This window comes from Arachis stenosperma, chromosome 6 (genome assembly GCF_014773155.1).
Source record: "Arachis stenosperma cultivar V10309 chromosome 6, arast.V10309.gnm1.PFL2, whole genome shotgun sequence".
Taxonomy (NCBI): Eukaryota; Viridiplantae; Streptophyta; class Magnoliopsida; order Fabales; family Fabaceae; genus Arachis; species Arachis stenosperma.
In genome coordinates, this window is record NC_080382.1 from 115,408,951 (window position 1) to 115,553,129 (window position 144,179).

Consider the following 144,179-nt stretch of genomic DNA (forward strand, 5'->3'; position numbering starts at 1 on the left):
TTATGCACATCAATCAGCTTCGAGTTTTATAAACTTATCTTCTAATTCTCGGCGCCGCCTTATCTCCCGATGTAGAACCTCTTCTTTTCCGCGTTGATGTTGGGCTTCTTTCTCAAGTTGCTTTAATCGATCTTGAAGTGCTTTTATCACCCCCAGATTTGATGAATTTTTGTCGCCATTGGATTCCGGAGTATCTTTAAGTATAGTATCTATGTTCTTGTGCGGCGTTCTATCTTCCAAACCTGAGTCGTGGTTGTTGTCATGGTTGTCCGCCATGGTGTTGGGATGACTTCCAGGTTCTCCGGCAACGGCGCCAATGTTCCGAGGGTTACCTGAAACTGTAGGTCGATCTCGGTCGAGATCTTTTGTATTGGTCGGAGCCGACGTGTCCGGCGGGTGTATTGCGGCCGGAGCTGGTGTGTCCGATTTGTGGAACTGAAAGTGCTGCTGATCCTTTGTCCCCGGAGGGTGGGGGGTACCTACAAGGGACTCCGATGCTTAAGTTAGCAAGGGTATTAAGCAGGTATTGAGTAGGATCAGAATGTGTGTTATACCTGGGTGCTCCAGTGTATTTATAATAGTGTAGAGTGACCCTTTTTAGATAAGATAAGTTAGTTATCTTATCTTATCTTATCTTCTAGGTGAGGTCAACTTATCTTTCATGGGAACCGCCCTTCCCTCGATAGGCTTGGGCTGCCTTAGGATTTGGGGCGTGTTCCTCTATTTGGGCCCTTTGTTTGGGCTTTCTCGTGACTTGGCCGAGCTCTTTTGAGAAGAGGTCGGATAGTCCTGACCTGAAGAGGTCGGTCGCTTTGTCTGTAGAACATCTCGGGTCGGACACCTCGACCCAGGATATGAACAGTATCTGTAGGCAGTATTTCTGTCTTGAGGTAACTGACTATGGGAGCCATCCATCCTTGATCCTGCCCTGTTATGGCTAGGACCTTTTCTTCTTCCGAGATTGACGGGCTCTGCAGCATTTCCTGGATGACGCTTCTATTGTTGCCTCCTGGTTTGGTGCTGCTAGTTTTGAGAGTGCATCAGCTGGAGCATTATATTCCCGGGGTATATGGTGGACCTCATATTCCCCGAGTTGTCCGAGTTGTTCCTTAGTTTTGTCCAAGTACTTTTTTATAGTAGCTCATTGGCTTGGTAGCTCCCCGTTATTTGTGAGGTGATTACCTATGAGTCGCTGAAGATGACAAGCTTTTGAGCCCCTACCTCCTTAGCCAGCTTTAAACCAGCTAGTAGTACCTCATATTCGGCTTAGTTGTTCTAAGCAAGAAACCCGAATTTGAGAGAAAGTTCAATTTGGGTTCAATGATTGCTTTCTATTATCACACCTGCTCCACTCCCAGCTTTATTTGATGAGCCATCTACATAGAGATTCCAATTTGTAGGGATTTTTGGGGTGTCGGTGTATTCCGTAATGAAGTCGGCTAGATAATGTGATTTAATAGTCGTCCGTGCTTCATACTGAAGGTCGAATTCAGACAACTTGACTGCCCACTGTAGAATTCTTTCTGCCAAATCTGTTTTTTGTAGAACACCTTTTATGGGCTGGTTGGTCCGAACTATAATGGTATGAGCTTGGAAGTATGGACGGAGTCTTCGTGACGTTAATATGAGAGCGTATGCACATTTTTCTATTTTTTGGTAGTTTAGCTCAAACCCTTGTAGTGCTTTGCTAATGAAGTATATGGGTTTTTGTCCACTTTCGTCCTCTTTGAATAGTGTTGAGGCTACTGCCTGACTTCCTATTGCAAGGTATAAAATGAGCGGTTCTCCTTTCTGTGGTCGGGTAAGAACGGGTGGTTGCCCCAGGAATCTTTTGAAATCTTGGAAAGCTTACTCGCACTCTGGTGTCTATTCGAACTTCTTCCCTTTCCTTAGTGTGGTGTAGAAGGGGAGAGATCTTATGGCTGCTCTGGCTAGAAATCTGGATAAGGCGGCCAGTCGCCCGTTGAGCTGTTGGACTTCTTTGACACAAGTCGGACTTTTCATGTCGAGTATGGCCCGGCACTTGTCCGGGTTTGCTTCTATTCCTCTTTGTGTGAGCATAAAACCCAAGAATTTGCCGGCTTCTATTGAAAATGTGCATTTTGCAGGGTTAAGTCGCATGCCATGCTTTCTCATGGTGTTGAACACTTGGGTGAGATCAGACAGTAGTGATTCCTCGCTTTGTGTTTTTACTAGCATGTCGTCTATGTATACCTCCATTAGTTTTCTGATGTACTCTACGAAGACTTTGTTCATTAACCTTTGGTAGGTAGCTCCTACATTTTTTAGTCCAAAGGGCATGACAATGTAGTAGTAATTTGCCTTTGGAGTTAAGAATGAGGTTTTTTCTTGATCAGGTGGATACATTGGGATTTGATTATATCCTGAATAGGCGTCCATAAATGATAGGTACTTGTATCCGGAGGAGGCATCCACCATAGAGTCGATACTTGGGAGTGGATAGGGATCTTTTGGGCAAGCTTTGTTGAGGTCGATGTAATCAGTGTACATCCGCCACTTCCCATTTGATTTTTTCACCAAGACGACGTTGGCTAGCCATAATGGGTATTTGACTTCTCTTATGAATCTTGCCTCCAGTAGGGCTTATACTTGTTCTTCGACGGCTTGGGATCTTTCTGGTCCGAGCTTTCTACGTCTCTGCTGTACTAGCCGAGACCCTGGATATATTGCCAGTTTGTGGCACATTAACTTGGGGTCTATGCCCGGCTCGTCCGCAACTTTCCATACGAAGAGGTCGACATTATCTTTTAGGAACTGTATAAGAGATTTCTTTATGTCTCTTTTAAGGGTTGTACCAATATTGGTTATTTTGTCTGGGACATCTTCGATATGGACTTTTTCTATCTCACCTTCTGGTTGTGGACGGAATTCTTCCCGACCTCGATCTCCTCCGAGTTTGATGGTATGGACTTCTTCTCCTTTGCCTATGAGGTTCAGACTTTCATTGTAACAGCGGCGGGCCGTCTTCTGGTCTCCTTTTACCGTAGCGATTCCTTCTGTAGTTGGAAACTTCATGCATAGATGTGGAGTCGAGACTACTGCTCTGAGCTGATTTAGTATTGTCCGACCTATTAAGGCATTGTAGGCTGAGCTTACGTCGACCACGATGTAGTCTATGTTGAGGGTCCTTGACCGGTTCCCTTTTCCAAAGGTTGTATGTAGCGAGATGTATCCAAGTGGTTGGATTGGTGTGTCTCCTAGTCCAAATAAGCTGTTCGGATATGCTCTGAGCTATTTTTCTTCTAGGTCGAGCTTGTCGAAGGCTGTTTTGAACAAGATGTCAGCCGAGCTTCCTTGGTCCACCAGTGTTCGATGTAGGTTAGCGTTGGCCAATACGATAGTAATGACCATGGGATCGTCATGTCTCGAGATGACGCCAGTTGCGTCCTCTTTAGTAAAGGTGATAGTAGGGAGGTCAGGTGCCTCTCCTCCTCCCTCGACATGGTATACCTCTTTGAGGTGTCTTTTGCGAGACGATTTGGAGATTCCTCCTCCCGCAAATCCTCCATGTATCATGTGAACATGTCTCTTTGGGGTATGAGGTAGTTGTTCTGTTCGTCCGACCTCTTCGTCTCTTCTTCTTTTTCTGGGCTCATCTGTCTTACTGGCTAGGTACCGATCTAGTCTCCCTTCTCTTACCAATTTCTCTAGGACATTCTTCAGGTTGAAGCACTCGTTGGTGGGATGTCCATAGATTCGATGGTATTCGCAATATTCCGTTCGATTTCCTCCTCCCTTTTTGCTTTTAAGTGGACAGGGTGGTGGAATTTTCTCCGTGTGGCATACTTCTCTGTAAACTTCCATAAGAGACACCCGGAGAGGGGTGTAATTATGGTATTTCTTAATCTTTTTATCTTGGGAGGAGTTGAAGAATCCAGATTTTGGGGTTTCTCCTAGGCGAGAGTTTTCCTCCATGTTGATGTATTTTTCTGCTCGTTCTTGTACTTTATTCAGAGATGTGGGATGTTTCTTTGATATGGATTGACTAAAAGGTCCATCTCGAAGGTCATTGATGAGACCCATAATGGCTGCTTCGGTTGGCAAACTCTGAATGTCCAGACATGCTTTATTGAATCTTTCCATATAGCTACAAAGACTTTCCTGATCTCCTTGCTTGATTCCTAGTAGGCTTGGGACGTGTTTAATTTTGTCCTTCTGGATGGAGAATCTGGCTAAAAACTTTTTGGCTAAGTTGTCAAAGCATGAGATGGCCTTGGGGGCAGATTATCAAACCACTTCATTGCTACTTTTGTTAAGGTGGTCGGGAAAGCTTTGCACCGAGTTGTGTCTGAGGCATCGGTGAGATACATTCTGCTTCGCAAGTTGCTGAGATAATGACTAGAATCTGTTGTGCCATCATATAAAGTCATATCGGGAGGTTTAAAATTTTTTGGGATTTTGACCTTCATGATCTCTTTGGTGAATGGGTCTTGGTCCTTCCGGGAACTATCCTCATGACTGGATCGAGTAATTTTAGTTTTGAGATCAGCTTCGAGCTTATGGAGCTTGTCTTCTAATTCGCGGCGTCGCCTTACTTCCCTTCGTAGGTCTTTCTCGGCTTCCCGCTGGTATTCGACCTCTTTTTCGAGTTGTTTTAGAAGATCCTGAAGTGCTTCCATGGGTCCCATGTTTAGGGAGTCCTTGTCTTTGTTAGGTTGAGAAGTATCGTCTAGTGTAACCTCCACGTTCTTATGTGGTGTTCTGTTCTCCACATCAGAGTTGTGGTCATTGTCCAGGTTGTCTGCCATGATGGTGGGATGACTTTCAGGTTCCCTGGCAACGACGCCAATGTTCCGAGGGTTACCTAAAACTGTAGGTTAATCTCGGATGAAATCTGCTGTTGTGGTCAAAGATGCTGTGTCTGACCTGTTCAGAGCTGGTGGCCGGAGCTGAGGTGTCCGACTTGTTGGACTTGGCGGAGCTGCTGATCCTTCGTCACCGAAGGGTGGTGGTACCTGCAAGAGAATCCGATGCTTAAGTTAGCAAGAGTATTAAGCAGGTTTTTAATAGAATTATAGTATGAGTTATACCTGGGTGCTCCAGTGTATTTATAATAGTGTGGAGTGATCTTCTCTTGAGATAAGATAGTTATCTTATCTTATCTTTGAGTGAAGTCATCTTATCTTCAAGGGAACCGTCCTTATCTTTCTAGGCTTGGGCTGCTGATAAACCACTATTTTATGGTTCATCTTGTGCTTAATTGAGTGGATTTTATCAACTCTTTACTTACTTATTCATACAATTCGCATGTTTTACATTTTCCTTCCCGCTTTTGTGCTATGATTGAAAACATGCTTCTTTGATCCTATATTTGCTTATTATTAATCCTCTCTTATTACCATTAGATGCCTTGATATGTGTGTTAAGTGTTTTTAGATATTATAGGGCAGGAATGGCTTGGACGATGGAAAGGAAGCATGCAAAAGTGGAAGGAATACAAGAAGTTGGAGAAACTGCTAAGCTGTCCAGCCTGACCTCTTCGCACTCAAACGGCTATAACTTTAGCTACAAAGGTCCAAATGATGCGGTTCCAGTTGCGTTGGAAAGCTAACGTCCGGGGCTTTGATTTGATATATAATTTGCCATTGCTGCCCTGACGCCAAGCGACGCGAACACATGAGTCACGCGGACGCGTGACCTGGCAGGAACGCAACCCGCGCGGCCGCATGAGCCATGCGGCCGCGTCACTTTTCCGCGACCTGTACGGACCAGAAAGCGCTGGAAGTGCCTTCTGGGCTGTTTCTGACCTAGTTTTCGGCCCAGAGAATACAGATTAGAGGCTATAAAGTGGGGGAATGCATCCATTCATGAGGATGCTATTCATAATTCACTTTTTACAATTTTAGATGTAGTTTTTAGAGAGAGAGGTTCTCTCCTCTCTCTTAGGATTAGGATTTAGGACTTCTCTTAGTTTTAGGAGTGACTCTCAATCCCAAGTTCTTTATTTTTATTTATTTTTCAATGTTCCATGTTTAGATTGATTTTCTTGATTAATGTTATTTGAGATATTTCAGATTGATGACTGCTGTCTTTTATTTATATAAATAATTTGGATTTTCCTGTTGCCCAATTGGCTTATGAATGTCTTCCATGTTAAATTTTACTGCTTTGAATGAATTGAAGGTATTCCAGATATTTATGATTTTAATTTAGCTTTTTACATTCTTGGCTGGGGTTGATTAATTGGTGACCCTAAGGTTATCAGCTCCATTGTTGATTGAAAATTGGATTTCTTCATTTCATTAATTCATATTCCAATAACTCTAGCCTTTTTCAAGGAAAGACTAGGACTTGAGGATTCGAATTAATTCATCCACTTAACTTACCTTCATAGTTAGAGGTTAACAAAGTGGGAGAAAAATCCAATTCTCGTCATAATTGATAAAGATAACTAGGATAGGACTTCCAGTTCTTATACCTTGCCAAGAGATTTTATTAGTGTCATTTATTTATTTTACTTGTCATTCATCATAATTGTTCCTCATTCTTAAAACCCCCAATTTACAAACTCATAGCCAATAATAAGAACATACCTCCCTGCAATTCCTTGAGAAGACGACCCGAGGTTTAAATACTCGGTTATCAATTTTAAAGGGGTTTGTTACTTGTGACAACCAAAACGTTTGTACAAAGGGATTTCTGTTGGTTTAGAATCTATATCTACAACGCGACTGTTTTTATGAAATTCTTTACTAGCAAAAATCCCAACGTCAGCTGCCTTTAGATTTGGGTCGTGTTCCTCTGTTTGGGCTTTCTTGGGCCTCTATAGCAATTTCGGCCAATCTCTTTGAGAAGAGGTCAGATATTCCTGACCTGAAGAGGTCGGTCGTCCCGTCACCAAGCAGCCCGGGTCGAACAGCTCGACCCAGGGTATGAACAGGAGAAGAGAGTGACGATCATACGACAGATAGTTAATCTGGGGAGTGATTGGGGTTGAAGGGTTGAGGGTTGCAATATAGAGCATTGTTGTTTCAGTGGTGGTTCTTAGTGGTTAGCCTTGGCTGGTTTTATGAAAATTGATCTAGATGACATCGTTTGGTTTGTGTTTAGCCTCAGGAGGTTACGACGGAGTATAGGGAGCGGGCGCTAGTGAGACAGTGGTTGCGCGACGAAGGCAGAAGTTTGTGGCAGAGTTCAGGACAGTGGCTTACGAACGATGGCTGCACAATGGAGGGCAAGGAAGTTTGTACTAATCGGTGTCGACTCTAGCATCAACCCTTTAAGAATCCTTCCAACGGTACGTGTAATGAATTGTGAACCGACAGCGTAACGGTTGTGATCCTCGCAACTCTTCTCCACCATCCTGTAACCTTCTCTGGAAAATGCATTGAAGAACTTCTCAAAGATGAATGGGAGGCCGGTCCATTCGTCAGATGTGGACTCAGGTTGGAACATCAGATGAGTGCAGAGGACGTCGAAATCGTAGGGAAGGAGCTCAAGAAGGAGCTTCTTGGGGAATTCTTTGATGAAGAGGACGTCAACAAAGAGAATGTTATGCTAGAGGCACTGGAGAGGGAGCGTGAGGAGCACGCACTCCGTTGAGATTATGGAGCAGCACAGGAGTATTACTTTGGGATGCTCCTCCCATAGGTCATCGTGATTTTTGAAGAACAATACGCCAAGCTTTCTGACTGCGTTGGAGTGGTCAGAGTGGGAATAGGTAAGGACAGTGTGCCCCTGGCGGACTAATGTGGTGGCAAGGAACTGGCCCATGTTGCCAAAACCAACAATTGCGATATTGAGGCGTTGAGAGATAGTAAACTCCTTGGCGAGGCTTGACTCGTAGTCAAAGAGCTGAGCGACATAGATGGCGCACACGTGGAGGTGTCTGTAGGTAGAGGAAGAGCAACATGGATTCGATTTGGATGGTAGTGACAATGTGGATAGGAGGAGAGAGTGACCATTTACAACGGATAATATAATATGGGAAGTGATTGGATGGGGTTGAGGGGTTGAGGGTTGCAATGCAGAGCATGGTTGTTTTGGCAGCGGTTCTGAGTGGTTAGCCATGGATGGTTTTTTGAAAATTAATCTAGACGACATCGTTTGGTTTGTGTTTGGGCTCGAGAGGTTGCGATGGAGTTCAAGGAGCTAGCGTCGGCGAGGAAGTGGCTGCGCGACAGAGGTAAGAGGTTGCAACGGAGTTCAGGACAGTGGCTTCGATGTTCAAATGGTGGCTGCGCGATAGAGGACAAGGAAGTTCATACTAATCAGCGTCGACTCCGGCATCAATCCTTCAAGAATCCTTCCAACAATATGAGTAATTAACTCCGAAACGGCGGCATAACCATCTTGATCCTTGCAACTCATCTTTACCATCCTAAAACCTTGTTTGGAAAACGCGTTGAGGAACTTCTCACAGCAAGAAACACGGTGCCCTCGTCGAGGATACGAACTTTCTTGAAGACGAAGGGGAGGCTGGTCCATTCGTCAAGTGCAGAGTCGGGTCTAAACATCGGCGAGAGTAGAGGACGCCGAAATCGGAGGGGAGGAGCTTCTTGGAGAATTCTTTGACGAAAAGGATGTCAAAAAAGAGAGTGTTACGCTTGAGGCGCTGGTGAGGGAGCGTGAGGAGCACGCGCTTCGTTGAGATTATGAAGGAGCAAAGGAGGATCACTTCGGGGTTTTGGAAGAATAATATGCCAAGATTTTTTGCTGTGGCGGAGTGGTCGGAGCAGGAGTGGGTGAGGACGGTGCGGCCCTAGCAGACTAATGTGGTGGCAAAGAACTGGCTGAAGTGAGAATATGGATAGGAGGAGAGAGTGACGGTTGAGGATACGGCAAACAGGGTAATCTGGAGAGTGATTGAATGAGGTTGAAGAGTTAAGGGTTGCAATGGAGAGCATAGTTGTTTCGGCGTCAGTTCTACAGTCATGGCCAGATTTCAAAAATTTGATCTGGATGACGTCGTTTGGTTTGTGCTAAGGCTCAGGAGGTTGCGACGGAGTTCAGAGAGCTGGCACTGGCATGACAATGGCTGCGCAACGAGACAAGAGGTTGCGACGGAGTTCATGACAGTGGCATCAAAGTTCAAACGATGGCTGTGCGATGCAGGGCAAGGAAGTTCGTATTAATCGGCGTCGACTCCGGCATCAACCCTTCAAGAATCCTTCCACCAATATGCGTAATGAACTGCAAACCAACAGCGTAATGGTCGCGATCCTCGTAACTCATCTCCACCATCTTGTAACCTTCTCTTGCAAATGCATTGAGGAACTTCTCACAAGGAGAAACTCGGTGCTCCTCATCGATGATACGAACTTTCTTGAAGACGAATGGGAGGCTGGTCCATCCTTCAAATGCAAACTGAGGTCCAAATATCGGGTGAACGCAAAGGATGTCAAAATCGGAGGGGAGGAGCTCAAGGAGGATCTATTCATCAGATTTCTCTGGCAACATAGACCTCTTTGGCAAAGCAAGGACCTGTTCTTCATTTTCAGATGCAATCGGCTAAAAGGCTGCTTCTTCATTGATTCAAAAGCCAAATTGAATCTTTCTAGTTGCTCCCTGGCATTTAAATTATACAAGAATAAGATCAGAGTGAGATCATTTATGGATGTTGCTTACAAAGATTATCTGCGTTGCTGAAACATGAAACCCCCAACTCTCGAGCCACATCAGAGTAGTCTGATCTAGAATATGCCAAAACCTCATGACCTTGACTAACTATAGTTTTCACAAGGAACTGACCAAAGTTTCCAAAACCAACGATTGCAATCTTGAGCTTTGTGTTCTCATCAGACGAGCTAAATTGTTTGAAGCGAAACTACTTAGCAGAGCAACATCATTGGATCTGCATTATTAGCATCATTACTCATTAATCATTATTACGTATTAACCCTTTTCCCATCACAAGAACATCTTTCAAATTCAAAATAATTAAGTTGCATGCTCTCAATCTCAACAAACACAAACACTCTCTAAAACATCAATCACAAATATTCACACAATGTAGCAAAAATCCCAGAGATTTTTTTCAAGTTCCAAATATCAAATACCTGGAATGTAGCAATGTAGATCCATTACGAGCTCACCGGAGCAGTGCATGGTTGTTACTTCCATCCAGCTGATGCAACCTTTCACCATTCTCCATCATCTGATTCCTGACCTCATGATGAAACTAATAATAGTAAAGTAATTCCAAATATCGCACCTAAATACATGATCATTCTGCTCTACTGTTATCGACGCAGCAAGCTAGACATGGAATGAAAACTAAGAAATATAAGGGAGTTACAATATATTGAGAATTACAACATTTTTCTTTTAATTTCAATGGGACAGAGCAGCCAAACTCTGAGATTATTGAATCTGAAATTTTAGAATTAACTGATTTATTTAAACTTACTATTAGAATAATTAGGGCCTGCAATGCCTACCAATGGGATGGAAATCTTTGGCAATAATTCATTTGGTGTCTATAGTTTTTGAAATAGGTGATGACGTATCACTGTCTTTAGATTTTTCTGGAAACATAGACCTCTCTGGCAAAGTAAAGATCTGTTCTTCATTTTCAAATAGCTACTTTCGATAGATACTATACAATCAACGAAAAGTTACTTCTAAATTATTCAAAAGCCAAATCGAATCTTTCTAGTTATTCCTTAGCATTTAAATTATACAAGAATAAACCATAGTACAGATCAAAACTATCCCTCACGGTATTTTTCACCAAACTCAACAAAGTTTCATAACCCTTTGTGTTGATTGGTGTTGTCTCTAATCTCGATTTTTCTACAAATCTTCCTATTTGTGTGTAACAAACTGGGATTCAGCTGATGCCAATCATATTCAACACAAGACATTTCAACGATCGGGCATCCTTCACTAGCAAAAATGTCGAGAAACCAATAATATCGCAATATTCTTGATTCTTCGTTCCCAATTCTAACTTTGTCATAAACAAGAGGAAGCTTTTTCTAGCCATTCTTTCCACTCTCCGACCTAAACATGGGATGTGTGTAGAGAACAAAAAATTAGGATGCAAGTGTTGAAGGAAGATGTTTCTAGGAATCTCTTTGACGGATAGTACATCAACAAACAATGTACTTCTCTTCAACCTTTGGAAAGGTAATGATTTAAGAACATTAACCGTCGATAGAAAGGAAGTGCAGAGTAAAATCACTTCTAGATGCTGCTCACAAAAATCATCTGCGTCGCTGAAATACGAAACCCCCACCTCCTAAGCCACATCAAAGTAGTTTGATTTAGAATACGCCAAAAACCTTATGACCTTGACTAACTATAGTTTTTGCAAGGAACTGACCAAAGTTTTCAAAACCAACGATTGCAATCTTAAGTTTTGTGTTCTCCTCAGACGGGTTAGAATTGTTTAAAGCGAAACTACTTAGCAGAGTGGTGGACGAAATTGTGATTCCTTCTTTTCTAATTCGAAACAATCCCCGGTAATGGCTCCAAAAACTTGGTGCACAAAACCATGGGGTAAAATCATGTACACAAAAACTATTGTGTCTCTTGTTCATTCACAATCCCGTTCAACTAACCAGCAAGTGTACTGGGTCGTCCAAGTAATACCTTACGTGAGTAAGGGTCGAATCCACAGAGATTGTTGGTATGAAGCAAGCTATGGTCACTTTGTAAATCTCAGTTAGGCACATTAACTAATTTAAGAGATTATTGGATTAAATTTGATTAATAAAAATAAACAGAAAATAAAAGGGATAGAAATACTTATGTAAATCAAGAGTGGGAATTTCAGATAAGCGTATGGAGATGCTGTGTTCCTCTTTGAAACTCTGCTTCACTATTCTCTCTTCCAATCCTTCTTACTCCTTTCCATGGCAAGCTTTGTGTAGGGCATCACCGTTGTCAGTGGCTACATCCCATCCTCGCAGTGAAAGCTAATGCTCACGCACTCTGTCACAGTACGACCAATCACCGGTCGGTTCCCTCCCCTACTGGAATAGAATCCCTCTTTTGCGTCTGTCACTAACGCCCAGCAGGTTACAGGTTTGAAGCTCGTCACAGTCATTCAATCCTAGAATCCTACTCGGAATACCATAGACAAGGTTTAGACTTTCCGGATCCTCATGAATGCCGCCATCTATCTAACTTATACCACGAAGATTCTGTTGGGAAATCTAAGAGATACACATTCAAGCTCTGTTGCATGTAGAACGGAAGTGGTTGTCAATCACGCGCGTTCATGAGTGAGAATGATGATGAGGGTTATCCAACTCATCACATTCATCATGTTCTTGGGTACGAATGAATATCTTGGAATAAGAATAAATGAAGTTTATAAGATTATAAATAGTAATTGCATTGAAACTTGAGGTACAGCAGAGCTCCACACCCTTAATCTATGGTGTGTAGAAACTCCACTGTTGAAAATACATAAGTGAAAGGTTCAGGCATGGCCGAGAGGCCAGCCCCCAAAACGTGATCACTAGATCAAAATACAATCCAGGATCCAGGATGATAATATGATAGTTAAATGTTCTATTTATAATAAACTAGCTCCTAGGGTTTACATGAGTAAGTAATTGATGCATAAATCCACTTCCGGGGCCCACTTGGTGTATGTTTGGGCTGAGCTTGATCAATCCACGAGCTGAGGCTTCTCTTGGAGTTGAATTTCGAGTTATGATGTGTTTTGGGCGTTCAACTCCGGATCATGACGTTTTTCTGGCGTTTAACTCCAGACAGCAGCATGTACTTGGCGTTCAACGCCAAGTTACGTCGTCAATTTCCGAATAAAGTATGGACTATTATATATTGCTGGAAAGCCCTGGATGTCTACTTTCCAACGCCGTTGAGAGCGTGCCATTTGGAGTTCTGTAGCTCCAGAAAATCCATTTCGAGTGCAGGGAGGTCAGATTCCAACAGCATCAGCAGTCCTTTTGTCAGCCTTTTTCAGAGTTTTGCTCAAGTCCCTCAATTTCAGCCAGAATTTACCTGAAATCACAGAAAAACACACAAACTCATAGTAAAGTCCAGAAATGTGAATTTAACATAAAAACTAATGAAAACATCCCTAAAAGTAGCTTTGAACTTACTAAAAACTACCTAAAAACAATGCCAAAAAGCGTATAAATTATCCGCTCATCACAACACCAAACTTAAATTGTTGCTTGTCCCCAAGCAACTGAAAATCAAATAGGATAAAAAGAAGAGAATATACTATAAATTCCAAAATATCAATGAATATTAATTATAATTAGATGAGCGGGACTTGTAGCTTTTTGCTTCTGAACAGTTTTGGCATCTCACTTTTTCCTTTGAAGTTCAGAATGATTGGCTTCTCTAGGAACTTAGAATTTCGGATAGTGTTATTGACTTTCTTAGTTAAGCATGTTGATTCTTGAACACAGCTACTTATGAGTCTTGGCTGTGACCCTAAGCACTTTGTTTTCCAGTATTACCACCGGATACATAAATGCCACAGACACATAACTAGGTGAACCTTTTCAGATTGTGACTTAGCTTTGCTAAAGTCCCCAGTTAGTGGTGTCCAGAGCTCTTAAGCACACTCTTTTGCTTTGAATCACAACTTTAACCACTCAGTCTCAAGCTTTTCACTTGGACCTTCATGACACAAGCACATGGTTAGGGACAGCTTGATTTAGCCGCTTAGGCCTGGATTTTATTTCCTTGGGCCCTCCTATCCATTGATGCTCAAAGCCTTGGATCCTTTTTACCCTTGCCTTTTGGTTTTAAGGGCTCGTGGCTTTTTCTATTGCTCCTTCTTTTTTTTTTCGCTAATTTTTTTTTTTCACAAGCTTTCTTTTTCACTGCTTTTTCTTGCTTCAAGAATCAATTTCATGATTTTTCAGATCATCAATAACATTTCTCTTTGTTCATCATTCTTTCAAGAGCCAACAATTTTAACACTCATAAACAACAAGATCAAAAGACATATGCACTGTTCAAGCATTCATTCAGAAAACAAAAAGTATTGTCACCACATCAATATAATTAAACTAAATTCAAGAGCTATTTTCGAAATTTATGTACTTCTTGTTCTTTTGAATTAAAACATTTTTTTTTTAAGAGAGGTGAAGGATTAATGGATTTTATTCATAGCTTTAAGACATAGTTGCTACCTACTAATGATCATGTAATAGATAAACATATAAAAAAACGAAAAATAGAGAAAAAAAAAATTTTTAGAACAAGGAATGAGTCCACCTGAATGAGGGTGGCGCCTTCTTGAAGGTCCAATGGTGCTCTTTGAGCTCCTCTATGTCTCTTCCTTGCTTCTGTTGAATGACTCCTAGTAATTTTGGTGTTTTTAACATTATTTGCTCCCAATAGTTGTGTGGAGGATAATTCATCCCCTGAGGTATCTCAGGGATCTCTTGATTTGCAGCCACATGTTCTACCCAACTGAGCTATTCCAGTTTACATGAGTCTTTCCTTTTTCTCTTTTTTTTTTTTTTTTGCAAGCCTTTTTCCTTGTTCCTGCTCATATAGGGAAGAAGAGAAGAAAACAAGAAAAGAAGAGGAATCCTCTATGTCACAGTAAAGAGGTTCCTTATTGTTAGTAGAAGAAGAAAGGGGATAAGGAAAGGAGAATGGTTCGGATTTTTAGATGAAGAGAAGTGAAGAGAAGTGTTAGTAAATAATTAATTAAATAAAATAAGAAAAGAGAAGGAGAATTTTCGAAAATAATTTTGAAAAAGGGGTTAGTAATTTTCGAAAATTAAAACTAAAATTTGAAACAATTAATTAATTAAAAAGAATTTTTGAAAAAGAGGGAGGTATTTTCGAAAATTAGAGAGGGAAAAGTAGTTAGGTGGTTTTGAAAAAGATAAGAAACAAACAAAAATTAATTAGTTAGTTGAAAAAGATATTAAAATCAAATTTGAAAAGATAAGAGGATAAGAAGTTAGAAAAGATATTTTAAAATCAAATTTTTGAAAAAGATAAAATTTTGAAAAATATATGATATAAAAGATATGATTTAAAAAGATATGGTTTTGAAAAGATAAGATTGAAATTAGTTTTGAAAAAGATTTGAATTTTAAAATCACAATTAATGACTTGACTCACAAGAAATCACAAGATATGATTCTAGAACTTAAAATTTGAATCTTTCTTAACAAGAAAGTAACAAACTTGAAATTTTTGAATCAAAACATTAATTTTTGATGCAATTTTCGAAAATATGATGTAAAGATAAGAAAAAGATTTTGAAAATATTTTGAAAAAGATTTTTGAAATTTTCGAAAATGATGAAAAAATGGAAAAGATATGATTTTTGAAAAAGATTTTAAAAAGATAAGATTTAAAAAGATAAGATATTTTTTTGATTTTTGAAATATTTATTTATTTTTTTTTTTATGAGAGAGAAAAACACTAAAAATACTCAATGCATGAAAATTTTGGATCAAAACACATGATGCATGCAAGAACACTATGAATGTCAAGATGAACACCAAGAACACTTTGAAGATCATGATGAACATCAAGAACATATTTTTGAAAAATTTTCAAGAAAAGAAAACATGCAAGACACCAAACTTAGAAATTTTTCATGTTTAGACTCTATGAATGCAAGAATGCATATGAAAAACAACATACAATCACAAAACAAGAAAATATGAAGATCAAACAAGAAAGTTCATCAAGAACAACTTGAAGATCATGATGAATGCTATGAATGCATGAATTTTTCGAAAATTTTATGCAAGAAAAAGATGAACATGCAATTGACACCAAACTTATGACTTGACAAAAGACTCAAACAAGAAACACAAAATATTTTTGATTTTTATGATTTTCTAATTTTTTTTGTATTTTATTTGATTTTTTTCGAAAAACATATAAGAAAAAGAAAATAAGAAATTCAAAATTTTTAATATGAATCCCAGGAATCATGCAATGTTAGTTTAAAGCTCCGGTCCAGGAATTAGACATGGCTTAATAGCCAGCCAAGCTTTCAATGAAAGCTCCAGTCCAAAACACTAGACATGGCCAATGGCCAGCCAAGCCTTAAGTGACAAATCAAGCATACAGCAGTTGATATTTCATCCAACTCTATATACTTATTATTGGAAGCCTCAGTCCAAAAGAATTTAGACATGGCTTTACAGCCAGCCAGGCTTCAACATGCTTCATGAAACTCTAGAATGCATATTAAAAAATTTTTTGAATAATTTTTGAAAATAGGGAGAAGATTTTGAAAAGATTTTCGAAATTTTTTTTTTTTTAATAAAATAAAAATTACCTAATCTGAGCAACAAGATGAACCGTCAGTTGTCCATACTCGAACAATCCCCGGCAACGGCGCCAAAAACTTGGTGTTGTTGCCGGGTTTAAAAACTTGGCACCATTGTGGGTTGGAAACAATTGTTTGAATTGTTATTCGAAATTAATTGTTCCCCGGCAACGGCGCCAAAAACTTGGTGGACGAAATTGTGATCACTGTTCTTTTCCAACTCGAAACAATCCCCGGTAATGGCTCCAAAAACTTGGTGCACAATATCATGGGTTAAAATCAACTTCACAGTCTGTTTCACAACTCCGTTCAACTAACCAGCAAGTGTACTGGGTCGTCCAAGTAATACCTTACGTGAGTAAGGGTCGAATCCACAGAGATTGTTGGTATGAAGCAAGCTATGGTCACTTTGTAAATCTCAGTTAGGCACATTAACTAATTTAAGAGATTATTGGATTAAATTTGATTAATAAAAATAAACAGAAAATAAAAGGGATAGAAATACTTATGTAAATCAAGAGTGGGAATTTCAGATAAGCGTATGGAGATGCTGTGTTCCTCTTTGAAACTCTGCTTCACTATTCTCTCTTCCAATCCTTCTTACTCCTTTCCATGGCAAGCTTTGTGTAGGGCATCACCGTTGTCAGTGGCTACATCCCATCCTCGCAGTGAAAGCTAATGCTCACGCACTCTGTCACAGTACGGCCAATCACCGGTCGGTTCCCTCCCCTACTGGAATAGAATCCCTCTTTTGCGTCTGTCACTAACGCCCAGCAGGTTACAGGTTTGAAGCTCGTCACAGTCATTCAATCCTAGAATCCTACTCGGAATACCATAGACAAGGTTTAGACTTTCCGGATCCTCATGAATGCCGCCATCTATCTAACTTATACCACGAAGATTCTGTTGGGGAATCTAAGAGATACACATTCAAGCTCTGTTGCATGTAGAACGGAAGTGGTTGTCAATCACGCGCGTTCATGAGTGAGAATGATGATGAGGGTTATCCAACTCATCACATTCATCATGTTCTTGGGTACGAATGAATATCTTGGAATAAGAATAAATGAAGTTTATAAGATTATAAATAGTAATTGCATTGAAACTTGAGGTACAGCAGAGCTCCACACCCTTAATCTATGGTGTGTAGAAACTCCACTGTTGAAAATACATAAGTGAAAGGTTCAGGCATGGCCGAGAGGCCAGCCCCCAAAACGTGATCACTAGATCAAAATACAATCCAGGATCCAGGATGATAATATGATAGTTAAATGTTCTATTTATAATAAACTAGCTCCTAGGGTTTACATGAGTAAGTAATTGATGCATAAATCCACTTCCGGGGCCCACTTGGTGTATGTTTGGGCTGAGCTTGATCAATCCACGAGCTGAGGCTTCTCTTGGAGTTGAATTTCGAGTTATGATGTGTTTTGGGCGTTCAACTCCGGATCATGACGTTTTTCTGGCGTTTAACTCCAGACAGCAGTATGTACTTGGCGTTCAACGCCAAGTTACGTCGTCAATTTCCGAATAAAGTATGGACTATTATATATTGCTGGAAAGCCCTGGATGTCTACTTTCCAACGCCGTTGAGAGCGCGCCATTTGGAGTTCTGTAGCTCCAGAAAATCTATTTCGAGTGCAGGGAGGTCAGATTCCAACAGCATCAGCAGTCCTTTTGTCAGCCTTTTTCAGAGTTTTGCTCAAGTCCCTCAATTTCAGCCAGAATTTACCTGAAATCACAGAAAAATACACAAACTCATAGTAAAGTCCAGAAATGTGAATTTAACATAAAAACTAATGAAAACATCCCTAAAAGTAGCTTTGAACTTACTAAAAACTACCTAAAAACAATGCCAAAAAGCGTATAAATTATCCGCTCATCACAGAGCAACATCATTAGATCTGCATTATTAGTATGGTTAGTCATTAATAATTATTATGTATTAACCCTTTTCCCATCACAAGAACATCTTTTGAATTCAAAATGATTAAGTTGCTTGCTCTCAATCTCAACAAACACGAACACTCTCTAAAACATCAATTACAAATATTCACACAATGTAGCAAAAACTCCTGAGATTTTTCAAGTTCCAAATATCAAATACCTGGAATGCAGCCATGCATATCCATTATGAGCTCGCCGAAGCAGTGCATGGCTGTTATTTCCAACCAGCTGATGCAACCTTTCACCGTTCTCCATCAACTAATTCCTGACCACATGATGCAACTGCGAATGGAGAGTGTAACACCCTCACTATCAGAATGTCACGCTTCTAGCTGTGCCATTCTGAAAGCAAGAAGCATTACGACGACTTCATATATCTAATAATAAAATAGGTGCCTTTTGACTCAAAACTGTATCTTTGTTTTCTTTGAAAAAAATCGAAAAAAATACTTTATCTTGTAAGAGGGATAGAAGTTATACGTTTTGAATTGAAGTGTTTGAATGTATTGTGTTATCAAATGTATAGGGAATCAGCCTCTTTATAGAGGAATTACAGAAATAGAAATAACTAGAAAATAGGAAAGAAGGAAAAAATACTAGCCTAAAATAAAGGAAAGATTTCTAATCATAAAATCCCTAAAATTAAGCTAAACCTAAAAAGGAAAAGATTTATAATTAATTCTATTTACATAAAAGATTCAAGAAAGGAATTAGGAATCTGATTTTGATTTGATCTAGTCAACACTCCCCCTCAAGCTGGCTTGAAGATATCATTCATTGACAGCTTGCTTATTATGCTATCAAAAGTCTTCTTGGGTAATCCTTTAGTTAGAACATCTGCTAATTGTTCCGTAGTTGGAACATAGGAGATGCAAATCTGTCCTCTCTCAATCTTTTCCCTGATAAAATGCTTGTCAACTTCAACATGTTTAGTTCTATCATGCAACACTGGATTATGAGAAATGGAAATTGCAGATTTGTTGTCACAATACAACCTCATTGGTAGAGAAATAGAAACTTTTAGTTCTTGTAGGATTTTCTCTACCCATAGTGCTTCACATATTCCATGAGCCACTGCTCTAAACTCAGCTTCTGCACTACTTCGTGCCACAACACTCTGTTTTTTACTCCTCCAACTAACCAGGTTTCCGCCAACAAAAGTACAATACCCAGATGTTGACCTTCTATCCATGACATTCCCAACCCAATCTGCATCTGTATAAGCTTCTACTTGAAGATGTCCATGCTTTTTATAGAGTAACCCTTTCCCAGGCGACCCTTTCAAGTACCTTAGGATTCTAAAGACAGCATCCATGTGTTCTTGACCAGGTGAATGCATAAACTGGCTTACCATGCTCACAGCAAAAGCTATATCCGGGCGTGTATGGGATAAATAGATTAGCCTCCCTACCAACCGCTGATATCTCCCTTTGTCCATTACATTTTCTGGTTCAGCTGGCTTCAATTTTAAGTTGGGCTCTATGGGTGTTTCAGCAGCTTTACAACCAAGTAATCCTGTCTCTTTTAAAAGATCTAGGATGTACTTTCGTTGGTTCATAAAAATGCCTTCCTTAGACCTTGCAAATTCAATTCCAAGGAAGTATTTTAATGAGCCAAGTTCTTTGATTTCAAATGCTTTGGTAAGCTTCTCCTTCAAGTCTTTTAGCTCCCAAAAATCATCACCTGTCAGAATAATGTCATCCACATATACAATTAAGATGGCAATTTTATTAGCTGCTGAATGCTTATAGAAAAGTGTATGGTCAGCTTGGCTTTGAGTATAACCAAGTCCCTTCACCACCATTCCAAGTCGTTCAAACCAAGCTCATGGGGATTGTTTCAATCTATAGAGAGATTTCTTTAGTTTGCACACTTTGTTCCTCCCTAGTTCAGCTTCAAATCCAGGTGGAAGTTTCATGAACACCTCTTCCTCTAGTTCTCCATTCAGGAAAGCATTCTTTATATCCAATTGATGTAAAGGCCAATTGTAATTCGCAGCAAGAGATAAGAGAATCTGCACAGAACTGAGTTTGGCAACTAGAGCAAAAGTCTCTCGATATCTACTCCATAGGTTTGTGTATATCCCCTAGCTACTAACCTAGCCTTATACCTCTTTATGCTTCCATCAGCATTGCACTTGATGGTAAAAACCCACCTGCAGCCAACCAATTTTGTATTCTGTGGCAGATCTACAATCTCCCAAGTTTCATTTTTCTTGAGTGCATGCCACTCTTCCATCACTGCTAATTTCCAGTTGGGATCATCTAGTGCTTCCTCTATATTTCTAGGCTCAAACAGATTTGTAATTTTAGAAGTAAAAGTTCGATGTTTTTGAGAGAGATTTTGGTAAGAGACATAATTGGAAATAGGATGGTTGGTGCTGTTTTTGAGTACTTTTTTGGTGTAGGTTCTGGTTTCTTTCCTAAGGGCTATTGGCAAATTATTATTAGAAGTGACAATTTCAGATTTACCTGGAAGTTCCTGAAGTACTACAGTTGGGCCATCTTCCGGGTTTTCAGATTGGGTTGGTACAGAGATGATGGGCTGTTCTCTAGTCTTCTTGGGATATTTCCGAACATAACACCGAAGCTCCTTTTCTTGTGGTATTTCTTTTCCTGTTTGGATTTTAACTAATTCTGGCAAAATTTCAGAATTGGTTTTCACATCTTGTTTTGCAATTGTTTCAGAATTTACTTGATTAGTGGAAGTTGTATCCTCAATATGTAAGATAGGAGTGGGTAAAGGTTCATGCAAAAAATTTTCTTCCCTTAGACTCTCCCCCTGAAGAGAATTCTTTTGAAAAAAGGTTTCATGTTCCAAAAAAGTAACATCCATACTTACATGAAATTTCTTGGTGTGTGGATTGAAACATTTATAACCCTTTTGACTTGGGGAATAGCCAATAAAAATGCATTTTTCTGCCCTTGGATCAAGTTTACTTCGATATGAAGGTGTATGTAAAAACACAGTGCAACCAAATACTTTTAAAGGTAAGTCAAAATGCAACCTACATGCTGGAAAATTCTTTTTAAAAGTATCCAATGGTGTGGAGTAATTTAACACACGTGTGGGCATTCGATTTATGAGATAAACTGCTGTTAGAACAGCATCTCCCCATAAATACTTTGGAACATTACCCTCAAACATAATGGCACGTGCTACTTCAAGAAGGTGTTTATTCTTCCTTTCAGCAATGCCATTTTGTTGGGGTGTATTGGGGCATGTAGATTGATGTTGAATACCTTTCTTTTGAAGAAATTCACCAAGATTTTTATTAAAGTATTCAGTGCCATTATCACTTCTTAATATTGAAATTTTTGTGTCAAATTGTGTTTATACCATTGTTGAAAAATACTGAAAAATTTTAGAAACCTCAGATTTTTCATGCATGAGATAGATCCAACATAGTCGTGTGTGGTCATCGATAAAAGTTACAAACCATTTTTTTCCAAATTGAGTTGTTATTTTTGATGGACCCCATACATCACTATGAATCAAGTGGAAAGGTTTAGATGCATGATAAGGTTGAGAGTAATAAGGAGTTCTATGGCTTTTTGAACGAATACAACTTTCACATTTAAGTAAGGAAGAATCAATATTTTTAAACAAACTTGGAAATAAATGTTTGAGATATAGAAAACTAGGGTGTCCTAGTCTATTGTGCCAGAGAATTATTTGGTCCTTTATAGGCATAGAACTTATACCACTAAATCCTTGAGCTATTTTATCCTCTGAAATATCCTCAAAGTGATAAAGCCCATCCATCATCTTAGCACTGCCAATCATCTTCCCCGAAGTCCGGTCCTGAAAAATACCATGAGTGTCAAAGAATGTCACAGTACAATTGGAATCCTTGCAGATCTTACTAATAGAGAGAAGATTACAAGAAAACTTTGGTACATGTAGGACATTTCTTAGGTCAATGTTTTTGGACAGTTTAATTGTAACTTTTCCAGCAATAGATGAAAAACTACCATCAGCAACTCTAATTTTTTCATTTTCAAAGCAAGGAGAATAAGTTTTAAATAAAGGGGAGAGGCTGGTCATATGGTCAGATGCACCTGAATCGACAATCCATGGTGCATTCAAGTTTGAGGTGCAGTTAAGGGACATAGGAATACTAAAATTACCTGTTTGAGCCAAAGAACCACTAGAAGTACTAGACACAGAAATGGAATTTAACAGCCTTATGAGCTGCTCAACCTGTTCCTTACTCAATGATAATTTTTCAGCCTCATGAGCAGTTGGGGTAGAGTGTATTTTGGGACCAGGTTTGCTGCCTTTAAGATGTGCTGGTTTTCCATGAATCTTTCAGCAGGTTTCTCGGGTGTGACGAGGTTTATTGCAGTGGTCACACCAAAGATTGGAGGGGTGCTTCTGATTTGATGAACTTTTAAGTGCAGCAGGTGCCACTAAAAGTGCATTAGACTCCAAAGAGGTCTGTTCAGTCTTGCATTTTCCCATCATCACAGCTCTATGAGTTTCCTCTCTTCTAACTTCAGCAAATACTTCTCCAATTGAGGGTAGGATTGCTCTTTCAATAATTTTACCACGAACTTCATCTAGCTCCACGTTGAGGCCAGCAAGAAACTGGAATATCCTCCCTTCTTCCACTGTTTGTTGGTGGTGTTTGGCATCAGCGGCTGAATTCCACTTGTAGTTATTGAAGTGGTCAAGATCCTGCCACACCCGCTTCAATGTGTGGAAATATTTGGTGACATTGTCACTCCCTTGTTGAATTTCTCTAGCTTTTAGAGTAAGTTCATAAATCTGGGATTTATTCCCAAGATCAGAGTACATCTCCTTGACACTATCCCACAATTCGTTGGCTGTGGTATAGTACATGTAGTTACTACTGATATCCTCCTCCATTGAGTTCACCAGCCATGTCATCACCATGGAATTTTCGGTATCCCACACATGATATTGTGGGTCAGTGATGTTAGGCTGGCTTCGCTCACCAGTGAGATATCCAATCTTCCCTCTTCCACGGATATACATCTGAACTGATTGAGACCACCTAAGGTAATTTGACCCATTGAGTCGAAATGTGGTGATCTGAACTGAATGGGAGTCACCACTAACTAGTACCCGTTGCTCAAATTTTAAATCTGATGGAGTAGGAGTGGTGTTCTCCTTTTGTTTAGGATTAATGACTGAGGAACTGTCAGCCATAGCTATAAATCAGAGGCAAAGTGTAGAGATCCTGCTCTGATACCAAATTGAAGTGTTTGAATGTATTGTGTTATCAAATGTACAGGGAATCAGCCTCTTTATAGAGGAATTACAGAAATAGAAATAACTAGAAAATAGAAAAGAAGGGAAAAATACTAGCCTAAAATAAAGGAAAGATTTCTAATCATAAAATCCCTAAAATTAAGCTAAACCTAAAAAGGAAAAGATTTATAATTAATTCTATTTACATAAAAGATTCAAGAAAGGAATTAGGAATCTGATTTTGATTTGATCTAGTCAACATTTTGTATGTATATTATTCTTATAAGCTATTTATGTAGAAAGTTTTGTATTTATGCATATGCTTGTTTGCTTTTAAGATAAAGTTTTTTTTTCCAGTTTTTCTCTAAAGAAAACAGCATATGATTTCGAGTCAAAAGCTCCTATTTTATTATTAGATATATGAATTCGTCGTAATGCTTCTTGCTATCAGAGTGACGCAGGCGAAAGTGTGATATTCTGATAGTGAAAATGTTATAGAGAGCATGATTATTTTGGCGACAATTCTGAGTAGTTAGTGGTGGCTTCAGAGAAACAGTGAAGAGGACTCTGAATTCGTGGCAGTCACAACTCACAAGTACAATATACGATGGGACTATTTGTAAGATGATTTTTCTATCTTTTTTCGTTATCTTTAGAGTTTAATTTGGATGTAAGGACATTTTACATAATAGTTAACAAATATATTTAATTTGTTAGATGATTATATATCTTAAATTTTATATTTTAAATCATTTATGTATTAATATAAAAAATAATTATTTTATTATTTTATTATTTAATTAAATATATGTATAAAATTATTTTATATCAATAATGTCTAAAAATCAATTTTTTAAAAAATTAGGTAAATTAATTTTTTTATAATTACTTTACAATATAATAAATGATAGAATAATATTAATTAATCTCAATTTCTGTTTTAACTTTGTTCACCTAATTTACAATAGTATATATTTGAATGAGTTTTTATATATTTTTAATGGATTTAACTAATTTGTATCCTAAGAATAAGTGTTAAAATTGTAAATTAAATTTTTATTAAAATATATAAAATTTTAAAATTTTCAATGTATTTTTTTTGTATTCATTAAAGCAATATTTAAAATTTTTTATTAATAATAGTCTTATTATATAATTTTAATGCACATATTAGCTAAACTTATTTTAAAATTTTCCATGTTCGTTATCTTTAAATTTAATGACTTTATAAATCAAACACCAATCTAAATGTGCAATAATTGTTTCCTTAATAAGTTTATCTTATTAATTGTTTATGGGTTTAATTAACATAATATACGATAAAATTACTAATTAAAAAGTCTTTATAAAATAGATGCACAAATTTTAAACTTTTAATACATTTATTATATCTTTATTAAAGTAAAATATTTAAAAAAAATTATTACTAGTAATTTTAACTTATATCCAAATACGTGTTAATTAAATCCTTTGTTTATTACCAAAAAGGTGTTTATGCTGCCATTAACTTTAATCTATCTTTTTTTACGTTAAAAATCATATATAGCAATTTAATATACGTTTAATGTTTAATTAGTAATTCCTTCTTGAACATTCTTTATGTATAATTCTTATTAATTAAATAAATTTTAATTATACATATTTTAATGTTTAACATTAATGAATAATAATACATGAAAATTATGTTTGATTTGCTTGTGTTGAACATTGTTCTTATGAAATTATTGTAGAATTGGTCTTAATTTTTTTAAAATTTAGCGGTCAGGGATATGAAAAAGTAATAAGAAAGGTCTTAAGCTTTTTATCATCCTGGCGCCGAACTATTTTTTCGCAGGACCTCTCCTACAGTATTGTCACCGCAGTAGAGTTTAACCATATTTGATACAAATCCAAAATTTCTGAGACAAAATTGAAATAAAATAAAATTTACAGATATTTTTAAAATTTTTGTCAAACTTTAACAACAAAAAATATACTTTATCATAAATTTAATATTAATTTTTTATTTTTTTATTAAATAATTTTTATATATATAAATTAATTTATTTTAATTTTTCATGGATATAAATTTAGTTGTATATAATTTCAGATCTTTTGTCGCCTAAATTTTTTTACTATATGTCCAAAAGAAGTCCAAATTATTAAAGACTAAAATTCCTTACCAATACCTACTTATATATTTTCTGAAATTGACATTTTTTTTTGGATTTATTCTGACTTAACGGACTATTTATATTAACCAAGTGATGTACTATTGGGATTGATGTTTATTTTTCACTTATAATCGAATTTTTTTTGCCGCTTTCTTTTTTAAAATGTTAAATTTTAAAATTATAATACTTTAATTTTGGTTTGTAAATTATATCTTATGACATAAATATTATAATGATGATATTAAAGAAGTTAGTGTAAAAATTGTGAGAAATGTATTAACACAGAAACTTTTAAACCGGTTGCGTGACATCCTTGAGCTTCCTTCTCATCGTTTCCACTCAATGACAGCTTTTTTATATTTCCACCGTATGAATAAGTTATAGTATATCTTAGTGACTATATTGAACGAAACAACAAAGTTCCACTTCCGTACCGAAGAATACTAGAACCGCTTCCTATTTTATAATATAGTGAATTATACGCCATGTGAATTGTTGATCTATCCTATACTATAATAATTAACAATTAAGTATCACTGCAAATGAACAATGCAAAATCCGGATACCTATCGTTAACTAAGCTGAAATATCAATTTAATATTAAGTAGTACATTGTTTATTTTACTACTTTATCGTTGTGAAATAATTTCCCTTGCTGGTTAGGTGAAATTCGATTAAACAAATTCTTATAGATCATATAATTCTTTGTCGAGAAAAAAAATGGATTAATAATTTTCTTTTCTTTTTTGTAAATTGTTCGTTTGTGGTCAATGTAAGTCCAAAGTAGTACACCTAGTTGGCTTTTTTTTTTGTTGGTCTTGTGCATTACACTCCACTCACACACACTACTATTACTAACATGAGTTCTATATTCTTCATTGAGGATTCGAATTCGGATGAAGCTCCCAACGAGGCAGGTGATGCTGCCATAGATCCAAGGCCTCGGCTGCACACCTAGTTGGCTTAAGTTTTGGTGCCTGCAGAAGGTTTTAAATATTTGATAAAGATGCATAAGACCCACAATATTAATTTTTGGTCAAGAAGGCCCACAATTTTAATGTTTAATCCCATTTAAATTTGGGCCTGTATTCGTTCTCCCAAGTCCCTAACATTATACATGCTGAAATGGTTCCAACTTAAGTGCACACCGTTAACCAAAAAAGAAAAAAAGTGCGGGTTCTTTGATGATAAGGCTTGTGGGTCTGTTCTACTTGGTGGTGAGTTTGTTGAGCTTCACTGGAGTGAATGCTATGCATGGAAGGGAAAGTAGTGGACATGAAGCAGTGAAAGGAATGATACATGGGAAATCTCACATTGGAAGGATTGATGATGATTTTGTCTGTGCAACTCTTGATTGGTGGCGTCCTCAGAAATGTGACTATGGAACATTTAGCTGAGGTCATGCTTTTCTTCTCAACCTGGTATTCTTTCTTTGCTTCTGCAGATCAATATGCTTCGGATATTGCTGCTTTAAGAAACATAATCATGATGTATATAGAGGGATTAGGCATAAGCCACTGGTCATTGCTCCAGGTAGCTTCTATAAACAAATTGGTTCCAGGAATTTGTAAACAAATCTGGTAAACCTGTTGATGTGGTATCTCATCACACATATATAACCTCGGACCAGGTATCATCCACCAAATAGGAATACTAATGTTATAATATTTGACCAATGTTTATGAATTTTGGTTATAACAAAAGCTACTACTTTATCTTACATTCAGGAGTTGATGAGCACCTAATTGAAAAAATTCTTGAACCATCATATCTTGACGAGTGGCTAGCACATTCAGTGGCCTCAAAAACATACTTCAAAAATCAGCAACCAGAGCAAAAGCATGGGTTGGTGAGGCAGGAGAGGCTTACAACAGTCGCCACCATCTTGTGTCTGATGCATTTGTCTACAGCTTCTGGTTAGTTCAACTAACTCACCTTGATTTTTTTTCATTATTTTTGTTTTTATTTATTTATTTTTTTGTCATTGGAGATTCTACAAGCATTTGCTCTAATGTTAATACATCATAACACAGGTATTTGGATCAGCTTGGAATGTCGGCTGTTTATGACACCAGAACATACTGCAGACAGAGTTTGGTTGGAGGAAACTATGGTTTACTAAACACTACTACTTTTGTGTCAAATCCAGATTATTATAGATACCAAATATTAAATTTCATAGTTGAAGGAGGACCAGCATATTATTGTGGACTATTTTCATTTTAGCTTTCAAGTGTCATTCTCTTCAGAAAAATATTGTGTGCTAATTATACAACCTTGCACATACCTTTCTACCATTGGTTGAGGGTGTAGACTTATCATATGCAGATCACACATTCTATCCAATGGTGAAAAGATGCATTGTTTAGATATATAAAATAAAAATGAGTACAAATATTTGCAATGTTTGTGTTAGAAACTCAATGTGAAATCCAACTGTGACAAAAATAATGAGTCTTAAAATCACCATTTTTAATTTTACTCTTATTGAATCAATTACACTAATGCTTGCTACTTTGGCATATATGTAATGAGGGAGCATACACTTACCACATTCCCAACCAGCAATGCTGTAATTCTTTCTTACAATGTAACGGATAAAAGATTCGGCATTGAAGAAGTTCCATGGTCCAACTGCAGAACCAGATTGTATGGTTCTTCCAACAAGAGCATTCAATCCAAAGATAACCTTAGCCCTTAGCCCTGAAATATACCTATCATTAATGTTAAACTTGTTACTAACGAGATGATTCAAAATCTATGAATAATTGGATATTATTAAGTTTTAAATTTTTTTAAAAGATAATTAATAGAACTATAATAAAATCTTATATAATTCAACCAAATATATCAAATCACACATTATTCAAACACAAATTTAACATAATAACATACACATAAAATTTCCAACATATAAATTAAAATAAAATGAATTAGAGTTACTTACAAAACTTATATACATAAAGACATTTAAGTAAATTATTTTTTGTGGAGATTTCACAGGTCCCGTGGGGCGGGTACCTCAATCCCCTCCCCCGTCTCCATTTATTCATGGAGGTGGGTCTCCATCCCTATAGAAATTTTGCATGTCCCCGTTAACCTCCTCGTCGTAGGTAATCCGAGCGGTATCCATGGGCGCGGATTTTTTTGCCATCCCTCAGCATTGTCCATGATCACACTTCACAGCAGTTTTCATGATCATTTCCTGCTTTCACGTTATACCTAGTGAATATTTGCATTTTAAGTCACTCAATTCCTACAAATATCCCACTTTTATCTAAAGTATCTATATTTTTCATTTCAATGAATATCTCACTTCAGATTCAGAAGGGGAGCTTTAGAACAACAATTGAGTTGTCTCCGTGTGAACCCAAGATCACGGGTTAAAGCTGTGAAAACAGCCACTGATTTAATTATTAGGTTAGGCTGCGTACATCATATCCTTTGGATGCAACTCTTTCCCGAACCCTGCGCTAACACAGGATGCTTATCCACTGGACTGCGCTTTATCTCACTGAAGATTCAGAACACTTAAATCTACATTTATCGGCAATAACTGCATTGGCACCTAAATACATGATCATCCAGCTCCACTATTATCGATGCAGCAAGCTAGACATGGAATGAAAACTAAGAAATATAGAGGAGTTAAAATATATTGAGAATTACAACATTTTTCTTTTATTTTCAATGGGACAGAACAGCCAAACTCCAAGAATTATTGAATGTGAAATTTTAGAATTAACAAATTTATTTGAACCTACTATTAGAATAATTGGGGCCTGAAATGCTTACAAATGAGATGGAAATCTTTGGCATAAATTCATTTGGTATCTACAGTTTTTGAAAGAGGTGATGATGCATCACTGTCTTCAGATTTTTGTGGCAGCGTAGACCTCTCTGGCAAAGCAAGGATCTGTTCTTCATTTTCAAATAGATGCTTTCGGTAGATACTATGCAATCGTCCGAAAAGTTGCTTCTTCAATGATTCAAAAGCCAAATCGAATCTTTCTAGTTGCTCCATGGCATTTAAATTATACAAGAATAAACCATAGTACAGATCAAAACTATCCTCCACGGTATTTTCCACCAAACTCAACAAAGTTTCATAACCCTTTGTGTTTATTGGTGTTGTCTCTAACCCCAGTTTTTCTAAAAATCTTCCTGTTGTGTGTGTAACAAACTGGGATCCAGCTGCATACCAATCGTGTTCAGCACAAGACATTTCAACCATCCGGCATCCTTCACTAGCAAAAATGTCAAGAAACTGACAACATCGCAATATTCTTGATTCTTCGTTCCCAATTCTAACTTTGTCATAAACAAGAGGAAGGTTTTTCCAGCCATTCTTTCCACTCTCCGGCCCAAACATGGGATGTGTGCAGAGAACATCAAAATCAGGAGGCAAGTGTTGAAGGAAAAGGTTTCTAGGGAACTCTTTGACGGATAGTACATCAACAAACAATGTACTTCTCTTCAACCTTTGGAAAGGTAATGATTTAAGAACTTTAACCGTCGAAAGGATGGAAGTGCAGAGTAAAATCACTTCTGGATGCTGCTCACAAAGATCATCTGCGTTGCTGAAATATGAAACCCCCAACTCCCGAGCCACATCAGAATAGTCTGTTCTAGAATACGCCAAAACCTGATGACCTTGACTAACTATAGTTTTTGCAAGAAACTGACCAAAGTTTCCAAAACCAACGATTGCAATCTTGAGCTTTGTGTTCTCATCAGACGGGCTAGAATTGTTTGAAATGGAACTACTTAGCAGAGTAACATCGTTGGATCTGCATTATTAGCATCATTACTCATTAATCATTATTATGTATTAACCATTTTCCCATCACAAGAACATCTTCCAAATTCAAAATGATTAAGTTGCTTGCTCTCAATCTCAACACGAACACTCTAAAACATCAATCACAAACCATTTTCCCATCACAAGAACATCTTCCAAATTCAAAATGATTAAGTTGCTTGCTCTCAATCTCAACACGAACACTCTAAAACATCAATCACAAATATTCACACAATATAGCGAAAATTCCTAAGATTTTTCAAGTTCCAAATATCAATTACCTGGAATGCAGCAATGCAGATCCATTACGAGCTCGCCGGATCAGTGCATGGCTGTTACTTCCATCCAGCTGCTGCAACCTTTCACCGTCCTCCATCAACTGATTCCTGACCACGTGATGCAACCGCGCAATGAGCTGCTTCCTGAGATCCTCAAACGCCAAATCAAGCTTCTCCAGCATCTCCAAAGAATTCTTATTAAACATGAACAAACCATAATACAAATCAAAGCTATCCCCAGCAGTGTTCTCCACCAACCCCAACAAACTCTCGTACCCTTTCGTATTAATCGGCGTCGACTCCAACATCAACCCTTCAAGAATCCTTCCAACGGTATGAGTAATGAACTGCGAACCAGCAGCATAACGATCATGATCCTCGCAACTCATCTCCACCATCCTGCAACCTTCTTTGGCAAACACATTGAGGAACTTCTCACAGCGAGAAACACGGTGCTCCTCGTCAAGGATACGAACCTTCTCGAAGACGAATGGGAGGCCGGTCCATCCGTCACGTGCGGACTCAGGTCCGAACATCGGGTGAGTGCAGAGGACGTCGAAATCGGAGGGGAGGAGCTCAAGGAGGAGCTTCTTGGGGAATTCTTTGACGGAGAGGACATCAACGAAGAGAGTGCTGCGCTTGAGGCGCTGGAGAGGGATCGTGAGGAGCACGCGCTCCGTTGAGATTATGGAGGAGCAGAGGAGGATCACTTCGGGATGCTCCTCACATAAGTCGTCGGGGTTTTGGAAGAACAATACGCCAAGCTTTTTGGCTGCGGCAGAGTGGTCGGAGCGGGAGTGGGCGAGGACGGTGTGGCCCTGGCGGACTAATGTGGCGGCAAGGAACTGGCCAAAGTTGCCGAAGCCGACAATTGCAATCTTGAGGCGCCGGGAGATAGTGAACTCCTTGGCGAGCTTTGACTCGTAGTCGAAGAGCTGAACGGCGTCAATAGCACGCACGCGGAGGGGTCTGTCAGTGGAGGAAGAGCAATAGGGATTTGATTTGGGTGGTAGTGAGAATGTGGATGGGAGGAGAGAGTGACGGTTGAGGATACGACATACAGTATAACTTGGGGTGTGATTGAATGGGGTTGAAGGGTTGAGAGTTGCAATGGAGAGCATGATTGTTTCGGCGGCGGTTCTGAGTGGTTAGCAGTGGCCTCAGAGAAACAGTGAAGAGGACTCCGAAACCGTGGCAGTCAACTCACAAGTACAATCAAGGATCTGAAAACTGAACCAATCATCAAACCGCTCGAGCTACTGGTTCATCGGTTTAGAAGTTCCACCGGTTCAACCGTTGTTCAACTGAAATAACCAAATTATAATAAAATAACATCAAATTATAAATAAATATACAAAAATATAAATATATTCTGTTATAAATCTTAAATATATACAGATTAAAAGTATAATTCCAATTAAAATCTCATAATCACATTTAAATACAACACGAGTCAAATATAAAAAACCAAATATTAAAGGTCAAAACTTATATAAGTATAAAATTTATATATATGAAATTTAAGATAGTTACAAGAAACAAAAAAAAAATTCATCGAATTAACCAAACCAATAATAAATATTCGATCATCTACTTATCTGGTTAATTGAGTTTATTCAGTTAATTCAATTCATCTATTTCTTCATTAAAAACAAAGATGACAAATTTATTTCTTCTCTAACAAAAGACTGATCATAATGAACAAATAGAAACTCCGAAAAACTTTTAACAAAATTTTCAAAATAATTTTCAGCTGATCACAATTTTAGCAAAATTTCAGCACAATTTTAACAAAGATTAACAATCTTTTTCCAAAAATTAACTAAAAAAACCAGCAGTGAACTAATCATTCAATGATTCAATCAACACCAAAAATACAGAATATAGAGTACAGAACAGCACTGGAGCATAGCTAATCATTCAATGATTCAAGTTATGGAAGGAAAAGCTCTAAGATGGTTCAATCATCGCTAACGACCAGAAATGCTTTCAATCTTGCCAGAATCAAGCAATAATTCAGCAATCATCAACCACAATTTCAGATCTAAAACCAGTAACAGCAGAAATTATCAAGGTTCTGAGAACCGGACCGGTCATCGAACCGCTTTAGTCATTAGCTCATTGGTTTAGTAGTTTAACCGGTTCAACCGTGGTTCAACTGAAAAAATCGTTTTGGAGTTATATCTTTGAAGTTTCAAATAACAGAAGCAGCAATCATTCAAGAAATGAACCCTTTTCTCTTCAAACTCTCTACAATTTCAGTAAAATAAACTACTTTTCATGTATTTGCATACAGTTTTAGTCCAAAGCTTTAAAAAATATGCTTTTAACTAGCTTCTTAGTACAATCAGTTTTTAACATGTAAAATTAGAAATACAAAAATTGTAAAATCCTTAACCTTATATTTTAATTAAGACTAAGATTAAGTAGCCCAGCTAGTATAAAAAAATATACTAAGTTTCAATTCCAAATCTAATTGACTAACAACTGCTGCATTATACATGATTGCGAAGTACTCCAAAAGTGTATGAAATATTGAAATGCACCATTCAATGCAACAAAAACCTATGCAGGATGCACTGTACAACAAAAGTATAGTTCAGGACTTGTATATGGGAAAATAAGATAGTAAATCAAAAATAAAATTTTTTCACCATATCACCATATTTAAAAACTCATATATCCACCTTAAACTAAGACAAATAAATTAATCTCAGAATTAAGCCAGTCATAATGCAGCACAATTTGTGAAACTTAATGACACACAAAAGTCAGTCTTAAGACCCAAATAAAAGGGTGCTTATAGAACATAATTCATATTTCCTAGCACTAGTATAACCTGATTCCTAATAATTCAAAGGCTAGATTTATTAATGCTATTGTGCTAGAATAAAAGATCTAATTTCCCTAACCCAGGTAGAAGCAGTCTATTTCCAGCATTCAAGGACAGCAAGGTTGGGAATGTTTTGAACAAAATATTGGAGTTCAATTAATTATTAAGACAGTCACAATTTATGCATAATTAAATCACAAAACAATAAAACACAAATCAGCACATCATCAGCTCATCACTACCCAAAAAGATCACAAAACACAACAGCAGAACAGAGCAGCCAAAGCTAATCAATAATCATTAATCAAATAATCATTCAATAAAAACGTAAACATTCAATAATCATTCAATGATTTCTGAAAAGAGCATAAAAAAGAAACAAGAACAAGTGAGCACTGACTGCGGCGGACGAAGCTCAAAGAGACAAGCCCTGACTGCGGCGGACGGTGGCAAACACGGCTGCTCCCTGCGGCTGTGGTGGAGGCTAGGGTTTTTCTCTTGGTTGAGCTTCTGATCTCTGAACTCGAAGGAAAGAGATTGGAGTGGAGAAGGGTTTTCTTCAATAAAATCACAAAACATTCAATAATCAATTAATCATCATGTGATTTGATTTCTGAGCAGAGCATTAAAAAAATTTAAAAAAAAAACGAAGAACAAGTGAGCAGTGAGCACTGACCTTCGGTCTGAGACGGCGAGCAAATTAGTAATTATAATGAAGCAGCAACACAAATTCGCCAACAACAGAACCAACCGCAACAACTAGAAAACTTCATGCCAACAATAACTTCAGAATCACAACAACAATAACTTCAGAATCCAATTTCAGAACACAAACTCAGCTCAGAATCTTAAAAATTAACTAAAAAATAAAGATGAAACTGCCTACTGGTGAGACGCCGAGGGAGGAACGGCGGTGACAGAGTGAGCTCGGAGAGAGTGTGAGCTCGGAGTAACACGGCGCTGACAATGACCTCGTAGAGATAGAGAGAGATCTTGAAGAGAGAGACGCCGAGAACAGAGCTCGTTACGGCGAGGAGACGACAGCCGAGCAGGAGCAGTTCGCGACTGCAACGAGAAGAGCTTCGAGCAGAGATTCCACCGCGAGGAGAAGAGGGTGAGTGGCAGAGACGTTCAGCGACGGCACTCTCTATCAGTCACAAATCCAGTGGCGAGGCGAGCTCTGGCCGAGGAGAGGAGTTCGGCAATGGTAGGAGCTGCCGCCTGCTGCAGCTAGTGGTGGCTGGCTGATGAGTGTTGATGATGAGTTGATGAATGGGGAGGCCTTTAGGATTAACTGGTTAAGAGTGGGCGAGTGAGTGAGTGGAGGCTAGGGTTGCCGTTTGAGGTTGCTTTTCTCAATCAGGAAGGGGCTGGAAGGAGGAGTGAGTGAGTGAGGTCGCCAGGGTGCTGCAGTTTGGTCAGGGAAAATTTTTTAAAATCGGACAGATTTTGGTTCGGTTCGACCGATTGATTTTCAACTGATTTGACGGTTCAACAACAATTTTCAATTTTGATGGTTATAGTTTCTAATCGGATCACAAATTTTATCGGTTCATAGTTCAACCGATTCGATCCAACTTATTTTCAGAACTTTGAGTACAATATATGAGGGGTTATTTGTAAGCTGAATTTTCTATTTTTTTCTTATTTTATAAAATTTAATTTGGAGGATTTTTTTAAATATTATTTTATTTATCAATATATATAATTTGGACATAATTTACGTTTTTTTGTATCTTATTATTTATCTCATTTACTGTAAACAAATTAATTATATCTCATTTATACTGTAAATAAAATAAGACACGTAATATGTGAAAATTGACGTATTTCATATATTGTTTATGATGTAAATAAAATATATTCATAATTAATTTATTTATACTATAAATAAAATATATATTTATAAATAAAAGATTTAATTTTTAAAATAATAAAAATATTAATAATTTAATTTAGATCAATTTAAAAAAATCAATATATTTTATTATTATTTTGGTCGAATGAAATATTAACAAAGGTTGTAGTTGCATCATTAAATTTGAAAAAATTTCAAAAATAAGAGCAGTTTGTTTGTTTCATTGGGGTCAAAATCCTGTCCCACTCCTAAATGTTTTCCAATTTTGCATCAACTATCTCTTCCCTTTTCTATTATATTATTTAAACAGTCATTCTTCCTTTTGCATAATTCATTCAAATTTTTAAACTTTGTGATTTTTTTTTAATTTATTTTTATTATTTAATTAAATTTCAAACTACCCACTATTTTTTAAAGAGAATTTGAAACAAATTCTGATATTCATTTGAAAATTTGAAAGTTACGCTATTTTTTTTAGAAGAGCGAAGTAGGAGTCTCTACGTTAATTGAATATTTTAATTTTTTTTACCATATAGTTACTTTAAAAGATTTTTTATTTTTATAAATTAAATAAAAATAATAATTATTAAAATAAATAATTTATAAAATATTTACTGAAATAAATATTTCTCTTATCTCGTTTACAATGTAAACGAAATAAGCTAGATAGACGCGACACGTATATATCTCGTATTCTTGTTTACAGTATAAACGTTTGCAATGTAAACGAGATATACATCTCGCTTATAATGTATTTTAAAAAAAATTAAAATAATAAAAATATTAATTTATTCTATTATAATTTTTTTCCCTGATAATATTCAATTTATCATATAATTATAACAAAAGTATTGGATAAGAAATTTTTAGAGTTATTTTCTTTAACAGAATGTTTTTTTTTTGGGAATAAAATTATCATACATATGGCAAATTGTTTATTGGTGATCACTTTAACTTTTTCTCTTTCTCTGATAATATTTAGGAAATATAACAAAACATTACTTAAAAAATTGGATATATATATATATATATATATATATATATATATATATATATATATATATATATTTCGTGCTTGCTTTATTTCCTCCTTTTAGTACAAATTTTGATTCATTGCTGTAAACCATATCTACTTAATCTAAGAAACCGTAACTAAATCCACATACTTCCAATACTTGCATTTGCATCGGTTATTTGTGTGTCTTTTTTATTTTATGTTATAATGATTTTGATATTCATGTTAATCACAATAATATTTTTTAAAAGGACATGTTACTAATGAAGCATTTTTTAAATAGAAAACAAGGAGTGTTATTTATCATTCAATAGTGCATTTTAAACATTTTTTACCAGAGATTAATTTAATAATTTTTGAAGTAATTGTGTTATTTTAAATTGAAAAAATACAGATTTGATCATGTCAAAAGTCCAAATAAAAGATATTGCACTTGCAAAAATTGAGGATTTGCTCCAGTCAAATGGCAGGTCATTGAAAGAATATTGTGGAATGTCATATCCTTCAGAAAATTTGGTGTCCAGCTTAGAAGACAGAATTATAATGGAAGAGTTGAACTTTGGCGTTAATGCTCTTGCGAATGAACTAGGTGGGTATTTAGAAAGGCTAACTAATGAGCAAAAATTTGCATACGATCAAATAATTGGTGCTGTTAGCGGTAATATGGGTGGACTTTTCTTCTTATACGGTCAAGGTGGTTGTGGAAAAACGTTCTTATGGTCAACTATATCATGCTCAATTAGGTCTAAAGGAGGTATCGTTTTAAATGTTGCTTCGAGTGGGATTGCTGCACTTTTGCTGCCTAATGGAAGAACTGCACATTCAAGGTTTAAAATTCCTTTGGCCATAAATGAGGATTCTTTGTGTAGCATTAAACAAGGAAGTCCTCTTGCAAGGTTAATATCCAAGGCCAAATTAATCATATGGGATGAAGCTCCAATGATAAGTAAGTATTGTTACGAAGCTTTAGACAAATGCCTCAGAGACATCTTAAGGTGCTCAGATTCGTATAATGCTCATTTGCCATTTGGAGGTAAAGTTGTTGTTCTCGGAGGAGATTTTAGACAAATTTTACCTGTGATTCCTAGAGGCTCAAGGCAAGATATAATTCAGTCTTCTATTAATTCTTCATATTTGTGGCATAACTGTAAAGTTTTGAAGCTTACAAAAAACATGAGATTGTCACTAGATGAAAACAACAACATACAAGAACACAGAAATTTTGCAGAATGGCTACTCAAAATTGGTGATGGTTTGGCTGGTGATACAACAGATGGTGAATCAATCGTTCATATACCATCTGACATTTTGATTAAGAACTCTGAGACAGCTTTGGATGACCTCATTGATTTCGTGTATCCAGATATGTTATCGAATTTATCCGTTGAAAATTATTTCAAGGATAGAGCAATTCTTGCACCAACTTTAGATTGTGTCAGTGATGTCAACAACAAGATGACTACAGAATTTCCTGGACATGAAAGAGTCTACTTAAGTTCAGACTCTGTATGTGCTGAAGAGGGAAATATGGAATTTGAGTTAGATGCTTTCTCGCCGGAGATTCTAAATGGAATAAATTGTTCAGGTCTACCACCACACAAGTTGGTTTTAAAGGTTGGCGCTCCTGTTATGTTGCTGCGGAATATAGACCAAACTAATGGTTTGTGCAATGGAACAAGGATGCAAGTTAGAAGAATGGGAAATCATGTGATAGAATGCAAGACTTTAACTGGTAACAAAGCTGGAAGTATTGTTCTTATCCCAAGACTGAATCTAATTCCAAATAATGAAACATTGCCGGTCAGGTTTCAGAGAAGACAATTCCCAATTATTATGTCATTTGCAATGACAATAAATAAGTCTCAGGGACAAACTCTATCGAAAGTTGGAATTTACCTTCCAAGGCCAGTTTTCACCCATGGTCAATTGTATGTTGCGTTATCAAGGGTAACGAGTAAAGATGGTCTGCGAGTGCTGTTGCAAGATCATGGACACATGGAAGATAACTGCACGATGAATGTGGTATATAGAGAAGTTTTTGAGAGCCTATAATAAAAAGGTAATAACAAAATGTCTTACTAAATCTATTTATTTATTAAACTTTGTTACTATCACTTAAAAAAATTTAGAAATTCTAGGAACTAATAGATGAATTTTTATTGTACATTAATAGTTTGAGAATATTAAAATTATCCTAAAAATTCGTATAATTTTATTCTCTTGACAAACAATTTTATAATTACGTTAATTATATAATTTTATATACAAACATTAATACAGTGTTGTTTCATGTATATATTTTGCAGGTATCAAAGGATAGCATTGAATTGTTATTCATTAGGTTTAAACTATTTATTGTTTATTACAAAACTTTCTGCATTAGGATTCCCTATTAATTTGTTCTTCATTTTGAGCTGATTTTGATATTTTCTTACTTTACAGTAAACTAACATATAAAACTTTGTTGGTAGATTTAAGTATTACTAGATTATTTATGGTCATATTGAGTATATATGCCTGATTTATTGAAAAAAGTAGATTAAATAACTATTTTATAGTTAATACAATTAACACTATATTAAAAAAAGAAAAATAATGCATACAAGTTATTTTTTATTAATTAAATTATTATAACTAAAATGAAATTTAACATAACAACTTAAAATTATAATTTTAATCTTATCACGTGCATGGCACGGGTGATTAAACTTGTTCTATTATATAAAAATCGGATGTCTGCACTTAATGATGGAGCTGATGTGGCATGCTTTGGAGAGTGTTTCCCGATTTAATTATTTTAACTCATTTAATACAATTTATTACCATGACTTAATTATATCAGCTAATTGATTTGATTAGATATTTAAATATTAATATAATTTATTATAATATATATTACTTAATTAAATTTACTACATTAATTGTAATTTGTTATATTAATTAATTAATTTATTCATTTATAAAGTCTTAAATAAAATAAATAATTTATTGTTTATTCTAATTGAATTCATTAAATTTAATTATACATTATATACGAACTAATAATAATTTGTAAATCACTTTATATTATATATGTATTAACAAAATATTATATACGTCTTAATGTGTTAATTAAATATTATATACGCACAGAAAAATAAATACAAAGATTATTTATATAATATTAATATTATTATATTAGTACGGTGTTTTTTTGTTTTGATATCATATAGTATTGATCATGATAATATTATTATAAAGTATTATATAAACTTTTTAATATTAGTATAGAAAATTGAAAAATTATCCCTTATGGCAATCATTTTTAGTGAAATAGTGTGTCTCTTATATAGTATTGATAATTATTGCTTAATTTAAAGTAATTGTATGTTGATATCTTAAATTTATTTTCAATAATGACCTAAATAGATAAATCTAATTGAATTGAATGATTATATAAAATATTTTATATTATTAATATACTAAAATTAAATTTATTTTTTGGTACCAAATTTTATAGGTAAATTTTATACAAGATTAAGTTATTTTTTTATTTGTTTTATCTATGTTACTTTATTTAATTTTAAGTAGCGTCATATTTACGATTACCGCCAGTATGATATTTTATAAAATATGAAAATCAATTTTTTTTATAATTTAAATATCAATGTTTGAATAGAAGAACTTAACAGACGAGAGAGAGAGGGGGGAGAAATTTACCTAGAGAAAAAAAACTCGCATGAGAATGGTGGCGACGGGCTCAACAACAACGGTAACGGGATTAGCAGCGATGATGACATAAGCTGTGAACAGTGACAGACCCAAAAAAATTTAGTAATGGGGACAAAAATATAATAAAATTTAGGTCTAGATATTTTTTTTTGCTTCCCATGATATTCAAAAGTTAAGGACTAATCCATCATGAATTTGAATTCCATTTAAAAATCTACAATTGGCTGGCAACGAGTTGCTATACATACGAGACAGAATTCGAACCCTCAATACTTATTTAAGCTGACGAATAAGTCGATCACTTGATCAATCTAAATTGGTTTAGATATATTCAAAATTTAAAATTAGAACTATCTAATACATATTGATAAGAACTAGAAATATACACATAATCATTATTATAATATTTAAAATAATAAAAATATAATTTCATACGCATAATATAATATTTAAAATAACAAAAAAAATATTTATAAGGACCTTTTTTATTTTTAACATGATTAAATATTATTTTTTATATATATTTTTAAACAATTATTTTACTTAATTGTCAAATTTACTTATTATAATTTGTATAGTATAAATAAATTTTTTAACCAAAATAATTACAGTATAATATATTTTTATATCTTAAACAATTTTTAAAAAATTACTAATAATTTAAGTTGTATTTAATTAGAAAACTAACTTTTAATTTAATTATTAATTAATTAACTAATATAATATAATTAATTATCACTAATTTTTGAGTGTATTTATTTATTTTTCATACTAAATCAAATTTAACAATATAATTATTATTATGTGTTAAGTTTAACAAAATATTTTTTAACATAAAATACAAAAGAACTATTTATATTTTATTTTGAGACAAATATAATATAATAAGTGGTATATATGTATATAAGTATTAATTTTTTTAAAAAAAATTTGTGGAGGCAAATGCCCCCTTTATATTAAACGTGGATCCGTCTCTGGCTGTGAAGGAAGATGGGAGTTGTGAATAAGTAAGCGGTGATAGACTCAGCAACAACATGACAGAAGCTATGCGGTTTTTTGTGAAGAAGTCGAGAAGAAGAAGATTTTAGGTGAGGATGATTGAGTTTATCTTGCATGGCTATAGAGTATAGACTGAAGCTATGAATCATGTGTGATGTGAGGTAAATCCTAATTTAGACTATAAACGAAATATACACATATTACGTCCAACTTTCCTATATCGTTTACAGTATAAACGAGATAAGAAAAAAATATTTATTTTAGTAAATATTTTTTAAATTATTTATTTCGATACTTATTATATTTATTTAATTTATAAAAATAAAGAATTTTTACTTTAAATAAAATAATGGGCGGTTTCAAATCTAATTTATAGGAATTCAGAAAAAAATAATAAACAAAAAATTTAAATAAGTAATAGAAGAAGATACCAAATTAAAAAATTGAAAATTTAATAAATTTAATAAAATTTTTATGTACTCTTCTAAATATTAAAAATTTAAGTATACATATTTCTTGTACCTGTTACAAATTTAAAAATAAATATAAATAAAATTTTTATGTATTTTTTTAAGTATTAAAATTTGGATTATTGTAATCGTTTTTTTATAATAATAAATATATTTTGTTTACATTATAAACGAGATATGTGTATTTTTTTTAACTCTAAATAAAACAAGATACATTCATAATTATCTAATTTACACAATAAACGAGATAAGTCAAATTATATAAATTAATAAATACGTTACGAATTACATATTTTAGTAAATAAAATCATTAAATTATTTATTTTAAAGAAATCCTAATTTGAATGTAAGGATATTTTACATAATAGTTTATAAATACATTTAAGTTTTTAAATGATTATATATCTTAAATTTTAAATTTTATATTATTTATGTATTAATATAAAAAAATAATTATTTTTTATTTTATTATTAAATTAAATATATATTTATATAAAATTATTTTATATTAATAATGTTTAAAAATCAATTTTTTAAAATATTAGGTAAATTAAATTTTTTATAATTACTTTACAGTATAATAAATGATAGAATAATATTAATTAATCTCAATTTTTGTTTTACCTTTGTTCACCTAATTTAAAATTATTATCTATTTGAATGTAATTTTTATATATTTTTAATGGATTTAACTCATTTATATCTTAAGAATACATGTTAAAATTGTAAATTAAATTTTTTTATTAAAAATATAAAAATTTAAATTTTCAATGTATTTTTTTGTATTCATTAAAAAAATATTTAAAATTTTTTATAATAATAATCTTATCATATACTTTTAATACACATATCAGCTAAACTTATTTTTAATTTTTCCATATTTGTTATCTTTAAATTTAATGACTTTATAAATCAAACACCAATCTTTTTTTTTTAAATATGCAATAATTGTTTTCTTAATAAATTTATCTTATTAATTATTTATGGGTTTAGTTAACATGACATACGATAAAATTACCAATTAAAAAAGTCTTCATAAAAATAGATGAACAAAATTTAAATTTTTAATGCATCTATTATATATTTGTTAAAGTAAAATATTTAGAAAAAAGTTATTACTAGTAATTTTAACTTATTTTCAAATACGTGTTAATTAAATCCTTTGTTTATTACCAAAAAGGTGTTATGCTGCCATTAACTTTAATCTATCTTTTTTTACATTAAAAATCATATATAGCAATTTAATATACGTTTAATGCTTTTATTATTGATTCCTTCTTAAAAATTCTTTATGTATAATCCTTATTAATTAAATAAATTTTAATTATACATATTTTAATGTTTAATTATTTTTTATTTCTTTTTTATTTTTACCAAATTAATGTCCAGAAAATGCTATACTTCCTTTGCATTGTGTAACATTTCATTACCTACTTTTGCGTATAAAAGTGTATTTAATTTAAAATTAATTTATTTATAATAACTTATATAAAAATTTACTAATGAAACACTACATGAAATTCATTACAATGTATGTAAATGAAACCTAAATTACACAATCAATGTTATGGTGTAGATACCCAAAAAAAAATGAATGTTATATTGTCACGGTCAAGCATTTTTTAGAATTCATAATATATGGAAAATTTACCTGAGTATATAGAATGAGAATGTTACTTATCTATCAACGCTCAATGTAAATAGCAGAAGCAGGTCTTTCTTTTCTTGCCTTCACTCAAACTAGGTCTTTCTTGCCTTCACTCAAACTATCATTGAGTGTCGTGACAAAATAGATTTTGTTATCACAAACATCCAGACATTATATTTTTCTTGAAACCATAGTTAAAGTCTGTTGAAAATGCTTAATTTTGTAGTAGCATTAGCATGTAAAGTTTTAAATCCTGTGAATCAGTCAATAATGGAACAAGTGTGTAAATAATGCATATGCACGTCACTAGTTATCAATTCCAGTTAAGTATATAGAAGTAGATATTCGTGTGAATCCAAGTAAGAAATAGCAATAAGAATCTGACACGAAAACCAAGTGGGAAAACTGAGATAAAAAAGCATGAGATGTGGAAAAATAAAAAAAGAACAGATGTCTTGCCCGGACTGCCCTAATGATTTGCAGAACGATATGCATTATTGTGGTGGGGTCTTTGTTTGTCGTCCCAACAGAAACTTAACTTCATCTCTACGTTTGATAACACAAAGGATAGTAATATTAACATTTCAAAGATAAATAAAAAATCGGTGTTTATGTTTATGAATTATGACTACTTGTCCTTGTCCCGATGCAATGCAGTATGACCCATCATCACCCACAAACCCAACCAAAAAAAATATTAAAATGACATCACCAATTGCAGAATTTTTATTTCATGCAATACACTGAGACTTGGTTTGATAAAGTTTTTATTTTTTAAAAATAATTTATAAAAATAAAAGATAAATTTTTAAAAGTCGTAATACTTGCATTTGATAAAATTAAATTAAAAAAACTTTTAATAAATATAAACACTACAATTATGTTTGATAAAATAACTTTTAAAATTTTAAAAAAATTATAATAAACATGTTTATAATTATAACGAAGAATAATTTTTTTTTTAAATTCTTTAAAATTTTATATAATATTTTAAAATAAAATAATTATAAAATAAAAAATTATTTATATATTGATTCACATTTACATATTACAAAAAATTGGACATATATCTCAAATAAACTATTCTTATGATTATATATCTATATTTACATATGTATATACATGTTATTATAATTTTAACTAATATTCATGCAAGAAAAATTTTATGATTGGTTTTCATTTATTCATGGGAGTGGGTCTCTGTCCCCGTAGAAATTTTGCAGGTCCACGTTAACCTCCTCGTCGTAGGTAATCCCAGCGGGTATCTGATGAGCGGATAATTTATACGCTTTTTGGCATTGTTTTTAGGTAGTTTTTAGTAGGATCTAGCTACTTTTAGGGATATTTTCATTAGTTTTCATGCAAAATTCACATTTCTGGACTTTACTATGAGTTTGTGTATTTTTCTGTAATTTTAGATATTTTCTGGCTGAAATTGAGGGACCTGAGCAAAAATCTGATTCAGGCTGACAAAGGACTGCTGATGCTGTTGGATTCTGACTAATTGACTTTTTGTTTGTTTTACTATTTCTTATCTTTTTCAAAACCACCTAACTACTTTCCTCTCTCTAATTTTCGAAAATTACCTCCCTCTTTTTCAAATATTCTTTTTAATTACTAATTGTTTCAAATTTTAATTTTGATCTTATTTCTTCTCTCAATTTTCGAAAATCACTAACTGTTTTTCAAAAACAATTTTCGAATTTTAACTTTAATATTTTTCTTTTATTTTAAGTTAATTTTCGAAAACCCCTCTCTCTCATCTCTTTCTATTTATTCATTCATTTACTAACACTTCTCTTCATCCTAAAATTTGAACCCCCTCCTCCTCTCTGAGTTCGAATTTTTCTCTTTTCCTTCTTCTATTCTTTTCTTCTTCTACTAACATAAAGGAATCTCTCTACTGTGGTAAAGAGGATCCCTATTATTATTTTCTGTTCCTTTCTTTTTTCATATGAGCAGGAGCAAGGACAAGAATATTCTTGTTGAAGCAAATCCTGAACCTAAAAGGAATCTGAAGAGAAAACTAAGAGAAGCTAAATTACAACAATCCAGAGATAACCTTACAGAAAATTTCGAAAAGGAAAAGGAGATGGCAACCGAAAATAATAATGCAAGGAGGATGCTTGGTGACTATACTACACCTACTTCCAAATTTGATGGAAGAAGCATCTCAATCCCTTCCATTGGAGCAAGCAATTTTGAGCTAAAACCTCAACTAGTTGCTCTAATGCAACAGAACTGCAAGTTTCATGGACTTCCATCAGAAGATCCCTATCAGTTTTTAACTGAATTCTTGCAGATCTGTGAGACTATTAAGACTAATGGAGTAGATCCTGAAGTCTACAGGCTCATGCTTTCCCTTTTGCTGTAAGAGACAGAGCTAGAACATGGTTGGACTCACAACCTAAAGATAGCTTGGACTCTTGGGATAAGCTGGTCACGACCTTCTTGGCTAAGTTCTTCTTCCTCAAAAGTTGAGGAAGCTTAGAGTGGATGTTCAGACCTTCAAACAAAAAGATGGTGAATCCCTCTATGAAGCTTGGGAAAGATACAAGCAGATGACCAAAAGATGTCCTTCTGACATGCTTTCAGAGTGGACCATTTTGGATATATTCTATTATGGTCTATCTGAGTTCTCTAAGATGTCACTGGACCATTCTACAGGTGGATCCATTCACCTAAAGAAAACACCTGCAGAAGCTCAAGAACTCATTGACATGGTTGTAAATAACCAATTCATGTACACCTCTGAGAGGAATCCTGTGAGTAATGGAACACCTCAGAAGAGGGGAGTTCTTGAAATTGATGCTTTGAATGCCATATTGGCTCAGAATAAAATGTTGACTCAGCAAGTCAACATAATTTCTCAAAGTCTGAATGGATGGAAAAATGCATCCAACAGTACTAAAGAAGCATCTTCTAAAGAAGAAGCTTATGATCCTAAGAACCCTACAATGGCAGAGGTGAATTACATGGGTGAACCCTATGGGAACACCTATAATTCCTCATGGAGAAATCATCTAAATTTCTCATGGAAGGATCAATAAAAGCCTCAACAAGGCTTTAACAATGGTGGAAGAAACAGGCTTAGCAATAACAAGCCTTTTCCATCATCTTCTCAGTAATAGACAGAGCATTCTGAGCAGAGCTCCTCTAACTTAGCAAACATAGTCTCTGATCTGTCTAAGGCCACTTTAAGTTTCATGAGTGAAACAAGGTCCTCCATCAGAAATTTGGAGGCACAAGTGGGCCAGCTGAGTAAGAAAATCACTGAAACTCCTCTTAGTACTCTCCCAAGCAATACAGAAGAGAATCCAAAAAGAGAGTGCAAGGCCATTGATATAATCAACATGGCCAAACTTAGAGAGGAAGGGGAGGACGTGAATCCCAATGAGGAAGACCACATGGGACATCTCCCAGACAAGAAGGAGTTCCCTATTGAGGACCTAAAGGAATCTGAGGCTCATATAGAGACCATAGAGATTCCATTAAACCTCCTTCTGCTATTCATAAGCTCTGAAAACTATTCTTCCTCTGAAGAGGATGAAGATGTAACTGGAGAGCAAGTTGCTCAATATCTAAGAGCTATCGTGAAGCTGAATGCCAAGTTGTTTGGTAATGAGACTTGGAAAGATGCACCTCCCTTGCTCACTAGTGAACTAGATACATGGGTTTAGCAAACTTTACCTCAAAAGAAACAAGATCCTGGTAAATTCTTAATACCCTGTACCATGGGTACCATGACTTTTGAGAAGGTTCTGTGTGACCTGGGGTTAGGTATAAATCTTATGCTACTCTCTGTAATGGAGAAACTGGAAATCTTTGAGGTACAAGCTGCCACTTTCTCATTAGAGATGGCAGACAAGTCAATAAGACAAGCTTATGGAATGGTAGAGGACGTGTTAGTGAAGGTTAAAGGCCTTTACATCCCTGCTGATTTCATAATCTTAGACACTAGGAAGGATAAGGATGAATCCATCATCCTTGGAAGACCCTTCCTAGCCACAACAGGAGCTGTGATTGATGATGACAGAGGAGAGCTAGTCCTTCAATTGAATAGGGACTACCTGGTGTTTAAAGCTCAAGGATCTTCCTCTGTAACCATGGAGAGGAAGCATGAAAAGCTTCTCTCAATACAGAGTCAAATAGAGCCCCCACAATCAAACTCTAAGTTCGGTGTTGGGGGGCCACAACCAAGCTCTAAGTTTGGTGTTGAGAAGCCCCCACATTCAAACTCTAAGTTTGGTGTTGGGAGGCCCTCATCATACTCTGAACATCTGTGAAGCTCCATGAGAGCTTACTGTCAAGCTATTGACATTAAAGAAGCGCTTATTGGGAGGCAACCCAATTTTTATTTATCTATATTTTTATTATTCTTTTATGTTTTATTAGGTTCATGATAATGTGGAGTCACAAAACAATTACTAAAATTAAAAACAGAATAAAAAACAGTAGAAGAAATAGCACACCCTGGAGGAAGAGCTTACTGGCATTTAAACGCCAGTAAGGAGCATCTGTCTGGTGTTCAACGCCAGAACAGAGCATGAATCTAGCATTGAACGCCAGAAACAAGCAATAGTCTGGCGTTCAGACGCAAGGAATACACCCTGAGGAGAGCTGGCGTTAAACGCCAGAAACAAGCATGGAACTGGCGTTCAACGCCAGAAACATGCTGCAGACTGGCGTTCAACGCTAGAAACATGCTGCAGACTGGCGTTCAATGCCAGAAACATGCTGCAGACTAGCGTTGAACGCCCAAAACAAGCATAGAATTGGCGTTTAATGCCAGAAACAAGCATCAATCTGGCGTTAAATACCAGGATTGCATGCAGAGGGCATTTTACACGCCTAATTGGTGTAGGGATGATAAATCCTTGACAACTCAGGATTTGTGGACCCCACAGGATCACCTCATGATCTGTGGACCCCACAGAATCCCCACCTACCTCAACTCACCCTCTCTTTTTTCACACAATTCAATAACACTCTTCCTCAAATACCCTTCACCAATCACCTCAATTTCTCTTTCCTATCACATCTTCACCACTCACATCCATCCACTATTCCCCATAAACCCCACCTACCTTCAAATTCAAATTCTCTTTCCCACCCAAACCCACCCTAAATAACCGAACCTACCCCCTCTCCCTCCACTATATAAACCCTTCCATCCTTCTTCATTTTCACACCACACAACCCTCTCTTTTCCCTCTTGGCCGAATACACCTCTCTCTCCCTCTCCTCCATTTCTTCTTCTTCTTCTTCTATTCTTTCTTCTCTTGCTCGAGGGCGAGCAATATTCTAAGTTTAGTGTGGTAAAAGCATAGCTTTTTTATTTTTTCATAACCACTTATGGCACCTAAGGCCGGAGAAACTTCTAGAAAGAGGAAAGGGAAGACAAAACCTTCCACCTCCGAGTAATGGGAGATGGAAAGATTCATCTCAAAAGTCCATCAAGACCACTTCTATGAAGTTGTGGCCAAGAAGAAGATGATCCCTAAAGTCCCTTTCATGCTCAAGAAAAATGAGTATCCGAAGATCTGACATGAGATCCAAAGAAGAGGTTGGGAAGTTCTGACCAACCACATTCAACAAGTCAGAATCTTAATGGTTCAAGAGTTCTATGCCAATGCATAGATCACTAGGAACCATGATCAAAGTATGAACACGAATTCAAAGAATTATCTTACAATAGTTAGGGAAAATACTTAGATTTCAGTCCAGAAAATGTAAGATTGGCATTCAACTTGCCTATGATGCAAGAAGATACACGCCCCTACACTAGAAGGGTCAACTTTGATCAAAGGTTGGACCAAGTCCTCATGGACATATGTGTTGAAGGAGCTCAATGGAAAAGAGACTCTAAAGACAAGTCGGTTCAATTGAGAAGACTGGACCTTAAGCCTGTGGCTAGAGGATGGTTGGAGTTCATCCAACACTCCATCATCCCCACTAGCAACCGATCTGAAGTTACTGTGGATCGGGCCATCATGATCCATAGCATCATGATTGGAGAGGAAGTAGACGTTCATGAAGTCATCTCTCTTGAATTCTACAAAATAGCCGAAAAGCCCTCTACCTTGGCAAGGCTAGCTTTTCCTCATCTCATTTGCCATCTATGCCACTCAACTGGAGTTATCATAGAAGGAGACATCCTCATTGAAGAGGACAAGCCCATCACTAAGAAGAGGATAGAGCAAACAAGAGAGCCTACTCATGGATCTCAAGAGACACATGAGGAAGCTCATCATCAAGAAATCCCTGAGATGCCTCAAGGGATGCATTTTCCTCAAACCAACTATTGGGAACAACTCAACACTTCTCTAGAAGACTTGAGTTATAACATGGACCAATTAAGGGTGGAGTACCAAGAGCACTCCATCATTCTCCATGAGATTAGAGAAGATCAAAGAGCTATGAGGGAGGAGCAACAAAGGCAAGGAAGAGACATAAAGGAGCTCAAGGACATCATTGGTCCTTCAAGAAGAAGACGCCATCATCACTAAGGTGGACTCATTCCTTAACTTCCTTGTTCTTATTTCTCTGTTTTTTTATTTTATGCTTTATGTTTGTCTATATTTGTGTCTTTATTACATGATCATTAGTGTCTAGTGTCTATGTCTTAAAGCTATGAATAATTCCATGAATCCTTCACCTTTCTTAAATGAAAAATATTTTTAATACAAAAGAACAAAAAGTACATGAGTTTCAAATTCATCCTTGAAATTAGTTTAATTATATTGATGTGGTGACAATACTTTTTGTTTTCTGAATGAATGCTTGAACAGTGCATATTTTTTATCTTGTTATTTATGAATGTTAAAATTATTGGCTCTTGAAAGAATGATGAAAAAGAGAAATATTATTGATAATCTGAAAAATCATGAAATTGATTCTTGAAGCAAGAAAAAGCAGTGAAAAAGTAAAACCTTGCGAAAAAAAAAGGCAAAAAATAGAAAGAAAAAGAAAAAGCAAGAAGAAAAAGCCAATAGCCCTTAAAACCAAAAGGAAAGGGTAAAAAGGATCCAAGGCTTTGAGCATCAATGGATAGGAGGGCCCAAGGAAATAAAATCCAGGCCTAAGCGGCTAAATCAAGCTGTCCCTAACCATGTGCTTGTGGCATGCAGGTCCAAGTGAAAAGCTTGAGACTGAGTGGTTAAAGTCGTGATCCAAAGCAAGAAGAGTGTGCTTAAGAGCTCTGGACACCTCTAACTGGGGACTTTAGCAAAGCTGAGTCACAATCTAAAAAGGTTCACCCAGTCATGTGTCAGTGGCATTTATATATCCTGTGGTAATATTGGAAAATAAAGTGCTTAGGGCCACGGCCAAGGCTCATAAAAGTAGCTGTGTTCAAGAATCAACATACTTAACTAGGAGAATTAATAACACTATCTGAACTCTGAGTTCCTATAGATGCCAATCATTCTAAACTTCAAAGGATAAAGTGAGATGGCAAAACTGTTCAGAGGCAAAAAGCTACAAGTCCCGCTCATCTAATTAGAACTAATCTTCATTGATATTTTGAGATTTATAGTATATTCTCTTCTTTTTATCCTAATTGATTTTCAGTTGCTTGGGGACAAACAACAATTTAAGTTTGGTGTTGTGATGAGCGGATAATTTATACGCTTTTTGGCATTATTTTTAGGTAGTTTTTAGTAGGATCTAGCTACTTTTAGGGATGTTTTCATTAGTTTTCATGCAAAATTCACATTTCTGGACTTTACTATGAGTTTGTGTGTTTTTCTGTGATTTTAGGTATTTTCTGGCTGAAATTGAGAGACCTGAGCAAAAATCTTATTCAGGCTGACAAAGGACTACTGATGCTGTTGGATTCTGACCTCTCTGCACTCGAAATGGATTTTCTGGAGCTATAGAACTCCAAATGGCGCTCTCTTAACGGCATTGAAAAGTAGACATGCAGAGCTTTCCAGCAATATATAATGGTCTATACTTTTTTCGAGCTTAGACGGCGCAAACTGGCGTTCAACGCCAGTTCCATGCTGCATTCTTGAGTAAAACGGCAGAAACACGTCACAAACCAGAGTTAAACGCCAAAAACACGTTACAACTTGGTGTTTAACTCCATGAGAAGCCTCTGCACGTGTAAAGCTCAAGCTCAGTCCAAGCACACACCAAAGTGGGCCCCGAAAGTGAATTTCTGCACTTAGACTTATTTCTGTAAACCCTAGTAGCTAGTTTAGTATAAATAGAACTTTTTACTATTGTACAAAGGGTCCTTTTCCCTATTTTTGAATTCATATGTCTTTGGTGGAGGCTGGCTATTTGGCCTGGACTATCACTTATATATTTTCAACAGTGGAGTTTCTACACACCATAGATTAAGGGTGTGGAGCTCTGCTGTACCTCGAGTTTTAATGCAATTACTACTATTTTATTTTCAATTCAACTTATTCTTATTCTAAGATATTTGTTGTACTTCAACATGATGGATATGATGATCCGTGACACTCATCATCATCCATCCTTATGAACGCGTGCTTGACAACCACTTCCGTTTACCTTAGACCGAACGAATATCTCTTGGATTCCTTAATCAGAATCTTCGTGGTATAAGCTAGAATTATTGGCGGCCATTCGTGAGAATCCGGAAAGTCTAAACCTTGTCTGTGGTATTCCGAGTAGGATTCAAGGATTGAATGACTGTGACGAGCTTTAAACTCGCGATTGTTGGGCGTAGTGAGAGACGCAAAATAATCAATGGATTCTATTCCGACATGATTGAGAACCGACAGATGATTAGCCGTGCTGTGACAAGAGCATTTGGACCATTTTCACTAAGAGGATGGGAAGTAGCCATTGACAACGGTGATGCCCTACATACAGCTTGCCATGAAAAGGAGTAAGAAGGATTAAAGGAAGGCAGTAGGAAAGCAGAGATTCCACAGGGACAAAGCATTTACATACACTTATCTGAAATTTTCACCAATGATTTACATAAGTATCTCTATTTTTATTTTATGCTTTAATTATTATTATTTTTTGAAAACCTCTACAACCATTATAATCTGCCTGACTGAGATTTACAAGATGACCATAACTTGCTTCATACCAACAATCTCCGTGGGATCGACCCTTACTCACATAAGGTTTATTACTTAGACGACCCAATGCACTTGCTGGTTAGTTGTGCGAAGTTGTGAAGAATGTGAGTGAACCATAGTAGTGTGCACCAAGTTCTTGGAGCCATTACTAAGAATTGTTCGAGTTATAAAAAGTGTAAATCACAATTTTGCCTATCAGTATCCATGGATGCAGATTTTTTTGCCATCCCTCAGCATTGTCCATGATCACACTTCAGAGTAGTTTTCTTGATTATTTCCTACTTTCACGTTATACCAACTGAATATTTACATTTTAAGTCACTCAATTCCTACATACATCCAACTTTTATCTAAAGTATCTTCATTTTTCATTTCAACGAATATCTCACTTCAGATTCAGAAGGGAAGCCTTGGAACAACCATTGAGTTGTCTTCGTGTGAACCCAAGATCACGGGTTAAAACCATGAAAAGAGCCACTGATTTAATTATTAGGTTAGGTTGCGTACATCATATCCTTTGGGGTGGCTCTTTCCCAGACCTTGCGTTAAAGTGGGATGCTTGTCCACTCGATTGCGCTTTATCTCATTTAAGATTCAAAACTCTTAAGTCTACATTTAACGCCAATAACTGCATTGGCCTAAATACATGATTATCCATCTCCACTGTTATCAATGCAGCAAGTTAGACATGGCATAAAAACTAAGAAATATAGGGAAGCTAAAATATATTGAGAATTATAACAGTTTTCTTTTAATTTCAATGGGACAAAGCAGCCAAACTCTAAAAATTATTGAATGTGAAATTTTAGAATTAACAGATTTATTTAAACCTACTATTAGCATAATTGGGGCCTACAATGCTTATCAATGAGATGAAAATTTTCGGCATAAATTCATTTGGTGTCTACAGTTTTTGAAAGAGCTGATGACGCATCACTGTCTTCAGATTTTTCTGGACACATAGACCTCTCTGGCATAGCAAGGATCTATTCTTTATTTTCAAATAGCTGCTTTCAGTAGATACTATGCAATCGGCTGAAAAGCTGCTTCTTAAATGATTCAAAAGCTAAATCGAATCTTTCTAGTTGCTCCATGGCATTTAAATTATACAAGAATAAACCATAGTACAAATCAAAACTATCCCCCATGGTATTTTTCACCAAACTCAACAAAGTTTCATAACCGTTTGTGTTTATTGGTCTTGTCTCTAACCTCATATTTTCTAAAAGTCTTCTTGTTATGTGCGTAACAAACTAGGATCTAGCTGCTTGCCAATCATGTTCAGCACAAGACATTTCAACCATCCGGCATCCTTCCCTGAAAAAAATATCGAGAATCCAATAACATCGCAATATTCTTGATTCTTCGTCCGTAATTCTAACTTTGTCATAAATAAGATGAAGGTTTTCCAGCCATTCTTTCCTCTCTCCGGCCCAAACATGGGATGTGTGCAGAGAACATCAAAATCAGGAGGCAAGTGTTGAAGGAAGAGGTTTTTAGATAACTCTTTAACGGATAGTACATCAACAAACAATGTTCTTCTCTTCAACCTTTGGAAAGGTAATGGTTTAAGAACTTTAACTGTCGAAAGAATCGAAGTGCAGAGTAAGATTACTTTTGGATGCTGCTCACAAAGATCATGTACGTTGCTGAAATATGAAACCCTTAATTCCCGAGCCACATCAGAGTAGTTTGATCTAGAATACGCCAAAACCTCATGACCTTAACTAAATATAGTTTTTGCAAGGAATTGACCAAAGTTTCCAAAACCAATGATTGCATTCTTGAGCTTTGTGTTCTTATCAAACGAGCTAGAATTGTTTTAAGCGAAACTACTTAGCAGAGCAACATCATTGGATCTGCATTATTGGCATCATTACTCATTAATCATTATTATGTATTAACCCTTTTCCAATCACAAGAACATCTTCCGAATTCAAAATGATTAAGTTGCTTGCTCTCAATAACACTCTCTAAAATATCAATCACAAATATTCACACAATGTAGTAAAAATCCCTGAGATTTTTCAAGTTTCAAATATCAAATACTTAGAATGCAGCAATGCAGATCCATTACGAGCTCGCCGGAGCAATGCATGGCTGTTACTTTCATCTAACTGGTGTAACCTTTCACCGTCCTCCATCAACTGATTCCTGACCACGTGATGCAACCCTGCAATGAGTTGCTTCCTAAGATCCTCAAATGCCAAATCAAGCTTCTGCAGCACCTCTAAAGAATTCTTATTAAACATGAACAAACCATAATACAAATCAAGGCTATCCCCAACAACGTTCTCCACCAGCCCCAACAAACTCTAATACCCTTTCGTATTAATTGGCATCGACTCCAGCATAAACCCTTCAAAAATCCTTTCAACGGTATAGTAAGAACTATGAACTGGCAGCGTAACAGTCGTGATCCTCGCAACTCATTTCCACCATCCTGCAACCTTCTCTAGCAAACGCATTGAGGATCTTCTCATAGTAAAAAACATGGTACTCCTCGTCGAGGATACAAACCTTCTCAAAGACGGATGAGAGGCTTATTGATCCGTCAGGTGTAGACTTAGGTCCGAACTTTGAGTGAGTGCAGAGGACGTCAAAAATCGGAGGGGAGGAGCTCAAGGAGGACCTTCTTAGGAAATTCTTTGACGGACAAGACGTCAACAAAGAGAGTGTTGTGCTTGAAGCGCTAGAGAGAGAGCGTGAGGAGCACGCGATCCATTGAGATTATGGAGGAGTAGAGGAGGATCACTTCGGGATGCTCCTCACATAGGTTTTCGGTGTTTCGGAAGAACGATACGCCAAGCTTTCTGGCTATGGCAGAGTGGTTGGAGCAAGAGTGGGCGAGGATAGTATGGCCTTGGCAGACTAATGTGGTGGCGAAAAATTGGCCGAAGTTGCCAAAGCCGACAACTGTGATCTTGAGGTGCTAGGAGATAGTGAACTCTTTGGCAAGCTTTGACTCATAGTCAAAGATCTGAGCCGCATCGATGATGCGCACGCAAAGTGGTCTGTAGGTAGAAAAAAAGCAATATGGATTCTACTTGGATGGTAGTAATAATGTGGATGGGAGGAGAGAGTGACCATTGAGGATACGGCAGACAATGTAATCTGGGAAGTAATTGAACAGGCTTGAAGGCTTGAGGGTTGCAATGGAGAGCATGGTTGTTTCGGCGGTAGTTTTGAGTGGTTAGCCATGGCCGATTTTCTAAAAATTGATCTGGATGACATCATTTGGTTTGTGTTTAGGCACAGGAGGTTGCAACGGAGTTCATGGAGCTGACACTGGCAGGATGATGCATCAGCATCATTAGTATCTTTTCTATGTGATTTACATGGTATTCTGTTGATTTATTAGAGTTTTCTAGTGGATTAAGCCCAATTGGATGCCACTTTGAGTTTTTTTACTTTTGATTGATTTCAGGTAGCATTCGGATGAAGAATTGGTGGAAAAAGACATGAAGAAGCAATCGAGGACAACATGTACGCATCATTGGAGCAGAAAGAGGAGCCATGCATACGCACGTCTACAAGAGCTTAAGAGAGACAATTCTCCTCTGGATGGGTGGCGCTAAACGCCATGACTTAGTGTTTAGTGCCTAAGGCTTCGTAATACGTATCACACTTCAGTACACCTGGTGCTTAACGCCCAGCCACCGGTGTTTAGCGCCAAGACCACTTTTCTTTGCGTACAAAGCTTGTTGTCTGGGTGGCGTTAAACGCTCAATACCTGGCGTTTAGCGCCGAATGCATATACAATAATGGGACCATACGTTGTAATAAATCAATGTGGCTTTTGAAGATTTGATTTTCTAAATCAAAAGCTATTAGAAAAGATCTCTTAGGATTTTATTTAAGTTTTAAATCTATTTTTAAATAGAACTATAAATAGGATTTAGATCCACCTTCGTAAGAACTTCTCTTCTCCTAAATTTCATTATGCACTTTTACAACCTTTTCTTGGTTAGGGTTTTCTACACCATGAGCAACTAAACCTCCATTGTTAAGGTTAGAAACTCTGTTTACTTGAATAAATTAATAAATAATTATTTTTCTACCGTTAATTAATGTCTTGATTATTGTTTAAGGATTAGTTTCGTTCCTCATCCTAGGGATTAGTGATTATTGGAAAATAACTCTAATTCAACTTGAATTCTATTTGAGTTTTGGAAGAGTTATATCATTATAATTACAGCTTAAAACCAATTTCTCACAACTTCTAATTATCTGGACTTAGTGTGGTATGTGACATATAATTGTATTATGCTTTTGGGTTCTTAGAGTTGTGTAGCTTATAAATCAGAAATTGAACTTAACCCTCTAATATAATTAAGTAAACAAGAAATTGACAGTCAGTTAGATTAGAGGAGGTTAGATTGCCTAGGAATAGGAATTTAATCACCTGGGGTTTGCCATAAACATAATCATTGCATGATCAAGGTAGTTGACATTGAATATTAATCCGAACATTTAAACATCTCCAAAACCTTAACTCCATTCTCATACCATTTTCTCAACCGTTCATTGTTTGCTTTCTTATTTTATTGTTTTTTATGGTAATTGATAATCAAAACCCTCATTTTAATTTGTCTAACTAGAATAGCTAATAAACCATTGTTTACTTAGTCCGTTAATCTTCGTGAGATCGACAATCACTCAAAGTGAGTTATTATTTGGTATGACTCGGTGCACTTGCTGGTAAGTTGTGGTTTGTGAAATTCCACAACCACGGGACAGTGGCGACACGACAGAGTTCAGGACAGTGGCTTCGAAGTTCGAATGGTGGTTGCACGATGAAGGAGAAGGAAGTTTGTAATAATCAGCATTGACTCCAGCTTCAACCTTTCAAGAATCCTGCCAACGGTATGAGTAATGAACTATGAATTGACGACGTAATGGTCATGATCCTCGCAACTCATCTCCACCATCCTGTAACCTTCTTTGGCAAATGCATTGAGGAACTTCTCACAGCAAGAAACACAGTGCTCCTCGTCGAGGATACAAAGCTCCTCGAAGACAAAGGGGAGACCGGTCCATCCGTCAAGTGCGGACTCAGTTTGAACATCGAGTGAGTGTAGAGGACATTGAAATCGGAGGGGAAGAGCTCAAGGAGGAGATTCTTGGAAAATTATTTGACAGAGAGGACGTCAACAAAGAGAGTGCTATGCTTAAGGCGCTAGAGAGGGAGCGTGATGACCAAGCGCTCGGTTTAGATTATGGAGGAGCAGAGGAAGATCACTTCGAGATGCTCTTCGCTTAGGTCATCGGGGTTTTGGAAGAATGATACACCAAGATTTTTGACTGTGGCGGAGTTGTTGGAGCGGGAGGGGGCGAGGACAGTTTGGCCTTGACAGACTAATGTGGCTGCAAAGAACTAGCCGAAGTTGCCGAAGCCGACAATTGTGATCTTAAGGAGCTGGGAGATAGTGAACTCCTTGGCGAGCTTTGACTCGTAGTCGAAGAGCTAAGTGGCTTTAATGGCGCGCGCGGAGTTTTTTTTAAGTGAGGAAGAGCAATAGGGATTCGATTTGGACGGTAGTGAGAATGTGGATGGGATGAGAGAGTCAAGGTTGAGGATATGGTGGACAGTGTAATCTGGGGAGTGATTGAATTAGGTTGAATGGTTGAAGGTGTCAATGCAGAGCACGGTTGTTTCGATAGCAGTTATGACTGGTTAGCCGTGGCTGATTTTTCTGAAAACTTGATCTGGACGATGTCGTTTGGATTGTGATTAGGCTCTGGAGGTTGCGACGGAGTTCAGGGAGCTAGCGCCGGTGGGACAGTGGCTACGCATTGGAGGCAGGAAGTTGCGACGGAGTTCAGGACAATGGCTTCGAAATTCGAACGATGAATGCGTGATGGAGGTGAAGGGAGTTAGTATTAATTGGTGTCAACTCCAGTATCAACCCTTCAAGAATCCTGGCGGCGTAACGGTCTTGATCATAGCAACTCATCTTCACCATCCTACAACCTTCTTTGGCAAACGCATTAAGGAACTTCTCACAGTGAGAAACACAGTGCTCCTCGTCGAAGATACAAACCTTCTCGAAGATGAAGGGGAGACCGGTCCATCAGTTAGGTGCAGACTCAGGTCCAAACATTGGGTGAGTGTAGAGGACGTTGAAATCGGAGGAGAAGAGCTCAATAAGGAGTTTCTTGGGGAATTCTTTGACATAGAGGACGTCAACGAAGAGAGTTCTGCACTTGAGGTGCTGGAGAGGGAGCGTGATAAACACATGCTCGGTTGAGATTATGGAGGAGTAGAGGAGGATTACTTCGGGATGCTCATCGCATAGGTCGTTGGGATTTCGGAAGAACGATACGCCAAGCTTTCTGACTGCGGTGGAATGGTCGGAGCAAGAGTGGGCAAGGACAGTGTGGCCTTGGTAGACTAATATTGAGGCAAGGAACTTGACGAAGTTGCCGAAGCCGACAATTGCGATCTTGAGGCGCTGGAGATAATGAACTCCTTGGTGAGCTTTGACTCGTAGTCGAAGAGCTGAGTGGTGTCGATGGCACGAACACAGAGGGGTCTGTAGGTGGAGGAAGAACAATATGAATTCAATTTGGACGGTAGTGAGATTGTGGATGAAAGGAGAGAGTGACGACTGAGGATATGGCGGATAGTTAATCTGGAGAGTGATTAAGTGCGGTTGAAGGATTGAGGGTTGCAATGGAGAGCATGGTTATTTTGGCAGTAGTTCTGAATGGCTAGCTGTAACACCTTAACTTAAATCCTATCCTTGAAGGCTTTTGGATAGGGTGTCACTCTTTTAGGAAGCAAATTAACTCAATCGTTATGCAAGGAAGAAGAGAAATACACATGAAGTTTTGGGTAAAATCAATAAGCAATTAAAAGACAGAACTGAACACACAAAAGCAAGTTTGAGCAAATAAAATAACAACAAAATTCCCATGGGTACGGTTTCTAATAAAAAATAAATACCTAAAATAGCTATGACAAAAAATTCAACGCATCCTAACTAATTTCATCGAAGAAACTCCCATTCTTGTGTCATATTCTATCTTTTGTCAGGACCCTTTAGTCTTCAATGAATCGAGGTACCAGCAATCCTCTTCCAATGCTTTTCTGTGAGGTGAAGATCCAGTTCCGTTGTGTGGGGTGAACTAAGATCTGACGGGGTGTTGAAGTGGGAGAATAGGGCATGTACTCCACATTTGGACTTCTGCAAAAGGTCAATTACTCCTGTGGGTCCTCCTCCATTGGGTCCTCCTCCTGGCTAGAATTGTTGGACTCCTCTTCCTCTGTCTTAGAATCTGATTCGAGGTAGACCACCTCGGGTGACCGTTTCTTGGGTGTTGAAGTGTTTGTATCTAGGAAGGTTAAGACAGGCAACTGGGGGTCTTCTCTTATGAAATCTTGACCTTAGTAGATAGTTTGGAGTACGGTAGTAGTGGTTGTAACTACCACGCGTGCTTTGAGGGATCATACTCAGAAGACACTCTTGGGGGCACTGTGTCGTCTCTATCCGCTGTGTCATGCTCATCTGGAGATAGTATGGAAAAAAGAAGGGGTGAGAACTTAAAAGATCACAGTAAGAGTGCTATGTGGACACATTCATATCTATCCCCAGCCCACTTGCGGGATTTAAAAAATATGGCATGGTATGCATTTATAAAAGAAAATAATAACATAATCAACATAGATAAGCCAAATAGAGGAATGGATAATCAACATAATCATAACTTACTAGATACACTTTGAAAATAAGAACACAATCAAACTTTCCTTTTCTTAACTTGTAGCTTTTAGGGAAGGTATTGAGTTCAAACCGGTATAAAAGGTGGGAGTTCCCTTTCCTTACCAAAGGTTCTTATCCCGAAAGTTTTGGCGATCACCTTCCCTTACCGAAGATTCATCTCGATCACTCACCCTCCCCTACCAAGGGGTCATATCGATATGTTGTCTTTGGGGGTCACCTTCCCTTACCAAAGGATCCCTCAGTTCAATTTACAGACAATGTTATTTAGATATACATAAGAAGAGAATCATTCAAGAAGATATAACGACAAAAGGACATGTAAAGTAATGATACCATAATGATGATAATGGCACAAGATAGTCATGTACTCCTTAATTAAAGATATAATAATAACATAATGGCATAAGTTTGGACAGTGTAGCATCATATTTTTAAGGCACATAACGAGAATAAAGCATATTAAATAATCAAACCAAGTTTATGGAAAGGCATATACTTTTGGCTTAAAAGGCTTGTAAGATAGTAGTAACAGTTATAGGAATAACATAACATTCATCACAAAACACAGAAAATATGCATGTACTCTTGATAAAAAAAAGCTTTAAACAATGATAGGTTTGCGTATAGGAGAAACTTTGATGACAAACATGATGTATGTGTGTAAAGGAAAGGAAAAAGAAGAATAATGCCATAAGACACACAACCATGATAATAGGATAAGAACAACATATATGGTAAATAATAACAAAATAGAGCATAACGCATGCCAAGCATAAAAGTAACAAAATATAATTCCCTTTTTTTTTCTAATGCCTCTTTATTGATTATGAGGTTGACACTTGTGTTTGTACACAGAATATTTTTGTAGAAAGAGAAGAAGGAGGATTAGTGTTTGAGAGGGGGTGATTTTCTATCTATTGGTGTACCCCTATTTATATAATTCTGGTGGTAGGTGTGACTGCGGTATTTTAAATTCAAAATAAGGGCAGTTGTTAGATTCCTATCCGTAATTTAAAATTCTAAACCTATCTCCTAATTGGTTTTCAAATTTCAAATTGAAATTTTCAGAAGCGGTGAAGGGCGGTTGTTACATTAGCCGTGGCTGATTTTCTGAAAATTGATCTGGACGATGGCCTTTGGTTTATGTTTAGGCTTAGGAGGTTGCAACAGAGTTGAAGGAGCTGGCGCCGACAGAACAGTGGCTGCACGACGAAGTTCAGAATGGTGACTTCAAAGTTCGAACGGTGGTTGTACGATGAAAGGAAAGGAAGTTCGGATTAATCGGCGTCAACTCCAGCATCAACCCTTTGAGAATCCTTCCAACGGTATGAGTAATGAAATGCAAATCGGGGGCATAAAGGTCGTGATTTATGCGACTCATCTGCGCCATCCTGTGACCTTCTCTGACGAATGTATTAGGGAACTTCTCACAGCAAGAAATACGGTGTTCCTCGTCGAGGATACCAACCTTCTCGAAGATGAAGGTGAGTCTGGTCTATCCGTCAGGTGCGAACTCAGGTACGAATATCAGATGATTACAGAGGACGTCAAAATCGGAGGGGAAGAGCTCAAGGAGGAACTTCTAGGGTAATTCTTTGACGGAGAGGACAACAACGAAGAGAGTGTTGAACTTGAGGAGCTAAAGAAGGAGCGTGAGGAGTACGCGCTCCGTTAAGATTATGAAGGAGAAAGGAGGATCACTTCGGGATGCTCTTCCCATAAGTTGTCGCGATTTTGGAAGAATGATACACCAAGTTTTCTGGCTGCAACGGAGTGGTTGGATCGGGAGTAAGCGAGGAGGTGTGGCCTTGGCAGACTAATGTGGCGGCAGGGAACTGGCTGAAGTTACCGAAGGTGACAATTGCAATCTTGAGGCACTGGGAGATAGTGAACTCCTTGGCGAGTTTTGACTCATAGTCAAAGTGTTGAGTGGCATCGACGGCGTGCACGCGGAGTGGTTTGTAGGTGGAGGATGATCAATAGGAATTCTATTTGTACGGTAGTGAGAATGTGGACGAGAGGAGAGAGTGACGGTTGAGGATACGGCGGACAGTGTAATCTATAGAGTGATTGAATGGGGGATGAAGGGTTGAAGGTTGCAATGCAGAGCACAATTGCTTTGGCGGTGGTTCTGACAGGTTAGCTGTGGCCGATTTTCTGAAAATTGATCTAGATGACATCCTTTGGTTTGTGTTTAGGCTTAGGCAGTTGCGACAGAGTTCGGGGAGCTGGCACCGGCAGGACAATGGCTGCGCGACAGAAGCAGAGGGTTGCAACAAAGTTCAAACACTGGCTTCAAAGTTTGAACGATGGTTGTGTGATGGAGCGGAAGGAAGTTCGTATTAATCAGCGTCGACTCTAGCTTCAACCCTTGAAGAATCCTTCCAACGGTATGGGTAATGAACTTCGAACTGGCGGCGTAAGCGTTGTGATCCTCGCAACTCATCTCTACCATTCTGTAACCTTCTCTGGCAAATGCATTGCAGAACTTCTCACGACGAGAAACACAGTTCTCCTCGTTGATGGTACGAACCTTCTCGAAGATGAAGGGGAGGACGGTCCATCTGTCAGGTGAGGACTTAGGTCTGAACATCGAGTGAGTGCAAAGGACGTCGAAATCGGAGGGTAGGAGCTCAAGAAGGAGCTTCTTGGGGAATTCTTTGACGGAGAGGACATCCACAAGGAGAGTGTTGCACTTGAGGCACTGGAGAGGGAGTGTAATGAGCACGAACTCGGTTTAGATTATGGAGGAGCAGAGGAGGATTACTTCGGGATGCTCCTTGCTTAAGTCGTCGGGGTTTTGGAAGAACGATACACCAAACTTTCTAGCTACGGCATAGTGGTCGAAGCGGGAGTGGGCAAGCACGGTGTGCCCCTGGCAGACTAATGTAGCTGCAAGGAACTGTCTGAAGTTACTGAAGCCGACAATTATGATCTTGAGGACTTGGGAGATAGTGAACTCCTTAACGAGCTTTGATATGTAGTTGAAGAGCTGAGCGGCGTCAACGGCGTACACCCGGAGTTTTTTGTAAGTGGAGGAAGTGCAATAAGGATTTAATTTGGACTGTAGTGAGATTGTTGATGGGAGGGAGAGTTACGATTGAGGATACGGTGGATAGTATAATCTGGGGAGTGATTGAATGGAGTTGAAGGGTTGAGAGTTGCAATGGAGAGCGTGGTTGTTTTAGTGATAGTTCTGATTGGTTAGTCATGGCCGGTTTTCTGAAAACTTATATGGATGACGTCTTTTGGTTTGTGTTTAGGCTCAGGTAGTTCCAACGAAGTTTAGGGAGCTGGAGCCTGTGGGACAATGGCTACGAAACGGAGGCAGGAGGTTGCGATGGAGTTTAGGACACTGGTTTCAAAATTCGAACGGTGGTTGCATGATAGAGGGGAAGGTAGTTCATATTAATCAGCATCGACTCTGGCTTCAACCCTTGAAGAATCCTTCTAACAGTATGAGTAATGAACTGTGAACCGGCAGTGTAAGGGTTGTGATCCTCATAACTCATCTCCACGATCCTGTAACCTTCTCTGTCAAACGTATTGAGGAACTTTTCACGGTGAGAAATATGGTGCTCCTCATCGAGGATACGAACCTTCTCAAAGAATCTCAAAGAAGAAAGGGAGGCCCGTCCATCCGTCAGGTGCGTACTCAGTTTCAAACATCGGGTGAGTGCAGAGGACATTGAAATTGGAGAGGAGGAGCTCAAGGAGGAGCTTCTTGGGAAATTCTTTGACGGAGAGGACGTCAACGAAGAAAATGCTGCACTTGAGGCACTAGAAAGGGAGTGTGAAGAGCAACCGTTAGGTTGAGATTATGTGGAGGAGTAGAGAAAGAATGATTGGATGGGCGAGGACGGTGTGGCCCTAACGGACTAATGTGGCGGCAAGGAACTAGCCGACGTTGCCAAAGCTGACAATTGCAATCTTGAGGCGTTGAGAGATAGTGAACTCCTTGGCGAGCTTTGACTCATAGTCGAAGAGCTGAATGACGTAGATGGCGTGCACACAGAGGTGTCTGTAGGTGGAGGAAGAGAAATAGGGATTCGATTTAGATGGTAGTGAGAATATGGTTGGGAGGAGAGAATGACCATTGAGGATACAACAGACAGTGTAATCTGGGAAGCGATTGGATGGGGTTGAAGGGTTGAGGCTTGCAATGGAGAGCATGGTTATTTTGTTGGCAGTTCTGAGTGGTTAGACATGGCCGATTTTTTGAAAATTGATCTAGACGACATCGTTTGGTTTGCGTTTGGGCTCGGAGGTTGCGATGGTGGCGCCTGCGGCACATTGGCTGCATGACGGAGGCTGGAGGTTGTGATAGAGTTCAGGACAGTGGCTTCGAAGTTCAAACAGTGGCTGTGCGATGGAGTGCAAGGAAGTTCGTACTAATCAGCGTTGACTCTAGCATCAACCCTTTAAGAATCCTTCCAACGATATGAGTAATGAGATGCAAACTGGCGACATAACCGTCGTCATCCTCGCAACTTATCTCCACCGTCCTGCAACCTTGTATGGCAAACGCATTGAGGAACTTTTCACAGAGAGAAACATGGTACTCTTTGTCGAGGATACAAACCTTCTTGAAGATGAAGGGGAGGCCGGTCCATCCATCAGGTGCAGAGTCGGGTCCAAACATCGGGTGGGTGTAAAGGACATCAAAATTGGAGTGGAGGAGCTTCTTTTGGAATTCTTTGACGAAGAGGATGTCAACAAAGAGAGTGTTGCACTTAAGGTGCTGGAGAGGGAGCTTGAGGAGCACGCACCTCGTTTAGATTAAAGAGGAGCAAAGCAGGATCACTTCGGGATGTTCCACACATAGGTCATCAGGGTTTTGGACGAATGATACGCCAAGCTTTTTGGCTGTGGCGGAGTCGTCGGGGCAGGAGTGGACGAGGACGGTGTGGCTCTGGCGGACTAATATGGCGGCAAGGCCGAAGTTGCCGAAGCCGACAATTGCAATCTTGAGGCGCTAGGAGATAGTGAACTCCTTGGCGAACTTGGACTTGTAGTTGAAGAGCTGAGTGGCGTAGATGGCGCACACGTGTAGTGGTCTGTAGATAGAAGAAGAGCAAAAGGGATTTGAGTTGGACGATAGTGAGAATATGGACGGGAGGAGAGAGTGACGGTTGATGATACAATGGACATTATAATCTAGGGAGTGATTGAATGAGGTTGAAGGGTTGAGGGTTGCAATGGAGAGCATGGTTGTTTTGGCGGCGGTTCGGAGTGGTTAGTCGTGGTCGGATTTTGGAAAATTGATATGGACGAAGTCGTTTGGTTTGTGTTTAGGCTCAGGAGGTTGCGACAGACTTCAAGGAGCTGGCGCTGACAGGACAGTGGCTGCGCGATGAGGCAAGAGGTTGCGACGTAGTTCAGGACAATGACTTTGAAGTTCGAACAGTGGCTATGCGATGGAGGGAAAGGAAGTTCGTGTTAATCGGCGTCGACTTTGGCATTAACCCTTCAAGAATCCTTCCATCGGTATACGTAATAAACTACGAACCAGCAGTGTAACGGTCGTGATCTTTGCAACTCATCTCCTCCATCCCACAGCCTTCTCTTGCAAACGCATTGAGAAACTTTGCACATCGAGAAACACAGTGCTCCTCGTCAATGATACGAACCTTCTCGAAGACAAATGGGAGGTCGGTCCATCCTTCAAATGCGGACTCAAGTCTGAACATTGAGTGAGTGTAGAGGACGTCAAAATCGGAAGGGAGGAGCTCAAGGAGGATCTGTTCTTCAGATTTCTTTGGCAACATAAACCTTTCTGGCAAAGCAAGGACCTGTTCTTCATTTTCAAATAGCTGCTTTTGGTAGATAATATGCAATCGGCTAAAAGGCTGCTTCTTCAATGATTAAAAGCCAAATCTAATCTTTCTAGTTGCTCTCTGGCATTTAAACTATACAAGAATAAATCATGTTACAGATCAAAACTATCCCCCACGATATTTTCCACCAAACTCAACAAAGTTTCATAACGCTTTGTGTTGATTGGTGTTGTCTCTAACTCCAGTTTTTCTAAAAATCTTCCTGTTGTGTGTGTAACAAACTGGGATCCAACTACATGCCAATCATGTTTAGCAGAAGATATTTCAACCATCTGGAGTCCTTCACTAGCAAAATTGTCGAGAAACCCATAACATCGCAATATTCTTTATTCTTTGTTCCTAATTCTAACTTTGTCATAAATAAGAGGAAGTTCTTTCCAGCCATTCTTTCCACTCTCCGGCCCAAACACGGGATGTGTGCAAAGAACATCAAAATCAGGAGGCAAGTGTTGAAGGAAGAGGTTTCTAGGGAACTCTTTGACGTCTAATACATCAGCAAACAATGTACTTCTCTTTAACCTTTGGAGAGGTAATGATTTAAGAACTTTAACCGTCGAAAGAATCGAAGTGCAGAGTAAGATCACTTTTGGATGTTGCTCAAAAATATCATCTGCATCATTGAAATACGAAACCCCAACTCCCAACCACATTAGAGTAGTCTGATCTAGAATACGCCAAGACCTCAAGAGCTTGACTGACTATAGTTTTCGCAAGGAACTGACAAAAATTTCCAAAACCAACTATTGCAATCTTAAGCTTTGTGTTCTCATCAAACGGACTTGAATTATTTGAAGTGAAACTACTTAGCAGAGCAACATCATTGGATCTGCATTATTAGTATCATTACTCATTTATCATTAGTATGTATTAACCTTTTTCCCATCACACGAACAAAATCTTCCAAATTCAAAATGATTAAGTTGCATGCTCTCAATATCAACAAACACAAACACTCTCTAAAACATCAATCACAAATATTCACACAATGTAGCAAAAAGCCCTGAGAATTTTTTTCAAGTACAAAATATCAAATACCTGGAATGCAACAATGTAGATCCATTATGAGCTCGCCAGAGTAGTGCATGGTTGTTACTTCCATCCAACTGCTGCAACCTTTTACGTTCTCCATCAACTGATTCCTGACCACGTGATGCATTCAGGTAATGAGCTGCTTCCTGAGATTCCCAAACGCCAAATCAAGCTTCTCCAGCACCTCCAAAAAATTCTTATTAAATATGAACAAACCATAATACAAATCAAAGCTATCCCCAACAGTGTTCTCCACCAATTCCAACAAACTTTCGTACCTTTTCGTATTAATCGGCATCGATTCCAGCTCAACCCTTCAAGACTCCTTCCAACAGTATGAGTAATGAACTGCAAACCAGCGGCGTAACGATTGTGATCCTCACAACTCATCTCCATCATCCTGCAACCTTCTCTGGCAAATCTATTGAGGAACTTCTCACCGCGAGAAACACGGTGCTCCTTGTCAAGGATACGAACCTTCTCAAAAATGAATGAGAGGCCAGTCCATCCGTTAGGTGCGAACTCAGGTCCGAACATCAGGTGAATGAAGAGGACGTCAAAATCGGAGGGGTGGAGCTCAAGGAGTAGTTTCTTGGGGAATTCTTTGACGGTGGCTTCGAGGTTGCGACGGCGGCGGTAGCAAGGCGGTGGCTGGACGGAGAAGGACAAGGAGAGTGGCTGAGGCTGAGTGACGAGGGTAAAGACTGAAGAATGGCTTTGGCTATTGCACATTAGGGACTTAGGGTTCGTGGGTTCCCATCTGAGCCTAAACAATAATAATCTAACTATTTTAATTAAAGACAAAAAAAAATTTAACTTGGGAGCAATAGATGATAATAATTTTTCAAATAATAATAAAATTTTATTTTTTATATACTTGTATAAATAAATATGTTCCAAGAATCCGGTTACATAGTGTGATCCTTTCATGAAAGCCACAAAGAAGGTCCTTGGTGGCAACCTCATGCTCAGTTCTCCATCTCCAACCCACAATACATGGTTTGTTTATTATGTTACTCACTACTCTCACTCCTACGAAACTAAATAATTTCCATTGCTTATTATTTTTTCTAAAAATGAAAAAATTTATGCTCAGAGCACACAGCTCAACCAGCTTCTTTCCACTTCTACACACACCAAACTCAATCAGTAGAACCTCTCATTATCTTCTGCACTTCTAATTCTATCCTTCACCTGCAAGTCCCACTCTCAGACTTAGGCTCAGACCTAGGCCCAGAGTAACAGTAGCAGCATCATCATCATCCAGCTCTAAGTCCAAAGTTTTCAATGGCCTTTGAGTTGATAACATTGGACGACGACAACAGGAACAAGAAGCTCCTCCTGTTTCGGCTTCTGAGGATGTCTCCAAAATCGTTGGAATTTGGCCACCTTAAAAGAATATTTCGAGAATTTCTTTATTTCTTTGATTTAAACTTTAAAAAGTTTATTACACAAGATATATAATATAATGCTTTTTCTTGCTAGGTTAAATTAGCCAAAGACATAAATCTTATTAAAGAAGGACTAACGTATATTAACAAAATTAGGTCACCAATTATACTAATTAGCTACTCTTTTACTCTTTTATTGATATGTGCCTCAAATGTCCGTAATATAAAAAATTTAAATATTATTTAATTGGTATTAGTTTTTAAATATTAAAATATTTAATTTAATTTTATATATTTTAGTTTTTATTTATTTAATTATTAGATTGAACTTTATGTTAGTAAACTTAAATTTTATTTTATTTTATTTTGATTTAATAAAAGATTACAAATATCTTTTAAACTATTGTAGTAAATATAGAGAGATTAAAGAAGTGCTAATTTGACACTTATCTAATTTTTAAATGTTAATTTAGTATTTTTTTAATCTCTAAATGCTAATTTGACACTACTTCTCAAATCTCTCTATATTAACTATAATAATTTAAAAGATATTTATAACTTTTTATTAAATTAAAATAAAAAAATTAAATTTATTAACATAAAATTCAATCTAATAACTATATAAATAAAAATTAAAATATATAAAAATAAATATTTTAATATTTAAAAATATAAAATAATAATTACTAACTAATATTTGAACTTTTATATTATCAACGTTTGAAATACGTATCATTTATTTATTGTTGTCATTGTGAGTGCACTATATAAATATTTGTAAAACGTAACCATCAACCGTATATCTTAATCTGTATGCGTATAAATAATTTTGTTGAATTAAATAACATCAATAGTGCTGGCAATACTATACACTTTTCAAAAAAGATTTTGTGAAGCCAATCAATCAAGTGCTGGCAAAACTATACACAGTTAAGGATAATAGATACTATACGTATACAATAATTGCTTCGCTTAATCAGGTGTTTTGAGCAGATAATCTTATTACAGATAGTATGTACAATCCAGATAGTGGCCAATAAAAGTTGTTGTACCTTTTAAGCATATAGTCGTGTGTGTGTTTTTATTTTATATGTATTTGAGATATATATATAGTCGTGTGTGTTTTTTTATTTTATATTTTATATGTTTTTATTTAGTTTAATTATTCTGTTGGTCTCTATAATTTCACAAAATTTTTAATTAGGTCTCTATATTTTTTTTTAATTTGGTCTTTGCACCAAATTTTTTTTCAATTAGGTTCTTTTTTATAGTAATTGGCTTAATTGTATAGGGACCCAACTAAAAAAAAAATTGATACAAGGACTCAAATAAAAGAAAAAAAAGTGCAGGGACTCAATTAAAAAAAATTGGTATAAGGACTCAATTAAAAGGAAAAAAAGTATAAAAACCTAATTAAAAGTTTTGCAAAACTATAGGGACCAATAGAATAATTAAACTTTTTTATTTTATTTTATACACTATATTGAAAAAAATAGAAAATCCGAATATGGTGGAATTAATTAACCACTTCGATTTTTATATATAGCTGGATCACATATACAATTGACACTTTTTAATTTTGATATGGACCGCAAAATGGTGTAGGAGGTCGATATGGGGTGCATAGATGCTATACGCGAGTGTAGTTTGAGGATCAAAGAAATCGAACGGCCTGATTTAAGGGTAGGTAATCGGACGGTTCGATTAGAGGGGCACAAATCGGATCATCCGATTTGCGTCCTCCAGGCCACGTGTCGCGCATGCGTCCTCCCCTAGCAGCAGTGCCCCTTATGGCTTATACGAACATGTTTTCTTGCTAAGCTCACTCTCTCCCTCCAAAGCCACTTTCTTTCTTATCCACCCAGTCATCATTCTCTCTCTTCTTTTTATTCATCTTCACTACTTTAATTTCTTCTTCTTCTACAGTTTATTTTTTAATTTTTTTTATATTTCAGAATTATTATTATTACTTTTAGAAATTTAAAAATATATGTTTAAATAATATACATGTGGCTGTGTTTGTAATTATTGTTAGAAATATTACAAAATTATTATTATTGTTAGAAATTTAGGAATAAATGTTTAAAGAATAGTTAAATATATATATATATATATATATATATATATATATATATATATATAGATTTAGTTAGTGAACATTTTAATCAAACGTTGAATGAAATATTTTGGAAAACGTTGAATTATTAATATTTTGGAGTTAAATTATTAGTATTATTAATAATTATTATTATTCTGGATGTAAACAATTAAATTAGCATTAGTCTAATAAATTAGTTACTATTATTTGGGAATTATTAACTTTTAGTAGTGAATTAACATATTTTGTATAGTTAAAGTTGAAATTTTTTTTTAATAATGATAGTTAAATTATTGATAGGTTATTAACTTTTAGTAGTGAATTAGTAATTATTATTAATTTATTAATAATTTGTTATATTTTTGTAGAGTTTACAGAATTTGATATGTAATTACTTACTGTCTTCAGAGCAATATAATCATACTGTGGAGGAACATTTACAGTTCACTGATTTTTATTATATTTTTCAAATTGGAATAGTTCAATGGCAGAAAGCACTCGTAAATGCTCTAGTTGAGAGGTGGCACCTAGACACACACACATTTTACCTTCTGGTTGGTGAGTGTGCTGTGACAGTGGAGGATGTGGCTTTGATTCTTGGTTTTTCGACAAACGGTCTTCTAGTGACAGGAGTGACTATGAGTAGTCACGAAACCTTAGAGGCTGAGTGTTTGCACTATTTTAGGATTGCACTGAGAAAGTCAGACTATATAGGAAGCTGCATAAAATTGACGTGGCTTCGAGATTTAAAAGAACGTTTACAGTGCATTGACGAAAACAGTATTCAGAGGTATGTGAAGTGCCACATTATGTTGTTATTTGGTATGATCTTGTTTGGAGACAAGTCTGGGGCAGCTATACACTGGAAGTTTCTGCCTTTGCTTCGTGATTTTGGCAGTATCGGACAATATAGTTGGGGATCGGCATGCCTAGCACACCTGTCAGGGTGTTATGCAGGGCTTCTCGTTTTGACTGCAAGGAAATTGACGATCCACTAGCACTTTTGCCAGCTTGGGCTTGGCTCCGTCTACAACATCTTGCGCCGGTTCCTAGGAAACTCCATAGTTTTTTGCCTGCAAACAGGTAACATTATCGACTTACATCGTAAATTAATATTTAGAATCCAATTGTGTTAATGAAATAAATTGTATTAGGTGGCGTAACTGGGAGCGTGGAGACAGACGCTATAGATATCTTTGTCTTGCTCACTTTAGGAAGTCATTGGATGATCTTCAGGAAGGTCAGGTTTGTTTTCATTAAAGGAGTATTTATTTTTATTTTAGTGTAATTATTATTTGGTTTGTAATCATTTGTTTCTTTTATTGTGTGCAGTTTGTGTGGGAGGCCTATGGTGTTATTGCATTGAGTCAGACATAATTCCTGCAGAAGTCTACATTGACTCAGTTGTGTGGAGTGTTACGGTGCCATTGGTATCATTTGAATACATTGAGTGGCATGCAACCGATCGATTTGGGTGATAGTTTGGTTTCATTCAGGGAGTTCCTCATCAGGAACGAAGTCTGGATAAGGCACACGGGAAAGTCCTGACTAGTCCTAAGAATTTTGACTGGGCCACAAGCACGACGCACTCATTTTGGGTAATACAGTGGACAAACAGGTATAATCACATTCTTACTGAGATTCTCGTGCCTCCACAGCATCCCTTAGAGATTTACATGCATTGGTACCGTACAAAATATGGCAACCACTTGAACTTGTCGGATCTTATGGTGCAAGAGAATGATGAGGGTAATTCAGTTAGGGATGATGACAACCAAGAGCAGGAGAATGATGAGCCACAGTCACCGCCACCCCAACCTCAACCTCCAGAAGAACAACCACAATCCTCGATTCTATATGTACCTCAAACACAGTTAATCCCGTCATACCCATTACATCAGCAGTATTGGAGTACTCAAAACACAGGAGAAGGAGCTTCATTTAGCCAGTTACTTGGGTTCATAGCTGTAGTCCAAGCCGATCTCAATCTAGCCATCAACTTTATATGATGATGGGTAGGTATTCCTTGGACGCAAGTTATCCATGCCGCATTTTCTCTGGTACTTTTGGAGGGATAGTATCAGGAGACTCTAGTAAGAGTGACAGTGGTCAAGAAATTCTTAACAGCCAAAACCCACGACGTGTTTCAATGGGTCTAACTGAAGAAAATACTAAGGCAATTGAGTAAGAGACTGATGACTATCTAGTAGATGAACCAGATGACGAGGAGGACGGATATGAGGATATAGATGATGATCAAGAATCCGACGACAATGATTCTGATCATGGTGATGATGCAGGTCCAGGTGTAGGTTTACTTTTTTGTTGTTTGATTGCTTATATTAGATTCATAATTAGAGGTTCTGTTGATTGTTACTATTAGATTCATATTTGGAGGTGATGTTGATTGATTATATTAGATTCATGTTTGGAGGTGTTGTTGATTACTATTACTAGATTCATGTTTGGATGGTCTGTTTAATTAAATTATGTACAGGTGAGGCACGAACTCTAGATGAGACAGGAAAAGGCTACAATTTTAGGGTTGATCCACCACGTCGTAGTGCTAATCGATTCACCCCATCCATGTTCAAGAAGGCCGCCAAGAAGTGCAAGAGTTTTGTGAAAGATGTAAAGTGGTCCATGAGAAAGTAGTAATTGTGTACATAACAAGTTATGAGTATCACTTAACTTTTCCATGTATCATTTAACTTTTTTCATGTATCATTTAAGTTTTGTTTGTATCATTACTATGCTTGGGATAGAGTACTTAATAAAGTCGCAAATGTCATAGAGCGATTTTACAAAATGCAATGTTTCAAATATCATAGAGTGTTTGGATAAAACATAAAGTCACAAATGTCAAAGAGTAAGTAGGATAAAGATTCATCGAGTACTTGGATAAAATGTAAAATACATAACTTTACTGAGCATTATTGTCGGCACTTGCACCTTCTGATTGACGGCATTTACTACGGCTGTGGCCCTCAGCCCCACATTGCCTATACCGCCTAGGACCACATAACATTCGCGTGTCTATCTCGTTTAAGAAATGCGTCAACTGTAAAACCCGGTTAATTAACGGCTAATTAACCCATAAATGAGAATTTATTCTAGAAAGCCTAAAATGTAATTTTTATGGCTAAATGTGATAGAGGAGACTGAGACGAGAATTTTGGTACCAATTTTATAGAATTCGGACCAAGATTGGACCGAACGGGCCAAACCGGGCCAATTGGACCCAAAGTGGGCCCTTGGCCCAACATAACTTAACCAAAACCCTAGTTTTCAGTACTCTCTCTCCTCATTTGTTACACACACAAGCTGAAATTAGAGAGAAAGGGAGGAAGAACATTCTCTCAACTTCTCTCTCTCTCTTGATCTTCAAATCACCATAACTTTTGATCTAGAGCTCCGATTGCCGCCCCGTTTGCGGCCACACGTTCACCGCGAAGAGCTCTACAAAACCCATACAACCAATCTTGAGGTAAGCCACACCTTGCTGTTCGAAATTTCAGCCCCTATTTTCGAGTTTTATGGGTGAAATGTTGAGATTTTGGGTTCTTTGATGTTATAGGACCCAAACTCTTGAGGAGAAGGTTAATCTTGTCTCCTTGGATCTTGGGTGTGGTAAGATTCTCAACCCTAGTGTATTTTGTTGTTTTATGATGTTTGGGTTTTGAGATGTTGTGTATGGGTATGATGTTTGTGGCTTAGGTTGTGTATGTGTGTATTTGGAGCTTGATTGGTGACTTGAAAAGTTGGAAAGGGTTTGGTGGTGAAAAATCTGTTCTTGGAGGTGTTGAGACCTTGAGAGCTTGTGGATAAGTGGTTTGGAAGTGCTCCGGTGGAGCTTGGGAAATTCGGCTAAGGTATGGTTTCGGTTTCCCGTATCTAATATGTAATGTGGTAGGAATACTTAGGCTAGAGGCCCTAAGATAGGCATTGAAGGTTGATGTTGTTAAATAATTGAGATATATGATGTAATCATATATGTGATGATGGTTTGATGCCTTGGTGGTATGATGTATGAGAAATATGCATGTTGTGATATATGCTTGATGATTGGTTATGGTTGAATTGTGGTTGAACCATATTGTTGGTGAGTATGATGTTGATTGTGTACAATAATGATTTATTGGACTTGGTGTTGTTGAGAATTGGCATGAGGAATAGTATATGATATGTCAATATGTTTGAGTTTGAGCCACTTGGGTGAGTGGGTAAAATGAGGAGATAGTGATTTTGTATATGTGGGAATGTGTCAATGTGTGAGTTGAGGAGGCTTGATGTTGAATTTGATACTTTTAATTGATTTCAAAGAAAGGGATGTAATTGGCATGTTTTGATTGATTTTGGAAAGAGTTAAAAAATGTTTGTTTTTGAAAATGGCATATTGTGGTTTTGTATGAAAATATGGTTTTTGGGCATACTTTGACGGGACATAACTTGGACTACGGATCTCATTTTGTACCAAATCTGTTTAGAAATGAATTGGATCCGGGATGTCATGCCGTTCGAAGAACGGGTGAAAACGATTTAAAATGAGGAAGTTATGTCCGTGGAAGATTGGGGTAAAAATCTGTAAATCTGCAGCTTTAACTTAAAAACTTTAGCAGAAAACCCCTTGCGCGTGGGCGCACCTGGCGCGTACGCGCGATCTTCCGAAAAGTACCATCCACGCGTACGCGTGATGTGCGCGGGCGCGCCGATTGGGCTGCCCAATGCCCAGCCATTTTCCCGAGAGTTATGCCAGAACTGTGCCGGTGTTGTGCCTGGGGCACGAGAACACCCGGCGTACGCGTGGTTGACGCGTGCGCGCCGATGGGCAAGTTTGGATTCCACGCGTTAGCGTGCATGACGCTTGCGCGTCGATGAGTTTTTAAGGCCATCCACGCGTGCGCGTGGAGTGCGCGTACGCGCGGCCCTGTTTTCATCCCAAAGTTGATTTTTGAGTTTTGAAAGCCAAATCTCATACTTCTAGGCCTCCGATCTCACCATTTATGTCTTAAATCATTATGGCATGTCTAGCTATTAAAAAGGGGCTAGTGAATGAGGTAACTTGCGAGTGAAGCAAGGGGAATATGAACGATCAATGAGGATCAAGATGATTATGTGAGATGCGGAGGATGGTGGTGGAAGTGCTTGTGATGCCATGGGCCGAAAGGCTATAATTGTTAATGAAATGGCTGGTTATGGATTTAACCGTGAGCCGGAATAGCTATGTATGCTATGAATATTGGCTGGTTCTGGATTGAACCGTGAGCCGGAATGGCTGATATGGATGTTGATCCATGGATGAGAATTCATGCATGTTGATGCTGAATTATTGATAATTGTGAAATTGCACTTCCACTATCTGAGGTACGAGTTTCCTTGGGTAGTAGCAGTGGCTAGCCACCACGTGCTCCAGGTTGAGACTCGAAGCTCTGTTAACCCTATGTCGTAAGTGTGGCCGGGCACTGTGAAAGGCCCGGATGAGCTCGAACCCCCGTAAATATTCACCAGTGAGGGTGATGGATATGGATCATGTTTATGATCAAGTTTATAACGAGTATAACTCGAGTTTGGGGATGCACGACAGAGGGACAGTCCAATGGTTAGCGACCAGGACTTGTCGGGTTGGCTCTATAACCGACAAGATGATATCATCGGCCACTAGGACAGGCATTCATCATATGCATACTATGTGAATTGTTTGAGATTGCCTATTTGACTGCATATTACTTGCTAATTGTCTAAATGTCTTAACTGTTCCTATTTGTATATTCTTTGACTGATATAACTGTGTTTGATATATTATACTCCTGCTGGTGGTTGGGAGGTTTGAAGGAATTGGAAAGGGAAGTATTAGTTAGACTGAAGAATCTTTAGTCAGATGCCCTTATATGGTTTAGCTTGTTTATAAGCTTTGATATTATCTGGAGGAAGTTCTAGGATTGCCTTTGGCTTTCCTCTATTATTATGTATTATATATGTGGAAGCTGTTACCATGCTGGGGACCTCTGGTTCTCACCCATGCGGATTTTGTGGTTTTCAGATGCAGGACGTGAGGTTTCCCGTGAGACATGCTGGAGACTTCTACCTTTGCGAAGATCCTTTGTTCTCGGGACTATTTTTGGTTTATATGTTTTGCTTAGATACTTTTATCTCCATTAAATAATACAAACTGTGATGACTCCTCTTATGGGAGATTTTGGAGAATAGGTTTTATGTATTTGTGTCCCTTTGGGTTTCCTTTGGGGTTTTACTTATTTTATCATATGTATATATTGCTATGCTCGGACCGGTTATCTTCGCAGCCGGATCTTGAGTCTTGATATTCCTGTTTTTGACACTCCTTTGTATATATATAATCTCGCGTTGGTTTATCTCTGTTCGTTACGTTATCGATCGGAGTGTTGCGCTTTTGAGTTGCGATTTTTATTTACCCATTTTTCTACAAAGGCTCCTAGTTATAATCAATCATTCATATTACTATACGTACTAAATTTTTTTTTTAGAGGTCGTAATACCTTGCCATCTCTGAATTATGACTTAAGCATAAGACTCTGTATGGTAGGGTGTTACATTATGGTATCAGAGCAGTTCGTTCCTGTAGAGCCTGAGGGATGGACTGACTATGCTTCTGTGCATTCTCTGTGTGTGTGTTATGTGCTATTAGTATATCTACTTGATATAATTGGCATAAACGTTCATGAGCATGCATTTGGGACTTTGAAGTACTAGACTCCCGATATTGAGACTGATCAACTTAATATCGATTGTTTGGTATGTATAGGAACCAGATGGCGCCTCGTGGACGCGGTAGAGGTAGTGCGAGAGGTCGTACGAATGCTCGTGCACCGGAGAATAACCCTAATGACCCGGTGAACTTTATGGCTGCGTTGGAGAACATGGCTGCTGCTATGCAGGCCACTGCTGAGGCTCTTGGTCAACAGATGAACAACCATGGTAATGATGGAGGTGGAGTTCAGGGCCCGATGACTCTAGCAAACTTTTTGAAGGTTAACCCGCCTAAGTTCAAGGGAACTACTAGCCCGACTGAGGCTGATACATGGTTTCAGGCTATAGAGCGAGCGCTGCAAGCACAAGTGGTACCTGAAGGGCAGCGTGTCGAGTTTGCTACCTATGCTCAGGTGAAGCGTCGCATTGGTGGCAAGGTATCCGACGTCTTCTGCAGCAGGGTGATGACTATATCACTTGGAATGTCTTTCAAGAAGAGTTCTATAAGAAGTACTTTCCAACTTCTGCTAGGACGGCTAAGGAACTTGAATTGTTACAGCTGAAGCAGGGTACTATGTCCATATCAGAGTATACTGACAAGTTTGAGGAGCTGTTCAGATTCTCTCGTATGTGCCAAGGGACTCCGGTGGAATATGAGAAATGGAAGTGTGTTAAGTATGAAGGAGGACTCCGGAGTGATATCTTCAGTTCAGTGGGACCAATGGAGATTAGGACCTTCTCCGAATTAGTGAACAAGTGTAGGGTTGCTGAAGAGTGTGTAAAAAGGGCAACCGCTGAGAAAGGGAGTCACAAAGGTTCATTTCCACATAACCGAGGGAAGAGCTTTGCACCTAGAGGTCCGTCTTTCAAGAGGGGAGGCTCTTTCAGGAGGCCCAACAACAACAACTCCCAAGGAAAGAAGTTTGGGAAGCAGCCTCAGAATGATCAAGCTTGTGCTAGGTGTGGGGGTCACCATCCGGGAGCACCATGCAAGGCCGGATGGGGTTTGTGCTACAATTGTGGAAAAGCGGGGCATAAAGCCGCCAATTGTCTGGAGAGGCAGAAACAAGGTGCTGGGAAGGCACAACAGACTGGTCGGGTGTTCACCACTTCAGCTGTAGGAGCTGAGGGATCTGAGACACTCATTCGAGGTAACTGTGAATTAGCTGGTCAGACTTTAAATGCTTTATTTGATTCGGGAGCATCACATTCATTCATTGCATTTGAGAAAGCCCATGAGTTAGGATTGAAGATTGTAACTTTAGGTTATGATCTAAGAGTGTACAATGCTACCCATGAAGCCACGGTAACTAGGCTAGGATGCCCGGAAGTTTCCTTTAGGTTCAAGCAGCGTGATTTTGTTCATAATTTAGTCTGCTTACCGATGATCGGTCTTGATCTTATCTTGGGATTGGACTGGTTATCTAAGAACCATGTTCTGCTTAATTGTTCTACAAAGTCGGTGTACTTTATGCCGGAAGATACTGAAGGGCCGGTCGTGGTAAATAATTATTACTTGAACTCGATGATGGTGAACTGTTCTGGAGTCGAATGTCAGGGTATCATGTTGTTAACCGCGGGCGTTTCGGGAGATGATCAGAGGTTGGAACAGATTCCGGTTGTGTGTGAGTTTCCGGAAGTGTTTCCCGATGATATTGATGAGTTTCCACCTAACCGAGAGGTTGAGTTTGCTATTGAATTGGTGCCCGGAGCGGGACCAATCTCAAGTGCTCCTTATAGGATGTCACCGTTAGAGATGAACGAGCTAAAGTCTCAGTTAGAGGATTTGTTGGGAAAGAATTTTATACGACCAAGCGTCTCTCCATGGGATGCTCCAGTGTTACTGGTGAAGAAGAAGGATGGGAGTATGCGGCTCTGTGTGGATTACAGGCAGTTGAACAAGGTAACAATAAAGAATAAGTACCCATTGCCGAGAATTGATGATCTCATGGATCAGTTGCAAGGAGCTGGAGTTTTCTCCAAGATCGATTTACGATCCGGTTATCACTAGATAAGGGTGAGGGGTGAGGATATCCCTAAGACCGCTTTCAGGACTCGATATGGTCATTACGAGTACACTGTAATGTCCTTTGGGTTGACGAACGCCCCTGCGGTATTCATGGATTACATGAATAGAGTTTTCCATCCGTTTCTGGATAAATTTGTTGTTGTCTTCATTGATGACATACTAATTTATTCCAAGACTGAAGAAGAGCATGCGGAACACTTGAGGACCGTGTTGCAGATTCTAAAGGAGAAGAAACTCTATGCAAAACTGTCTAAGTGTGAGTTTTGGAAGAGTGAGGAGAAGTTTTTGGGGCATGTGGTGAGTAAGAAAGGGATAGCCGTAAATCCAACTAAGGTGGAGGCTGTGATGGATTAGAAGTAACCAACCACCGTAACAGAGATAAGGAGTTTTCTGGGTTTAGCTGGCTATTACCGAAGGTTTATCAAAGGCTTTTCACAGATAGCTTTGCCAATGACAAAGTTAACCCGCAAGGACACTCCGTTTGTTTGGACTCCTGAGTGCGAGGAGAGCTTTCAGACATTGAAGAAAAAGTTGACCACTGCACCTGTGTTAGTGTTACCCAAGCCGAATGAGCCATTTGAGGTGTATTGTGATGTCTCATTAAAGGGTTTAGGGTGCGTGCTGATGCAGCATCATAATGTGGTGGCGTATGCCTCACGACAGTTGAGACCTCATGAAGTTAGTTACCCTACGCACGATTTGGAACTCGCTGCGGTTGTGTTTGCCTTGAAGGTGTGGAGGCATTATCTCTATGGGGTTAAGTTCCAAGTTTTCTCTGATCATAAGAGCTTGAAGTATCTCTTTGATCAAAAAGAGCTTAATATGAGGCAGAGGAGGTGGATGGAATTATTGAAGGACTACGACTTTGAGTTGCATTACCATCCGGGAAAGGCGAATGTAGTGGCGGATGCGTTAAGTCGGAAGTCATTATATGCGGCCTGGATGATGCTTCAAGAGGAGAAGTTGCTCAATGGATTCGAGAGTCTGAAGATTGGTACTCAAGAAGTATCCGGAACTTTGTGTTTGAGCCGATTAGAAATCTCAAGTGACTTTAAGTCCGAACTCCTAAAGGCTCATCAAAATGATGAAGCTTTATGGAAGGTGTTACCGGCCATTGAGCAAGGAAAACAGTGGAGAGTGTCGGAAGAAGAAGATGGGTTATGGAGATTCAAAGGCAGGATCATTGTGCCGGATGTTGGCACTTTAAGGCAAGATATTTTAAAGGAGGCACACAAAAGCGGATTCTCCATTCACCCGGGAAGTACTAAGATGTACCATGATTTAAAGGCGATGCTTTGGTGGCCGGGTATGAAGAATGATGTGGCGGAATATGTTTCAAGGTGCTTAACTTGTCAAAGGGTAAAGATTGAACATCAAAGACCTTCCGGGATGTTGCAACCTTTAGAGATTCCGCAATGGAAGTGGAAAAGTATTGCAATGGACTTTGTGTCGGGATTGCCAAGGACTAGGGCTGGTTTTGATGCTATTTGGGTGATTGTGGACCGACTGACGAAGTCAGCCCACTTTTTGCCCATTCGGATGACTTACACCCTTGAGGAGCTAGCACGGTTATACATAAAGGAGATTGTGAGACTCCATGGTGTACCTGCTACTATAATCTCTGATAGAGATCCTCGTTTCACTTCAAGGTTTTGGGGTGCATTTCAGAAAGCTTTTGGAACCCGATTAAGCTTGAGCACGGCTTACCATCCTCAAACAGATGGTCAATCTGAGAGGACGATCCAAACACTAGAGGATATGTTGAGAGCTTGTGTTTTGGACCAACCGGCGAGTTGGGATCGGTATATGCCATTAGTGGAGTTTGCATACAATAATAGCTATCATGCGAGCATTGGAATGGCTCCGTATGAGGCCTTGTATGGGAGGAAATGTCAATCTCCGCTATGTTGGTATGAAGCTGGAGAGAAAAGCTTGTTGGGGCTGGAGATGATAGCTGAGACTACTGAACAAGTCAAGAAAATCCGTGATAGGATGCTTACGGCGCAGAGTCGTCAAAAGAGTTACGCCGATCAGAGGCGAAAGCCCTTAGAATTTGAGGAAGGAGACCATGTTTTTCTTAAGGTTACTCCGACTACGGGAGTAGGTAGGGCGATTAAGGCAAAGAAGTTGAATTCTCGATACATTGGTCCATTTCAAATCCTGGAGAGGGTTGGACCGGTGGCGTATCGAATAGCTTTACCACCTCATCTTTCGAACCTGCACGACGTGTTTCACGTGTCGCAGCTTCGGAAGTACACTCCTGATGCTAGCCATGTGTTGGAACCCGAATCGGTTCAGTTAAGGGAAGATTTGACGCTTCCAGTGGCTCCAGTCAGAATTGATGATACTAGTATTAAACGGTTGCGTGGAAAAGATGTTTCACTAGTCAAAGTGGCATGGAGTCGAGGCGGCGTTGAGGAACACACTTGGGAACTTGAGTCAGAGATGCGATCGGATTATCCGCATTTATTCTCAGGTAATTGCATTTGAATTTTGTGGGCAAAATTTCCAATTTGGTGGGTAGAATGTAAAACCTGGTTAATTAACGGCTAATTAACCCATAAATGAGAATTTATTCTAGAAAGCCTAAAATGTGATTTTTATGGCTAAATGTGATAGAGGAGACTGAGATGAGAATTTTGGTACCAATTTTATAGAATTCGGACCAAGATTGGACCGAACGGGCCAAACCGGGCCAATTGGACCCAAAGTGGGCCCTTGGCCCAACATAACTTAACCAAAACCCTAGTTTTCAGCACTCTCTCTCCTCATTTGTTACACACACAAGCTGAAATTAGAGAGAAAGGGAGGAAGAACATTCTCTCAACTTCTCTCTCTCTCTTGATCTTCAAATCACCATAACTTTTGATCTAGAGCTCCGATTGCCGCCCCGTTTACGGCCACGCGTTCACCGCGAAGAGCTCTACAAAACCCATACAACCAATCTTGAGGTAAGCCACACCTTGCTGTTCGAAATTTCAGCCCCTATTTTCGAGTTTTATGGGTGAAATGTTGAGATTTTGGGTTCTTTGATGTTATAGGACCCAACTCTCTTGAAGGAGAAGGTTAATCTTGTCTCCTTGGATCTTGGGTGTGGTAAGATTCTCAACCCTAGTGTATTTTGTTGTTTTATGATGTTTGGGTTTTGAGATGTTGTGTATGGGTATGATGTTTGTGGCTTAGGTTGTGTATGTGTGTATTTTGGAGCTTGATTGGTGACTTTGAAAAGCTTGGAAAGGGTTTGGTGGTGAAAAATCTGTTCTTGGAGGTGTTGAGACCTTGAGAGCTTGTGGATAAGTGGTTTGGAAGTGCTCTGGTGGAGCTTGGGAAATTCGGCTAAGGTATGGTTTCGGTTTTCCGTATCTAATATGTAATGTGGTAGGAAATACTTAGGCTAGAGGCCCTAAGATAGGCATTGAAATGTTGATGTTGTTAAATAATTGAGATATATGATGTAATCATATATGTGATGATGGTTATTGATGCCTTGGTGGTATGATGTATGAGAAATATGCATGTTGTGATATATGCTTGATGATTGGTTATGGTTGAATTGTGGGTTGAACCATATTGTTGGTGAGTATGATGTTGATTGTGTACAATAATGATTTATTGGACTTGGTGTTGTTGAGAATTGGCATGAGGAATAGTATATGATATGTCAATATGTTTGAGTTTGAGCCACTTGGGTGAAGTGGGGTAAAATGAGGAGATAGTGATTTTGTATATTGTGGGAATGTGTCAATGTGTGAGTTGAGGAGGCTTGATGTTGAATTTGATACATTTTGATTGATTTCAAAGAAAAGGGATGAAATTGGCATGTTTTGATTGATTTTGGAAAGAGTTAAAAAAATGGTTTGTTTTTGAAAATGGCATATTGTGGTTTTGTATGAAAATATGGTTTTTGGGCATACTTTGACGGGACATAACTTGGACTACGGATCTCCGTTTTGTACCAAATTTGTTTAGAAATGAAATTGGATCCGGGATGTCCATGCCGTTCGAAGAACGGGTGAAAAACGATTTAAAATGAGGAAGTTATGTCCGTTGGAAGATTGGGGTAAAAATCTGTAAATTCTGCAGCTTTTAACTTAGAAAACTTTTAGCAGAATAACCCCTTGCGCGTGGGCGCACCTGGCGCGTACGCGCCGATCTTCCGAAAAGTACCATCCACGCGTACGCGTGATGTGCGCGGGCGCGCCGATTGGGCTGCACCCAATGCCCAGCCATTTTCCCGAGAGTTATGCCAGAACTGTGCCGGTGTTGTGCCTGGGGCACGAGAACACCCGCGCGTACGCGTGGTTGACGCGTGCGCGCCGATGGGCAAGTTTGGATTCCACGCGTTAGCGTGCATGACGCTTGCGCGTCGATGAGTTTTTAAGGCCATCCACGCGTGCGCGTGGAGTGCGCGTACGCGCGGCCCTGTTTTCATCCCAAAGTTGATTTTTGAGTTTTGAAAGACAAATCTCATACTTCTAGGCCTCCGATCTCACCATTTATGTCTTAAATCATTATGGCATGTCTAGCTATTAAAAAGGGGCTAGTGAATGAGGTAACTTGCGAGTGAAGCAAGGGGAATATGAACGATCAATGAGGATCAAGATGATTATGTGAGATGCGGAGGATGGTGGTGGAAGTGCTTGTGATGCCATGGGCCGAAAGGCTATAATTGTTAATGAAATAGCTGGTTATGGATTTAACCGTGAGCCGGAATAGCTGTGTATGCTATGAATATTGGCTGGTTCTGGATTGAACCGTGAGCCGGAATGGCTGATATGGATGTTGATCCATGGATGAGAATTCATGCATGTTGATGCTGAATTATTGATAATTGTGAAATTACACTTCCACTATCTGAGGTACGAGTTTCCTTGGGTAGTAGCAGTGGCTAGCCACCACGTGCTCCAGGTTGAGACTCGAAGCTCTGTTAACCCTATGTCGTAAGTGTGGCCGAGCACTGTGAAAGGCCCGGATGAGCTCGAACCCCCGTAAATATTCACCAGTGAGGGTGATGGATATGGATCATGTTTATGATCAAGTTTATAACGAGTATAACTCGAGTTTGGGGATGCACGACAGAGGGACAGTCCAATGGTTAGCGACCAGGACTTGTCGGGTTGGCTCTATAACCGACAAGATGATATCATCGGCCACTAGGGACAGGCATTCATCATATGCATACTATGTGAATTGTTTGAGATTGCCTATTTGACTGCATATTACTTGCTAATTGTCTAAATGTCTTAACTGTTCCTATTTGTATATTCTTTGACTGATATAACTGTGTTTGATATATTATACTCCTGCTGGTGGTTGGGAGGTTTGAAGGAATTGGAAAGGGAAGTATTAGTTAGACTGAAGAATCTTTAGTCAGATGCCCTTATATGGTTTAGCTTGTTTATAAGCTTTGATATTATCTGGAGGAAGTTCTAGGATTGCTTTTGGCTTTCCTCTATTATTATGTATTATATATGTGGAAGCTGTTACCATGCTGGGGACCTCTGGTTCTCACCCATGCGGATTTTGTGGTTTTCAGATGCAGGACGTGAGGTTTCCCGTTGAGACATGCTGGAGACTTCTACCTTTGCGAAGATCCTTTGTTCTCGGGACTATGTTTTTGGTTTATATGTTTTGCTTAGATACTTTTATCTCCATTAAATAATACAAACTGTGATGACTCCTCTTATGGGAGATTTTGGAGAATAGGTTTTATGTATTTGTGTCCCTTTGGGTTTCCTTTGGGGTTTTACTTATTTTATCATATGTATATATTGCTATGCTCGGACCGGTTATCTTCGCAGCCGGATCTTGAGTCTTGATATTCCTGTTTTTGACACTCCTTTGTATATATATAATCTCGCGTTGGTTTATCTCTGTTCGTTACGTTATCGATCGGAGTGTTGCGCTTTTGAGTTGCGATTTTTATTTACCCCTTTTTCTACAAAGGCTCCTAGTTATAATCAATCATTCATATTACTATACGTACTAAAATTTTTTTTTAGAGGTCGTAATACCTTGCCATCTCTGAATTATGACTTAAGCATAAGACTCTGTATGGTAGGGTGTTACATCAACCTTGGGTGACCTTTGGTAACTCGTCTCAGGAACAGATTTGGCACGAATCGAGACCCGTTGTAAGCAAGCCATGTAGTAGGATTTTCCAGTGGCCTAAACCTAGCTCGGTATACCCGTCGAACTTGGTCCATCTTATAAACATCATGAATATACACTTGCCAATCTAGCCGTTGATTCGCACAACATACAAACACATATCGACATGGAATTCAGTCTACCTGGAACTCACCACAGTCACATTGTTGTCGACGGAGGTCGATGGCATACTCCATTTCACTTGGCATCTCACACACTTCAAATACCTCATTCTGCCTGTCAAAGCAATTAACCTGGATGTTTTCTGATGCAAGTTGATTTGCATGTAATTTGGAGGTCACAAGCTCAGAAAAAACATGTCCAGCATTAATCCGAGCCTCCACCTCGGCTCTTTTTTGGGTGAACAACTCATTAAGCCTATAGAATGTTACTTTGACAAGTGCAGTGATAGGGAGATTGCGTGCACTCTTCAAGACTGAGTTGATGCATTCCACACGGTTCGTGGTCATGTGACCCTATCGGTAACTACCATTGAATGCCAATGCATACTGTCCGCGGGAAATTCGGTTTAACCAGTTAGTGTAAGCCTCGTCCCGTACTCGTAAATGCTAATTCGTACTCGCAAACCGTCCTCAAATATCCTGCGCAATAAGAAAAAAAGAAAAAAATAGATGAAAAACATTGTTTAAAGGTAACTCTGTTAATAATGAACTTCAAATTACTCAATGTTACCTATATTGACGACAAGTTTTTGTAGGTACCGTGCCTTGAACTTTCTCAAAAAATTCGACTCTATATGCCTGATGCAAAATATGTGGAAAGCTCTAGGAGGTGACCAAGCTCCATTACTGCGGGCCACAGATGCATTGATGGATTCGTGTTGGCCAGAGATTAGTCCCACACTATCCCGAGTCACCACATGTTGTTGCAGGTTACTAAGAAAAAAGTGTCGCGCATCAGAAGTCTCTCCCTCCACAATAGCAAATGCAATTGAGACGATATTGTTGTTACCATCCTGTGACACTGCAACCAATAGACAACCCTTATACTTTTCACTCTCACTCATATGAATATAAACTTCACTATCAAATTTTTTTACTTCATACGAAATAACAGAGACAAAGAAGCTGAGGGAAGAAGAAGAAAAGAAAAAGGAGAGGAGATATGAGAACCCCTCTACGAGTTAATATATATATATATATATATATATATATATATATATATATATATATATATATATCGGACCACCGATTTGTATTCACAGATTCAAATAACACATATAATAATCAAATCGGACGGTTCGATTTGATTTTCGCGAAATTAAAAAAATAAATCTATATGAAAATCGGACGGTCTAATTACCTTCGCCGAAATTCAAATTTTTCCTCCCACACAAATCGGACTATCCAATTAGTGGACTTAATTTTTTTAACAAAGAAATCGCATGGTTCGATTTCTTCATCCTTTATTTCAGAAAAAGATGTTTCACATCCATGTCTAACGCCCACATTTTTCATAACAATGCACAACATACACACTTCTCATATCCAAAAAAATGAGCCATACAATTGAATTTGTTTCTAAATGGCGAAATTAAATTGAATTTTAAGGAGATTAAAAAATTAATTCATTTCTATGAACTTTTCACATAATCTGTTTTCTTGATCTAATACTGTAAACTGAATATAAAATTTACAGCTGCTTTTTACTTTCACATCAGTACTATTTTTTCATACTAAGACTAGTCCATCAGTTAATCCTCTAAGTTTTATACAATACACATAATCATAGCCACATTTCTTTAACTTTCTCACCACAATGAGGTTTGGTTTTTCGTTTCGCAAGAAAAAATCATATTGGGAGAGTGAAATTTTCTAATCTATTGTATCATGTGAACTATAAAAATTTTTTCTAAACTCCGACTATTCCACATGAGCATTTTCATGGCTTGTGGGGTATCTTTTGTACGTAATCACCTTCTTCCCAAAAAATTAAAAGAAGGTAAAATAATGCACAACCACAGTACTATGTAAGATTCTTAGTTTAATCATATTTTTTTCTTATTTGATAAATAATCATATTATTATTTCAGTGGTCAAATGTTAGTTATATTATAACTATCTTAAATCTTGCCAAAAAAATATTGATACAGGTCTAATTGTTAAATTTCACATTATTTTAGAATTTTTTTAAAAAATAGATTAATTTAAAATCCTTCTAATCACTCTACCTTGATCTATCCGAGAGATTTGAATAACAATGATGTACGTATACATAAACTGCTATAAAGTGTCAGGGATTAAGCTACCCAATGTTTCTTCATAAACCACTATACACAGTAACATTTTATGTATGATTGCATTTTTTCAAAAACCGCTACACCCTCCAAGTAATTCGTTCTATCCTGTAGTGGATTACGTTAAAGTTAGAAACAGTTACACTTACAACGATTTATATAGAATAAAAAAATTGCAAATATGTTATTCAGAAAGTTATAATATGATAAATTTAAAGTCCAATTATTTTATTCCACTAATTTGTCCTATTTTTTTATGTAAAAGGTAAAAACCATAATTTCAACCTTTGTTGTAATTTGTTGGATTGCTGCCATCTTCTAAACATGCGTGATTGGAATTGTATGTATTGAATTTTAATTATGTTTTATGTTTTTTTGTCATGGTAAATATTTATTTTTTTTTTTACTTTTTTTATATTTTAGTTAATTCTTTTTCTATTAAAGAGTTTTTTATTTTTCTCTTATTTTTTATTTTATTTTTTGTTTTAACTTATAATTTTTTTTTAGTTTTGTCTTCCAGAATTCAATTAAATTATTTGCTGTTGATGATTATAAGTAGGGTTGCCAAAACGGGTTAAACTCGTTGGGTCGACCCGCTAAAAAAGCGTTTCGGGCTAGGTTCCGTCAAATTAAAAAAATTCGTCAAATCCGCATCGTAAATTGGCGAGTTTTGACGGGGCGGGCCCGGCGGGAGATTTTTATTTTTATTTTTTAATTAAATAAAAGAGTGATTATTATTATAAAATTAATAATTATAAAATTTTTAAACACTTTTGATTTTGTTTTTATTCTTCTTTTACTTATTAACATTATTTATTTTATTTTACAATTTCGTATATTTGCTCAAATTATGTGACTTATTTTTTAAAATAAAGATGGTTCTATTAATAAATATTATTTTGAACAATTTTATTGAATTTAAAAATAAAAAAATATAGTAAAAAAATTATATTATAATTTGACTATTTTTTATATGTATTTAATTTTTTAATTATTATTTTTTGGTTAATTTTATTAAATTTTATTTAAAAAAAATTCAAGCGGGCTAACTCGCCAATCTGCCATAAAATGGGGGCGAGTTAACATTTTGAACCATCTTAGTTGGCAGGGCGGGCGGCGAGACGGGACAGGTTAGGACGGGCCGCCCGCTTTGCCACCCCTAATTATAAGAGGGAAGAAACAGAGCTAGATTATTTTTTATCATTTTAAAATTACCAAAAGAGTGTATTTTAATCATTAAAATTAAATTTAAATTTTAACATTTTAATTTTTATTAAATAACATTAATCTTAAAAAGAGATTTTTGTCTTTCCAAAATTAATCTTAAACATGATATTTTAATAATTTAAACAACATTAATACAAAAAGAGTATTTTTGTTCCTTAAGTCCCACAGGTTTGATCCTGTAGAATCTGACCTATTTTCTTATCGAGCGAAAGGTACGAAATAAATTAGGTTGATTTTTCGATCAAAAGTACTGTGTGAAATCTTCAATTTTTTCTTTTCTATTTCTCTATCCCTATCTCGTAGGTATAGCATTTGAATCAATAGAGAATCTTTTCTTCTATATCTGTATGAATCGATATTATTACATTAATTAACTTTTAAATGAATATTTTAGAATTTTAAAATAAATCTTTAAAAGGGATATTTTATCTTTTTTAAATCCAAATATTAATTCTTAATCTTTTAAAAATCAAACAACTCTAATCCTAAAAAATTATTTTAATCTTTTTGAAATTAATTAAAAAATTACTTTTTTAAAAATTAAGTATAAAAGGTATTTTTCCTTTTTATTTTTTTAAAGTTTTTAATTTTTGTTTCTAAATAATTTTGTAATGATCCAATAACAACTCAAAAATAAAATAAATCTAAAACAAGCCCAAACAGAAATAAAAAGATAATGTTATCCCAATCAAATTTTTAATTAGAAAAATATAAATTGTTTCTAACTTTTTAACAGGAGTTTTAAATACTATCGAAAAATTATCACGTATGCCATAGTCTTTTTTTAAAATTTCAATGTTCTTTATACGATTAAGTTGCAGGTAAATTTATTTGTCTTGTAACTTTTTATAAAATGACAAATATAGTTCTCTAATAAAGAAAAAAAAAAGACAAAAACAATAATACTCTGCAAAAAACTAAATGTTGAAATAAAATGCTACGGTGAACTATGTAGTTTTTTTAAGGTGATTGAAAAAAAATTACTATATAAAAAATTTTAGGAGTTAAAATTTTTTTAATTTTTGTGTTGTTTTTAAATTAATATTATTTAATATATTTTTCTTTTATGAGGTATTAATGGGTCAAAATCTTTTTAGTGGGTGGACTAAGTGTAAAATGTTTTTTTATTATATATCATTTTGTTTGAGAAATTTTCAAAAAAAAAAAAACTCTTATTCGTTGGAATTTTTTTTCTGTATGTGCAATAAAAATAATAAATAAAAACATATATGATGGTTTAAATATTAATTTTTAATATTTTAAGTCAACTATTAATTTATACTTTTATATATATATATATATATATATATATATATATAAATTAATGAAAGTCCTCTATTTTTTATGTATTTCTCTTAATGTACGTAATATATTTATTAATTTAAAATTATCAATGTTACTAATACTTAATAAGTGCAGAATACATTAATATATATTACAATGTGTATATTAATATTATTATTTTTATTATATATTTTATATTTCAATATATATTCTATATAAATGTTGATTTAGTAAATAATTTTTAATATACATATAGTATAAGTATACATTTTATTTTGTATTATTATTAATATAATTTTGATACATTACCTAAAAATAATAACTTATAAGAAAATATATATTATTATTATATGGTGAAAATATTTACTTATAGATAATAATATAATTCATACGATGATACATAAATATTATTTAAGTGTTATTATTTTAAAATAGACACATTTACTAAAATTATATACTATGCTCTTATGTGAATTATTATGTTAAATTTTATACATAAAAGTCTAATAAAAACACACAAAAAATTCATTTTAGTAATTAATTTTTAATATGACATACTTAAAAAAAATTTAAACAAGGTACTTTTGTCATTTTATATATTCTTACAATTTCAATTTATAAAAGTAGTTTTACCTCCAACTCAAAAAATTTATATACAGAGATGATCAGGTTTTAGTACTATATTATAATCTTTTATTTTTGTGCAAATAGTACATAAATAAATAACGAGTTAATTTTGATAATTTCAAATTGATAATGTCTCTCTTTAAAAAAAAAGTTGATAATATCTCTCTCAAATTCTTATATATTAGTATATTACTTTTAATGTAAAATACATTGTTACTGAATTTCATCAAATTGGACTAACATTATTATTTTAAAAGTAATTTTTAAACTTTTTTTATTAAGTAAGGGGTGTTATCATTTTTGTCAATTAAACAAATTTTAGTTTTTTATTATTATATTTTATATCAACACTTTAAATTTAGAGTTTAGAATTTATTAAGATTTAGGATTTAAAATTTAAGATTTATGATTTATGATTTAAAATTTAAAGAGTGTTGCATTTTTCACTTTTTTTTTTTTCAGAGTACAATAACATTTTTCTAGAGTGCTCTAAATACTCTTAATAGATATACATCACAAACTAAATTCAAATACGTGTGAATTATTCAGTTATTTCTATCTTATTTTCATTCATACATATTTGTGTCTTTTATAATATTTACACGATATTAATTTTTTATTTAAATTTTTTAATGATAATATAATTTTAATCTTATTAACATATATCTTAAGAAAATATTTTAACAGTATCACGAAAAAAATTATTAAAAAATTATGAAAAATATCTTTTTATATTTTTTAATGTATTGAATATATTAAAAAATTATAATTTTTAATTATTATACTATTAAATGGGTTTTTAAAATAAAAGAGAGTTAAATTACTTATATAAAGTACATGTACAATATAGAATATGGATTAAAAATATATAAAGTAATATTATATATTTATATACAAATATATAATAATTAATTTTTTAGTATATATATAATATTTTTTTAAAAATTGAATTAAATAATCCCCTCCTGCAGACATAAAAGTGTTAAACCTTTTAATAATATTAAAATTTTGTAAAGTTTTTTTTGCAACTAACACAAAGAAATTCTATTACAAAAAAATAATTATCTTGTACATATATATAAAAAGTGATATGAAGATTATTTTTGCGAAAGTATTTTATTATAATTCATTATCTTTTTCAAACATAACAAAAACATATATTTTTATGATTGCATCTAAAACGTTTTGGTAAAAAATAAAATTTGAATATTAATCTTCCAGTGAATATTATTTATTGAGATTATTAGATGATAATAAATATAAAAGTTCATATTAAAATGAATGTTATAAAATAAATTTATAAAGAGAATATTTTAAAATATAAAAATATAACAAATGCCTAAATTACATATTTATCTACTGTGAAAAAATTGTATATATATTAAGAAAGCTTAAATAATATATGTGTATATAACATTTTATTGAATAAAAATATTCCATTAAATACTATTTCAATTATATTACAAATCTAAATAAAATAATAATTATTTTGTAATAAAAATACTGGTTGAAAAGAGATTTACTCATGTTAGTCCATCATAACTTTTAGTCCTTTCCAACATAAACTGGTTAAAGCATTAAAGGATGAGACTGTAATTTTATTTCTCATTATGTGGGTGAAGGAAAAGGCAAGTTGCTTTTTTACTATACTCTTCAAACAAACAATTTAACGTACAAAATTTTCATTTTCGTCTCATTCTTTGTTATATTTTATTACAAATCTTATTGGTTGAAATGATGGGAAGAACAATGTTCAATTAGGTAGCGTTTGTTTTTGGAGACACGACACAGAGACATGGATAATACATGTTTAAAAAGTATTTGAAAGCAGAGACATGGACACTGAACACATTGTCTCCAAAACAGTTTTTTATACTTTTGTGTCCACTCTTTTACGAAAGACAATTCAAAGACGGAGCTAGACTAACTATTTAGGAGGGGGCGATATTTAATAATTTACTAAAAATATTTTATATTATTATTGCTATTGATAAAATTAAAAAAATTAAATATATAATCTCAATCAAAGTCAGACAATAATATATAAAAGTTACTACTTACGATTTTGTATCATGAAAAGGCTATTCAACATTTTTTTCTACTTTTAAAATTATCTATAATTAAATTTGTGTTGAAAATAACTGCTAATTATTTTTCTATATAGATGATCAAATTGTCCACAAGAAATTCATCAGCCATCTTACTTCGAAGTCTTGTCTTAACAATTTTCATTGCTGAAAAAAATTCTTTCTATTGTTGCTGTAGACACTGATAGTGTAACACCCCACCATATAGAGTCTTATGCTTAAGTCATAATTCAGAGATGGCAAGGTATTACGACCTCTAAAATAAAAATTTAGTACGTATAGTAATATGAATGATTGATTATAACTAGGAGCCTTTTTAGAAAAAGGGGGTAAACAAAAAAAATCGCAACTCAAAAGCGCAACACTCCGATCGATAACGTAACGAACAAGGATAAACCAACGCCAGATTATATATATACAAAGGAGTGTCAAAAACAAGAATATCAAGACTCAAAATCCGGCTGCGAAGATAACCGGTCCGAGCATATAGCAATATATACATATGATAAAATAAGAAAACCCCAAAGGAAACCCAAAGGGACACAAATACAAAGTTCCTATTCTCCAAAATCTCCCATAAGAGGAGTCATCACAGTTTGTATTATTTAATGGAGATAAAAGTATCTAAGTAAAACATATAACCCAAAACATAGTCCCAAGAACAAGGAACCTTCGCAAATCTAGAAGTCTCCAGCATGCCTCAGTGGGAAACCTCACGTCCTGCATCTGAAAACCACAAAATCCGCATGGGTGAGAACCAGAGGTCCCCAGTATGGTAACAGCTTCCACATATATAATACATAATAATAGAGAAAAGCCAAAGGCAATCCTAGAACTTCCTCCAGATAATATCAAAGCTTATAAACAAGCTAAACCATATGTGGCGACTGACTAAAGATTCTTCAGTCTAACTAATACTTCCCTTTCCAATTCCTTCAGACCTCCCAACCACCAGCAGGAGTATAATATAGCAAACACAGTTATATCAAACAAGAAATATACAAATAGGAACAATTAAGAAATTTAGACAATTAGCAAGTAATATGCAGTCAAATAGGCAATCTCAAACAATTCATATAGTATGCATATGATGAATGCCTGTCCCTAGTGGCTGATGATATCATCTGTCGGTTATAGAGCCAACCCGACAAGTCCTGGTAGCTAACCATTGGACTGTCCCTCTGTCGCGCATCCCCAACTCGAGTTATACTCATCATAAACTTGATCATAATCATGATCTATATCCATCACCTTCACTGGTGAATATTTACGGGGGCGAGCTCATCCGGGTCTTTCACAGTGCCCGGCCACACTTACGACATAGGGTCAAAAGAGCTTCGAGTCTCAACCTGGAGCACGTGGTGGCTAGCCACTTCTTCCTTCCAGGGAAACTCTCATCTCCAACAGTGGGAGTGCAACATTCACAATTCATTCAACAGCATATATGCATTTATACTTAGCCATAATCATGGCTCCGCCGTAACACGGCAATAATCTAGCCATCCGGCTCACGGTTAAATCCATAACCAGCCATTTCATTAACAATCACGGCCCTTCGGCCCATGGCATAACAAGCACTTCCACCGCCATCCTCCGCCTCTCACATAATCATCATTGATCCTTATTGATCATTCATTTTTTCCTTGCTTCACTCGCAAGTTACCACATTCACTAGCCCTTTTTCTCATAGCTAGACATATCATAATGATTTAAGACATAAGTGGTGAGATCGGAGGCTTAGAAGTATGAGATTTGGCTTTTAAAACTCAAAAATCAACCTTGGGATGAAAACAGGGCCACGCGTACGCGCACGCGTGGATGACCACAAAACTCATCGACGCGTATGCGTCATGCACGCTAACGCGTGGATTGAAAATTAGCCAATCGACATGCACGCGTCCGCCATGCGTACGCGTGGGTGCTCTCGTGCCCCAGGCACAAAACTGGCACAGTTCTGGCACAACTCTCTGGAAAATGGCTGGGCATTAGGTGCAGCACATTTGGCGCACCCGCGCACATCACGCGCACGCGTGGATGGCGCTTTCTGGAAGAACGGCGCGTACGTGCCAAGTGCGCCTACGCGCGGGGGGTCATTCTGCTAAAATTTTTCTAAGTTAAAAGCTGCAGAATTTACAGATTCGACACCCAATCTTCCAACAGACATAACTTTCTCATTTTAAATAATTTTTCACCCGTTTTTCGAACGGCATGGACATTCCAGATCCAATTTCATTTCTAAACAGATTTGACATAAAACGGGGATCCGTAGTCCAAGTTATGTCCCACCAAAGTATGCCCAAAAACTATGTTTTTCATAAAAACCACAAAGTGCCATTTTCAAAACAAGCCATATTCAACTCTTTTCAAAATCAATCAAAACATGCCAATTTCATCCCTTTTCTTTGAAATTAATCAAAATATATCAAATTCAACATCAAGCCTCCTCAACTCACACATTGACACTTTACCACAATTCACCAAAATCACTATCCCATCATTTTAACCCACTTCACCCAAGTGGCTCAAACTCAAACACATTGACATATCATATACTCTTCCTCATTCCAATTTTCAATAACACCAATTCCAATAAATCATCATTGTACACAATCAATATCATACTCACCATCAACATGGTTCCACCCACAATTCAACCATAATCAATCATCAAGCATATATCACAACATGCATGTTTCTCATACATCATACCATTAAGGCATCAATAATCATCATCACATATATGACCACATCATATATATCAACCATTCAACAACATCAACAATTCAATGCCTATCTTAGGGCCTCTAGCCTAAGTATTTCCTACCACATTACATATTAGATACGGGAAACCGAGACCATACCTTAGCCGATTTCCCAAGCTCAACCGGAGCACTTCCAAACCACTTTTTCCTCAAGCTCTCAAGGCCTCAATACTTCCAAGAACAGATTTTTCACCACCAAACCCTTTTCAAGCTTTTCAATATCACCAATCAAGCTCCAATATTCACATATACACAACCTAAGCCACAATCATCACACCCATACACAATATCTCAAAACTCAAACATCATAGAACCACAAATTACACTAGAGTTGAGAATCTTACCACACCCAAGGTCCAAGGAGACAAGATTAACCTTCTCCTTCAAGAGAGTTGGGTCCTACAACATCAAAGAGCCCAAAATCTCAACATTTTTGCTCATGAAACTCGAAATCAAAGCTGGAAATTCGAAGAGAAAAATGTGGCTTACCTCAAGATTAATTGTATGAGTTTTGTAGAGCTCTCCGCAATGAACGCGTGGCCGTAAACGGAACGGTAATCGGAGCTCTAGATCAAAAGTTATGGTGGTTTGAAGATCAAGTGAGAGAAAGAACTTGAAAGAGTGTTCTTTCCTCCATGGCCTCCATTTTCAACGTGTGAGTGTGTTTAATGAGGAGAGAGAATGCTGAAAACTAGGGTTTTGGTTTAGTTTAGTTGGGCCAAGGGCCCACTTTGGGTCCGATTGGCCCAGTTTGGCCCGTTCGGTCCAATCTTGGTTCGAATTCTATAAAATTGGTACCGAAATTTTCGTCTCAATCTCCTCTATCACATTTAGCCATAAAAATCACATTTCGGGCTTTCTAAAATAAATTCTCATTTATGGGTTAATTAGCCGTTAATTAACTGAGTTTTACAGATAGAGTCAAGACAAGACGTATTAATCTATCAACCATGTGAAAAGTTCTTGATTTTTCCGTTTCTTGCAACTTATTGCACGATTCAGAAAGTGTACCAATACCTTTCAAATGATTTGGTATATCATGCTGATAATGTTGCAACTGAGATTTCAAAATATTTTGCTCATTAGGAGGAAAGTCAAGGGGATAAAACTTATCTGCTAACTTGTTAATTTCAACATTTCTAAAAAGTTACCTCTGTTGCTTGAACTTTGGCTTTCATCATGTTCTCTGTACGCGCAACCTTGAAATGTCAACCATCTAATGCAATCTATAGATGCTCTTAGTCAAATTCGATTATTTTCAATCTTTTCTGATGTTTGCTTATGAAGAAGTCTGTCGATATATTGTGATTGTTTCATCAAATCATCACATGATTTCAGCGCCTTATGATGGAATGAGTTGGGACCTTTGCCAATGTAATTCAAAAGAGCACATTCTTTTTCATTATTTATTTTCTTCCAATTCCTGAAACCATTCTTAATAAAAGCATTTGAACCCGTGTTCATTGAAGGTTCCTTAGCAAAAAGAAAGCATGGAAAACAATATATAGCATCATCTTCTATAGAATATTCTAACCAAAATGAAAACAATTTAAATCATGAAGTTTGAAAGCGATGATGACTTTTATGACCAGAAAATGGATAATTATCAAGAATTGGTTGATTTGGCCCAACTTTAATATAAACCCGATGGATTTCATCTCTTTGATTTGGAGGAAACTTTCAAATCATTGGTCGCATTCCAGGATCTCTTTCCAAATGAAAAACATCATGCTTTGAGCTATTCAATGAAAAACTTGAAGTAATGAAATTTGATGACCCCTCAAGTATTGGAGTAGTAATAGTAGAAGCATCTTCATTCTCTTGATCTTTTCTTTTAAAAAATGTATCAATGGTTTTGAACTTACTCATAATTCAAATGGCCAAATAAGTTCCTATAATTAAAAATATATTTAGCAAAAAGTGTAAATTACAATCTAAATCTTTATAAAATATAAAAATTATATTTTAATTCAAAATAAGATATTAAAATTTAGAACAATAATACTAATTACTAACATTATAGTATAAATAATATAAAATTATAATTAAATAGTTAACTAATAAAAAAACTAAATATACAAACTAACATATAATAACATAAACTTAATTAACAAATAATAATAAATTAAATAAATAATTAAATATATAAAAAAACATAAAAAAATTAGATAAGACTAATAGAAAAATAATAAAAAAGTATAAAAAAAAATTACAATGCTAGATTATATAATTTATTCTTCTTATCCTTTCATTCTAGTAACATTTACTAATTCTTAAAAAATTATAAAATTAAATACAATTTATTTATTCTATTTTTGTATGACTATGTGTCTTTATTATTAGTTCAATAATTTTTTTGAAATAAAAAAGAATAAAAATAGAATTTTTTTTGAAAAAGAGGAGTGAAGAATCACTTGTTGAACTATTATCTTTTTTTTTTAATTTGTAAAAAAAAGAGTCAAAGAGGTAAAAAATAAAAAGATTAAAGAGATAAAGAAGGAGAAGAATAGGAAAAATTGTTACCTGCAAAATGAAAGTGGAAAGTTTGAGTTAATGAAGACATTAGGAGAAGAAAAAGAATTTATATTTTATTTTTTAAGTAAAGTAGGCTATTGGACTATGCCTAAAATTATTATACTATATTAACATTATATAAAAATAAAAAATGAGTTGATTTTTTTTTTGTATGAATTAAAAGGGGAGGGACCGAAAAAGTGTACGAAAAAAAGGAGGGGGTTGGGAAATAAAAAAAGGGGGGCTAGACTATTTTTTTTAAATAAAAATTAAAATTTTGGGGGCTATTGCCCCCTTTAGATGTATGTATCTTCGCCTTTGGACAATAATGGACACGGAATTTAGAAGAATGGACACGGACAATAAAGTACTTTCTTATTCATGCTCTTTCTCTATTTCTGTATTCTCCTTCTTTCTCTTTTTTTTTTTTTTTCAGGTAGGTTGGACTATTCCTTCATTTTTATCATTCTTACATCAATACCATTTTAACCTTGTATTATATTATTTGATTTGTAATAATAATAATAATAATAATAATAATAATAATAATAAATCTTAAAACTTTTGAAAGATAAATATTATCAAAGGTAAAATTGATCTTTTAAAATACTAAAAAATAATTTATAAATTGTAATTGATTTTATATAATTTAAAGAAAATTAGTTTTTTTGAAAAGAAAAATCAGTTTTTAGATAATAAAAAATTAGTTTTCTAAATAAAAATAGATTTTTATGTGAAAAACTAATTTTTTCATGTAAAAATGGATTCTTTTTTAAAACTGATTTTTTATTTAAAATTAATTTTACTTATTAATCTAAACAAATATTTTTATTAATCAAACTCAGATTTTTTTTATTAATTTTAATCATATGTATTCCTACATATTAATAATAAATTTAAAAATAAAATAATTATATTTATAAATTTTATTTTAATATAAATACTATTATATATTTTTTTATTAAAATTGTTGGCCTCTTCAAACATTTTTTTCAAGTTTTGTCTATACTCCTACGTACTCTCATTCTCTATTAAATTAGTTTGTACTTGATGTAAAAAATTTGGTATCACATAGCTATTTTAGTTATTTCATATAATATTTTAGTCTTGTCCATATATATCCAAATATAATACTGGACATTACATTAATATCTTGTACATCGTATTCAAACACAATACATAAAAAATAATATTTAATATCTCCATTCTATTGTCTCTGTTTCAATATCATATTCTATCATGTCTCTAAAAATAAACACAACTTTAAAATACAGCGATATACGTAAACCGCTTCTGATATTATCTTTTAAGACGTCCTTTCAATGGCCCAGCAAAAAGTACAATAACTGAAAAACAATATAAATGCACCAAAAATCCAACTAAGAATAGAATATCAATTTAAGGACATAAATTCAATTTGCTCCGTTCCTACAGAAATGAGGATTTTTTTAAAATAAATATTTTAATTACAAATATACGTTAATTTAAGAGTATTTATGAATTTTTATTAAGTGACTTATTTCGTTTTCGTTTACAATATAAACAAGATAAGACACGAACATATGGCAATGTATCACGTTTATAAATGTGATAGGTGAGAAATAGCTGTTTAATCATATCTCGTTTACATTGTAAATAAAATACGTGGAGTAAAAAATGTTTATACAGTAAACAAGATACTGTTATGAAGCACGAGTTGTCGTGTCCGCGTGTCGAACACACTTTCGGACACGACACTCACCGACACACGTTTCTGTTGTGTCGAATCGTGTCTTAATAAAAAATAATTTTTTTTCTCCGGATACACTTGGACACACCTAAATATCATCACGTGTCAGTGTATCCAGTCTTATTCTTAACATATATTTTTGAAATAAATTTAGATATAGTAGTATTATTATTTATTACAACAAAAATATTTTAAATACTTGATATAATTAAAATAAGACATTAAAAGTAATTAAAAAAATTAATTTATATTTTAATATCAATAAAATATTAAAATATCATTACAATTTATCTAAAAAATACTTTATATTTTATATGTATGCATGTCCTCATGCCGTATAAGATTTTAAAATTTGCATGTCGGCTTGTCCCGTGTTGTGTCGTGTCCCGTATTTGTGTCAATGTCCGTGCATCATAGCGAGATAGAATAGGACAAAAATAACCCCTTATAAAAGGATTAGAAAATCGTTGGTATTCCTCAGAAATCTCTCGATTCTTTTTTCTCTTTTGCTTTTCTTCAAAAAACTTAGCAAAAATATCTAATGGTAGTGGTTTTTTGTTGTGATAGTGTATCCCAACTGTTAGATAAAAAACAGTGATAGCAGGGTTATATTTGATTGTGAGAGTTCTGCGTTGTTCCGAACTCGAAAAGCAAATTTATAGTCTGAGTTAAAGAGTATGATATTGACGCACGTCGGTGGTGGTGAGAGAAATGAGGTTGGTAGAGTTGGGTATAGGATGCTAGTACTAATGGGGAATGGTGTATTTCGATTTCGCCTATTCTAGTTCGATGGCGATGAATATGTGCGCCTAATATTTGATGTGCACAACAGAATTATGGTTGAACAAGGAATGAAGCTTTTTGCGGAGATTCGTGATGTTGGTAGTGGTGGTGCTAGCGGCTCGAATTTTGTATCAGATGACCCTCCACTCGCACCACGACCGTTACATTGTGCTAGTCCAGTACAGGACATGAATGTTGAGGATAAGGAATCTAACGAAGAGTACATTGTCGATAGCCACGAAAGTGGTTCTTCTGACGATGACAATGACGATGACTCGATGAGTTCATACCTGAGACTCCTGTTGGTGGATCAGTTCGATACATGTTGCCTGCTCCGCGTCCAATTCCAAAGTTATCATCTGTACCCAGTCACTACCATACATTGGATGCAAGTCTGGAAGTCACGCAAACATCCACCCACTGGCTCCCCGTGTGTGCCTAACTTGAGGTGGTACGTAACATCCTGCAAGATGATGGTGCACTACCCCACGGCAAGTGGAAAGTGTGGGTCTTTAGACGCAGCGCTTCACAAATACAGTGATCAGGGAGTTGTCAAACACAAAGTTCTTGAACTGTACCATGTCGCCGAACCCAACCTCCCTCAAGTAAGGGACGATGGCGTCCGGGGGTGCAAGTGTATGACTGACCTACCTAAGTAGTAGCAGGCGAGGCCTCTGTTTAAAAGAAAAACTTTTATAAAGATTCGATTCCAAATTAAGTTCATATCCAAATCTATTCTAACAAATCTAAAATGCAACTCAAATAAACATCACAACATAATAAACAAGATACAAAAATAATACTTAAAAATCCTCTTTGAATTTAAAAAAAATATTAACTAACAAAAACATTTAATTAACTAATCAAATCAAAGTAATTACTTATCTAACTTTCACTATGAGTAAATTATACACCTAACTCATGTTACTAACTTGCCAACTAACCTAAACTGTGTTACCTCAATATCATCCAGTCTACTCATGTGTTAAAACACTAACTTTATAAAAATTCTCGAAATAAAATTGCATACACTTATTAATTTAAATAATAAAGACAACACTAACTTCAAAGTCGATAGCTCTCGCAATGTGTCAACTAGCGTTGAGACGATTGATGATAGGGTCCCGTTCATCTGTGCGTGCATCCCTGCATGTCATAATGTTCGGGAAACTAATAAATATCAATAAAACGGTGCAAGAAAGAGAGAAATGAGAAAAATTGAAAGAAATATGGGGTAAAGGGCGCTGTGAACAACTTCCATTTATAGTTGCTCTCTGAACTTATCTCGTTTATAAACGTGATACATTGCCATATGTTCGTGTCTTATCTTTTTTATAGTGTAAACGAAATATGACCAAACTTATCTCGTTTACACTGTAAATAAAATAAGTCACTTAATAAAAATTTATAAATATCCTTAAATTAACATATATTCGTAATTAAAATATTTATTTTATTTATTTAAAAAATCCATAGAATCATATATGAATTCAAAGTTTGCTCAATTTATCTCGCCTTACTAATTAAAAAAATAATTAGATAACAATAATGGATAATTTCATAACTATGGAATTTTCACTATAGTTTAAGATTGACAATGATCTTAAAATAGAGCGAAAGCCATGAAAGAGAGATCAAATTTGGAGAAGAAAAAAATTTGTTTTGTTCAATGGTGAAGAAAATTTAGGATAGAGGATTTTGTTTATTAATATTTTATAAATTATACAATAACATATTTTGACAATAAGTTAATTACAAGTTGATATTATTATAATTAAATGAGAAAAGTATAAATTGATCTCTGATTTTTTAGTTTACAGATATTTTAAGTTTCTGAAAATTTAAAAAATATATTTAAGTCATTGATTTTCTTAAAATTTGAATACATCGATCTCTGGGTCTAATTTATCCCATTTTAAAAATTCTTTTACGTGGACATCCGTATCGGCAAAGCCAGTATAATGGGAGTTGCGTTTGATTTTTCCGTTGAGCCTGATAAACTCAAATGAATAGTAGAGATCAATGTGTCTAGATTTTAAAAAGGTTAGAAATTTAAAGGTATTTTCAAATATTCGAAAACTTAAATGTTTGCGACGAAAATGTCAAAGACATCTTTATCCTTTTCTCTTAAAATATTAATTTTGATTAAATTTAAACAACTCAAATTATTAATTTAATTAGTAATCAGATTAAAATATCAACTAATGAAAAGTTAACGTGTCACAAAAGACAAATTACATATTATTTTAAAGATAGTTAGTTACAACTCACCTTATATATATTTGCTTCGTTATGATAATAAATTTACACATATTGGTACGATAAAAATATGAACAAATAAAAATATGATATTGAACTATATTATTCACATCAACATTTAGTTTTCTTTTAAAAAAATATATATTATATTTAGAGTGTTGGAAGTGAGCCGAGTTGAGTCAAGCTAGACCAAACTCAAGCTTAGCTCACAAAAATTGAGCTAGGCTCACGGCTCGACTCATTAACCGAGCCTATTTTTTAAACTCAAGCTCGGTTCACCGAAAACTCACGAGTTGGCTCGAGCTCACGAGCTGGCTCAAATAATAGGAGCATAATCTATAATTTTATATCTATAAATTATAACTTATATATTTTAAAAAAAATTAAAATATCTATTTTATATATTGTTATCCATCAATAAATTATAATTTTTTATTTATGTCCTATATCAAAATTATATATAAAAAATAAATATAAAATTTTAAATAATTAAGATCATATATATATATATATATATATATTACTACTTCATATTATATGTATAATATTAAAAGTATAGATTAAATTCATATAGGATATGTATATTAATAATTATATATATAATTGAACCAACTCATGAGCTAATGAGCTGAGCTTATCCAAGTTCAACCTCGGCTCATTTAATTTATGAGCTCAATTTTACGCTCAAGCTTGACTCACCAGCTCACGAGTTTAGCTTATCGAGCTATTAACGAGTCAAATTCGAGCTAGCTCATGAGTTGGCTTGACTCACTTCCAGCCCTAATTATATCATTACTTTTTTACAACATCCCTATAATTTAATAAAAATAAGAAAACATTTTTTTATTTAATTTTATAAAAATACCTAAATATATCTTTTTTATATTGGATAAAAATATATTTTTTTAAATTTTAAATAATTTAAAAACAAAACAAAAATACATCTAAAAAAATTAAAAAATTATTCTTCATCTCTCTAAGTTTTTAATTTCATGACTCTTTCATTATCCTTCTCTTTTTATTTATTCTATGTCTCTTCCACTTTTGCTATTAACACTACTTATTTTAAGGAAATAAATCTTTGGGGTCTACTACACATACAAGCAAAAAGGCCCTACAAGTTTTACAAGTTCCCAACCCATACATCATTCACACGCGCACTCATCTCACTTTGAATGGAGCGTAAATTACACGCGTCCCACTCAAACGGTTTCTCTTCGCAAATAGCTCTCCTTAATGGCGCACTCTTCCACTTCTCCAACCCGTTCAAAGAAAACACAAACCGTCCATTTTCGAGCAACATTCCAAACTGCAGAGATAGCACTTGTCGCGAAGATCAGAACTCTCCATCAACACAACGTAGAACTCTCGATCAAAAATCTCAAGAAAAAACGAAGTTATAATACTCAAGGTACGTTACGTTACTATTTCACTCATATTCTATATTTTCCAGATTTTGAAAACGAAGAACTAGGTTTTACTGTTCTTCTAGATTCTTCTAGGTTTTACTGTTCTTGTTCTAAGTCTCATTTTACAGTTTTTAATATTCTACTTGTTCTACGTTTTACTGTTATTCTTGGTTCTAGGTTATAGTGTTCTTCTTAGTTGTTCTAGGTATTACTGTAGTTGTTTTTCTAGTTCTTCTGGTAATTGATTGTTTGGAATATAATGCGTAATTTGCTGGGTGTATATGGAGTAACTTGTTGGGTGTATATCACATACTTTGTTGGGTGTATATTTTTGAACTGATATACTGTAATATATTCAACAGTTGCACTGTTCTAATATTTGATTGTCTATGGGTGTATATTACTTGACCTTGTAATGTTGCTTGTCCTTGTATATTAATGCTTGTTTGAGTGATATCTGACTGATATCTATGGGTGTATCTGACTCATATCTATAGGTGTATCTTATTTATATCCTTGGGTGTATCTTGCTGATATCTATGGGTGTATTTTTCTGAACTAATATACTGCAATATATATTCAACAGTTGCACTGTTCTAATATTTGATTGTCCATGGGTGTATATTACTTGACCTTGTAATGTTGCTTGCTCTTGTATATTAATGCATGTTTGAGTGATATCTGACTGATATCTATGTGTGTATCTGACTCATATCTATGGGTGTATCTTATTTATATCCTTGGGTGTATCTTGCTGATATCTATGGGTGTATTTTTCTGAACTGATATACTGTAATATATATTCAACAGTTTCACTGTTCTAATATTTGATTGTCCATGGGTGTATATTGCCTGACCTTGTAATGTTGCTTGCCCTTGTATATTAATGCATGTGTTGAGTGATATCTGATTGATATCTATGGGTGTATCTGACTCATATCTATGGGTGTATCTTATTTATATCCTTGGGTGTATCTTGCTGATATCTATGAGTGTATTTTTTATTTCAGAAAAAATGGCAGCCAGAAACCAAGTTGGAAGAAATGTAAGTGTGCTTAGATGAAATAAATGTCAGCTAGGTAAATGTGTTTAAAAAGTAAATAACTCTGTATTACATTTCTCAATTAACATGGTTGATTAAACAGAATATTCTTTTTAACTGTAGGACGAGGTGGACCACTTTAGAGTGCAATATGCTTCCAAGATTCTATTCCATGACATGAATTAGACAAAGCTGAAGCCATTAGGAAAAGTAATGTAATAAGACTGTCCAAGCCATCCTCGTTTTTATTGAGTCCATATTGTCAGATAGATTCTGAGGATATTGACAATGTTTAATGTAAATGTTATATAGTCCTGTAACAAATTGAACACATGCTGTAAAATTTTTCCAATTATAGTTCTGTTTATTGTAAAATTTTTTTCAATAATTAAAATATCTCTGCTGTATTCAAAATGTATGAATTACAGGTACTATAATATAAAGGAAAAAATCAAACCAAATATACATCCATAACTTGCCATTTTTTACACCCAAAGAATGTTGAATATATACCAAAAAATCTATCCCCCTAATGCTTTATCCCTAAAACCCTAAACACGAAACACTTAAAACCTAAACCCTAACCCGTACCCCGTAAACCATAAAACCCTAAACCCTAATACCCAAAACCCTTAAACCATTGTAAAAAAAATAAACAGTATTTTATAACATAGAGATCCTTTGCGTGCTTCTCATCCCTGTCCAGAAGTGGTGATCCAGATAGATTGGAACCCATATATGACGGTCTTCATAGAGATCTGCAGAATACACCCAAACACAGACTATAAATACACCCGACGAAAATTAAATTTACACTTCTGTTGCAAATTTTAAACAAACATTACTGGTGCACGAAATTGTGATCATCAATGGCGCCATCAACATGGTACGCACAATTACAATCTCAACTCTTTATCACAACTTCGCACAACTAACCAGCAAGTGTACTGGGTCGTCCAAGTAATAAACCTTACGCGAGAAAGGATCGATCCCACAGAGATTGTTGGTATGAAGCAAGCTATGGTCACCTTGTAAATCTCAGTCAGGCAGACTCAAGTGGGTATAGATGATGAATAAAACATAAAGATAAAGATAGAGATACTTATGCAATTCATTGGTGAGAATTTTAGATAAGCGAATGGAGATGCTTTGTCCCTTCCGTCTCTCTGCTTTCCTACTGTCTTCATCCAATCCTTCTTACTCCTTTCCATGGCAAGCTGTATGCAAGGGTTTCATCGTTGTCAGTGGCTACCTCCCATCCTCTCAGTGGAAATGTTCAACGCACCCTGTCATGGCACGGCTATCCAGCTGTCGGTTCTCGATCATGTCGGAATAGAATCCAGTGATTCTTTTGCGTCTGTCACTAACGCCCCACAATCGCGAGTTTGAAACTCGTCACAGTCATTCAATCATTGAATCCTACCCAGAATACCACAGACAAGGTTTAGACCTTCCGGATTCTCTTGAATGCCACCATCAGTTCTAGCTTATACCACGAAGACTCTGATCTCACGGAATGGATGGCTCGGTTGTCAGGCGAGCGCTGGTTTGTCAGGCGAGCAACAACCATGCGTCGTGTATCAGGAATCCAAGAGATATCCACCCAATCTAAGGTAGAACGGAGGTGGTTGTCAGTCACACGTTCATAGGTGAGAATGATGATGAGTGTCACGGATCATCACATTCATCAAGTTGAAGAACAAGTGATATCTTGGAACAAGAACAAGCTGAATTGAATAGAAGAACAATAGTAATTGCATTAATACTCGAGGTACAGCAGAGCTCCACACCTTAATCTTTGGTGTGTAGAAACTCCACCGTTGAAAATACATAAGAACAAAAGTGATCATTGGCTTCGGTCCCAAAGAGGGAACCAGAAGAACCAAGATGAAAATACAATAGTAAAAGGTCCTACTTATAGGAAACTAGTAGCTTAAGAATTACAAAGATGAGTAAATGACATAAAAATCCACTTCCGGGCCCACTTGGTGTGTGCTTGGGCTGAGCAATGAAGCATTTTCGTGTAGAGACTTCTCTTGGAGTTAAACGCCAGCTTTTGTGCCAGTTTGGGTGTTTAACTCCCACTTTGGTGCCAGTTCCGGCATTTAACGCTGGGAAATCTGAAGGTGACTTTGAACGCCGGTTTGAGTCATCAAATCTTGGGCAAAGTATGGACTATCATATATTGCTGGAAAGCCCAGGATGTCTACTTTCCAACGCCGTTGAGAGCGCGCCAATTGGGCTTCTGTAGCTCCAAAAAATCTACTTCGAGTGCAGGGAGGTCAGAATCCAACAACATCTGCAGTCCTTTTCAGTCTCTGAATCAGATTTTTGCTCAGGTCCCTCAATTTCAGCCAGAAAATACCTGAAATCACAGAAAAACACACAAACTCATAGTAAAGTCCAGAAAAGTGAATTTTAACTAAAAACTAATAAAAATATACTAAAAACTAACTAAATCCTACTAGAAACATACTAAAAACAATGCCAAAAAGCGTACAAATTATCCGCTCATCAATTACCTGAAAGCCACTTGTTGTCCACAAGACCAAAATTCAGCAGAAATTCATTCCAATTCCTATCAAATGAGTCTTTACTATGAGAGTTCCAAACAACTTCGCTCATTTCTTGTTCAATTTCTGCATGTCCCTTGTACCCGTTTAATTTGCTTGGAATCTTCTTCATGATGTGCCAAATACACCAACGGTGAATTGTTGTTGGCAAACAGGCCTCTAAAGCCCTTTTCATTGATGCGCATTGATCGGCGAAAAACCCTTTCGGAGCATTTCCTCCCATGCAACGAAGCCAACATTGAAATAACCTTTTGAATGATTCAATTTCTTTGTTTTTCATCAAAGAGCATCCAAGAAGTGTTGACTGACCGTGGTGATTCACCCCGACAAAAGAACCACAAACCAAATTATACCTGAAACAAATTACCATAGTGCAGAATGAAAAATCATTACGTACACCCAACAAATGCTTTGTATACACCCAAAAAACACCCAATATACACCTCTGTGGCAGATTCATAAAACACATTAATTTAGAATCATAAAAAGGGACAGTTTATTACCTGTTTGTATTATATGTGGTGTCAAATGAAATAACATCTCCGAAATACTAGTTCCTGTAAAATTTTCCAGCATCTTCAAGGGTGGTAAAGGTCATTCTAACCTTTGGAACAAACTGGTCATCAACAACAGAGAGAGGCTGCAGAATACACCATGTCAAAAACTAGAAATACACCCAATCATTGGTAATATAATACACCCGAACGGCACCAACTCAACCAAAATGACAATAAAAGCCATAAGCTGTAAATACACAGGCTGCAGAATACACCATGACGAAAACTAAAAACACACCCAATCATGTCTCATATAATACACCCGAACGACAACAACTCAGCTAAAATAACAGAAAAAGCCATAAACTGTAAATACACCCACACTCCAGAAAAAATACACCCAAACAAGTTTTGATCTACACCCGAGCGTCTGCTATAAATGCCAGATAATCAATCAAATACATTACATTCAATCCACAGATTTATGTTGACGAGTTAGTCTCACAGTCAATGTTCACGAATTATTCAGCTACATAATGCTATACAAATTACTGCAACAAAATTCAGAGTAAACGTATGTAAATCAAACCTCAGGAACTTTGTTAGATTCAAATTCATAATCCACTTCCCCCTGATTCAGCTGAGAATCTGAGGTTGAATCATCCATTATCTTCAAAACGAATCCAAACTTTGATTTCAGTAAACAAAAATCGATAGAAAACGAAGCTAGAGTTAGAAAGAGAGAAGAACAAGAAGAAGAAGAACGAGAAGAAGAAGAACGAGAAGAAGAACGAAGAAGAAAACAAATCTAGAAATAAGGAGAGAAGAACGAGAAGAAGAAGAACGAGAAGAAGATGAACGATAAGGAGAACGAAGAAGGAAACAAATCTTTTAAATTTGGTAGTTACATATACGCGGGATCTTTATATAGCGCGTGTATTGGACGTAGGGCATGCAGCGCGTTTTGTGGGTTTATTGCTTAATGAACTTGTAAAGCATACAAGTCCTAATGGCTTGTATGTAGAGCTTTTCTGTAAAACTTTTAGAATGAATGATATAATAGCAGAAGTAGGAATAAATGTAACGTAAAAGAGACAAAGAAGATGTAAGAATCCAATAAAAAAATACTAAAATACTCTTAAAAAAATGAATATTTTTTAGATGTTTTTGTTTTGTTTTTTAAATTATTTAAAATTTAAAAGTATAAAATTAAAATAAGTTAAATTTTGAAATTTGTTTAATTTAAAAATTAATTTTTGTCAAATATAAAAAATTTAGATTTTTTATAAAACTAAATAAAAAGATACTTTTTATTTTTTATTAAATTATAAAATTATTTTAGTAAACATAATAATATAATATATATTTTTTAAAAAAATTAAATACTGATGTGAATAATATAATTTATTTGTCGTATTTTTATATGATACCTATAAATTCACGGAGGTGGTAATTCATAGTCATACGAAGCAAACACCAATAAAAAGTATTTAAAAAAGAATGTTCCGCACTTTTATTTAAGGTGAATTCTATCTAACTCCCTCTAAAATAACATGTAAGTTACCATTTATGATGTGTCACACTTTAATTGGTTATTATCTTAACTATAGTTAGGTTATTTTGTAATTTATTATTTTAGATGGATAATTGTATAATTTTTTAAAATATTAAAATTCTACCCGGTAAACAGCACTGACTTAGTTGCACGCAATCTCTTTCTACAGTGCATCATTCCTTAACGAGTCGTTGAATTTCTATGGATTGTAACTGTCCTCTCACCTCTCACTTGATCCCTTTTTTTTTATCATGGATCACTCCTTACCAACATAATTAATGGTTAATTCGGTTATTAAATTTTTTTCATTAAAAATAATATATGGAATATATATTCATATGTAAAATATAATATAATAAAATAAATCTATTCAGAGTATTTAAAAGTATAATTAAAATCAGGAATATACAAATATAATAATAAAATTTGTACTCTAAACAAGTAAATATATCTTTTATCATACATGAATTATTTAAAAAATATAAATTATTAAAATTAATAACACAAATTTAAAATGATAAAATTCAACTTTCTTACAAGTATTTTTATTTTTTTAATTTTTAATTATTAATATTTATTTATTTTATTAATGATTAAACAAATTATTTTCATGAGAAATTAGTTTTTGTATAATTTTAAAGAAGAGACCAATATAACAGTTTAAAAATTAATGTAAAAATGATATTTTAAATAAAAAATAGTTAATATTAAAATTTTTAAATACAAAAATAAATTATATAGATATTCAAGATATAAATATGAAATATATGTTTAAAATAAATAAAGAAGACAAAAATAATTATTTATTTCTCATGAGTACTCTCATTTTATCTGTTTTATTTATTTTATGCATATATTTATATTTATCTTTTAAATATTTATACAAATTTTTTTTGTATTTAAAAATTTTAATATTAAATATTTTTATTTAAAATTTTATTTTTACGTTATTTTTTAAACTATTATATTGGTCTCTTCTCTAAGATAATACAAAAAATAATTTTTTATAAAAATAATTTGTTTAATCATTAATTAAATAATAAAGTACTAATAAATTGTAAATTAAAAAAATAAAAATATTATAAAAAAATACAGTAAAAAATTGGATTTTATTATTTTAAATTTGTATTATTAATTTTAATAATATATTTATTTTTTAAATAATTTATGTATGATAAAAAATATGTTTACTTGGTTAAAGCACAAATTTTATTATTATATTTATATGTTCATGATTTTAAATATACTTTTAAGTATTTTGAATAGATTTATTTTATTATATTATATTTTACATATGAATATATATTTCATCATATAATTAAATAAATACATATTTTTTTAATGAAAAAATTTAATAACTGAACTAACCATTAATGATGTTGATGTTGGTAAGGAGTGATTCATGGGTCATGGCAAAAAAAGGATTGAGTGAGAGGATAAGAGATAGAAATGAAGTCGGCGCTGGCTATAATGAGAAGAACGGGAAAGTTACCAGCCATGAGAGACCCGTTAACGAATGATGCACTGTAGAAAGAGATTGCGTGAGAATGTGCTTCAATTAACGGGGTAGAATTTTAATATTTTAAAAAATTATACAATTACTCATCTAAAATAATAAATTATAAAATAATCCAACTATAGTTAAGATAATAACCAATTAAAATGTGACACATCATAAAAGATAATTTACATGTTATTTCAGAGAGTTTCGGGTAGAATTCACCTTTATTTAATGATCTATAAGAAGGCAGCCACCGCTAAGGCTAACAATGGTTTGTTTTCTTTCCTCAATGCTTTTATTTCTTTGACCTACCTACGCACCTTCTTGTTTCGCATCAGATGGCAGAGTCAAACTCAGAGGTGGAGAAAGTAGTACTTGGCAATTTCGTTCAAGATCTCATTTTGACTTCCCAAGAGGTTCAAACAAACTATGTCTACAAGGAAGGTGGTGTTGGCTTTCGCGATGCTCTTGATTCCGGGGGTATTCCAGTCATTGACCTTAGCCTCCTCACTTCTCCTTCCGAGCTCACAAAACTCCACCATGCACTCTCCTCTTGGGGTTGCTTTCAGGTATGTCTTCTCTTTCTACAGGACTTGCTCTTCTGATCTAATAAAATATCTAATATGGATCAAGTAGGAAAACTACTATTTTTCTAGTGCTATCTAAAGAAATCATTGAGTTATGACGAACTATTAAAGTTGAGTAGTCTTGTGTAATATGCATCAACTCATTGATTGACTATCAATTCTTAATAAAATTTAGATGAGCTTGAATATTCCGTGTTTTTTATTTTTCTACAAGGGATTAAGATGAAAGTGGTTATAAATAAGCTGTATTGATTTAGTTATTTTTTGAATTGAAGCCTATTAGTGTTTTAATTTCATTTTCCTTTGATCTGAAGTGTTTTAATATTTTGTTTTTTCATTACAGTCACTTAATCACTTTTACTTAAATAATTGATGAGATGTTAGTATGTTACTTAACTGATGTACTGAAGCAATTGTCTGCCATGGTTTGAAAATTGATTCTAGAGAGAGAAAAAATAGATGGTTTATTTAGACAAAGAATGTGATTTGTAGTAGGCATTAATCTGTCAAGGTTCAAAACTTGGTTCTAGAGAGTGAATTTAGAGAGGGGAAAAAAGATGGTTTATTTAGAGAAAGAATATAGATTTGTAATAACTAACTTGAATTGATAGAGTGGTTACACATATTCAATCACATGTAGATATGAGTTCATATCCGATTATATGGAGACAAATAAAGCAAAAAGAAGAAAAAAAATATAGACAACACATTTTTTAAGAGTTTTGTTAGAAATTAGAAAATACTTTAAGGATATACATTAAGATTTTTAATGGAGATATTTTGATATCAATATACGTATTTAAAGAACAATGAATAGTAAAATTCAAATTTAAAAGTTAAAAAATTATTATCCGAAGCTATTAGTTTAATTTGTTTGCTATGAAAATAAAAAAAATAAAGATGATATATATAATTATATCTATGATATTTGAAATTATATATAGATTATTACTTTTACGAAATAATAGGTACTGTTTTTTTTTTCAAAATATGAAACATATTCTTTTTTTTTTTAAATTAGAGTGCATTTAGTTTATATTTTCGTTTTTTTTTAATATTCAGTTTTTAGGATTTCATAAAAAAAAAGTAAAATTAAGTGATGAAAATAAAAAATAGGATTTTATTATTTTTTTTTTTGTTCACAAAATTTTAAAGACAAAAAATTCTAAAAAAAAAAAAACAATACAAACTAAACTCACCGTGATTACAACAAAATGATTGTTCACAGGCAATTATTTCATTTCTTAAAAACTTGGCCATGTTTCGAAATGGTGCCAATTACTATTAATAGCCACGTTTTCGAAATTTAACATGAAAAGTGTGGCCAAAATTATGAACAAACGCCACCATCACTACTTTTTGGCTACACTTTTTGAACGTGATTTGAAAAAAAAGGTACCCACAGGTCATATTTCTTATAGCCTTGTTATAGAAACGGGGAACAATATCACAATTAATGTAAAAAATGTTATTCTAAAATAGGAGTATATACAATTATAAGTCTTTCTACGCTCCAATCAAAACAATTTGAGAATGCTGTAACAATGGATTTTTAGAAATAAATTTAATTTGGGGTAAGGATTTGAAGTTTTAATTCCGCTCTTTAATTATTTTCTTAATGCTTAAATGAGTAAAAATTTAAATATATATGTTATTTAAAAAAAAATCAAAAGATAAAATTTTTTAACTTTCTTTATTTGAAAATTAGGAGAATGAATTAGAATTTCTAATAACTTTTTTTGTGCAAATTTTATCTTGTTTCCAGTATTTGTTGTTTTAGAATAATATAAAATTTTAAAAATAAAAGATTCTAAAAATAAAAAACTAAATCCATCCGTTTTCATTCTGAAAATGGCAAGTATGATATTCACTTTGATTTGTTCTTTTTTATTTTTTCTTTTGGGTCTAGATGATATTCACGTTTTATTTACGTGTTTAATAGGCCTTGTAATTGTTTTGTGGGATTCAGGCAATAAACCATGGAATGTCAAGCTCTTTTCTTGACAAAGTTAGAGAAGTTTCAAAGCAATTTTTTGAACTTCCAAAAGAAGAAAAAATGATATATGCAAGGAAACCAAATGACATGGAAGGATATGGAAGTGATATTATATATTTCAGAGATCAAAAGCTTGATTGGACAGACAGAATATACCTCAAAGTGCAGCCTGAAGAACAGAGAAACTTCAAAGTCTGGCCAGAAAAACCCAATGATTTCAGGTATATTGTATGTAGAGTTAAAATTAAGACAAAAAATTTGGTAGATTAGCTCCATATGTTACTTACAATTTAGGTAGATTATCAAAATTTTACTCCCATTCTTGCCCCTCCCAAAGACACCTATATGAACCATAGATAGTGACTCTGAGATAGAAAAAGTAAACCATCATTTCTAGCCATAAAACTTTAAAATGCAGACAAATTTAACTATGAATGAACAAAATTAGTTTTGTACCTACGAAAGATGGTTTTTATGTGATAAAATTGCCCAAACGTTAATTTTATTCATGGGTAGAAATGACAGATTTCATTTTTCATGAGTACAAAATTAGTTTTGTTTATTCATGAGTAGATTTGTCAATATTCGGAACTTCTATGGATAGAAATGGTAGTTTACTCTACTAAAATTGTTCTTATATACTTTGTTTGGTTGTAATGAGGGATGGGATACAAAATATTTTAGGTAGACATAATTGTCCCTAATTTGAATGGGTGTCATGATGTAGGACAACTGTAATAGAGTATACTGAAAGGCTAAAATTGCTAAACGAAGTGATTTTGAAGGGCATGGCAAAGTCACTGAACTTGGAAGAGTACTGTCTCTTGAAGGAATGCGGAAACAAAGATACAATGCTCTTGAGATTCAACTATTACCCTCCTTGTCCTATGGCGGATCATGTCCTCGGCCTGAAGCCGCACGCCGACGGATCAACTGTTACTTATCTTTTGCAGGATAAAGAAGTTGATGGCCTCCAAGTCCTCAAAGATAATCGTTGGTTCAAAGTTCCCATCATCTCTGATGCTCTCCTAATTAATGTTGGTGATCAAGTAGAGGTAACAACTCTCACATCCTATATTCTTTGTTACTATGAATTAGGCAAAGCTTGTTCATGTTTACTAGTAAGTGATTGAGTTAACATAGGCGGCTGAACATGGGTAGTAGCTAGACTATGTGTCCTTAGAGCATCTATCTTTATTTTGGATCTCACAAAATGATACATTCATATTTGTAGGACCAAATGTATTAAATATTAATTTGAGATTAAATGTGAAATTTATTATTCTAATATTTAGTTTCAATGCAATTTAAACTTTATACAAGGTGACAAAATTTAAGTAATTCTCTACTAAAGTGAAACTGTCTCAGCTCTAATCTCATTTCATTTCATCAATCATCTCTCTCTAATGCAAAGTAAAATTTGTAAATAATCCACTTCCTGTACATGTCAAATTTAAAATTCCAAAAGCACTCTATTACATTGGAGATGCTCTTAGGCTAATTAGTTTGGTTCTTTCACCGGGATAGTCTCTTGGTATCGTGTTTGGTTATAACTTATAACAGATAGGACTTAATCACTCAAAATGAGAAACTTTTAAAGGGGTAAAGTAGGAATATTATAACAAAAGAATGAAGACATGCCAGAACAATTTCATCAATAGGCTAAGGGTTAGTTTGGATATGTCGGCTACATTTGGTTTTAAGAATAGGTTAAGAAAAGATACCGAGAATATGGCAAAAAGAAAGGAGATACAAAAATTAGTGTTTTTGTATTTTGTTTGATACTGAACTGAATATAAGATAAAACAAATAATAAAAAGTCTAATTTACTTTTATTTTTTCATTCATACAAAATTTAGAATAAAAAATAAAATGATAAATAATATAATTATAAAAATTTGATAGTGATAATAAAAGAAAAAATAAAATAAGTTGTGTTTCTGTTTAGTATTTCTATGTCATTTCTGTCAAAAAGGATACAATATTTAGTATTTCAGAACACAATGTCTCTCTTTATGTCTCATTTGCCAAATAGTCAAATATGGTTTTGTGTCTTTGTGTCTATATCTCAACATCCTATCCTTTAGTTATAAACAGACGCAGCTTAAGTGACTTTTCTTAACTTTTAATTTATGAAAAGTTAATGTTTGATACAATTTTTAAAACTAACATGCGATTTTCTAAAAAATTATTTAAAGTGATTTTATAGAAAAATTAAAAAAAAAGTGACTTCTTCTGTAATACAAAGTTTTTTTTATCACTCTTCCTTTAAAATAAGCATTTTTGTGATTAAAAAACCAAATATAAAATGACTTATATATAAGCTACTTTTAATATAAATCCTTATATTTTAAACTTTTTTTTTTTTAAAAGAGCTTAATCAACTTGTTTATTCAAACTAGTCTTTCTTCTTTTTCCATTTCGGTCCGTCAGACTATGGAGGGACACAAATTTTTCGTCCCTTCTGTTGTGCATTAGTACGGTACCCAAACTTGAAGGTACATTTGGGTTGTGTTTTTAATTTTTAGTATTTTCTGTTTTTAACCTCTGATCTCGTTTTTTTGTTCACAAAATTTTAAAGACAGAAATCGCTGAAAATGAAAACTGTCCTTGGCAGTTGGCATCCAGCATCAAAAGTATTGAGTCTGTCTGCGCTGTTTTGAGACAATAAAAAACGCAGCCTTGATTCTTAGTTGTATAGTAATTTTTTCTTGCTTGGGTTCTGTCTTAAAGGAGAATCGATCCTCTCAATTGTTAAAAAAAATTGAAAGTATAAAGTATAATTTTTAATCTTTCGTTACTCTCTTTTTCATATTTATTCTTGGTCCTACTTATAAAATTAACGATGAGGATCACATTTTACACCTACTTGCTGATGGGGTTTTGTATTGGTAATTTACTAGTTTATGATGATGTACTTGCTTGCCTGTTCAGATTTAAGCCTTGTTGATATTTGTAAAGAAAAAGTTTAACATAGTCTGCTTAACATAATGAACAGATCATGAGTAATGGAATATTTCGTAGCCCAATCCACAGAGTAGTTGTAAATGAAGAAAAGGACAGGCTTACTATAGCCATGTTCTTCACTCCAGATCCAGATAAAGAGATTGGACCAATTGAGCAGCTAGTGAACGAGTCAAGGCCAAAATCATACACACCAGTCAAAAATTATACCGATATTTTCTTCCAATATTACCAGAAAGGAAAAAGAGCAATTGAATCTTCCAAGATTCAACTATGTGAAGCTGAATAGTTTTCCTAATTTAAGTCTTATATATAAAGAACAAGAAAACACACAATTTTGTAACTTTATGGATCTGCGAATTCAATGTATGTAAAGTTTGATATTCTTGTGTTTGTTTGAAAAGAGTTTTGAGGATGAATGATTTGAATAATGGCTCGATACTTCCTTAATAAATATCTATATTAAAAGAAAATATTATGCTAAATAATTACTTTATTTAATTCATTGAAAATTAATATTTTTTAATAGATAATTCTAAAATCAAATGTGATTTTTAGATAGAGATGACAATACTACCCGAACTTGCAGGTACCCACCTTGTTTTTACCCGCTTGGGGTGGGTAATTACATGCCCCGCACCGGGGCGGATTTTTACCGGGGCGGGTTCTTGTGTGGGGTGGAGCAGGGTCGGGTTTAGGTAATACCCGCCCCTATCCACCCCGGTATATATATAATACATATAATTTTAATATATAATATATGTAATATATGTAAAATAATTAGTAAAATAGTTAATAATATTATATTATATTTAAATTTTTACTTTAATTTATGTTATATATGTGATAATGGTTATATAAATTTTGAAATTTAATTTTATTTATTGAATTTTAATAATTATAGGGCCGAGTAGGGGCGGGACGGGTACCCGCAGGAGTAGGTTAAGGTTCAAGTTTTTACTACCCGCGGATAGGAGTGATGTGGATTTTATGCATATTATTGTACCCGTTGCCACCCCCTATTTCTAGACGATATTTTGATGTGGCTTGTATCAGAAAACTGAATTTTAGGGAGTAAAACTACGCAGGTTCCATCAGCTAGGAAGCAATTATTCTTCAAAAGTAAAGATGGAATTGCTTTAAAATTTGGTTAGAACAAGCGTCTCTAACAATATTGATGAAGAGTTTGTAGGTGTATAAACTATAAAGTATTATACCGCAAGATTTGGTTGAGTGGCAATTATGTTTGTCTTGCTCTAAAGTGTACCGGATTCAAATTCCAGCTGAGGCTAGTCGTAGTTTAAGAACCCATAGTACCTATGGTAGTGTGTGTGAGTGTGTGAAACATGGGGCTAATGCTTAGGATTGAGAGCTGTTCAAAAAGTAAACGCAAGTATAGAAGTGTGACTAAATTTAAATAAAATTTAGGTTTGTAATTTTTTTAACTTTATCTCTTATTTAATTGTAATTTATATTTTAAAATGGTTTATAAAATACAATTTTTTATAAGGGTTGTGGTCCACTTGTAAGCCCTTGAAAAATATTAGTACACGTCTATTTGCACATTAATAAGTAGCTTCTGGTTGAATGAAAATTTATTATTATTTTTTAATAATTATGCTATATATATATTAAAATTAATTATTAGTATACATATTAAAATATAAATATATATTAAAAATAAATAAAATTACATATGTATTTATACATAAATATATTAGTAGTTAATTTAATAACTAATTTTAGTGTACAAATAATATTCTTAATTTTTTAATATTCAATTCGCCATTGTTTTGAGTATTTTATACTTATCAATTAATTTAATTATGATTTTTTTCTGAATTTATTATTGTAAAATTTATCATTAATTTTTAATATTCAATTCATTATTGTTTTGAGTATTTTATACTCATCAATTAATGTAAGTATGATTTTTTTTCTGGGTTTATTATTGTAAAATATTTATGTTTATCGTCAATAAATTTCTATGTTTTATTCCTTTATTTTTCTTTACAAAATTGTGTTTACTGTAATAAAATTTTGAATTTTTTTATTTAAATTATTTAAATATAATAAAAATGTGTAATCTGTAGATTATTTAGGTTTATTTAAAACAGTTCATATCTTGAGTATAATGTTTTAAATAATGTTAAATACACATCTTGGATACACTATATCCTAAATATGAAACAACTCAACAAAACACAACTCGATGCTCCTGAAATATGCTCAATAATGAATGATCGGGTACTGTCGAAATACATGCTTAGTAAAAAAGTCGGCACAATACTCGAGATATATTAAAACACTATATAAAACTTGTGTTGCCAGGATTTTTGGCTTCATTTTTTCATTTTTTATAGTTTTGGATAGTTTTAAAAGCATACATGGCTAGACTAGTGTAGTCTTAATTAGTTCATTTATTTTGATTTATTTAGTTTTTAGTTGATACCATCTTATATGTTAATTAGATGTTTAATATTTATTTGGTGAAAGAGTGGAATATTAGAATTTGATATATATGAAATAATTACATTTTTTATTTGTTATTTTTAATTAAATAATATATTCTTTTATGCAATAAATTTGTTAATGAGCCATGCTTAAATTTAATTAAATTATATTATTGAGTAAATAATGTATTCTTTTATATATAGTAATATTCATATGCATTAAATTATTTAATGAGTTATGCTTAAATTTAATTAAGTTATATTTGTAATTATTTAATTGTAAAGTAATATTAAACGCAATAGACAATAAGTTTTAGAAAACTAATGAATAGTAGTTATACAGTCATTTTGGTTGCTCTTGGCAGTTGGCACGTCGTGTGACTTTGGGTCTTCCGTTGTCTAAGGTGCTACTACCTTATATCAGGGAGGTTAGTTTCAGACATGCAGTAGAGTTAAGGAATTTCATCTTCGACAACACCTTACTCTCTGTATTTATGGAGTGGTGGAGACTAGAGACCTATAATTTTCATTTTTCGTGGGGCGAAGTCACCATCACACTCCAAGATGTAGCTGCACCAAAATTTTTCAGCAGTTTCATGGACATCCCACACGGCAGTGAATTGCAAATTTGCTGGGTGATAGGCCTCCACCCCAACCTAAGAACAAGAACAAAAATTTCGAACTGAAGATGACTTGGCTCAGGAACATAGTGGCCTACATTCTACCAGTGACTGATGCAACTACTCTTCGTCAGTATACCAGATGTTATTTACTTATGTTGATCGGGAGATACTTGTTTACAGACAAGTCAGCCAACCTTGTCCCCCTTATATGGTTGCCACTTTTAGCGAACTTTGATAGTTGCAGACGGTTGTCATAGGGATCTAGTTGTATCACATCTAAGTTAAGAGTGTGATAATGACTTGAAACTTCTGATAACTGTGAAATAGGCAACAGGGGAAGAAGAAGAAATCGAACACCTCCACTAGTTGGTGTATCCGGTACATACTCCCCAGACGACTCACTATTGTTGGAAGACCCGAAGTTGACAACGAAATCTGAAAGACTCGCTCAACTCTACATCAACACTATTCCCTAAATTGACGAAGTGAATTGGCCTGGCCGGGATCGAGACTGTATGGGGTATTGAAGAAGATGGCCCAAAGCCACAAAACATGTCATGAAATACAACTCCATCACATGTTGCGGCATTAGTCTACATGTACATAAAAAATTATATTGGCATGCTTATCGGCTTCAACCTAACGTTCTATTAGTAAAACCTCCATTATGCAGCGAGCGCTGATAAGAATCTATACGCTACTTGGTCAATCTCCTTCGAACCGATTGTTCTCATGTTGCTCAAGATGACATTCTTAAGTACATCTAGAAAATCAATACCAAAAATATACAGCATCACAGGTGAATTGCACTCAAATATTACTCCCTAATCATCGTTTCTAATGATCCCATTGGAATAAATTATTACAAAAAAAAAATTACTAACCATTTTTTGAGAAAAAAATAAAAAAAGAATAGATAGAATTAAGATGGATGTGGTATGGTGAATGCTAGAATTAAGAAGTTACTTATATAGGTTTTTTTTATTATGCATCTAAAATGTAAAGACCCCTATTTTTTTAAGCACATATCTCGGATATAGTACCACCATACTTATTATGGTTGTATTTCAAATTTGGTGTCTCCGACTTATGCACGAATTTTTAAAATATTTGTATCCCTGATACAGAATACTCGAATTATGCTTTATTGGTTTTGATTATTCTATACCCAGAATATGTAAGATTTATATAAATACATAAATACTCTATAGATTTCATATTTCGTAATATTATATTTAAATAATTTAAATAAAAAATCTATATTTTCTTCAAATTTTTTCTCAAACAAAGTTGTACTTATCTTTAAAATTTTTATATTTTGTATATAGAATTTATGTTTTTTTATTTATTTCTCTTTTTTATTCTCTTTCTTCTTCATAAAATTAAAAAAAATAAACATACAAATAAATAAAAAAGACACATAAGAAGAAGGAATAAGAAGTAAAAAATGAAAAAGAAAAGATGAGTAAAGTTAGGGATGCAAAACTCTTCGAGACGGGGGATTCTTGCGGAGACTGTCCCGAATAGAGATCCGACTGTGGAGAATTTTTTTGCGGGAATGGAGATGGGGGGCAAAATTCTCCCAAGTCAAGCATGGGGACCTGAGCGAGGATCTCCGCCCCATCCCCGCTAATACCTGAGATTTATAAATTTACTGAATTGTTCTTAATAGTTTATTTCTCATATATGTGTTTTAGTTATTTCACACACACACACACCTCATAATCCTCATTTGCATAACCTTCTTCAATTCAGAGATCCCTAACGTTGTCTATAATCCATCCAACATCTCTGCAACCACTCCCTCGCCACTCTCCCTTCTCACCGCATCGTCACACCTAATGGTGCCATCACCCTCACTGCATCGTGTTCTCTATTTGTGGCGTCCCTTTCCGTAAATATGTCGTCGTATCCATTTTCTTTTCTGTTGTCGCGTCTCCCACCTCGTCTATTGCTCTGTTCTCTGACTTGCGGATAGAGAATGGAGAATGGGGTCCCCGCGGGGACTCTTGGAGAATGGGAATGGAGAGCAATATTTCCCCACGACGGAGAACAGGAACAGGAACGGGGAACAAATATGGGGTGGGGATAGAGAGCAGGAAGGCATCCCCCGCCCCCGCCCCCGCCCCTGCCCCATTGACATCCATAAGTGAAGTAGAGCATATATGCATAATTTAATTAGATTTGACTAGTGAAAATATTTGATCACAAAGTATTTGTTAAATAAAATAAAAATATTATCAGACTTTAATAAAAATAAAAATGCTGGCCTAATGTGCAAATTTCTTTTAAATAAAATAAATTAATTGATTATTTTCTAAAACAAATTAAACTTATTTTATTTAAAAAAAGTAAGATGATAAATAAGTTTTTAAGGATCTGAAAAAAAAAATACCAATAAAATTCTTAATAATAATAAATATGAACACATTACCTCTAAATTAATCCTTTTAATTAAGATAAAAAATCTTGTTTTAAATTAACTTATCCACATTATTATCGTAAAGAATTTTATTGATATTTTTTTAAAAAAAATTAATTTATTCAAAATATAAATTTTCAAAATTTATTTATCACTTTCCTCTTTAAAAAAATAAGTTTTTTTTTTTTTTATCTCTCACTCACTTTATTTAATACCACATACTCACATACTTAAAACATGACATTTTTATTGAAATTAAATAAAGTTATTATTTATCAAAATATATAAAATAAAAAATATTTACAAAAAAATATATAATGTGACATATTTCGGATACTGTATATCAAAAATCATTAAAAGTGCATTTTAGATATTGAGTCACCAAGATGTATAGCACTAGAATTACTCGAGATATAATATAAATGTGCATCTAGAATACTGAGTAACCGAAATATGTTCATAGAGAATTAAGGTACTTAGTATCTGAGATATATTTCGTTATCTATAAAAAAAATAGCATTCGAGATCTGTTCTATCATTTGAGGTTTTTTTTTTTTTTTTTTTGAAGTTTTGGAAAATTTTGAAGTTTTATATGACTCAACATTGGGAATACGTGCGCTCCAAAAATATTAACAGATTAAATGCGACATAATATATTGTTAGGGCTTTAAATTTTAAGATCAGTTAGTTTGTCTGTTTTTTTTATTTTAAATAGTTAACTTATTGAAGTGTTAAGATATTTTGATTTATTTTAATTTTAAAGTTGAGCTATTATTATTTTTTAATTTAATTAGTTAAAAATTCTATGTTTGTATATGTTAGGATATTTTAACTTAATAATTAGAATATGTATTAGGAATGATACTTTAAATTTAAATGGCTGATATTGTTCAAATTATTGGAAGAGTATTATTAATATTAGAATACGATTAGTTATATATGAAGTTATAGTTATTTTAACCGAAAAGAATTTTATTAAGTTAACATGTTAATTTAATTTAATTAAATTACTTAATTAATTGGTTTGTTCTATTATGTGTATGTGAAGTATATCTTTTTAATTAAATTGTTTACTCGGTTATCTTTAATATGTAGTGATATTGTATTATTTAATTAGTTAATTGAAACTAAAATTATATTTTTTAATTAAATTATTTATTCTGTTATATAGGAGCATTATATTATTTAATTAGTCAGTAGTGAAATTCAATTAATTAAATCAAATTTTGTTTGCAACATCACATACAATAATATTCAGAAGACTAATCAACACTATTGATATAGTCAATATTAGTGCACTTGTCAATATTTGTCATGTTGTACGTTGTCTATTTTATCGTTTGATATGTGTTGGGTTTTTTCTCTTTTTTGTGAGATCCAAGCACAATATTTTGAGGGTGTATTCTTATACCATAGTGTCATAACCCTAATTCAGTTTTTTGAGGGTCATTGAGAGTGATAGAGAATAGCCACAAAAGAAAGAAAGAAAGGAAAAAATAGAATTTTTGTTTTTGTCCAAAGTAGCAAATTTCAAATAGCAGTTTCTCAATTGTTCACCATTAGATCGGCTTAAAATTTAAACTGCGTGTTTCTATCATCTTGTTCTTCATTCTGGTCGATGGAGATGTTGATTGGAGGTTTGCAATAGGAGAAATTGGTTTCGCAAGAGAGAAATTAGGTTTCCCATTTTTACACAGAGCAGCAATCTTGGAACGGCAGTTTCTCATTTTTTTCACCGTTGGATCGACGTGAAATTTAAACTGTAGATTCTTCACATCTTGTTCTTCATTCTGAACAGTGGAGATTTTAATTGGAGGTCTACAGAGGGAGAAATTGGCTTCGACATTAGCTCTGTTTTTTTGGGTATATTTCATCTTCTTGCCTATTATTTGTAAGCTTTAGTGCATTGATGTTTTGGCTGGTTATATGCACATTTTTGTGCCTTGTTTGAGACTCTCTTGTACCTCATTTGATTATAGTGGAGCTATTTCATTGGTCTGGACGACCCGTGGTTTTTACCTCTCACATTGAGGGGGTTTTCCACGTTAAAATCTTGGTATGTTCTTGTTATTGCTTTACTTGCTATATTTGCTTGTTATAGTTGCTGCTATATTGTGTTGTGAGTGCTTCCATATTGTTCTTGTGTTGAACATTTGTGTCGTTTCCGCTGCTAGGCTCTTTCATACTGGTATCAGAGCTTGTTGGTATTTTTCTGGGCTTGTGATTCTGTGAACAATGGAAGCTAATACCAATACTAGTAGGATGATCACTCTTAATGGTCCTAATTATGATTTGTGGAAGTCAAAAATGGAAGATTTGCTTTATGTAAAAAATTTTCATCAACCAGTTTTTGGTACAGAGAAGCCTAATGATAAGTCTGATGATGATTGGACTTTGTTGTATAGACAAGTCTGTGGATATATTAGGCACTGGGTTGACGATAATGTGTTGAACCATATTATTGGAGAGACACATGCTCGAACCCTTTGTATTAAGCTTGAACAGTTGTATGCTCGAAAAATTGGGAATAACAAGATGTTTTTGATCAAGTAGTTGTTGGCTTTGAAATATACAGATGGGACATCAATGACAGATCACTTGAATAATTTTCAAGGAACTATGAATCAGTTATCTTCCATGGGCATCAAGTTTGATGAAAAGGTTCAAGGATTGTTACTTCTTGGCTCCTTACCAGACTCGTGGGAAATTCTCAGAATGTCATTGTCCAATTCTGCTCCTGATGGTGTAATCTCTATGGATCTTGCCAAGAGCAGTATTTTGAATGAAGAGATGAGAAGAAAGTCACAAGGTACATCGACTACACATTCAGATGTTCATGTTTCTGAGTCTAGGGGGAGAAGCAAAAGTTGAGGTCCTAAAGGTAGAGATCAAAGTAGAAGTAAGTCTCGAGGAAAGTATAAGAATATTGAGTTCATCATTGTGGTCAAAAGGGACATGTGAAGAAATTTTGTTGGCAGCTAAAGAAGGAGAAAGCCAAGGCAAGTAAAGACAAGAGCACAAACAAAGATGATGGTAGCAAGGAAGACAAGGTTAATGTAACTCATGATGATTTTCTTGTTGTTGAGGAGTTTGAATCTGTTAACCTTGTTGATAATAGCACTAGTTGGGTGATTGATAGTGATGCTTCTATTCATGTTACATCTAGGAGGGATTTGTTTACGTCCTATACTTTGGTGATTTTGGTGATGTGAAAATGGCTCATCAAGGTGTTGCAAAATGTACTGGTGTTGGACAAGTTTGCTTAGAAACCTCCAACGGTACCAAGTTGACTTTGAAGCGTGTGAAGCATGTTCCAGATATTCGGTTGAACTTACTTTCTGTTGGTAAGTTGTGTGATGAAGACTTGGATAGCTCATTTTCTCGTGATAGTTGGAAGCTCACCAAGGGTTCCATGGTCGTTGCTAGAGGTACAAGACACTCTACTCTTTATTTAACTCAAGCAAAGATTATGAAAGATGTTGTTAATACTGCTGAGTTTATTGATGAAACTGATTTATGGCATAAGAGATTATGTCATATGAGTGAGAAAGGCATGAATATGTTATCCAAGAGGAATCTTTTTTCTGGTTGTAAGGTTGCTTTGCAAAAGTGCAACCATTGCTTTGCTGGGAAACAAAACAGGGTTTCTTTCAAAAGCCATTCGCCTTCAAGGAAGTCAGAGATACTTGACTTGGTGCATTCTGATGTCTGTGGGCCAATGAAGACAAGAACACTTGGAGGGTCTATCTATTTTGTAACCTTTATTGATGGTCATTCTAGAAAATTATGGATTTACACTTTGAAGACCAAAGATCAAGTTTTGAATGTGTTCAAGCAATTTCAAGCTTCTGTTGAAAGAGAAACTGGGAAGAAGTTGAAATGCATTCGTACTGACAATGGTGGTGAGTACTCAGGTCTATTTGACACTTATTGTAAAGAGCATGGTATAAGACATCAGAAGACTCCTCCAAAGACTCCTCAGTTGAATGGCTTGGCTGAAAGGATGAACAGAACACTGGTTGAAAGAGTTAGGTGCTTATTGTCACAATCTGGATTGGCAAAATCCTTTTGGGGTGAAGCTTTGAGCACTGTTGTTCATGTCTTGAACCGGACACCATGTGTTCCCTTGCAATTTGAAGTGCCAGAGAAGGTATGGTCAGGTAATGATGTTTCTTATGATCATTTAAGAGTCTTTAGATGTAAAGCTTTTGTTCATATTTCCAAAGATGAGAGATCTAAACTTGATGTAAAGACTAGGCAGTGTATTTTTATTGGCTATGGTATGGATGAATTTAGTTATAGGTTTTATGATCCTGTTAGCAAGAAGGTGATTCGAAGTAGAGATGTTGTCTTTGTTGAAGACCAAACATTGAAGGATGTTGATCATGCGGAGAAGCCAATGGTTTAGCCTAGTGATGATTTTTCTGACTTGGATATTACTCCCTCTATGCCTATGGTAGAAGATGGTAGAGTTAAAACTCAAAATAATGAGCATGATACAAGTGCAGGTGAAGATGGAACAGTTGATCCGATACTTGATGAAGTTGGTGATGATGATCAAGATGAAGAACCAGCTTTAGAAATTCATGCAAATGCACTTAGAAGGTCTACAAGAGAGAGAAAGCCTTCGTCAAGGTATTCTCCACATGAGTTTGTTTTGTTGACTGATGGGGGAGAACCTGAATGCTTTGGAGAGGCTATTGAAGATGAAAGCAAAGCTCAATGGCTTGAAGCTATGCAAGAAGAAATGAAGTCCTTGCTTGAGAATGATACTTATGAGTTGGTGAAGCTACCGAAGGATATGCGAGTTTTGAAGAACAAATGGGTATTCAAAATCAAGAATGAAGAACACAATTCTATGCCTCGGTATAAGGCTAGATTGGTTGTTAGAGGCTTTAGCCAGAGAAAAGGTGTTGATTATGAGGAGATTTTTTCTCCTGTTGTGAGGATGTCATCCATTCGTGCTGTGCTTGGATTAGCAACATCTCTTGATTTGGAGATTGAGCAAATGGATGTGAAGACAGCTTTTCTTCATGGTGATTTATATAAAAAGATCTACATAGAGCAACCAGAAGGCTTTGTTGTTAAAGGAAAGGAAGATTTTGTGTGCAAGCTGGTGCGCGAAATTGTGAACTATACTTTTTCACAACTCTCATAATCCCTGGTAATGGCTCCAAAAACTTGGTGCGCTCAATACCATGGCATTACACAACTTCGCACAACTAACCAGCAAGTGCACTGGGTCGTCCAAGTAATAAACCTTACGTGAGTAAGGGTCGATCCCACGGAGATTGTTAGTATTGAAGCAAGCTATGGTCATCTTGTAAATCTTAGTCAGGCAAACTCAGATATATATGGTGATGAACGAAAATAACATAAAGGTAAAGATAGTGATACTTATGTAATTCATTGGTAGGAACTTCAGATAAGCGCATGAAGATGCCTTCCCTTCCGTCTCTCTGCTTTCCTACTGTCTTCATCCAACCCTTCTTACTCCTTTCCATGGCAAGCTCGTATAGGGTCTCACTGTTGTCAGCAGCTACCTCCCATCCTCGCAGTGAAAGCTAATGCACACACTCTGTCACAGTGCTGCCAATCACCGGTGTGGTTCCCTCCCCTACCGGAATAGAATAACTCTTTTGCGTCTGTCACTAACGCCCAGTAGGTTACAGGTTTGAAGCACGTCACAGTCATTCAATCATTGAATCCTACTCAGAATACCACAGACAAGGTTAGACCTTCCGGATTCTCTTGAATGCTGCCATCAGTTCTTGCCTATACCACGAAGACTCTGATCTCACGGAATGGTTGGCTCGTTTGTCAGGCGATCAACCATGCATCGTGCAATCGGGAATCCAAGAGATATTCACCAAGCCTCAAATGCTTGTAGAACAAGAGTGGTTGTCAGTCACTTTGTTCATGAGTGAGAATGGTGATGGGCGTCAATCATCACCTTCATCATGTTGAAGAACAAGTGATATCTTGGATAAAGAACAAGCGGAATTTGAATGGAAGAACAATAGTAATTACATTAATACTCGAGGTACAGCAGAGCTCCACACCTTAATCTATGGTGTGTAGAAACTCCACCGTTGAAAATACATAAGCATAAGGTCTAGGCATGGCCGAATGGCCAGCCTCCCAATGATCTAAGAACTAAAATGTCCAAAGATGATCTAGAGATCTAAAAGTGATCAAAAGATTTCTATACAATAGTAAAAGGTCCTACTTATAAGAAACTAGTAGCCTAGGGTGTACAGAAATGAGTAAATGACATAAAAATCCTCTTCCGGGCCCACTTGGTGTGTGCTTGGGCTGAGCAATGAAGCAATTTCGTGTAGAGACTCTTCTTGGAGTTAAACGCCAGCTTTGGTGCCAGTTTGGGCGTTTAACTCCCATTTGGGTGCCAGTTCCAGCGTTTAACGCTGGGATTCCTTGAGGTGACTTTGAACGCCGGTTTGGGCCATCAAATCTTGGGCAAAGTGTGGACTATTATATATTGCTGGAAAGCCCAGGATGTCTACTTTCCAACGCCGTTGAGAGCGCGCCAATTGGGCTTCTGCAGCTCCAGAAAATCCGCTTCGAATGCAGGGAGGTCAGAATCCAACAGCATCTGCAGTCCTTTTTGGTCTCAGGATCAGATTTTTGCTCAGGTCCCTCAATTTCAGCCAGAAAATATCTGAAATCACAGAAAAATACACAAACTCATAGTAAAGTCCAGAAAAGTGAATTTTAATTAAAAACTAATAAAAATATACTAAAAACTAACTATATCATATCAAAAACATACTAAAAACAATGCCAAAAAGTATACAAATTATCCGCTCATCACAACACCAAACTTAAATTGTTGCTTGTCCTCAAGCAACTGAAAATCAAATAAGATAAAAAGAAGAGAATATGCAATGAATTCCAAAAACATCTGTGAAGATCAGTATTAATCAGATGAGCGGGGCTTTTAACTTTTTGCCTCCGAACAGTTTTGGCATCTCACTCTATCCTTTGAAATCCAGAATGGTTGGCTTCTTTAGGAACTTAGAATCCAGATAGTGTTAATGATTCTCTTAGTAAAGTATGATGATTCTTGAACATAGCTATTTATTGAGTCTTGGCTGTGGCCCAAAGCACTCTGTCTTCCAGTATTACCACCGGATACATACATGCCACAGACACATAATTGGGTGAACCTTTTCAGATTGTGACTCAGCTTTGCTAAAGTCCCCAATTAGAGGTATCCAGGGTTCTTAAGCACACTCTTATTTGCCTTGGATCACAACTCTTATTCCTTTCTCTTTTTTTTTTTCGGTTTTTTTTTTTTTTTGAAATGCTTTTTCTTGCTTCAAGAATCATTTTATTGATTTTTCAGATCCTCAGTAACATGTCTCCTTTTTCATCATTCTTTCAAGAGCCAACATTCATGAACCACAAATTCAAAAGACATATGCACTGTTTAAGCATACATCCAGAGAACAAAAATATTGCCACCACATCAAAATAATTAAACTATTATAAAATGCAATTCTTTCCTTTTTAATTAAGCACATTTTTATTCAAGAAAGGTGATGGATTCATAGGACATTCATAACTTTAAGGCATAGACACTAAGACACTAATGATCATAAGACACAAACATGGATAAACATAAAGCATAAAAATCGAAAAACAGAAGAATAAAGAACAAGGAAATCAAGGAATGGGTCCACCTTAGTGATGGCGGCTCTTTCTTGCTCTTGAAGATCCTATGGAGTGCTTGAGCTCCTCAATGTCTCTTCCTTGTCTTTGTTGCTCCTCCCTCATGAATTTTTTGATCTTCTCTAATTTCATGGAGGAGAATGGAGTGTTCTTGATGCTCCACCCTTAGTTGTCCCATGTTGGAACTCAATTCTCCTAGGGAGGTGTTTAGTTGCTCCCAATAGTTTTGTGGAGGAAAGTGCATCCCTTGAGGAATCTCAGGGATTTCTTGATGAGAGGGGTCTCTTGTGTACTCCATCCTTTTCTTGGTGATGGGCTTGTCCTCATCAATGGGGGTATCTCCTTCTATGTCAACTCCAACTGAATAACAGAGGTGACAAATGAGGTGAGGAAAGGCTAACCTTGCCAAGGTGGAGGTCTTGTCCGCCACCTTATAGAGTTCTTGGGCTATAACCTCATGAACCTCTATTTCTTCTCCAATCATGATACTATGGATCATGATGGCCCGGTCTATGGTAACTTCGGACCGGTTGCTAGTGGGGATGATTGAGCGTTGTATGAACTCTAACCATCCTCTAGCCACGGGCTTGAGGTCATGCCTTCTCAATTGGACCGGCTTTCCTCTTGAATCTTGCTTCCATTGTGCGCCCTCTTCACATATGACTGTGAGTACTTGGTCCAACCTTTGATCAAAGTTGACCCTTCTAGTGTAAGGATGCTCATCTCCTTGCATCATAGGCAAGTTGAACGCCACCCTCACACTCTCCGGACTAAAATCCAAGTATTTCCCCCGAACCATAGTGAGATAATTCTTTGGATTCGGGTTCACACTTTGGTCATGGTTCTTGGTGATCCATGCATTGGCATAGAACTCTTGAACCATCAAGATTCCGACTTGTTGAATGGGGTTGGTGAGTACTTCCCAACCTCTTCTTCGGATCTCATGGCGGATCTCCGGATATTCACCCTTTTTGAGTGAAAAGGGGACCTCGGGGATCACCTTCTTCAAGGCCACAACTTCATAGAAGTGGACTTGATGCACCCTTGAGAGGAATCTATCCATCTCCCATGACTCGGAGGTGGAAGCCTTTGCCTTCCCTTTCCTCTTTTTAGAGGTTTCTCCGGCCTTGGATGCCATAAATGGTTATGAAAAAGCAACGCTTTTACCACACCAAACTTAAAATGTTTGCTCGTCCTCGAGCAAAAGAAGAAAGAAGGGAGTAGAAGAAGAAGAAATGAAGAAGAGGGAGATGGTGGTGTATTCGGCCAAAGAGGGGGAAGAAAGGGTGTTTAGGTTGTGTGAAAATGAAAGGTTGAAGAAGGGTATATATAGGAGAGAGGGAGGTAATGGTTCGGCCATGGAGGGTGGGTTTGGGAGGAAAAGTGGTTTGAATTTGAAGGGTGAGGTTGGTGGGGATTTATGAAGGATGGATGTGAGTGGTGAAGAGAAAGATGGGATTTGATAGGTGAAGGGTTTTTTTGGGGAAGAGGTGTTGAGGTGATTGGTGAATGGGGGAAGAAGAGAGAGAGTGATGGTAGGGTCCTGTGGGGTCCACAGACCCTGTAGTGTCAAGGAAAAGTCATCCCTGCACCAAATGTTGCTCAAAATCACGTTTTGAGCCATTTCTGGCGTTAAACGCCGGGCTGGTGCCCATTCCTGGCGTTTAACGCCGGGTTCTTGCCCTTTACTGGCGTTTAACGCCAGTCTGGTGTCCCTTTCTGGCGTTAAACGCCCAGAATGGTGCCAGACTGGGCGTTAAACGCCCAACAGCTAGCATTACTGGCGTTTGAACGCCAGTTTCTTCTCCTCCAGGGTGTGCTGTTTTTCTTCCTGTTTTTCATTCTGTTTTTGCTTTTTTCATTGTTTTTGTGACTTCTTATGATCATCAACCTACAAAAAAAGATAAAATAACAAAAGAAAATAATTAATTATAAAACATTGGGTTGCCTCCCAACAAGCGCTTCTTTAATGTCATTAGCTTGACAGAGGGCTCTCATGGAGCCTCAGAAATGCTCAGAACCGTGTTGAAACCTCCCAACACCAAACTTAGAGTTTGAATGTGGGGTTTCAACACCAAACTTAGAGTTTGGTTGTAGCCTCCCAACACCAAACTTAGAGTTTGACTGTGGGGGCTCTGTTTGGCTCTGTTTTGAGAGGAGCTCTTCATGCTTCCTCTCCATGATGACAGAGGGATATCCTTGGGCCTTAAACACCAAGGATTTTTCATTCACTTGAATGATTAACTCTCCTCTGTCAACATCAATCACAGCCTTTGCTGTGGCTAGGAAGGGTCTGCCAAGGATGATGGATTCATCCATGCACTTCCCAGTCTCTAGGACTATGAAATCAGTAGGAATGTACTGGTCTTCAACTTTAACCAGAACATCCTCTACAAGTCCATGGGCTTGTTTTCTTGAGTTGTCTGCCATCTCTAATGAGATTCTTGCAGCTTGCACCTCTAAGATCCCTAATTTCTCCATTACAGAGAGGGGCATGAGGTTCACACTTGACCCTAAGTCACACAAGGCCTTCTTGAAGGTCATGGTGCCTATGGTACAAGGTATAGAAAACTTCCCAGGATCCTGCCTCTTTTGAGGCAGTTTCTGCCTAGACAAGTCATCCAGTTCTTTAGTGAGCAAGGGAGGTTCATCCTCCCAAGTCTCATTTCCAAATAACTTGTCATTTAGTTTCATGATTGCTCCAAGGTATTTAGCAACTTGCTCTTCAGTGACATACTCATCCTCTTCAGAGGAAGAATACTCATCAGAGCTCATGAATGGCAGAAGTAAGTCCAATGGAATCTCTATGGTCTCATTTTGAGCCTCAGATTCCCATTGTTCCTCATTGAGGAACTCAGAGGAGAGTGGTGCACGCCCACTGGGGTCTTTCTCAGTGGCGTCTTCTTCCTCTCTTTCCTCTCCATATTCGGCCATGTTGATGGCCTTGCACTCTCCTTTTGGATTTTCTTCTGTATTACTTGGGAGAGTACTAGGAGGGAGTTCAGTAACCTTCTTGCTCAGCTGACCCACTTGTCCTTCCAAATTTCTGATGGAGGACCTTGTTTCATTCATGAAACTTTGAGTGGTCTTTATTAGATCAGAGACCATTGTTGCTAAGTCAGAAGAATTCTGCTTAGAACTCTCTGTCTGTTGCTGAGAAGATGATGGAAAAGGCTTGCCATTGCTAAACCTGTTTCTTCCACCATTATTGTTATTGAAACCTTGTTGAGGTCTCTCTTGATTCTTCCATGAGAGATTTGGGTGATTTCTCCATGAAGAATTGTAGGTATTTCCATAGGGTTCTCCTAGGTAATTCACCTCTTCCATGGAAGGGTTCTCAGGATCATAAGCTTCTTCCTCAGATGAAGCATCCTTAGTACTGTTTGGTGCATTTTGCATTCCAGACAGACTTTGAGAAATCAAATTGACTTGTTGAGTCAATATCTTGTTCTGAGCCAATATGGCATTCAGAGTGTCAATCTCAAGAACTCCTCTCTTCTGACTAGTCCCATTGTTCACATGATTCCTTTCAGAAGTGTACATGAATTGGTTATTTGCAACCATTTCAATTAGCTCTTGAGCTTCTGCAGGCGTCTTCTTCAGATGAAGAGATCCTCCAGCAGAGCTATCCAAGGACATCTTAGATAGTTCAGAGAGACCATCATAGAAAATACCTATGATGCTCCATTCAGAAAGCATGTCTGAAGGACATCTTCTGATTAATTGTTTGTATCTTTCCCAAGCTTCATAGAGGGATTCTCCATCCTTCTGTCTGAAGGTTTGGACTTCCACTCTAAGCTTACTCCATCTTTGTGGTGGAAAGAACTTTGCCAAGAAGGCATTGACTAGCTTTTCCCAAGAGTCCAGGCTTTCTTTAGGTTGAGAATCCAACCATATTCTAGCTCTGTCTCTTACAGCAAAAGGGAATAGCATCAGTCTATAGACCTCAGGGTTAACCCCATTAGTCTTGACTGTGTCACAGATTTGCAAGAATTCAGCTAAAAACTGATGAGGATCTTCCATTGGAAGTCCATGGAACTTGCAATTCTGTTGCATTAGAGAAACTAATTGAGGCTTAAGCTCAAAGTTGTTTGCTCCAATGGCAGGGATAGAGATGCTTCTCCCATAGAAGTCGGGAGTAGGTGCAGTAAAGTCACCCAGCACCTTCCTTGCATTGTTGGCATTGTTGTTGTTTTCGGCTGCCATGGGTTCTTCTTCTTTGAAGAATTCGGTCAGGTCCTCTAAAGAGAGTTGTGCTTTGGCTTCTCTTAGCTTTCTCTTTAAGGTCCTTTCGGGTTCAGGATCAGCTTCAACAAGAATGCCTTTGTCTCTGCTCCTGCTCATATGAAAGAGAAGAGAAAAAGAAAATGTGGAATCCTCTATGTCACAGTATAGAGATTCCTTGAAATGTCAGAGGAAAAGAGAAATAGAAAGAAGAAGGGGAAGAAGAATTCGAACTTTAATTAGATAAGGTTCGAATTGTGCATTTAGAAGGAGTGGTACTCCATAAATAGAAGGATGTGAGAAGGAGGGAAGAGGATTTTCGAAAATTCAATTAAAGGATTTTGAAAACATTTTGAAAATTTGATTGATAATTTTCGAAAATTGAAAGTGGAAGAGAAATCAAGTGATTTTTGAAAAAGATTTTGAAATTAGAAACTAAAAAGATTTGATTGAAAACTAATTTGAAAAAGATATGATAAAAAAAAATATGATTGAAAGGTTATTGTCTTAAAAAGATGTGATTGAGAAGATATGATTTGAAAACCATTTTAAAAGATATGTTTTGAAAATTATTTTAAAAGATTTGATTTGGAAAATTAGTGACTTGCCTAACAAGAAAAGATATGATTCAAACATAAAACCTTCCTTAACAGAAAAGGCAAAAAATGTTCAATCAAATCATTAATTGTTAGTAAGTATCTTTGAAAGGAAAGAAATTAATTTTGAAAACATTTGAGTGAAAAGATTTGATTTGAAAAAGATTTGATTTTGAAAAACTTGAAAAAAATTGATTTGAAAACAAAATCTTCCCCCTAGCACCATCCTGGCGTTAAACGCCCAGAATGGTATACATTCTGGCGTTTAACGCCCAAAATGCTACCTTTTTGGGCGTTAAACGCCCAACCAGGTACCCTGGCTGGCGTTTAAACGCCAGTCTGCCTTCTTCACTGGGCATTTTTGAATGCTCAGCTTTTTCTGTATAATTCCTCTGCAGTGTGTTCTGAATCTTCAATCCCTTGTATCATTGACTTGAAAAGACACAAATTAAAAATATTTTTGGATTTTTAATAATTAAAATGCAACAAGAATCAAATAACAATGCATGCAAGACACCAAACTTAGCAGTTTGTATACTACTGACACTAATGAACTGAAAATGCATATGAGACACACAAAATACTCAAGTCAATAGAATTCAAAGATCAGAGCAAGTGAATCATCAAGAACATCTTGAAGATCACTAAGACATATGAATGCATGCAATTGACACCAAACTTAGGATGAGACACTAGACTCAAACAAGAAATATTTTTGAATTTTATGATTTTTTTGAATTTTTTTAATTTTTTTGTGTTTTTTCGAAAATTAAGTGGAAAAAGAAGGTATCAAAATTCTTAATGAGAATTCCAGGAATCAGTGCAATGCTAGTCTAAGACTCCGGTCCAGGAATTAGACATGGCTTCACAGCCAGCCAAGCTTCCAAAGAAAGCTTCGGTCCAAAACACTAGACATGACCAAAGGTCAGCCAAGCCTTAGCAAATCACTGCTCCAAAAGCAAGATTGATACGAAATCAACAAGCTCTTGTGGTGATAAGTTGAAACCTCGGTCCAATCAGATTAGACATGGCTTCTCAGCCAGCCAGATTTCAACAAATCATCATGAAACTCTAGAATTCATCTTCAAGAATTTCGAAAAAAAAATACCTAATCTAAGCAACAAGATGAACCGTCAGTTGTCCAGCCTGAACAATCCCGGGCAATAACACCAAAAATTTGATGTTGTTGCCGGATCTTGGCACTGATGTTACCAAAGGCTTGCTCAAAACTAGAACAATCCCCGGCAACGGCGCCAAAAAAACTTGGTGCGCGAAATTGTGAACTATACTTTTTCACAACTCTCATAATCCCTGGTAATGGCTCCAAAAACTTGGTGCGCTCAATACCATGGCATTACACAACTTCGCACAACTAACCAGCAAGTGCACTGGGTCGTCCAAGTAATAAACCTTACGTGAGTAAGGGTCGATCCCACGGAGATTGTTAGTATTGAAGCAAGCTATGGTCATCTTGTAAATCTTAGTCAGGCAAACTCAGATATATATGGTGATGAACGAAAATAACATAAAGGTAAAGATAGTGATACTTATGTAATTCATTGGTAGGAACTTCAGATAAGCGCATGAAGATGCCTTCCCTTCCGTCTCTCTGCTTTCCTACTGTCTTCATCCAACCCTTCTTACTCCTTTCCATGGCAAGCTCGTATAGGGTCTCACTGTTGTCAGCAGCTACCTCCCATCCTCGCAGTGAAAGCTAATGCACACACTCTGTCACAGTGCTGCCAATCACCGGTGTGGTTCCCTCCCCTACCGGAATAGAATAACTCTTTTGCGTCTGTCACTAACGCCCAGTAGGTTACAGGTTTGAAGCACGTCACAGTCATTCAATCATTGAATCCTACTCAGAATACCACAGACAAGGTTAGACCTTCCGGATTCTCTTGAATGCTGCCATCAGTTCTTGCCTATACCACGAAGACTCTGATCTCACGGAATGGTTGGCTCGTTTGTCAGGCGAGCACTCGGTTGTCAGGCGATCAACCATGCATCGTGCAATCGGGAATCCAAGAGATATTCACCAAGCCTCAAATGCTTGTAGAACAAGAGTGGTTGTCAGTCACTTGTTCATAAGTGAGAATGGTGATGGGCGTCAATCATCACCTTCATCATGTTGAAGAACAAGTGATATCTTGGATAAAGAACAAGCGGAATTTGAATGGAAGAACAATAGTAATTACATTAATACTCGAGGTACAGCAGAGCTCCACACCTTAATCTATGGTGTGTAGAAACTCCACCGTTGAAAATACATAAGCATAAGGTCTAGGCATGGCCGAATGGCCAGCCTCCCAATGATCTAAGAACTAAAATGTCCAAAGATGATCTAGAGATCTAAAAGTGATCAAAAGATTTCTATACAATAGTAAAAGGTCCTACTTATAAGAAACTAGTAGCCTAGGGTGTACAGAAATGAGTAAATGACATAAAATCCTCTTCCGGGCCCACTTGGTGTGTGCTTGGGCTGAGCAATGAAGCAATTTCGTGTAGAGACTCTTCTTGGAGTTAAACGCCAGCTTTGGTGCCAGTTTGGGCGTTTAACTCCCATTTGGGTGCCAGTTCCAGCGTTTAACGCTGGGATTCCTTGAGGTGACTTTGAACGCCGGTTTGGGCCATCAAATCTTGGGCAAAGTGTGGACTATTATATATTGCTGGAAAGCCCAGGATGTCTACTTTCCAACGCCGTTGAGAGCGCGCCAATTGGGCTTCTGCAGCTCTAGAAAATCCGCTTCGAATGCAGGGAGGTCAGAATCCAACAGCATCTGCAGTCCTTTTTGGTCTCAGGATCAGATTTTTGCTCAGGTCCCTCAATTTCAGCCAGAAAATACCTGAAATCACAGAAAAACACACAAACTCATAGTAAAGTCCAGAAAAGTGAATTTTAATTAAAAACTAATAAAAATATACTAAAAACTAACTATATCATATCAAAAACATACTAAAAACAATGCCAAAAAGTATACAAATTATCCGCTCATCACAAGCTTAAAAAGAGTCTTTATGGGTTGAAGCAAGCTCTAAGACAGTGGTACAAGAAGTTTGAATCTGTTATGAGGAAGCATGGTTACCGTAAGACAACTTCAGATCATTGTGTATTTGTGCAAAAATTTTCTGATGATGATTTTATTATTCTTTTGCTTTATGTGGATGATATTTTGATTGTGGGCAAGAATGCTTTGAGGATTAATGAGTTGAAGAAACAGTTGAGCAGGTTCTTTGCTATGAAGGACTTGGGTCCTGCCAAACAGATTTTGGACATGACTATTACTCGTTATAGAGATTCCAAGAAGCTTTATTTGTCACAGGAGAAGTACATAAAGAAGGTGTTTCAAAGGTTTGGCATGAATGATGCCAAATGTATTGCTAGTTCTTTTACTCCTCATTTTAAGTTGAGTACCAAGCAGTGTCCAACCACTGATGAGGAGAAACAAGCAATGGATGAAATTCCTTATGCCTCAGCTGTTGGAAACTTGATGTATGCTATGGTGTGTACTAGACCAAACATTGCTCATGCGGTTGGTACAGTGAGTCATTTTCTCTCTAATCTAGGTAAAGAACATTGGAATGATGTTAAATGGATTATGAGATATCTCAAAGGTACAACTAACTTGAGTTTGAGTTTTTGTGGTGAGAAATCTTTGCTAGTTGGCTTTACTGATGCAGACATGGCAGGAGATATTGATTCTCGAAAGTCTACTTCAGGTTATTTGGTCAAGTTTGCAGGGAGAGCTATTTCATGGCAGTCAAGGCTACAAAAGTGTGTTGCACTTTCTACCACAGAGGCAGAGTTTATTGTAGCAACTGAAGCATGTAAAGAGTTATTGTGGATGAAGAAGTTTCTTGCAGCACTTGGTTTTAAGCAAGACCATGTCTTGTTGTGTGATAGCCAAAGTGCTATTCATCTTGCCAAGAATTCTACTTTTCATCCAAGATCTAAACATATCGATGTTAGGTATCACTGGATACGGGATGTGTTAGATTCCAAGTTGTTGGAACTTGAGAAAGTTCACACTGATGACAATGGTGCTGATATGATGACAAAAGCATTGTCAAGAGAAAAGTTTGAAATATGTTGTTTGATCGCCGGTATGGCGAGGGCCTCCACCTAGTCGAGAAGGGGGAGATTTGTTGGGTTTTTTTTTTCTCCTTTGTGAGGCCCAAGCCCAACATTTTGGGGGTGTATTCTTGCACCATAGTGTCACAACCCTAATTCAATTTTTTGAGGGTCATTGAGAGTGATAGAGAGTAGCCACAAAAGAGAGAAAGAAAGGGAAAAATAGAATTCCCGTTTTTGTCCAAAGTAGCAAATTTCAAATAGCAATTTCTCAGTTGTTTACCGTTGGATCGGCTTGAAATTTAAACTGCGTGTTTCTATCATCTTGTTCTTCATTCTGGTCGGTGGAGATGTTGATTGGAGGTTTGCAGTAGGAGAAATTGGCTTCGACATCAGCTCTATTTTTTGGGTATATTTCATCTTCTTGCCTATTATTTGTAAGCTTTGGTGCATTGCTGTTTTGGCTGGTTATATGCATGTTTTTGTGCTTTGTTTGAGACTCTCTTGTACCTCATTTGATTATAGTGGAGCTATTTTATTGGTCTGGACAACCCGTGGTTTTTACCTCTCACATTGAGGGGGTTTTCCATGTTAAAATCTCGGTGTGTTCTTGTTATTGCTTTACTTGCTATATTTGCTTGTTATAGTTGCTGCTATATTGTGTTGTGAGTGTTTTCATATTGTTCTTGTGTTGGACATTTGTGTCATTTCCGCTGCTAGGCTATTTCAATATGTTACTCCCCTATATTAGACTCCATTTGGTTTATATCTCACAAAAATTGAGACAAACACAGACAAAAATATTAAGACAAGTATACATATACAAAAACACGGTTAAAAAGAATTATATTTGGCAATTATAATGGACAGAGTACATATTATTTTAAAAAGCCTATTTTACTTTTAATATATGAAAAAATTCATTAACTTCATCTGTATCTTTTCATCTTTTTCCATCAGTCTAATTCATCTTTTCAACAAAAAAATTACAGAATCAAAATTAATTTATAATTTCATTTTCATAATCTAATGCAAATTCAAATAACAAAACAAAATTTTACATACATATATATTGTTAGGGTTTGTGTCAAGAAACTTGAAGAAAGCAGAGAGAGAAAAAGAGAAGAGAAATAAAATTATAAATTACAAACATGAATGTAGAAATAAAATTATGAATTAAAAAAATAAATATATTTTATTTTAGTAACTTATATTCAGCCAATATATATACTCAGAAGGTGAACAATAACAAAGATGAAGAAGAAGAGAGAAGCGAATCCTTATTCTTGGAGTAGGAAAGTGCACGGAGAAGAAAAGAAAAAAAAATGAAGCAAGCGTAAAATAATATAAAAATATAATTTCATTTGTGTCTTAAGTAAAAAATTTGTGTCTTGCCTTTTTGAAGAGACACAAATTACATGTATTTTATGGGTATTCATGTGTAACTGTGTCTCTTTCAATTTTGTGTCTTAATAACTAAACAGTGAACATATATATCCGTGTTTATGTCTTTGTGTCTTGTCTTCAAAAACAAACACTACCTTAGGGAGGCTGGATTCGGATATGTAGTAGAGTTAAAGGATTTAATATTTGACAATGTCTTACTCGCGGCATTTGTGAAATAGTAGAGTTTCGAGACCCATACTTTTCACTTTCCGTAGGGCGAGGTCACTATTACACTCCAAGATGTGGCTTACCATCTTAGTTTGCACACAGATGGTGACCTGATTGATGGCTACACTAGAGACTTCCAGCGATACCAACTACAAGAAAAACACTGACTACCGACGAATTTAGCGTCACAGAGTAGCAGTAGATTTTTCGGCGGTAACCACATCGAATTCGTAAGGTTTTTTAATTATCAGTGGATTCTGTTTTTCGATGATAAATCCGCCAGTAATTTTTGGAGGAAAAATAAATTAAATTGGCGTGTCCTTTACCATCGGATTAATCCGACGGTAACTCAATTTAGTGAAATGATGCGTTTTGGTGACTCGCAATGGTGTACCGTCAAAATTTTCCGAGGGTAAATCCGACAGTAAAGGTGGCATAAATTCAAATCACGAACCCCTTCCCCCCTCATTCGAATCCTTACCACCATAACCACCATCCCTCTCTTTCTCTCGTGCGTTCCAACCGCCGCCGCCGAGACCACCGCCGACGCCTCCTTCTTCTCCTTCTTCCCCTCTCTCTCAGCATTGCCACGATCCTTTCCTCCTTCTCCTTTCGCCCTTCTCAGCCCATAGCCTCTATCTCCCTGCTTTGGTGGCTCACGACCGCCACCTCTAGCACCGGCAACAACCTAGTGTCGTCGCCTTCTTCCCTCATTCTTCGTTGCTTTCTGCACCCTGCATTCGAGGTTCTTTGTTTGATTTTTTTTTTCAAATCCTGTTAGTTAGTTTTAGTTCATTAGATTGGTTTAGTTAGTTGAGTTAGTTTAATTTTTTATTTTAGTGGATTTAGGTGATTAGGATTTAAACTTATAGGTTTTGAACTATTGCTGAAAGTGTTTGGAACTATTCTGAGTTTGTTGATTGAATTAGTGGAGAAATTGTTGCTGAGTTTTTTTGGTTAATTATTTGATTGTGCTCATTTACTGTGTTAATTGCTATTTTGTTGTTTCGCTACTTTGAATTAATTAGACTACTGTCTAATAAATTTATGATCAATGCTACTGACTTGCTTTTTTTTGTATATTGATGTTGAATTTTGTGAATTAGTGTTGCACAGATTACTTGTTAATCTAAGTTATGTTGTTTATGAGTTTGGATGCCAAGTGTTTGTAAATATGTCTCAAAAAGCTTTTTATTGAAAATTTTGGTCAATCCCTTGAAATCATTACTTGTTCTCCTCTTGTTTTGACTATTTATATTGATGGAATTTGATTTGTTTTTTCATTGACCGATGTTTTTGAAATTTGAATGTTTGAGGTTTCTTACCAAATATTGCAAGTTTGATACACTTTACCTTATGGAAATTTGATTTGTTTAATTTTATTTGAATTCAGTTTAGATTTGATTAGAATTTAAATTTTAATTTTCAATTAGCTTCAAAGTTAGTTTAGTTCAGTTTTTTAAAATTAATGGATTTAGGTTGATTAAGTTAGGTTAGATTCAATACATTAGGTTTTGAATTGTTGAAGTATTTGGAATCGTCTAATTGTGTTAATTGCTGCGTGGATGGCTGTTTTGTTGAGAAAAACACTGCTGATTATTTGATAATTTGATATTTGTAGACATGTCGACAGGTAGAGGTGCTATGGATCAGGCTGATGGTCGTGGTCGTAGCCATAGTCGGAGTAGAGGGAGGATTTCTTCCGGTACCCAGGCACAACTGGATCCTTTCCGTCTACTCCGACCACGCCAATGACGCCACAGGTTGTGGGTTTAGCGGACCAGCCGTTCATCATGGTCCCTAACCCGAACTACGTGTCCCCGTCTATGGCGACGCCACTGCCTCCTACCGGTCAGTAGCCCATATCCACGGCGACGCCGCCTTCAGCGACGGATGTTGTAGCCCCGGAGTCTAGCCACGGAAGTGAGGCAGCAGCTGATGTCCCTCCACCACCTCCCATCGTACGGTTGACCATTTGGTTTGATAACGGCACTAGATAAGTATCACATTCATTCTCATGTATTTCCTATTTACCACCTGGTTATTGTTTTAAGTTTCAATGATCATGATTCCTGTTTAGTGAATTTAGGTTGATTTGGAGTTTCAATGATTATGATTCCTGTTTAGTGGATTTAAGTTGATTTGGTTATCTTTTTAAGTTTCAATGATTATTATTCCTATTTAGTGGATTTAGGTTGATTTGGTTATTGTTTTAAGTTTCAACCACGTGACGTCTACTGCAGCGTATGGAGGCTTAGATGGAGGAGTACCAGACCTAGATGCGTGCCGCTGGCATCGACCTTGCTGGTGGTAGCACGGTTGCTGATGGCAGCGGTCCTGCTGGTGGCAGTGGTCTTACTGATGGCATACAGATATCACTGCCTTCTGCGTCGTCGACTCAGGGCCACAGGATCGACGACGACGACAACCTAGATATGTAGTTATTTGTTCTTCTTTTTTTATTTCATTGTACATATTTGATGTAGTTGACTTTTAATATATTTGAACAGTGTATTATTTATTTTAATTGAATAAAAGTTTTTCATTATTTATGAATGGACCACTAATTGTGTGAAAAATTTTAAATTTAAAATTAAAATTGACCATGTATTTCAAATAAAAAAATTAAGATTACTGTAAAAATTACCGTAGGAATAATCCGACAGTAACAGTGCACAAAACAATATTTTTTGGTGCCAACAATACCGTCAGAAGAATCCACCGGTAACCAATTGGTTTTTTGAGCCGATGATGCGTTGCAAATTCTAACGGTAATTACCATTAGATGAAAAAATCTTATGGTAATTATTTACTAGCGAGATTTATACTGTTTGATTATTTCTGACAGTAAATCTGACGGTACTCAGCATGTTTCTTTTAGTGACTATGGGCACCCCACATGGCAGTAGGTTGAGGACTTGATAAATAATAGACCTCCACCTCATGCAAAGGACAGGAAGCATAGTTTCACGCTAAAGATGACATTGCTCAGGAATAGAGTCACACAAACTTGTCAGATGATAAACTCTTGTTATATGATCCTGATGCAGCAATATATTCCGAATTAGAATCACTCAAGTCTTCCTCGACACGATCAATTGGTTTGGAAAAGTGAATCGGTTTTGCCGCCACTGAGGGTGCATGTGGGTTCGAGGATGACAGGCCTTAACCACCACGTACGTCACAACGTCACAAACCGTAGAATACCACTTCATCACAGGCTGCGGCATTAGCCTCGCGTGTACGTTGAACATGACCATCACATGTTGATTAGCTTCGACCAAAAATGTCCTATTTCGAAACTCTCCACTCAGAGCGCTAATAGAAATCTGTTTGTAATTCTGCTAACCTCCTTGGAACCTAGTGCACCCATACTAGTTAATATGAGATTCTTTAGCGCGACAAAAGAACCAAGACGACAAGTGCACAACATCACAGGTGAATCACACTTAAATATCACTCTCTTCTCACCACTTCGAATTATCACATTTGGATAAACTATCACAAAAAGAACTGACTACTAGTCATGTGTATGAAGAATGAATAAAGGGAAAATACAAATTAGTGGAATTGGTGTAGTGTGATGAGTCAAGAACCTCCTTATATATTGTATTTTGACAGTATATATAGGGTAATGAGAC

General features: G+C 35.7%; 3 protein-coding genes, 1 long non-coding RNA gene, 2 other non-coding genes and 5 pseudogenes across 15 annotated transcripts; 4 read left to right on the top strand and 7 right to left on the bottom strand.

Annotated features, from left to right (window-relative positions):
* Positions 1-8,187: 8,187 nt before the first annotated feature.
* Positions 8,188-18,406, bottom strand: LOC130934445 (arogenate dehydrogenase 1, chloroplastic-like; annotated as a pseudogene).
* Positions 18,407-26,685: 8,279 nt separating this feature from the next.
* LOC130935640 (uncharacterized) lies at positions 26,686-27,916 on the top strand. Its single transcript, XR_009067931.1, has 3 exons — positions 26,686-27,151; positions 27,249-27,437; positions 27,555-27,916. It is a non-coding gene; the product is annotated as an uncharacterized LOC130935640 (long non-coding RNA).
* Positions 27,917-28,020: 104 nt separating this feature from the next.
* Positions 28,021-34,820, bottom strand: LOC130935638 (arogenate dehydrogenase 1, chloroplastic-like). 10 transcript variants are annotated; one of them, XR_009067928.1, is made up of 7 exons: positions 34,320-34,820; positions 34,110-34,217; positions 33,834-33,990; positions 30,604-31,904; positions 29,317-30,311; positions 28,469-29,077; positions 28,021-28,235 (listed from the first exon to the last, which is right to left on the bottom strand). XR_009067928.1 is itself a non-coding variant. In XM_057865480.1 (6 exons), exons 4-5 carry the CDS (start codon positions 31,719-31,721, stop codon positions 29,345-29,347), a joined length of 2,085 nt encoding a protein of 694 aa, XP_057721463.1. In that variant the 5' UTR covers positions 31,722-31,904; positions 33,834-33,990; positions 34,110-34,217; positions 34,320-34,820; the 3' UTR covers positions 28,145-28,224; positions 29,317-29,344. The 10 variants fall into 10 exon arrangements, 8 of the variants coding, with proteins under 8 accessions (XP_057721463.1, XP_057721464.1, XP_057721458.1 ...); XR_009067930.1 differs by lacking the exon at positions 28,021-28,235 and having other exon boundaries at positions 28,361-28,743; positions 28,838-29,077; XM_057865480.1 differs by lacking the exon at positions 28,469-29,077 and having other exon boundaries at positions 28,145-28,224.
* A 1,888-nt stretch (positions 34,821-36,708) lies between these two features.
* On the top strand, positions 36,709-38,358 carry LOC130934446 (uncharacterized). Its single transcript, XM_057864017.1, has one exon. The coding sequence runs from the start codon at positions 36,709-36,711 to the stop codon at positions 38,356-38,358; it is 1,650 nt and encodes a 549-aa protein (XP_057720000.1).
* Positions 38,359-45,617: 7,259 nt separating this feature from the next.
* LOC130937296 (small nucleolar RNA R71) lies at positions 45,618-45,725 on the bottom strand. Its single transcript, XR_009068520.1, has one exon. It is a non-coding gene; the product is annotated as a small nucleolar RNA R71 (small nucleolar RNA).
* Positions 45,726-51,788: 6,063 nt separating this feature from the next.
* LOC130934447 (arogenate dehydrogenase 1, chloroplastic-like) lies at positions 51,789-55,403 on the bottom strand (annotated as a pseudogene).
* A 1,556-nt stretch (positions 55,404-56,959) lies between these two features.
* On the bottom strand, positions 56,960-60,086 carry LOC130934448 (arogenate dehydrogenase 1, chloroplastic-like; annotated as a pseudogene).
* A 1,059-nt stretch (positions 60,087-61,145) lies between these two features.
* Positions 61,146-63,618, bottom strand: LOC130934449 (arogenate dehydrogenase 1, chloroplastic-like; annotated as a pseudogene).
* Positions 63,619-65,430: 1,812 nt separating this feature from the next.
* Positions 65,431-67,527, bottom strand: LOC130934450 (arogenate dehydrogenase 1, chloroplastic-like; annotated as a pseudogene).
* Positions 67,528-111,567: 44,040 nt separating this feature from the next.
* LOC130932510 (protein SRG1-like) lies at positions 111,568-117,273 on the top strand. The gene is made up of 4 exons (XM_057861841.1): positions 111,568-111,864; positions 113,852-114,099; positions 114,606-114,933; positions 116,877-117,273. The coding sequence occupies exons 1-4, from the start codon at positions 111,634-111,636 to the stop codon at positions 117,129-117,131; spliced, it is 1,062 nt and encodes a 353-aa protein (XP_057717824.1). The 5' UTR covers positions 111,568-111,633; the 3' UTR covers positions 117,132-117,273.
* Positions 117,274-133,725: 16,452 nt separating this feature from the next.
* LOC130938289 (small nucleolar RNA R71) lies at positions 133,726-133,833 on the top strand. The gene has a single exon (XR_009069461.1). It is a non-coding gene; the product is annotated as a small nucleolar RNA R71 (small nucleolar RNA).
* The last annotated feature ends 10,346 nt before the right edge of the window (positions 133,834-144,179 follow it).

Coding starts and splice junctions, on each gene's coding strand:
- LOC130935638 (XM_057865480.1), bottom strand. CDS start 31,721: ATGCTCTCCATTGCAACTCTCAACCCTTCAACCCCATTCAATCACACC. Junction 30,312..30,603: donor TCTGCATTGCTGCATTCCAG/GTAATTGATATT, acceptor CTAATAATGCAG/ATCCAACGATGTTACTCTGC.
- LOC130934446 (XM_057864017.1), top strand. CDS start 36,709: ATGTCAAAAGTCCAAATAAAAGATATTGCACTTGCAAAAATTGAGGAT.
- LOC130932510 (XM_057861841.1), top strand. CDS start 111,634: ATGGCAGAGTCAAACTCAGAGGTGGAGAAAGTAGTACTTGGCAATTTC. Junction 111,865..113,851: donor CCTCTTGGGGTTGCTTTCAG/GTATGTCTTCTC, acceptor TGTGGGATTCAG/GCAATAAACCATGGAATGTC. Junction 114,934..116,876: donor ATGTTGGTGATCAAGTAGAG/GTAACAACTCTC, acceptor CATAATGAACAG/ATCATGAGTAATGGAATATT.